Consider the following 141,722-nt stretch of genomic DNA (forward strand, 5'->3'; position numbering starts at 1 on the left):
ACTGATTCCTGCCAAACCCCGGATTTTATTTCTGTAAAAGCTGAGGGTGTCCCACGCTGCCGTCTCATCACTCTGCTGTACTGCGCAAGTCTCCCAGAGCCCAAATACTGCGTAGTGTATGTAACATGGTGTGCACTAGTTCAAACACTTCCAACAAATTAGCTTTTTTGCTTTGCCAACTTCCATATGTAATTTCACAACATCTAGTGTTGAGACAGTGCTCTTGTTTGGACAGTACAAATCACTCATTGTACAGCAGGGCGCCTTTGTTAACAAGCTGGGTGTAGCTCACATTTTTGTTTAATTCTTCTGGGCATTTCTCTAACAAACAAGTATTCTTTAGGGCTCAACTTAATAATCAATACAGTTTTGTTAGTTTACAGAGCAGATAATTACTTTATGGGATGACTTTACAAGGTCAGGGAGATATACTTATATAGTCTGGAGCACGAAGGCAGAGAAACATCTCTATAGAACTCAACAGCAACAGATTTGCAAGTAACAGACTACACAACCTTTCCCACCATGAAGATGACAAGAGCTGCTGCCCTTCTTGGGCTACTGTTTCTTGTCTGCTTTTCTGGTAAGTTGTTTTTATTATAGTCTCTCCTTATATCTCTAGTCATCCTGAACTCTATATAGTTCAGGATGCCTTAATACATGTATATATGTATCCAAAAGAGAGCTTAGCTTACTGAAGAAGTGATGATTTAGTAATGCTCTCTTTAGTAAACTCTCTTTTAATGAACTTTATCCATGTGCAAACATTACTACAGGTCTAGTAGGATGCCTCTGTCTGATTTAAACTTATTAGACTTAGCCGGGATAATAGTGCTGCAAAAGGAGAAAAGTTTATATCCTATTCCTTCTTTAGCAAGTCAAAGCTTGTACTTTCACCAGTAATTGATTATTATTACTATTATTATTTTTAATCATAGGATATAACTTCTTGTTTACTTGGACTGGATAAAACATTTACAAAACAAGTAATTCTCAGTAGTAAGAAAGTGTATTTAGTTACTCTGTTGGGAAATTAATAATGCAGAGAAATTTTAATCAAGGACACTGTAACACTTTTACATTTTATAATCTCCTTTTTTTTGTAGATATTGTTTTTGGTCAACGATGGGTGAGTAGTAGATCTTCTGTCATTTAGTCTTGATTTCTAAGTGTAGATGAATAATTCATACTCACGCTGTATCCCAGGGGAGTCTTGAGGAAGAATAAAAGAAAATGGAGAGAGTCAGGAAGGAAGAAGAAAAAGTTCTCCCAAGAATTATACCACCTCTTTTCCCCCAAAATAAGAAAATATCTTTGTCAGAGAAAGACACCTTATCAGATTGGTGATAAAAGATGGTAATTAATAATGCAGAGTGAGAGCCAGCATGGCACAGAGGGCCAGCAGGAAATCTATACAACTTTTGAATAACTGCCTAAATATCTTCCCTGTCCTGATTCCCTGAGGAGTGATCATTTTTGTCAGTCATGCACATCTACAGTGCTGAATGTCTTAATGGTGAAAATGTGTTTACACATACTGTAGGAAACGATATATTTTCTTCTTTCCCTTCACCATGGAGGAATGACAAAGGGAAAAAAAAATTAAAATGACCACCTGTAGCATCCCTGTGCTTAGAAAACATGATGAACATGAGCAGATCCTTCCCTCCCCTTGGAGAAACTGCACATCTGTCCTTTTTAACAGGCCTCCTGCAGCGTGTACCGGATGGCGGATAGGAGCAATCTCGCCTGTCCCAGGGACTTCCAGCCTGTATGTGGCACCGATAATGTGACGTACCCCAATGAGTGCTCACTCTGCAGAGAAATCTTGTGAGTACAAGATCACCTGATTGCCCATAATGATGGTTCAGGTAGCAGATGAAAGCCTTTTGAATTGTGACTAATCGTGGGGTGGACGGGATTTTTCATAAGTTTCAGTCTTCCCTAGTGCGCAGGATCTCGTCAGGCTGTGTCTCTTCCGTGTCAAAACTCCTAAGTTTGATTAATTACTGGGGCTTTACGAGTGGAGAGACTTAATGAGTGAGATGACTACATGGCATCAACAGGTTAATCCTTCCTTTCCTTCTCTCTCCTAGTCGTAACAGAGTGATTGACAAAAAGCATGACGGAAGATGTATAAAGGTAAGGGCTAAGATTGACTCTTAAGATATCCTAAGATACTCTAAAATAAAACTTCAAAACTGCTAAAATTTTTATGAAAATGAAGAATTTCAGATCTTCACTTTTTTTTTTTTTATTTCCATTTTGAAAAATGCAAATCTGCTTCAACTGTGAATTTTGAAATGTAATCTTATGCCTAACACCTGACGGAAAAACAGAAGCTTTTGATTTCAATAACACTTCAGCATTGTCAAAACATTTCCATTTAGATTTAGAAAAAAGTTTGTTGAAACTCAGAAATTCCCAGAGGAAGTCGGGATTTTGACTAAATGATAATTTGTAACAGAAAAAAAAAAAAGATTCTATCAAAACATCTATCATAAGATTTGTTTATCAATATATAGAGCTACCATAAAGTGGAGAACTGGCTCTATTTTTAGATTAGTGAGATAATGTAAAGAAACACTCCGGCTGAGCAATTTACCATAATGCTACAATTTTCATTTCAGTACACTCAGAGTAATTACAGGAACACTGAGGTGAGCCTAAACTCCATTTTCAAGTGGGGCAGACGTTTCACAGCAGAAGTCGCTGCCACCTAAGGCATATTAGGCACAGATCCTGTGTGACTGTGTTCAGGGTGGAAATCCCCAAGATGATACTGATGAAGCCCATTTGAGGACAGGAGAAAAAAACAAACAAACAAACAAACAAAAACAAACAACAACAACAACAAAATAGATACTGCAGGATCTGCCACAGCCATGTCCTCAGAGGCAGAACTTCACCTGCTTGTGCTCCCTCAACCTCATGCTGTCGGGCTGGAAGCTCAGTTCCCATAAATCTCTGTTCCCCATGAGCATGGGAAGAAGGGGAAATATCTCTTGCACCATGCACCGTTACACAGGAGTGATTAAAATGCTGATCTATGCCTGTTTCAGGTTGATTGCACCGGCTACATGAGAACGACAGGTGGTAGGGAGTTGTTCTGCACCCAGCATTACAACCCACTGTGTGCCACCAACGGGGTTACCTACAGCAACAAGTGCAGCTTCTGCACGGCAGTGGCGTGAGTGCTGGGCTGGGTGCTGGTGTCAGTATCTGTAGGGTATCTGCTCCTGAAGTGGCTGTGATGTGCTTGTTCATGCTCATATGTTTTCTTCCCGAAGGAATGGAGAGGACATCGACCTGCTCATGCCTGGAAAATGCCCCAAGGTAAAGCTGAGAAGTCTGCACTGTGAACTCTTGTTGTAATGTGCTACACGATGAAAATTCAGTGAGTCATAACAACGTAAGAGAAATGCCTGCGCTCTGCTGGCGTATTTGGCCTGGAAATAGGATTTGAGGAAAACAGCTGAAGTATGCCAGGGTCAAAGGAACAAAACCCACATCTCCAAGGTGCAGTCTCCACCTGCACAGCTTCTGACCTGGGAACAGAGCAGCCAGATGATGCTGAAACCTTGATTCACTGGGAGAAGAGAAGTGCCTGAGGAAGGGGAGCCCCTGCCCCCCCTCCGGGGGGGGCAGGGGCTCAGCCAGTGCCAACACCAGCAGCAGATGGCATTCCTCATGTGGGAGAACTTTGTACCATATGCTTTGTGACACCCCACTTTTTAGCAGCCTCATGTTGGGCTGCTGAACCAGAGCAGAGCAACCAGCAGGAGGGCAGCCTGGAAGTATTGGTGTGGCCATTTCACTGCTCTGAGGGTATTTATTAGATTTCTTTCCCAATTTCCCACTTTGTACCCTGTCAGGTGAGCAGGTTAGGTTTTTCAGAGTTGTTAGAACAACAGCGCCCTGCACCTGAAAAATGTTTTTATGCTTTGCCATATTGTAAACATTAAATAGACATAAAGCAGACATAGGAAAATATGGGGAACAAAAGCTTCACAATTGCCCAGGGAAGTGGTGGAGTCACCATCCCTGGAAGTCTTCAAAAGGCGTTTAGATGTAGAGCTTAGGGATATGGTTTAGTGGAGGGCTGTTAGCGTTAGGTTGGAGGTTGGACTCGATGACCTTGAGGTCTCTTCCAACCTAGAAATTCTGTGTAATGTGTTGCAGTTTCGTAACACACGGATCGACTGCAGTGGATTCAAGAGCACCGATGTCTACTGCACCTCTGAGTATATGCCCCTCTGTGGCTCTGACGGCAGAACATATGGAAACAAATGCCACTTCTGCATTGCAGTTCTGTAAGTACGGCGCTCAGCACACAACCAGGAAAACACTGCTGTGCCCAAGCCCCAGCGCTCCCGTTAGCCCCTCAGTAAATCCATCTCCGCTCCCTGTCCCTCTCCTGACGCTCCCTTGCCTGTGCCCCTGCAGGCAATGCAGATCTTAAACCCAAGTGAGTCTTCTCCTCCCCTCACAATTAAAGCCAAATTCCCATTCGCAAGCTTGTAGCATTCCTGACTCGCTCCCTTCGAGAGTAATTTAAACCCTAACTGTAGGATGAGTATCCAGAATTACAGGGTTTGTCCCAAATCTCTTTCCTGTGACAAAGCATGTAACCTGGGGAATCGGGTGAAACTGTAAGTGAGGGACTCACATGGATAGCATGGATGGTTGGCTTACATGGGTAAAGTTAGCAACAGCACTGGCGGGACTATAAAACTACCTTCCACATCTGTAATTCTGGATTCTCTCTTTCTCCTCAGGAAGAGCCGGGGTTCCCTGACCCTCAAGCACCGCGGTAAATGCTGAGTGTTGGCACATAACCTTCACCCTTGCCTTTCTCTTACAAAGCCCACAGCTCCAATGTGCTCTTACCTGCTCCCTGTTGTACATTGGTTTCTGCTTTGATCCATCAATAAATCAAAACCAGCCACCCTCTTTGCCATGGACTTTTTGTTTTCTTCTTCAGGATAGGGGTAATGGTCTTCAGGCTTTTAGGTACTTATCTGTCAGGCAGGAGAAGTTTCGAAATAAACCACAATAAAGACTGAAGTGTAACGCCCATCACAGAACAGCCCAAGCCCTCATGAGAGTACGTCACTCCATACCAAACCATCAGAGGAGAAAACAAGCTGCTATAAAATACTACTGCTTTCCCAGGTTCTGTGTTTTACAGCATATAAATGGATTTGTGTTGGACGGACAGAGTCTGGCTTTGTAACAGCACTGAGCCTTGGAGGAACTGGTCCTTTTAGAAGCCTTGGCGTGAGGGAAATGGCCCTGGGGTAGTGTAAATGAGAAACAATGGGCTAGCCCTACCTGGGCATGGGGCAGGTCTGGCAGTGCATTAAAAGGAGGAGGCTTATGGCAAAGGGAGGAGACTATCTCATGGGGAAGAAAATTAGGAACTGCTGCTTCCTTGAAGGGTGTGTGCCTCGAGACTGTGGTGATCAGCAGAAAATTGCAGCAAGCTGGGCAAGGCTTTAATGAGCCTAATGAGGAGCAGAGGAGAAACTAGACTGGTCTCAGGTTTTTGGCTTCTTGGAGAAGAGATCTGAAAAGTTGCAATTGGGGTGCTTGAGGCAGAGGAAGGATAAGGGGCCCTTAAGGATAAAGATTTTAGATTCTGTAGCCATAGGAAGGAAGAGCCAGAAGAAGTGCTGGTAGCTCCGAGGTGGTTTCTGTCTGGGAAAAAAAAAAAAAAAAAAAAGTGGTATATGGAGATAGTATCTTTGTGGGAGGCTAAAGAGTGCGCTGGAAGAGCAGTGATGTATATGAATGTTCATGACGATGTGCCATCTTTCTGGGTGAGTCAAGGAGTGAGTATGCAAACAGCACAGGCAAAAAGTCCCAAGTGCCCCACTCACACCCCCTTCCCCGTCCTTTCTTCACTTCCAATTCTCTTGATATATACAAAGGCAGTCGCCTGTTAAGGCTGATATTGAGGACAAAATCTGTGAATTCCAAGCTTCTTCTCTAGGCCTCTTTTTACTGAAGTAGGCCATTTCTTGACCTAGAAAGGTTGTAGGCGCTTCCCACCAGAAGACAAGAAGCTGTCTTTCCCTTAATAACAGGCCAGAGCAGTGCCCCATCCTAGGAGGAGGGAAGGAACTTTTACATGATTTTTTTTTCTATTAGTATGGGCACTATAAACCAAAGCATGCCTGTGTGCCTACTGGTAAGGAAATACAAACTGGAGAGTCATAAGCTCACTGCTAACCTGCCTATGGGAAAAATACACGTATGAAGAAATGTTCTAAGTAGCTGGTGGATGTGAGCAGGGACCTTCAGCAAAGGACACCGCTTGGCTGTAATATCTTGTTGGCCAAGGGTTATAGCCTTGGCAGGACAGTATTTCCAACAACAAGATCCTATGGTGAGCGTCCTCCATAATACTTGTTTGTGTTGGAGGAAGCTGGACACTTGTGTAGGAGCTCAAAAGATTTTGGAGAAGCTCAAAGAGAAGCTGCTCTTCTAAAGGGAAATGGAGGGCAAAGGGCAAGTGCGGGGTATATGGCCATATCCCAGGTGCCTTGTGAGCCTCCAGACCAAAAAAAAAAAGAGAAGTCAGAGGGACAGAAGAATTCCCCACCTCCAGCAGCAAGTGGCCTCTTTCACACATTATAAAGAAGTGGAAAGAGGGGTAATGAGGATAATCACCTGTTTGCTAATTTAGTCTCTTCCTTTCTTTGGCCCGCTAGGGATTGGTCCCTGTAGTACATTTTCTAACTAACCCAATCAGTTATGCTGCAGCAAATAAAACGTTTGGGTAGATAAAGAGCTGAGGTATTAGTGCTGGGGTGGTGAGCAGTGGCGTTTGAAGCTAGAAAAGGCAAACAAGTGATTCTGCGAGTGGCAGAACTAAGCGTGATTTTGAACGGTGCTGCGGCTGGCGGGCTTGATAACTAAATTATACGAGAGGCTGCGTTGTGAGCTCACCCTTAATAGACATCTGAGAACTCACCTGTCAGTCACGGTTCCTCTCCTGTGTGGGTTTTATGATGTCTAGCGAGCGGCAAACTAATGCTTTTCCAGATGCAGGGCAGTCATGACATTGCTCTCTTGCAGAAACACTCCCTTGCCAGATGAAGATGTTAGTGGAATTCTTGGTTGCTAGAAAAATGTATAAAATGCTTTCTTTTTTATTTTTTTCACTCCTATGCCAAACTTGGTTAGAATTAGTTAGAATTAGTTAAAATTAGAATTTAAAATTTGCTAGGAAAACAAATAAGCAGATTTCTCCATACATGGTACACTGATAACCCTTGTCTCCTTAGGAATGCATACTGAAATTTTAAAAGATTATTCCTATCTGAACAGAAATTTTGCAGACGGTGCAGATGAACACAAATCTTTGCACAGAATCAGCTGGAAATGGAGCTCAGGTCTCCCAGTTCTCCATCAAATTCCCTTAGTTGCCACTTGCCGTGGGAGCAGAGCCCTAGCATATGTTTGCGAATGTGAAAAGCCGGCAAACATTGACAGCTATAGTTTAAATAGTTCAGGGAGGAGAGGCAGCAGTCCTATGTGGGGCTCTCCACAGAGCTATGTCAGTGTCCTTCTCCACCCCAACCCAACAAATTTAGAACCATCCTCAAAAATAGCCAGGGAACAACGTATAATTGGTTTCACAGACAACACATTCTCATGCTGTGATTTATTTCGTAATGTCTGGTGAGTGTCATCACGCCGCGCTCAAAGCCTCGGAGCTGGCATTCAGCGAGGACCCAGAGAATGAAAATTACCAGCTTCCCCGATGAATCACCGCTTTGAAAATTCACCCTTGTGAGAATCCTGTGACTATTTAGAAGGAAAAAAAAAAAAAATCACAACAGATATTACAGGCCCGAGTCTATCACTCATATAATTAGCCCTTTCTAGGTTTGATGTGGACAGGGCAGCATTCTTAAAGCACCATAAACACAGACAGGACCAATAATGGCTTTAGAAACGAAGTGGAGAAGTTCTCACAATTAAGGTGAGGAATGAGGACAGCTATGGATGGGTGCATAAATACACAGAAAGGCAGGTCCGTGAGCACACTGTGGGCTCTGGGGCTGAGACAACACATCCCGAACAGGTTGCTTGCCGTGGACTAAAGAGCTAGCTGCCTGCAGCATGAAGGCAACAGGCACCTTAGTGCTTCTCAGCCTGCTGCTTCTGTCTTTCTTCTCGGGTAAGTTATCCTTCCTGTAGCCTAGAAAGAAACTTTCCTGACAAGAGCAAACTTCAGAGAACCTTGATCACCAGATGACGGGCTTGAAGATAAAGCTGAGCAAGTAGAAAATATCTGCGGGACTTGCTCACTCGTGTCACATATTTCCACTCCCTGTGTGCCTCCGCAGTGAATAACACAGTGGAGGTGTCACTGGGAGACAGAATGAGCAAATTGTAAGCGGCTCTTTCAGCAAATGTACCAAAGCAGAGTGTAATTACGAGTTTTGGTACAAATGTTCGCTGGAGAGTTTTGCTGAACCAGTTAGAGAATAAACTCACACCTCAGGGTCATCAGCTCCTGTTTTGATCCTAAGCATCTTGGTATTTGGTGTTTTCCTTAGAGATGTGGAAACGTAATTAGATGAAAGTTTCAGCTTCCAAATACATTGCAGAGAAAAGCTTGAAAATTAAATTCAAATGTCCTCGAGGAGCCAGAACAAAGAGGGCAAATTAAAACGATCCAGCATTTATTTATCTTGAGATTTACACGTCTCTCTGATGATCTGGGGAAAATGACTGATGGTTTTTGAATGTATAGGGCACACCAGTGCCATCAATTGCTTGTGTCCAGCTGACCCAGATCTGGAAGGCTTGTGGTGGCAGTTATGGAAGACTGTGCAGACCAAGAATTATTTATACTTGTTTTTCTGTGAATAATTTGAATAAAGAATTCACTGGAGAAAATTGTGGGCTGTGCATGGAGAAAAGAGGTGAATTACTTTGTACGCATTATTCATAATGAAATATTCATCTGTCTCTAATTGAGTCTTAATTGGGTCTGGGTTCCGTCAGAGTGCTGAAGCTTCCTTCCAAGGCCAGGCAGAATAGCAGCAAACTCTGTGATCTCATATGAAATAAGCAGATGTCAAGAGACATCCTCACAAAGTCTTGTGTAGCTGCATGTAATATTTATAAAAACTATCTAATGAGCTATTTTGTAAATAATATGCAGATAGCCATAACGGTGGCTTCCCAAAGCAGCCTAGCCTAACCCAAATGTGACAGATGCACCGGTGGCAGGGATAAAACACCGAGAGGCATGACAGTTAGCAGAGGAATTCAGGTGGGCTGACGGGTACTGGTTTGGCTGTGGGTGGGATTTGCAGCCTGCGTGGCATAGCACAGGGGCCTCCCGCTCTCTCTCCTGGTGCTGAGCAAACTGCTGCAGTGCCCCCAGGCCAAAACCCCAGCTGCCCAGCTTGGTGCTGGCTGTTCGTCCCTCAGTGTCATGCCCCAGCTCCTGCACATCTGCATGCGACCTTCCCCAGGCTCCCTGGCACAGACACCACAGGCTCGCCCGCCCCGTGGCTGTGACTCGAGCTCCGCGCCTGGCTGCGGTCTCTGCAGTGAAGAAGTGCAAAGAGGATGGGCTGATGAGCCTCAAGACCAGAGCCTGCGCTTGCAGCGGGTGTTTCTTCTCTCTCACCGCCTGGCACTGCCTGTTCTGCTCTGGATCACGCCGTGACATCTCTGTGTCTCACTCGGGATGAAGTTGTTCTGGGAACGTCTCGGGGCTGTGCCGTACTGCGGATGGCTGTAAAACTGACCGCAGGGTCTCCTTTGCCACCTCCACAGTGGGGTTTTATTAACAGTACCAGCCAGTTTTGTTATTCAGAGGTGCAGGAGCCTAAAAGCCTTACAAGTCAATACAGCTTGAAAATCTCTGCCGAGAGTGGTTCAAATCCGATACGGCAGCCTGCTTCCCCGGCAGTGGCTGCCTGCCAGGGAGATGGGTTTATGTGTCTGCGGTGCAGTTAGCAGCTGAATGACTGATTACATGGTATTTTAGTAACATTTTTTCAAAAAGCAAAATACCGAAAAGCAATTCAGATAATGTATTTCCTACCCCCTCCTCCACCGCACAGGATGGCAGAGCAGGGAAAACCTGGTGTACGTTGCACTGAGCTTTGCAAAAGGATTTCTGACTTTGGTTCAGCTTCTCTCAGAAAATAATGCTGATATGTATAACATCGCTGATTGTTTATTTATTTATTTTTGTTTAAATTCCAGATGTAGCAGCTCAAGACATTGAAGAGGTTAGTGCAGCTCTTTGCTTGTTGAATCTGCATTTTTTTTCCTGATTATAGAAGAATGGTTTTGTAACAGATCTTGGTGCGTGGTAAACTGGTTTTGCTGTTAGCTGGGAGTAGGTTGGTCCTTCCAAGATGCTCCAATGCCTCGGGAAATTCCCCACGGTACAGGGGGTGTTATGTGTGGCCACACTAGCAAATAGCCCAGGGAAATGGACAGCTGGTTCAGCAAATGCTTCCCGTGATTCAGTCCAGAGTGCATGCGTGGGGCTGGGTTTGTCTGCAGCACTGCTTCTGTCCACTTTGCTCCCCTGTCCAATCCCCTCGTGTAACAAATGGGATATTCAGAGCTGGTTATTCCCACAAACTAGGCCCATCTAAAGGAGACCTACAGCTTATGGTTTTCCTCTCTCTCCGCTGGGGAGGCAGGGATCTCCGCGAGCACAAAGCCGCGTGTGGTTGCACAAGGCGCGTGATGCCACTTTGCTGTGAGCTGACTTGGGGCCAACTGCCTGAAAGAGCATCAATGCTGACTCTTCTCCGACATGCCTAGGCTAATCCACTTGTGTCTTCGGGACGTTAGGGTTTCTCCCACCTGGCTACAGTTTCCCTCCTCAACGACAGGGCAAAAAATTCCCCTGAAAGAGTGTTGCTGCTAGTTCTGGCAGGCCTTTTTCTTCCATGTAATTGGGCCATGTCATCACTGCTGTGTTAGTCCTCTGGGCAGGAAGAGAATTACATTAGTGATCTTGTTTCCTATTTGGAAAGCAAAAGAGAAAGTATGGGAGACCTGAAAAGACTTTTTTGGTTATTGTTATTATTCCTTTTGCAGATCTGTAAAGAGTTTGTAAACAGGAGCGTGTACTGCACGAGGGAGTCCAACCCTCACTGTGGCACGGATGGCGTAACGTACGGGAACAAGTGTGCCTTCTGCAAAGCAGTTCTGTAAGTGAAAGCAGAGAGAGTCAAAATGAGAGGTAGAGCTGTCTTGATTTCCATGTCTGTAATGCTGGTCTCCATGGAGGGTGGCCCTGCATCCAGGCTGCTCCTCTTGTACAGACCAGCCCCTGGTCCTCACCAGGAGGAATATTTCCTCCTTGGAACAGAGCTGCATGAATGCAGGTTAATTTTAGATCATTTCTAGGCTTTGTATGATGTTAATTACAATGCAGAGAAACAGCACAGGGTCTGGGAGGTAATTGCACCTGCCTATACCTCCTGCATGGACTAAATCGGTGCACATCTTCCTCTGTGTACCAGAGGCTGAAACTCCCTGTCCACACCTCTGGATGCAGAAAAGAGTCTGGAGGAACACAGGGGGCGAGCTGTGCCACATTATGAGTTGAAAGTTTGAATGGACTTTGTGGAACAAGGCACAAAATCTCAGAGGAAGAACTGGAGAGCCTCTGTTTCCTGTGCTCTGTCTCCTTTTAAAGGAGATGTAATAGGAGTCAGCACCTCTGGACTGAATGGACTTGCAAAACATCAGTTTCTCCTTATCAGTCCTTAACATTTGGTGCACTCTGAAGGCTGCCTTATCCTAGGGGAAATTAGAGAGGAGCAGGGAGAGGAAAAGATGGCTTGATGCTCCCTGTGAGGCCCTGGGGTACTCTAGCATGAACCAGGCAAATGGTCCTGTTCGGGTGGATGAGCTCCCTGTCCCATGCTGCTGTGCTCATGCTGTCTGCCATATGCTGCTTTCTCTGAGTCTGTCTTGCTCCTTTTACAGGAGGAGTGGAGGGAAAATAAGGTTGAAGCACATGGGGAAATGCTGAGTCCTCACCATCTCTGAGCACCGAACATTGATCCCCCTTCAGCGGCGGTCGCAGGCGCCGGTGCCTGGGCATGGCAGCAGCTTGTCCTTGTCTCCTCCGTCTCTGCTCAATAAAACAAAACTCAGCAGAATTATTTGGCTGGATCTTTTTTTTCCATAGCACCCAGGAAAGTGCTTCCATGCAGCCGTGCCAGCACTTAACGTGCGGCTTTGCCACCCTGAGCTGTTGCATCACGCAGGTGGGAGCAGCGATTCCCACGGCCGTGCCCTCCTCCCCGTGCTGCTGTAGCTCCTCGGTTCTGTCCCCCTGACACACAGACACGTGCCTGCTGGGCACTGGGGGTGGCAGCATGAACCTTTGCTCTTTGTCAGCATCCATGAGTGTCCTTCTTCTCCTTCTTCTTTGTCCTGAGAGGGGACTTTGAGTTGAAAACTGTGAACCCACCAGCATTAGCTTCCTGTTCCAAGTAGCTTCTCATGGTAATAAAATTGTATTTAGAAGAGCACGGATTGTGTAAGTGTCAGTAATTAAAAAGAAAGTTCCCTGGAGGAGAAAAGCTGTAGGTTTTCTCTCACCACCTCCAGGATAAACTCCCCCTGAATCACACATACCCCTTGATTTTTCAGGGACAAGAATTTGTACTTATTTATGGAGGGGAATGCACACAAACTTTACTCCTTTCTTTACTTTTCACACTGCTGCACTCTCTCTTCTTGATGCTGGTTGGAAAACCCTTCTTTGTGCAAACGTGAGAAAATAAATTCTATAGTCTCTTCCCATTCACCGTGTAAAATCCACACAGGGAAATACCTGTGGCATCTCCTTGTTAAAATGTTGGCAGCAGATCAATCGGACACTACTTTCTTAATGTTAAACACTTACCCTTCAAAGGGAGCTTTAGATTTTATCATGAGCCTCAGGGGTCAACATATTTTGCAAGCACCTGGGCGCTGAGCATCTCAGCCTCTGGATGGTGTTTGGGCAGAGCTGGAGTGTTTGCCTCTTGTGCCACAGCGCAGGCTTTGAACTGAGCTGGGGCATAGCGCTCTATAGCCGGGGAAAAAGCCCTTCTTTGGCTCCAAAGTGTTGCTTTAGTAACTCAACAGCAAGACATCCAGAGCATGGGAAGGGCCGAGGGGAGGGAGAAGCGCCTCCTGCACAAGGATGGGTGGTCACCAAGGACACGGCTGGGGGACTGGAAGGACCTTCCTCATCCTTCTCCCTGCCTGGAGCTGGATGACCATGTCCTGTCCTGCCTGAGCTATCATGTGGTCTATATTGGGGCTCTGGAGCAGCACCATAGTCAGGTCACAGGAGCAAAAATACTTTTTTTAAGATAAAAAAATGATGTTTTAATAAGAGAGGATATGGGACATCTCTATGCCTGAGGTGGCTCTCAGTGACTCCAAAACCTTCACAACATCTCCCCGTACCTAATCCTTTTTAATCTGCAGGCTGGAACAACAAGGACAGATCACAAGAGAACAGAAGCTGTGAGACTTCTCTGTTCGATAATCATTCTGTATTTTGCTGTCAGTGCAAATAGTGAATAGAAACACCTCTGCACCCCTACAGAATGAACCACCATCTGCACCACCTCTGCTGGCAGGGTGGAAAAGGGGTCCAAGAAGTGATGAAACTATTTCCCCATGCTGATATGGGTCTACAAGTGCCTGGGGCAGGAGCAGGCACAGCTTGCTGTCCTTTGGTCCATCACAAAGGCACCTGCTGGCTGCAGAGGACAAGCTCGGGGTGAAGACTCAGTTCTTGGGGATTCACAGCGTTGTGCAAACCCAGGTGACATTACGTCCGTACAGAACAGATCTTGGTAATCACCCAGCTACTCATAACTGTAATCACAGAACACAATTGCACCTGGAAGCATAAAGGCAAAGCGATACCGGGAAGTTCCTCCTGATGGCCCCGGCCATGCGGTTTTGGCACGACTTGCCAAGGGAGGGGAGGGCGCTCACAGCGTGCGTGCCTTTGTCAAGGGGTGTGCGACGTGAGAGCCCTGACAGCTGTTCCCAGCCCTCAGTCCCAGGGTGCCAAAGGTTGCTTTGCTGTAATTTGCTAAACAGAGGGGCTGTGAGACACCCCACTGACCTGCCTAGAGGAGATTTCCTGGGGGCTGCATTTAACCCTCCATCCTGGAGGTCTTTAAATATTCCTTGGGAGCTTGTCCTGCCTTTAGGACTTTCCCAAGGCCTGTCCCTTTCAGGACAGTGCGGTGAGCAGGCGCTGTGCTCCTGCTCCTGCAGGAAAACACCATGCTGCTCAGGGTGTGATGGGTTCAGCAGCTGCCAGAGGGAGCAGAGGGAGCCGGCAGCAGTGGGGTGGGCAGGCAGGTGCCACGGGCCCCCTAGGGACACAGCCCCGGCCTCCACACCAGGCTGATGGTGGTGTCCTCCCCAGGGAGAGTCCAGGAGAGGCAGCACTGCATCGAGCGAAGGGTCCCTGCACTGTTTGCTCTCTGTTTTGGAGCATGGCACTTGCTTTCTCCGCAGGATGATGGGTGCTGGGGACAGAGCAGGGCTGCAGCTGTGGCCGCAGCTGTTCGGGCAGAGCTCACTGCTGTGTCCGGCCCCGGTCCCAGACACATACCCAACCAGAAACCAAATGTTCAGCCAGTATTTTTCCTTTGATTTCCTTCCTCCACATTTTAAGATGTGAGATTATTATTTTTTGTTTGTTTTGTGTATTTTTTTTTCTTGGTTTTATTTGACAGCTTTGAAAGATGAGTGAGTCATGAAACACTTGAGATCTCTCCCCTATTAGATAACACGAGCATCTCTGCATCTCTGCAGCTTTTCCTCTCCCTGGGGAGGGAGGTCCTTGGGCACGGGGCCGAGGCTGGGGTGGGAACTGCCCCAGCACCTCAGTGGCTGCCAAGCCCTGCTGCTCACAGGGGAGCCCCGTGCTCCCTGCACCAGCCCCAGCCCCCTCTGCAGTTAAAATAAGGAAGAATTACATCCTTGCATGGTTGCTCTAGCTGAACGAGAGATGCTGCTGGCAGCTGAGCACCCTGCTGTGATTGGGCTGCCCCCAATAGAGGGGAAGGATGCATTTCCATCTCGCAGCTCCGCTCTGCTAGTGGTGCGGCTGATATTTGGTGTGCCCGGGCTCTTGGCCCATTTAACTGGTGTGCTCCACCGCTCCCTCCTCCTCCCAAGCACGGGCACGTGGCCCCGTCACAACTCAGTCAAATCCTTTGTCCTACTTCTTTCTTTGACATTCACAGCGTTTGATGAGGCTTTTTGAGCTGCCACGGTCAATTTGAGGGTGACGGTGCTGGCTGCAGGGTTCCCAGAGCTGGGTTGGGGAGGGAGCTCTGGACTTAGTCGTCCTTCCAGTTCACCCTCTTCTACCCATGAGGAGGCAATCCGGATCAAGATAGGTTGGAAGGGACTTTGGGAAGTCTCTAATCCAGCCTCCTGTTATGGCAGGGTCAGTTCTGAGGTTAGAGCAGGTTGTTCAGGGCTTTATCCTGTCTAACCTTGAAACCCTCCAAGGGTGGAGAACACAAGATCTCCCTGGGCTTGGTCCCAGGGTTTGGTTGTCATCACGGTGAGGAAATTTTTCCTTGTCATGTCTCCATTCTGAGCTTCTTTCTTTTCAACTGCCTCTTGTCCCCCAGCCCTGCACCACTGAGGAGCCTGGCTCCGTGTGCTCGGTACACGCCTCGCAGGGATGGGTATGGGCCATACCACCCCCAAAATGTTCTTCTCACCACCCAGCCCACCACCTTCAGCCTCTTCTCACAGGGGCTCCAAGCCACCAGTAGTAACAGTGGCTCTCCACTGAGCTTACTCCCATTTTTCATCATCTGTCTTGTGTCAAGTGAGGGCAAAACTGGAGGGAAGGCTGAGTTATGGGGCCAGGAGAAATAATTGCTCAGGAGATGGGGGGAGAACTGTACTGTAGGGGACTGAAAACATGTAGGTGGTGGCAACTGCAAGGAGCAGCATGAAGGGGTCAGTGTCCATGGGGCAGCAAGGGGCCAAACCTTCAACAGGATCATCTCTGGGGGGTACTGGATGGAGCAGGGCTCTGGCAGAGCCCCAGCCCAGACCTGAAAGATAAGTTCAAAGCTGAGCTTCTGCTGGTGTTGCCCTGACTGACCTAAGGCCAGAGCCGAGGAGCAGCGCTAGTGGCAGGGCTTTGGTCCCAGCTCGGGCGGCGAGGCTTTCCCACGGAGGTGAGAAACGTGGTGGTGCTGCGTCATGGGGTGCTTCCCCTTCTGAGCTGAAATTGCTCAATTAATTGGGAGTGAACAGAGATGCTGGTATTGTGGCAAGGGCTGACTGAAGCGGCTCTGGCTTTCTTCACCAAAAAAAAAAATAATAAAAAAATCCCTTTGTGCCTTTCTCTGGGAGGGTGGCTTCTGTGGAGTCACCTGTGATAAAAGCATTGGCTGCTCTGCTGCCCAGGCCCTGCCCTGCAAACACGGGGATTTTTGTCATCTAGCCATACCGGAATTCTTATCCACAGCCACATCCAGCGAGCAGGCGCTCGAAATGATGCTGTCCTATTAAGAAAGAGCTGAAAGGGACTTCAAAAAGCTTCCGGAGCCGCTTCCCAGCCCCACGCGGGGACTGCTCTGCCCAGGGCATCCCCACTAAGAGGCTGCAGCCGGTGGAGCCCGGCTCGTTCCCGGCTGCCGGGCTCCCTCTCGTGGCTGCTGGGCGCACCAGTGTCCCCCCTGCACCTTCCTGGGGTCCTCATGCTGGGCAGAGGGGTGGCCGGACCCCAGGTGGGAGCTTGCTTAAAACGGGAGGGGCCGACAGCGGAGCTGTGCGAGAACTGCAGCAGATTTATTCAGCCGCAGAGACTCAGAACTTTGTTTTACTGCACCAGGCAGCTGCTCTTTTCAGGATGGGTTCCTATTTTGCTGAGCACAACAGTTGCTCTTGGTGAATTATGCAGCTTGGTGCAGGGAGGCATGGCACTGAGCTGTCCTGGCAGACCGCTGCCTGCCTTGGCTCTCCCTCCTGGCGGTCCTTTGGCCCCTCTCTGGAGGCTGCTGTTGGAATAGGGTGCTCTGACTGGGTTTCCTGGGCCCCTGCAGAGTTTGTTGCCTCTTGTCAAAGAGCTGAGGGACAGAATGTGGTCTCAGAAGATCTCCTTGATGTTAAAATAATATGGCGATAATCAATGACTTGCTTGGCCTGAGATGGTTCAGCCTGCTGTCTTCAGCCTGCTCCCCCAGGGCATCGCTCACCTCTACTGCAGGCATTGGAGAAAAAAAAAGTCAGATGCAGCTGAAATTAGCAGGAGTTTGAAGCTTTGGTGTGGGGAATATATATTGGTTCTGCTGTTGCTGGTTGCAGGTGATGAGATTTGCCATAAGCAGTGGGACCCCAGGTGTGACACCTGCTCCACTTTTCACTAAATCCATCTGAGGCTTGGGCTCTGAAGCTCTTTCTCTCTGTGACAAATGAGACCATCACTTCATACCTTTGTATGGGAGCAGCCCTGGCATCGTGCAGTGCTAGTGTTCGCTGCACCGGCAGGATCCCAGCACCCTGCTGCTGATGGTGCCCTGCTCTTTGCTGGTGCTACAGGGTCCTGCCAGCCCTGTAGCATCACCCAGGGCTTGGTGGCATCTCTCCAAGGCCTGGAGAGATGCTGCTGCTGCTCCTGGTGTCAGCAGGAGGAGGCTGCAGTACCAGCAATGGGCACCGGGTGCTGCCGCAGACTGTGGCACCGGGCTGCTGCGGGCTCGGGCAGGGGCATTGGGCAGGTGAGGCTAAAGGTTGAGGAAACCCAAAGGTTTCCTAAAGTTGTGTGAGAGCTCACAGCGTTGTTTTGCAATGAATTAAAACCGACGCTCTGTTTTCAGTCCTCCTGCTGGCCTTCGTTTGGGTGGGCTTTGTGTCTTTGGCATAAGGGGTGCTGTACCCCCCTTCTAGGGCTTTATTTTCTGGGTGAAAAACAAATGAAAACAGTCTTTAGCAAGTGCATGTGCTTGTTTCCCCACTGGCACCCCTGGCAAGTAGCAGGGACCCTCCACAGCAAAGAGTAGTGGTGAGTGTCCTGCAATGTGCAGTCCATGTTCTGCTTTGGAGTTTGATCTTTACAGTGATTTAGTGGGAAAATATATTATGGAGGAAAAAATAATGAATTTCCTTTCTGGAAAGTGGAGTTCAGCATAGGGCAGGAATAAAGAAGAATGCAAGGAGCTGATAAAGACACCCCATGGTGGGGAGACCTGCTGATGTGGGTGTACAGGACCTCCCTTGGGGTGGAAAAGCTATAAATTGGCTAAACCTCTAAACCTGGTGGGAGAAAGAACTGGCATAGCTGCACATACCTTCATGCTGCTGACATGTTTCTGTTTACCAGATAGGGGAACCTTGATTCTTCCTGCATAAAGCTAAATTCAGGAAGCTGTCTCCTGTGGGGTGGTGAAGGCTAGCTGAGCCAACCTGTGTGCTTGTAGGTAGCTCGTTCAGCTTTCACCAGTCAAACCTTGCCTCTGCTTGAGAGCAGATCGATGCTGTTGGGACAGAAGGCATGACAAGGTGCAACTAGAGATGAGCCTTAAACCCTCAGCTCTTAGCAGATGGATAGTCCTTGGTGCTGGTACTGTGTTAATGAGAATGAAGTGAAAGGCACCTCAGCTTCCCTGCCTTCACATGGCTCTGTCACTGCTGTGTTGGTGGTGGAAATATGAGAACTGAAAAACATAGTGGGGTCTTCCTGCTCAAAAAAGGGGAGTTTAAGACATGTATGGGGTCAATGGGAAGAGTGTCTGGGGCAGACGAGCAGACTAGTGACAGTGTGGATTGGGGGGGGGGATACATTTCCAACCTTGCCCTGTTGCTTTCAGGGTCCTTCTGTGCTGTCTTGAGAAAGTCCTGTTGTGCACATGTTTCATTCCCACTTGGGAGCAGGGGAAACAGCACTGATCTGTGGGTGAAGGGACAGTTTGGGTAACTACACCTGCTGCTGCAAGGCCCTTGCTGTAGGGTGTGGAAGGCTGTGACACTGGCTGCATGACCAGCCTGCCTGGTGTTGTCACTGCAAGGAAAGATAAGGTCACTGCGCTGCCTCCCACCCCTGCAAAGCTGGTGTGATCCTGCCTCTGTGTGCTAATTGGCTCTGGCAGGAGCTTTAGCTCAAAAGCTCTTGTCTGTTTTCCTTCACAGACCTGCTTTACTTCAGTGTTTGCTCTGTGCCTGGCCCAAGGCCTCTGCTCAACCCTCTGCAACAGCAGCAAGGCAGGAGGAGCTGTATAAAGCTCAAGTGATTCTGGTGAAAGATCAGCTAGTGCTGGAAGCTCTGCCCTTAAGTCTCCATTTGCCCTGCTTGCTGCCTAAATAGTCTGATAATGGTGCTGCTGTTGGTCTTCGGCTTGATTCAGGTTTCTTTGAGTGACTTCTCTTTCCATGGTTTCTGGAAGCATGCCCTCTGCTTGACTCTGAGTCATGCTCTGTGGATTTGTAATTATCTGTGTTGCCTACATATCCATTAAGGGATTTTACATGTTAATCTCACAAAATGTATTGCTCATTTTGGTGCTTTCATCTCACCGCCTGCCTGTGAGCTCTGCCAGCAGTGTGCTGGGCTAGCCACAGGGCAAGCAGAGGTGAGGACAGGCACTGCCCCTGACTCACTGCCTCCGCTCTTCTCTGACCCCAGAGCGGTTCCTGGCACCAGGAAGATGCTTCCAGATCGGCACTGAGCCCTGGGGCTCTCAGCATTGGCACTTTGGCTCCGCATCCTGCACCTCTGAGAGCATTGAGTGGTTCTGCATTAGCAAAGTAAGTTTAACTGGGAGGGTATTTTAGAGCATATCAAAGGTTTAAAACAGACAAATGTGTTAATGTTGTCAGGGATTGCTGTGGTGTGAGTAATAAACCGTGAGTTCAGTTTTATCAGCTGCAACAGTACCATGTGGATGGTGCAGAAATTCAGTTCCATAAAGCCATGCGCTGTATAGTTTATTGGTGGCAGAACGTACCTGAACTTGCTCAGTTTTCATATGTCTACATATCATATATCTAAAGCAAGTATTTTTTTCAGGGAGGTGTCTAATACTTCTTAGTGAACCAACCAGACCATTTGTATCATGCTAAGGGGGAAAAAAACTTGAGTTGACTCAAACTTCTTAAATTTTAGGATTACTTTAAAGCAGAAATGCACCTTCAGATAAAATCAAGATACTTTATTTTGTACAAGGCAATACTTTCTAATTATTTGCCTGTTTTCTTCCAGCTTCAATTCAAAATGAAGCAGTGTAGTAGCTTCTAAATGTTTGTCCTAACTCATTTATTGTTCACTAGGGAGTGGGTGTACTGCTCAGATCTAGTTACAAACCTACAAACCCACCTTTATCTGAAGCTCAGAATTTTTCTTTTCAAGTGCTAGACGCAAATCCTTTATTTCTTAATATGTTGCTATTTGATATAGAAAAAGGCTTTACTACGCAGCTGTTATGTCTAGACACATCTGCAAGGGACTAACCAGATTTTAAAACAGCTATTGCTTTATCATTTTCATCTCCAAGGCAATTTTAATACACTTTCAAAAAATGTGTTCAGTTTGGTCCTGCTTCAAGCAATATCCATCATTAGGACAGCAGAGAGACCCAAAAGTCACACTGGCATCAGCTGTGCTTTTGGCAAGTGCTTGAAATTCTCCTTGTGCTTGCAGTTTTCACTACTCACAAATGCAGACTGAATATAGAAAGGAAGGTAAAGAGCTGGTAAACATTGTTTTTTTTTTTCTTTTTTTTTTTTTTTCAATTCTAGAGCCCTCTCAGTTTTTCCTAGGAAGCATTTTATCTTGTGATTTTGTTAAAAACTTGCTAAATTTATTCTTTCTGTACTACTGCTTGTTCTTCCAACATGTCTCAAACCTGAGGAAAAAACCTGAGGAATGGTCTGGTGTTTACCCAAAGGAGCTACTAGCTTGTAACATGAATAATGTACAAAGAAAATCAATGCACTCTGTCATGACAATACCACAACACACTGCCTCCTGTGGAGCACTTAGAGTCCACCGTGTCAGTAATACACAGATTAAGACATCCATAAGCTTTTAAGAAATGAGGGAGAAATCCTAGAGCACAAAAAAAGAAAAAAGTTGGAGGTTTTGTAAGTGTTACTGAGAACACGCTCAGAAACATAACTCTGGGTGTCAGTCAAAACTGGGCTTGTTTGATTTTTATTCATCTGTGGACATTCCCCCAATACTAGACAGATTTTCTGAACAGCCACTTGCCTACATATCAGTCACTTCTGCCAGACTGTCAGACTTTAGTCTCTGTTTAGAGGAAGCATGATGGATCCAACTCAAAATCCAAGGATTCTTTTTTTTCAATGAATAGAACAAAGTTCTAGCTCTGACATGAAAATCCCAGTTAAATCTGAAGGTTGAGGTGTTTGGCTCAAGTGTTTATACTGAACCATGACTTCCCTGGTGCTCTGATCCAGGGTTTGACTTATCTCCTTTTTGAGAGGACAGTAGTGGAGAACAAAGTTTTGACTGTTAAATGTCAAATGCACCACAGGTGAAGATATGTAGTCACTAAAATCTGATGTAGTAACCTTGGTGTTTCATAACATAGAAGCCAAAATCTTCCAGGGAAGCTGAAATGGAGGGGAGGAGGAGATGTCACCCAGCTGCGGTGACTGGTGCAGGCTCTGCTCCAGGTCACCCAGCTCCCTTGCATGCAGCAGCCACAGCTGACACTGGGCCCTGAAAGTGAAATAGCTGCTCTTTTTTTTTTTTAATATACAAACACCTTGAAAAAAGTGTGTGAGCAGAATGGATGTGCAATTCCAATTAGACAGTTGAAAGGGGGGAAAAAAAAACTTTAAATCAAGTGTTAATGATGCACTTTCCTTTGCTGTGCCCACCACCCCACCCATAGTGCTAAAAGCATTATGCAATTTGAGAACAAGCTCCCTTTGACTTGTACCCATTATTTCTTAACAGAAGATGAATTGATGGGAAAACTGTTTGCTAGGAGAGACATGGAAATTAATGACATGGCATTGTATGTGTCTGTGTGTGGTAAGGAAAAGTGCCAAGCTCTTCACAGACTCCTGAGAATAAAATGAGCAGTATCAAAGAATCTCCTGAGCTGTACGCATTTCATAAATATGCATAAATAAAGAAGTTTGGGATGTTTGAGAAAGCTCATCAGTGTATAAATAGTTCATTTTGAAGTCCTGTTATACAACACCATCAGAAAAGGGCTGATGTCTGAGCGGTGCGGTTGAGGCCTCTTGTGTTCATCAGGAATCCAAAAGATAATTTAGGATTTTAGTAGAGGAGATCTTGAGTGGATAATGTGTCTGGGCAATAAAGGTCCAAGGTAGGCAGTAGGCAGTGTAGTCTGGGACTCAAACGGTGCTGTAAGCCATGACAGTCACTTTTCACCCTTCTCTCCAAAAACCTAACTGAAATTACTAATTTCTAGCTATAAGGCAGTTCTTTCAGACCTTTGAGTAGCTTATATGTAAAACATGTCCTAAGTACATAGCCCTTTTAGAGTGTGGGTGTCAGTATTTTGGCTACTTGTGTCTATCACAAAATGTCACTAATATTACCTATACAAGAAACTCATTGTCTTCTGTGGGAGAGATCAATATTTTTCTCTTCTAGTCCCACACTTTCTCACTCACATCACCTTTTTCACTCCAATCTTTCTCCATCAGTCTCTCGGCCACCTTAATCCGGGTGCAGTGGTGGCCCACTAATTTTGGGTAGCGTCTATAATGACTGCTGCAGTGATGATAGAGGAATGTCAAAGGTTTCTGCCCTCTGACACCTCTTCATCCAGCACTTCTGTTTTTTTAAACAGCCTTAATGAATCAGGGAACTGTGCACTTCTTGCTCTCTGAAACAGTTTTTACCTAGGCTTCATTTTATTGGAAGAAAGGAAGTATTCAGCACTTCTCACATCAGTCTTAAATACATCCTGAAGAGACAGAGTGGAAAATTGTCTTAAACCCTTTGGCATCCACTTGCTGTCAGTTGCATGTCAAGTCAGGAATAAAAATTGGCAACTAGCTGTAAATTTCACAGTCATGCAGCAGGATTTGTGGAGTTGAATTTGCAGTTCAGTTCTTGGCTTCAGCTGTCACTGTGTACCTCCAGTGATGAGCATTCATGCCACAGTGAGATATTAGACTTGTCAGATATCCAGAGCTTACAGAAATAACTTCATTTTTAAATGGACTGTCTCTTTTGGTATGAATAATCAAACAGAACACCATGCAAAATACTTGACATGTACTGGGAGTCCAGTACAGTCTGACACATGAAAATATTTGGAATACCTCAGACTAGTCCATTTATTGCTTCTACAAAGTTTCACATAACAGTAAGAAGAGCTCTGTAATTAAGTTACACTCTTCTTCTCTTTGATCATTTTAATGCTCTTTTGTTTAACAGATTGTGAAAAACATTGATCAAATACATCTCAGGGAGCTTAATATAGGCTAAATGGAAACTAAAATTAAGGGAGAACAGGGCTTTAAACTTTTGGTGTTGATGGTTATTGCCAAGGCTTTGGAAATATGCCCTATTGAAATGGAGAGACAGAATGTCAGCAGAGGTGTTTTCCTCTGAACCTATGAGCATAAAACATTTTTGTTGCTAATGAGAAAAGTATCTTTAACAGCTATGTTAAATTTTGGTTGTTTGGCACCACAGATGATGTTCTATAATCTAGGCACAACCTAGAGAAGTCCCGTAGTACAGACACGAGCTGTGCTGCTTTGGCTGAAGTCCCACCTGGTCCCCAGCAGTGGCTAAAGGAGTTCTGTAGGCCTGGCTGCTGCATGTGTGCTACCTGATTTCATAGGCACCTGTAATTTGTGTTAAGGCATATTATGGCTTCCTAGCCAATATCCTTTAGCACCTGACTATGGACTTTTTGTTCATCAAGTTGTCCATTTCCTTTCTAAACCTGCTGATACCACCTGCCTCAACTGGGAATGTTGGCAACAAATTCCAGATCATTACCTGTCACTCTTAGCAGTTTTAAGCCACTCTCCTATTCATTTGGATAAGCCCTTGCTCTAGTACTGTGAGACTTGGTGAATGTTAGTTTTGTGCTCTCCTTATTTACGGCTTTGTAGTTTTCTATACCTCAATCAAGCCAAGTAAATTGCTGCAGCATTTTCCAAAGACAGCCAGTGAAATACACAGGCTTCTTTTGCAAAGCTATTCAAATTGCAAGACCAGTTTTCAAACATAAAATATGATAAGGAAAACAATATCAGTCATAAAAGACAAAATGACTTGTCAGCAACCGTTATGAGTTACCACTACATCCAGACCATTCTCATATATTCCAGTTCAGTTTATAAGATATTTGAAAGGGGATTGCACATCTGTTTCAGATTAGCAAGTACTTTGAAATTCTGGGATGAAATCCTGGTGTTACTGAAATCAGAAACTGAGATTCTTTTTTTAAAGTTACTTGTATAAAGCGAAAGAAAGGCGCACAACTTATTCACTATAAAACTTCTGTTTGTAGACCACCTTTGAGCAAAAAGATATGGGCACATGTTTAAATACATTCCTTTGGTTCTGTTTTCTCCATCTGGCTGGCTCAGAGTGTTCTAGAGGTAATTCGGGCACAATGCCTTGACATTTTTTAAATAGAAAGATATTCTAGTACTATGTATATCAATCCTATATCTCAAAATTGATACTACTGTAGCCTTTCTATGTAAAATCCATGTAAAAGTTCCCTGTTCAAATCCCATGGAGTGTATCTACCGTGGAAGTACATGGGTGAGTCAGCCTTCTAGTTCAGAAATTGGCTCTAGGAGACAAAACTTCAGAAATTCATCCTCTGTACTTACCTAAAACAAAGATTTTTATGCATCAGAGTTCAGGTTTACCAGTTTAAAACACAGCTTGAGTTGGCACTAAACCACAAAGAGCAGCAGATAAGAAACTGTATATTTTCTGACAGGTCACTGAGCTGGAGCCTAACATGCTCATCTTAACAGCTCATTTGTGTCTGCTGTCCTGACATTCTGACATTTGCTGTCAAGCTTCCTTTCTTGTGCAGCTACATGCTTCACTATTAAATACCACTGCTCTAATCTGCAGTGGCATATACTGCTCTCTTAACAACTAATGCAAAATCAGTGTCTCTGGAGTCTGAAGAACCCCCCCACCCCTTTAAAAAAAAAAAAAAATAATAAAACCTTCACCCAAGATGAAAATTATTGATGGATTCTCTGTTATAGAAAACAAATATTTAAAACACTACAGGACACAAATTATGAAAAAAGGTATTTATTATTTACACAACTGCTATAGTTCCTTAAGAACAATATATACCATTTTTATTTGAAAGGGTCAGTCTTCTTTCAAATACATGAACTGCATAATGCACAAGTGTTGGTAATGCCAAATAGCAGTCACATCACACTTCTATAGTGCAGGCATAAGCAGCGCAAGTAAATGATATTTTAAGAACAGTATGGCTGAATATTGTATTTAAACACAGTGTTTGCACTTTGACAAGATTTAGCTAGAAGAGAACAAGGGTTTTGTTCATGCTTTGTTAGGAATGTGACTTTCCTATCTGAGGTTTAAACCCTTTATCTGGCATGAGAATTTTTCAGGCAGACTGCTTTTCAGTTACCAAAAAGAGTGGGTTTCTCTCCCTCAAACTTCAGTCTTCTATTTTCCAGTAAACACTGCTTTATAGTACAAGTTCACACATTGGGGTAAATTGGCCACAGAGGTGGTGCCTTCCCCTCTTAATGTCTTGCACAGAGAAACACTGATATACTAATACATACCAAACTTAGACAACTTGTAATTTATAGATTTAAATACTGGAATGGGAGAGGGAGACTGTTTCTAAAGATAGAGGGAATAGAGGGCTTATACAATTCATACACTGCCAAAGTTGGCTCCTTACTCAACATTTTTGGTCTAAATTTTTTTCTAGTTTCAGAATGGTTTTGGTCTTTAATGGTTATGGTTGTACTTCAGCAGAAAAGGAGAGGAAAATATTTTAAATAGTAACACCAGAACTGAAAGCAAGAAAAAGTAACCGACATCTTTCTCCCACTTTGAGCTTATTGCTGTGATCTTTTTTTTTTTTTTTTGGGGGGGGGAACAAAAAAAACACAAAACAACAACAAAATAAACAAAAACCCAAACCCCATAACCAACCAACTGGAAGACCAAGTATAGCAGTCATTCTGGCATCGGATCCAGTGTCCAGCACTATTATACTCTAGCGTAAAAGCAAGGAAAAGTCCAATGATCTTAGTTACGTTCCCTTCAATTCAGTGCTACGCAATTTTGTTAGTGTTATTGTCCTTGCTTCTTTGAAAGATACCTGAAAGAAACAAAAATAGTTTCACAGAAAGAAAGAGGCAGGCCCAAATATATCTTACCTTTTATAAGCACAAACTGTGAATCTACTTTTTCTCACTAAAAATCTGGTTATTAATCACCCCAAAAAAAAAATTAGAATGTGATCAAATTAATGGCTTTGTTATCTGAGTTCACTTTCTCCTAATTCCATGATTGGTCATCTTGCAGTAACTCAAAGAACGTTTTTAGTTAAACTGTGTAAGATTTTAAACAAAAGGGGGAAATAAAATTCAAATTGTTTAATTCTAAGAGGTTAAAAATACCAATTAAAAGTGGCTGTATAACCTTTAAGATAGAAAGGCATGTTAGATACCAGACTCCTTCAAATAAATTTAAGACTTTAAAGTCATCCAGTAAAACCTGAAAAGAACAGTCTTCCACTCTCTTCTTTAGAAAAACCAAGTTACTTGAAAAAATATTTGTTGTCTAATCTCATAGTTCTCTTACTGCCGCAGCTGGAACAATCTGGCTATGTGGTGACACTGAAGACTTTGCAAACACCCTAAAAAAAATCCAATTAATTTAACTGGCACTAACTGTGAAACATCCAATAAATTGCAGTGCTTTTAAAATCTAGCATTGACGTTCTTTTTTAATCAGAAACAAAAGAGAACAGCCTTGTGAATATAATTTTCTTTTAAGCACTGTATGAGTGTTTTCCAATAACATATTATGCAAGCTTCTTTTTTACATGTATTGAAATTTCAGGTTGATGCATAAAATCAAAAAACTTTGCCCAAACAATTCCAACTAGCTGTTCTACAGCAAGAATTAGGATAGTAACTGGTGCCTTAAGCATTTGGAGACCTCAGTAATGCAGTAAACTGTTTCAGTGTTGACAAATACTGAAATACCTCACAACTTGGATAGTGCCTGTACACCTCACGGTAATACCCCAAATCTGAGAAGTAACCACTAGAAAAGCTGCTTGGCTGCAAAGGACCTAAGATCTGAACTGCCAGTCTAACTTTGTAGGAGTGGAAAGAGAGATTTACAGTGAGTTGGCTTCTTCAGAAATTCTTTTCCTTTTAGGAAGCATAACTACTTCAGTGAAAACAATTGCTGGTCCTTAACTCTGAAGAAGTAAGAAAGAAGGTACAATCTATCAAAATCCTAACTTCTTAAAGAGGCGGCTTAAACACTACTGCCTTGTTAAGAACGCACTCAAACTAAAGATAATTGTAAGTGATGTCAAAGTTCATCAGTTCAGTTGTTTCTTGGTCTTTGTACATCTGACCTTAATCAAAACGCAGTGGTGTAAGAGAGAGAAAGAAGTAAATTTTGACTTGGTTCTTACCTTTCCCAATGTTTGTGATTCAGCTCCAAAAAGTCATCTAATTTTGCTATTTCTTTGAGGTATTGAGTGAGCTTTAGAAGCTCCTTGTCTTTATCCCGATTTAAGTGTGCTTTCATGAAAGGCCTTATCTATACGAAATAAATAAATTGGGTATAATCATTTGCTCCAAGTGAGGAAAAACACTTCCAATTCTATAGCACTTGTCACCTAATTAAAGCATATTTTCAATACTGTGTTGCATTATGACTTCTTTTAGGTAAGAGCAAGAAAAACTTTCCATTATTGGCCACCTCCAATTTGTTTTTTATTGATGCAATCTGGATTTTTGTCTTGCATGCCCACCCAGAAGCAAATTGTTCTGTCAGTCTTGCGTTTCTTCAGGCCTTTCCCTCCCAGTGAGACGATAGATTGATCTGCAATGGACTGTCACATTTTCTAAAGTGATTTCATAGATATTTTCGCAGGAGAAATGAGGGGTTTTCAGCTCTGCTTTGAGTTGTGTGGCATCACTGGAACCAGATGCTTTTTTTCAACAAAAAGCATTTGACTACGATCATAGCTTCTGTGACAAGAGATGTCAGAAATAAAGCTTATCTGACAGCTGCTTTAAGCTTGGAATACCTTATACCTGTGTCTTGTTTTAGCGATTCAACATTCTTGTCTGCAGTTCTCTTAATAACATTTTGACAAACATCTTTGAAATCTAAGCTAGAGGGAGCTCTCTGGCTAATCCTCTCCCAGCAATATCTTTAATATATTCCTGTGTTTCATATATTTGTACAGTTCCAATTAATGTCATGGTGATATATCTCATCCATTGCTATCTTCAAATCATGGATATTTTCTAAGAAACATCTTGGATTTCTGCATTTGATTTTTTTAAATAAATTTGTGGGGGTTCTTTTAGTACCATACTGTTGCATCGTAGAAATTTAAGTTCCATTCTTATTCAGAACAAGCACTGATGATTAGAAGTTTTGGAACAGGAACTGGTCAACAATTTTATAAAATGAAATATTTGCTGTTCTGCAGTCAAAATGGCTCCAGGTATTAATTATTAACCAGGAACAAAATGCTTGCTAATACGTTGGCATGCTAACATGAAGTATGGCAGCTTGTTATTTGACTTTCTGAATAGAATCACTCTTGAGATTGTTTTAATGGTGCCTGTCAGCAATGCCTAGCATGGTTATAGTTTGCAGGTACAATTTAAGCAGAAATAATTTCAGTGATTTTGGTAGTCTCTTAAAAACGCAATAGTGAATTAAAGCTTATTTAAAACTACTGTTGAGGAAATGTTAGTCCAGACAATTGGCAATTCAAATAAAAAATACAATAAAATATGCATCTTTGCTAGTTAAGAATAGTCTTTCTTTAAGATAAAACAAAAAATATGAGAAAGTACTACTTGAAGTATAAGTAAAAGTAGTAATACATGAAAATTCCAGTTAAAATTACCTTGAGTCCATTTTGTGGATTCATTAGGAAGTTTCGGCCAATATCATCAAACATAATAGTATTTTTTTTGCTGTAATATTCTGAAAATTTTCCCCAGATAACGCCAAGAGGCTTCACCTGCAAGAATAATGCATGAAAGGTTACCTCAGGTAAATCGGATCACATGCAGGAGAAAGTACCAGTCTATACAAATTTAAATCCAAACCCAAATGGACTGAAGTTACCAGGTAGTTAGTTAGGCTTTAGTATGGGAAAGGATGTGAAATGGTAAACAAAACCTTTGTACTAAATTTTTTCACAAATTATTTATTACTTGTTTTGAAATCAGTGCCATCCATATGAGCTACTTTAAATACTAATCATTAATAGAGGATTTCTGTAGAAAATCTATGCTTCAGATATTCTTCCAATTTTCTTGCATGAAAACTCCAACACAACTTTGTTGTTAAATATTTCAAAGGGGTATGGTAACATGTCAGCTAAATGTAGAAAAGGATCGGGGGGAAAAAATGGTACTTACATCTATCAGTCCTCTTCTAGGAGTGTGCACCGTTATCATGGCAGCACTGTCCAACATGAAGGTTATTTTGTAGTTTGCGTTAGTACTCACTCCAAGCTCCTGCATCACAAAGATTAATTATTAAAATTTCAGATTATAAGTTTTAGTTCTGTACAGCTGAAAACACGAATGTAATACATTGTTGAAGGGTAAGCTGATGAGGATGAGCAGAGATGTATTAAAGAGGGGTTTGTTGTTTTTTATTTTTCCTATTCAATGAGAATCAAAAAAGTACACCATCCTAAAAAAAAAAAAAAGCTGATAGGAATTTATTTTTGTAGTGCTTACTGTCAGAAATTCAGCATCTGATGTCAGCATAAAATTTAAAGCAACTACGCAGAAGAGGCAAAATAGAACTTACGGCTTTGCCTTCATGCATGATTTTTCGCAAGTTCTACATGCCTCAACTTTACTCAGTATCTATAGCTGGAATAGCAGCTGTGTATGTTCTGCTATTTGTTTATTCCAGTAAGTTGCAACCAACCACAGCCAAAGACAAAATATACAACAGCAGTTCATTGTTACCCTTTCCTCTGTGTGAGTCCTAGACAGTCAGTGATAGTCAGAAATCTCTCAGTTGTACTTTCAAAATTTGATCACTCCTGAAATAAAGTCTTAGAGGAAAAATGATCTAATTTTATGTAAAACTTTAACTAGATAAGAGGGCATCACTTCCATTTCCAATCCTTTCCAAAGTTGAAAAGCAATAGTAAAATCTACTGACATCTACATGACATAGACATTGCTGACTTTATTGCTGTTGAATGCACCAAAAATTATATGCAAAGCTACAAAACAAGGATAAAATATCCACTGTAATGTCTTGCAAATATCCAGCCACACTCAACTGATTTGCTTTTATACAAAAAAGTGAATCTCATAAATGAAAAGTGCTAGGTATGAGTCAATGTCCTGTTATTCTGAAAAAAAGTAGCTGTTTCTAGACTGTCTGAATTCTGGGCATAAATAGATGTAGAATAAGAAATTAAACTTAGTTATCTGATTTTCCTTCTTTTAATGCTATTTCTGCTTTGTAGTTTAAAACAAACACTTCAAGTATTGCTGGGATTGTTGCTGCCAGACAAAAAGTGAAACTTGCAGAGGTGTGATCAGTTTAAGGAAAAGCAACAGTTGTCATTCTAGTACTAGGAATCTCAACTGATCAGGAGTTAGGAATAGGCATGGGAAAGCTGCCAATCAGTAATATATGAAAGGGCTGGAAAGGTGACCCAGAATTGTGGAAAGGTGACTGCAGGGTAAACAGCCCAGTTTTGAACAATGGTTTTCTGCTAGATTGAACCCTAGTGCTACAAAGGATTCTGCTGCAAAACAAAGATGTTACTTTAAATGGTAAATCTCACATACAAGATGTGATGCTTGCGCATGTATTAGGGACTCAAGCAATGCCAAAAGAAGGTTAATGATTAGCTTTGTATGTGTATTTCACCACACTTGCACTTACCTCTATCTGCTACAACAGTTTTGATATAGCCAGAAAATAAACCACATGGGTAACAGCCACAAACACTTCTAATATTTGAGTCACAAACCCACTCTAACTTGAACTCATAGTCTTGTACTACAGAACTGTAGCTATAGTATTGTTCTAGATAAAGCAAAGAATTCATACACAGCATAAACAGAGATGGAATACTGGCACAGAAATAGTGTTCGCAAGTTTCAACACTGGTTCTACTTGAGCTAATTACACTTCATTGTTCTGATTAAAGGCTCTCATTTTTGAGATCATTCTGAAGGATTTTTCTTTACAAAAATTGCTGCAGACTATTTTTGATGTAGAGAATATGTAAAGTGTTCTTTGCTCTGATACAACCTGAAAAAAAGTGTATAAACAAAAAAAAGAGGGCAGATGAGCTTAAATTTGGAACAGTTTTCCCTAAAAAGGAAACAAGTTCTGATTTATAAACAAAAAACCCACCAACCAAACATACAGTGCATCTTATTAAGCTTATTAGGTTTTGAGCTAAGCCTGACTGTAAATATGTTTACAACTAAGTCAGCTGTGTAAATCTGGCTAGTTGCCCAATTTAAGTATGAAAGAAAGCAGGACTGAAAGAAGAGCTTTTACGGATGTTTTAATAAGGCAGAGGAAGCAACAAAGCCACACATCTGCAAGAGGTGCAAGACAAATAGTCCAGCATGCCACATCTGTCCACTCCCTTCAAAAAATGTTTTACACTTAAGATTAGAACTCTATAATTAGAGGTAAGATGAAAGCAACAGTGAAGGCTGTGTGACTAATCTAACTGTCGGCAAGTACTGACTTGTGTTTAGTTCTGCTAAATTTAGTACCTACTGCTCTGATAGTCTGTGTAGAATTCTAAAATTAGATTTAATCTAGTTTTGTGGCAAAGATATTTTAAAGTACTACAACAGTTTAGAAAACTTGGATTTTGATTCATATAACCCTCCTAGTTGCTACATCTCTCTGCACTGCTGAGCACAAGTCTATGTGAACTGCTAGCCAGAAGAGAAACAAATTACGCATTTTCAGAACAACTTACTTTCATTTTAGCTTCAATCCACTTCATGTTAGTAGCAGCTGAAAAACAAAAAGGGAGAAAAAAATCTTTATCAAAATTAATTGTTGACAGGTTTAAAAATAAGACAAACTTCACTTCTCAAATTTTTATATGGACTTTCATTTTAGAAAGATCCACCCTTGTTACAGTTTTTAGGGTTCACTGTTTTAAGGACAGGTCATGAAAGATTATTTTTATTTGGAAAAAACTACTTTTCAAATGAAAATTCGATTAAGTTTCTTTAAAACCATTTGTTTAAAACCATTTTCTAGATCAGCTGTTACTGAACTGTAGTCTGCAGGGCCATAGAAATGGGCTGCGTCTGGTTTGAGGAACTATGTTGCCTTCACAGGATTTGCTCCTGGAAGTAATGATAACATGTAAGGCGTGGAAAGGACAAAGTGTCAATGCTGCCCACTGATCTAAGATTATGTGTAAATAATGTTTCAGACTATGAAAATAAAAATTTAATACAATTTGAATATGGTTTAAACCCTGTATTGGCTCCAGCTGTTGAAAGGAAAAGAAACTGTGCTAAAGCAAATGATCAACCATCCCTGTGCATGGGAGAGGTTGGTTTATTTCCAGTTTTCTATTGCTATGGCAGTTCACTACTTATTGTCTGGGCTGAAGTTATTTGTAAAGATAGCTACCAAGCAGTATTTGAATGTCTATTTTACAATTGTGTTCTTTCAAGCACTTTCTTCCTTATACAAAGTAACATTCAGTAAAGCAATGTTGAGCTTTATACTGTGATTAGAACCATTCACAAGAACGCTATGTGGTGGTTTTCCTCACCTAAGAATTACTGTTTTTGTAAAATAGCTCTAATAGCTGTGTGAACATTCTCGGTGAATATATTACAGGTTAATATTCATGTATTGTTTTAGACCTTGATTCACACTAAAATTCAATATAACCTCACAACTGGAGTTTCTGCTCTAAATGACAATTTACGATGAAGCCTTAGGTACTGAGATTTAAAAAACTTACACCAAATTACAATATCATAATCCTCATATGCAGATGTCAGGAATTCATGAAGGTATGGCCTCATAAGTTCTACTCCAGTTTCAGCACATGACCTGTGGTCTAAAAAGAATGAGAGAGAAGCAATTCATTATTCAATTTAGGATGTTAATTATGACTTTCCTACCTACCCAGAGACCTGAAACATTTCTTAAGGGAAGCACCGGGGTGATTTGAAATCATGAATGAATTCACAGCAAACTACTATTCCCACATTAAAGGTGAGAAAAGTAGAAGGGATATTTATTTGTTGATCTTCAGGTATTTGAGAGCTTGCTTAATATATGAGAGCTGAGGGTCTGAATATCTTTGAAGAGTCTGGACAAATAGTTCATCTATGTACTTTAGCAAATTTCTAACTGCCCAGATACTGAACAGAGATTTTTGTAAAACTCTATCCAGTTAATCTTGTGAATGTGTATCAAATCTTTTTCAAACATGCAAACATTGCCTGTTCCAATTAGAAAACTGCTGTCAAATTCTGCTAGCAGGAGATGTGTAAATAAAAATGTTGAGTAATAGGTTGAATTCTCATTTTGGATCATAAATCAAACTTACAAAAAAGTAAGGAAAGGAAAAAGGCAAGCTATTATTTACTGGTTATAGTCAAACTGCCATGACACACCCATATCCCAGAAAATGAAGTCAGAAGGGAAATTCTGGCTTCTAAGAAAACCAGTTAGACAGAATTTTCAGGTAAAACGTGGTTTTGTACATGTTTAACAACCTGGAAATACAATTAGAAGCTATTCTCCCACCCCAAAAAAGGAATCAATCATGTACAGAAAGACAATTAATTTACAGCAATAGCTTGTCCTGATGCCATGATATCTAACACACAAGCTGGTCAAGAGAGTTTAGAATTTTATCCAAATAACCTATTTTTGCATCATCTTAGAGAAAGTAAATAGTTGTTACACTAAAATCAACAATATACAACATTTATAAAGCCTGATTCTTTTTACAATATGAGCAGAGGACCCCCAGAATATTATGAAGCTGAAGCTATACAGTACAATGCAATCCAAAGTTACGGAAATGGCTTTGTAAAGCAAAAATCAAGAAATGTGAACTGGCAAATGAACAGCCCTCTTAAAACCCACAAGTTGCATAAAATCTCACCAAATAGTGTATAATCAACATCTAGCACCAGCAGCTTTTTTCCTTCCCTGGGAGGATTCAGAATTTCCACTTTGTATTCTTTAACTCTGCGAGAAATTTTTAGTAGATTTTCTTCCCTAATACAACAGTGCAAAAAGTTACAGTTAATTAAAATGCATACTGTTCAGTTGGTAACAGGAGTGTTTTTTAATAGCTAAAACTCCTAACCTGTTTTCTACTTCCACAACTTCCTCTTCAATATCAAAGTCATTGACAACATCGTCATTATCAGGAGGTGGCCCAAGAACATCTTCCTAGACGAATAACAACAAAGATAACTAGGATCACTGTAAAACCAAGGGTTATCAAGATTGTTATTGCACATTGCAGACAAAAAAAAATCATTTTACTAGTGGAAAAGTTACTAAAATACACTGATTAAGATTTCAGAAGTCAGTGAGAATATCATAGTAGTTAGTAGTTTTGTATCTGAAGTCCACAACAATACAGATTTTCATGACTATGCTGCTATCCGCATTCTGCAGAAAAACAGCTGAAATCTATTGTACTATTTTTCCAATGATTACTAGAAAATTCAAAATCATAATGAGATGAACATTTTTCCAATTTTTTTAAGTTAATAAGTAAATTATTTACCAGACTCTCTTCACGAGTGCCCATCATCATGATTTTAGTATTTGGTTTCAGTTTGAGAGCTCCAAGCTTAACATCATCATCTGCAGGTTTCCCTATAATGTAAACAGAATTCATTTCTAAATTGGGTAGAAAGATTTTAGCAAACTGTCAATACATGTCATGCTTAATTGAAACAAGCTACCCATAAAACACCAGAGTTCTCCAAGCTGCATCATCATCCTCCATGCAAGAACACATTGCTTGTCAGGCGAACAGCAATTTAAATTTTAAGGTACATTTGCTGCACTTCCACATCAGCCATTAAAAAATGACTGTACAGATGTATCAATAATAAACACTGAAATTTTATATATCACTAGATATTGTGTGTGCTCCTTTGAAAGCTAGATCTGGGAGGTAGATGCTCTTTTTGTATACACATCCTGAATAACTTAAAAGGATGTACTTCCTTAAACATCTCACATACATCCACAATAAACAATAGATAAGAATAGTCACCCTTCATTTTAAGTCCAAGAAGTTTTTGCCGCTCTGGTAAGACTCCAGTAAGGCCTTTAAGAGATTGCTTCAGATCCAACACTGTGTCCTCTTCTGATAACGAGGTTATCGTATACTCCTGTCCACCCCATTTTATTATAAGAGAGAGAGACATCCTTGAAGCATATGTTCAGTATTAGCTCCTGAAAAATCTGCTGGACGAGGAAAATGCGATGATCACGTAAGGAAGAAATAGAATTGCCTTTTTTTTTTTTAGAAGACAAGCGATATAGTGTAAGTATTTTTACATTTTTATTATACTGTATATCAAAGAGCTGTTTGTTTTGCATGCACAGATAACAAACATGTTGATAAAATGTTGGAGATAAGGCAGAAAGAACATCCCTTAAACTGGGGCTCCGAGTTCTGCTTCAATGTACTTAGCAATGTCACATTCCCTGTTTGATCCAGCATATGCTCGCTTGCTGCGTGTTCTGCACAGGTACAGCTTGTTCGCTGCACAACCGGTACCCGAGCAGAGTACTGCAGCATCAGAGAAGTCATTTCAAATCTCAGAAATGTCCTCTGCAATAATTATGCAATCAAGCCAGTCATGGATAACTTTACATACGTAGCTACTAAACCACAAGTCTGAAAGACCTAAAATACATAAAAATAGGTCTGAACCAGCAGCTTATTTTAAGCATTGGCTTTCTCTGCTCGCTTTCACTGAGACCTGTGCAATACCTGCAGTAATACACACCCCAGGTCACGTCTCACTGTAGCAATATCAAAGCAAGAGTCTGAAAACAAAGCCAAAACACAACACCTACACAATGCAATTACGCTGTAAGAACGGCACTTTCATTGCAGTGCTGAAAAAGTAACCATAATTACACTATCTTTAATTTACACAATCATTTATGTGAATTATATTCAACAGTTTAATCCTAGATTAAACACAGCAGAGAAACGAGATTTTTAGCTTTAGGTGGAAGAGAGAACGTGTTTTTTTATGTTAAAATTTGGAAACAGAATCAAAGAGAGATAAAGGTATTTGAAAGCTGTTTCATATTATCAGGAGATGCACAGAAGGCATCTGCACCAGTAACAGCAAGAATGTCCTTAAAAGATTGATGCCTGAAAAGTAGAGAAAGATCTATGAAAAAGAAAGGGAGCCTGTCCACCTTCAAGAAGTACACGTCTACCAATTCTGAAAGATGTCAAACTAAAATCTGCCTCCTCTTCTCCTCAAACATCATATTCTATGCAGTTACCTGCTCTCAGCCAAAATACTTCCCATTTACGCTGTATCCTTTGGTATATGCACCAAGCTTACAGCAGGTAAGAGAGGAGTAGACACGACCTGTTTGCTGAGGACACTGAAAGCCCTACCTCCTCACTATTTCCTCTAAGATCCATGAAAACAAATTGAAGAGGAAGACTCCTATCATATGACAATGTAAATCTATTTTTTTCAAATATTCCCAAATCAAACAGGGGATAGTACTATCCAGGGCAACAGCATTATTCTGTGAAAAGTGGGTTTTAGAAGCACTAGGAGAGCCAACTGAGGTTAAGGCGGCATAGCAGCAATGTTGATACATAAGCTCACTGTCATAAATGAGCTCTGTCCATAAATTTCAGGCTAAGTTTTCTAGCCTTAGAAAGAAGAGTTTATTGTCTGCTTTCTCATCTGCACCACACACCTAAACTGATTCTGCAAGAAAATGCACAGGGCAAGAACTGGGAGGAAACTTCTCAAGTCTCTGTCCAGTGCTGGACTGAACAGCTCACCCTGTGAGGCTGACTACTTGATCTGCTGTCAGTCCTCACAGAATTGCAGTCCTGTCAAGATGGGCGCTGTCAGAAACAGCACGCAGAAACACCTTTATTCAATGCCTGAACACCGATGGGACTGATTATGAACCCCAGAATCAAGGGTTATAAAAAAAAAATGACATTAGGAGCAATGAGAGAGTCACAGGGATTCTCAAAGTTTCCACCATCAGGACTGGACAGGAAACTGGAACATCCTCGGGTTAAGTTTTCTCGGGTTTTGCCGTTGTGTGACATTGTCAGAGCCTTTCTAAGCTCCTCGGCCCACCGAGCGCCTGCAGCCCGGCAAGGCACCGGGTCGAGGACGCCTTAACGTTGTGCTGCTGCAGTGACAGCGCCTCGTGACACCACTCTTGGCAGATTTGGAGCAGAGCCGTCCCCATCTTCTGCTTCTACTATTCCACCACGCAACAGAGACCGCGAGAACATAAAAACAAAACCCGCGGGGAGCGCCCCCCTGCACAGAGGGGACCGCGGCACCCCCAGGGCGGCGCAGCGGCTGCAGGAGGAGCGGGGCCGGCGGGGCAGGGCCGCCCCCAGGGCGCTGCCAGGCCCGGGCCACCGCTGCCGCCCCGCGGGGCCCAGCCGAACCCCCCCCGCAGCTCCCGCCCGCGACCCCAACGACCGGCGCGGGTGGCTCCGGTCCCCGCCGGCTCCCCAGGTGCCCCGGCTATCGCGATAGCGGCGATCGCGATGATCGCGATGGTGACACCGCCCCCCCACCCGCGGCAGCGCGCTGCGGGCCCTCACCCTAGCAACGGGACCGGCGCCGGCCCGGGATCCGCCGCACCGGAAGCGGAAGCGGAGCCCGCCGGAAGCGGGACCGCCCGGATGGGAGCCGCGTTCCCGCGCTGCGGGCGGGCGGCGGCGTCGCCAGGGCGACGGGGGGCGGGAGGCGGCGCGCGTTCGGGAGCCGGTCCTGGCGCTTTCCGAAGGGAAAAGCGGCTTTTTTGTTATTTTTATTGGCGTTTTGGCTTTTAGGTTTTTGTCCCAGGGACTGGAGGGTTCTCGGGAACCGGCTCCAGCTGCAGCCGCCCGGTGCTGTGAGGCTGGAGCAGGGGAAGCGAAGCGTTTTGTACAGGGCAGCGAGGTGTTCTGCTCTGCGGAACTGGTTAGAAATAAATTAGAAATAAAGCTGGTCAGCGGTACGGCCTGGTCCTTACGTGTGTGTAACCATGTGCAGATTATACAGACTGCGGTTCTATTGGCTCCAGGGGAGAATTAAATTAAGGGGGGAGGTGTAAATGAAATTTGCAGTCTTCTCATCTCAGGCCTCGCCCTGTAGAGACCTCTCAAAAACCTGATCTCTTTTATTTTTGGGGACCAGAACAGGAGAGCAGCTGTGCAGCACGTACAGGTTGTCTGGGGGCTGCTGGATCCTGAGGAGCTGCTCTTAGCCTGGCAAACCTCAGCAATGTGCCATAGAAACAAAAACTGTAGAAGCCTGTTTTACTGCAGTCCATTTTTTTTTTTTTTCCTTGACTAGGTATGAGTTTTATGTATTTCCTGCCCGGATACATACTTTTAGTTGTGTTCTATATTCAGGTTTTAACATAAAAGTACTTGGTTTCCAAAAGACCAGTACGAATGGGAGATTACTGTAGTGACTGCCCATGTCAGGTTTAGCATCTGACTGCACAATGCATGTAAAACCAATTAGTATGTATGTATCCCAGTCACGAAGGGTTTTCTTTTTCCTTTTATGACACACGGTTGTCCTCCGCACTGAGGCAGCACAGTACAGTAGTGCTGGAAAGCTTCCAAAGCTGCAAGTAGTAATTAAAGTCACACCCTGTCATAAAACTATGCACCCTCCAGGCCTATTTTAAAAATTCAGGCTCTGAAAATGATACATAGTGTGATCACCTCTCCATTTCTAATCTTTTTAATATACTTTAATAATTTTCTGGTTGGCTTTGAGAAAGCTGTCTTGTGGAAAGGAGGCAGTAGCGTTTGTTTGTGTTTTGTTTTTCCACAGTTTGAGAAATATTTAAAAAAAAAAGCAAAAAAAAAACCATGTATGGTATTTTATTTCTGGTGTGATGCTGATATTTTAGTAACCTGACGCCTAAGCCATGACTAGGACTTCTTTGTGCTAGGTGCTGCAGAGAAATACTTTGATTCTGACAGCATTCATGTGACACAGATAAATATGTCCTTTAACTCAGCTGTGAAAACGCATGGTGGTGCTCAATCCTAACGTTAATAAGTGCAAAGTGTTAAAGTAATTTGACTAAGACCATGTAGTTACAATTCAGAGCTCAAACAGCAGAATCTTTTCTTTGTACTGAGAAGCTTGTTTTGCGGTGGTACTCTGGGTTTACACTGTGGTATATTCCAGCAGAGAAAGGAGGAAGGAAAAGTCACATTAGGAAAAAATCTAGAAGGGAACCCATATTCTCCCCTTGGAACAGAGGAATTCTTAACACAGCTTGGTACCTGTGTGTTTTTCTCTTCATCTGTTTTAGGCTGTTTGGGTTCCCCTTTCAGCATTTTTTACTGTTTCCTACAGTGTCTTCTGATTTATTACTTTTTCCCTGTCTCTTTTCTCTGTTGTGTAATTTGTACTAAGCAGTGGTGAAAGCAATGATTTCTGAGAAGGTCAAGCTCTTAAAGTTTGTACTGTCCAAGTGGTTCCAGCCCAATATATTTTTGCACGTGAGCCTTCTGTGCTGTTCCCAACCACTTAAATGTAACAGAAAGCGTGGTTTTCTGGACACTGCCATCACTGTGCCCTAGGACGCGCAGTGTTTAAATGCAAGCTCTGATTCTGAGTCACTGTGTGACTCCGGGCAAAACACTGAGAGCTGAATTTCCAGTGTTCAATAATGTGATGTGCTTTAGTAGCTGGCAGCTCAGCTGGAGACACGACAACGTCTACAGTTTGAAATGAAACACATTTTCAAGTTATCACTAATACAGTGAGTCTCTGTCTCAGCTGCTTTATCAGTAAAGTTGAGGTTAGAATAATATTTACATAGCTTCCTCACAGGAGGTTTTTCCATATTATTTAATTAATGTTGGCACTGCGAGATGCTATAAATACTAGAGGTTTGTACTAGTATACCATATGATGCTCCATTTTCTGAATGTGACTGTTATTCTTCTGCCACTGTTCAGCCCAATTATTTTTATTTTATTTACTTCAATTCTTTGTATTCTAGATTATGCCCCACTGGCAAGGGATCTTGGGAGAGAACTGTGATTCTTTTGTTCACTGAACAAAATGTGATTCATCACTTTCCTTACATCACCACCCAGCTCTCTAGCTCCTCAATACAGAGATTGGTATGGCTTTCCCTTAGGTAAGTTGTAAATCGCAGCAGCTGTTTATTTGTTGGGAGTCAACACTCTTCAGAGTTAAGGAAGTGGTAAAAACATATGTAATTATATGAGATACGTAATTATCAGAGATACTGCAGAAGTGGTTTCCTGAAGAGAGTGAAAATAAATATGAAGTTGAGAAACTGGAACTAGCTGAATTGCTCGAAAGAGCTCTGAAAAGCTGTGAGAATGATAGGAAAAATAAGAGACAATATGAAGGGAAGAGACTTAGGAAATAGGGTCACAGATAGTGAAGAGCAGGAGTTCAGTGATGGAGCTATGGGATAAGATCAGGTAAATCACAATGAAATGCATTGGCTATGTGTCTATTGTGGACCCAGTAATGTTCCCATTTCTTAAGTCATGGTATATGTTTCTGCATGAATTATATGGTTGATTTGTTCATTTAGTGAACGGGCTAAGATTTCAACAAGAGAACACAAACTTTGGGGGCTGGCTGCCATTGGTGTATTAAGGTGTACACATGGCACCAAATCAGGTTTCACAAATAATTTTAATTTTTGCATTTAACTTTTGTCTGACCTACTGCTTATTAAGATGTTCTTTTGTTTGAACATATATATTTGTGAATATTTCTTGAAACGCTTGTAAAAGAAGCTTCAAATAAAACTAACTGCCCATGTTATTGTCCACCTTAGGCATGCAGTGTCCTGCCATGTCAGCGTATTTGGCTGCTCTTGAGAATTCTTATGAGAGATTTTCTCTGTAAGCAGTTTGAGGTGCTGGCAGTTGTCCATCCACATGGACAAATCAAATTTCCTCATTGTCTGAACTCTGAGAAGGTCTTTTGGAAGTTTTAATGAGATGTCACCAAAGTATCTCCCTTCAGTCCTCAGCTACTGATCACTGAATGTTTGGAGTTCAAATGCCTCTGCTAATAATGAGAGAGAAACAATCATTGAATTCGGAACTTTTAGCCACTCAGTGTCAGAAGCAGAAAAGGTTTTTAAAAGTGCAGAGAAAGGAAACAAAGTAAAGGTACATTTTCTAAGACGTGCTTGACAAGACAGTGGTAAAGCCACATACCTGGTTTGCCCATTAGAAAACCTGTGCTTTTGTGAAGTAACACGTTTTCAGAATGAAATGATGAGAGATGATGAAATGAACAAAAATGGCATTCAGTTCCTATTGTCTGCTTGCAAACTGAAGTAAGAACTTCAGTGATTTGCTACAATACTTCCGTGATATAAATACTTCGAAATAATAGAAACTTTCACTCCTTCTCCTAGTAAAACCTATTGACGTATACAACTGTGAATTTGTTATTCTCTCTGCTACTTGATTTTTTTTTTTTCAGAAGCAGCACTGAAAACAGGCAGTAGGATTTACAGATTCCACGGTTTACACCATTGCCCCTGACTTCAGTCAGCATTGAAACAAGCCCACAAAGAACAGAAGTGACTCATGTGATTTTTTTTTTTTTCTTTTCCCATGTACGGCATGAGAATACAAGCACTCCATAGAAATGGAGCTGAGATTCTTATGCCTTATATGACAGCTGCTGGTTCATACTCCTTGTGATAAGGAGTGGTGTAGTAGTACTGACAAGTATTAGTGAATAATAGTGACAAAGAAGCGAGTAGGCTGAGCCAGGCAGAACAATGGGATGGATGGAGCCTGGTGAAGCCAGTGTTTTCCCATCTTCTCTGATTGCTTTAAACTAAAAGCTTTAAATATATTTAATAAAGCTTATTTTTAAAACAGCATTAAAATCTGAAGCTTGTAAAAAATTGTATCAGTGAGCTGAGGTGGTACTTCTGTTTGGTACAGCTGTCAAGTTGTGCTGGTTGGTCTCCTTTCTGATGATTACTGAGCTGACAGAAATGTGGGAGAAGGGTCCAGTGTTAACACCAAATGCAACCATTGGTGTATGCAGTAGGGCTGAGCCCTACCACAGTGTTGACAGAAACTAACATGGGCGAGTTCAAACTGTTGTTTTCTTCTGGTGTTTGGAAACCCCCTGGGTGCTGAGGGAAGGGTCATTTTGCAAAGCAGCGTAGACAGACATCCAAAGCCTTTATTTTAGTATCTGTTGCTCATAGTTCAAAACATTATGCTGAGGCTAAGCATTTTTAATATGTATATCTGTGAATGCTACTGTTCTCATTAGAGATGGCAGGAAAAAAGCAATTACTAGGTTGGCTAGCCCAACCCCTGTGAGCTACAGGATTTTCCAGTTCAGCGTATTCCCTCATTCCTCACTGCAGCAGTTTCTCATGTCCTAGACAATGTGGCTTTGAATTTTTTTTTTTAAAGTATTAAAGGCAAAACCATTACTTCTCGGGTTTCACCTTTTCCTTACCACTTAAAAGCTCACACTAGGGCTTGGCCGTGCAACCTGTGTGTGTTGAGCCAAGGTGGGATGTTTTGGGGGTCATGAGCTCAGCCTGTGAAGAGCTCTGGCATGGGGTCTGTGCTGTGGGGGGCTGCCCTTAGTGCAGGTCTTCTGCTGAGAAACGCCAAAAGCAGCACAAAAAGCTGATATTTTCAGGTTGATCACACCAAAGGTGACCACAGGTTCCACACTGCTGGAGCAGTCTGAGTCAGCTTTAATATTTTACATTGATAGAGCACTGTGTTACACAAGGCCAGCACCGACTATTATCAAAACCACAGATCTGCCCTTGTAAACCTCCAGCCAGACGCTACCCTTATTTTAGAGTGACTTTTTCTGACTCATTTTTGGGGCTGGCCGCAGCCTGGACACCGGGTAGCTCCGAGCCGGAGCTGCAGCCTCAACATCCCACCGGAATCCGACCCCGAGCCTTGCCGAGGACGAGAGGGGCCCGGCGGGCAGGGCACGGCACGGCACCGACCCCTTCCCTCTGCATCCCCCATCGGTGCCCCCTTACAGCGCGGGGGCGACCGCCGCCATTCCGCGCTCCCCCCCACCTCCCCTCAGTGGAGGCGGGGCGCGCGCATGCGCGGCGCGGGGCGTCGGGCGCGCGCAGGCAGCGGGGCCATGGCCGCCCTGCTGCGGGGCCGTGCGCTGGCGGCGCCCTGAGGCGGCGCGGCGCGGCCATGGTGCCTCAGGGAGCCGCTCTGCCGCCACCACCGGGCACCGAGCCGCCGCTCTGAGGCGCCGAGCCCCCGCCGCGGGACCGACAGGAGGAGAAGAAGGAGAAAAAGGAGGAGGAGGAGGAGGAGGAGGAGGGGGGAGAATAGGAATAAGAGGCGGCGGCCACGACCACCACCACCGCTTCAGGTGATCGCCCACCCCTCCGCCTGTGCGCGCTCCCGTGGGGGGGGCACCCGGCTGCCTCCGTGCGCGGCCCCGAGTGGGGGGCGAGGGCGGTGCCTGGCGGGCGGGGAGCGGCCCGAGCCGTGTGGGTGGGTGGGGGGCTGCGGGTGCGGGGGGCCGCGCTGGGCCCGCTTGTGGCGCTGGGCTCGGGCCCGGCGGCTGAGCGAGGCGCCGGCTTCGTGGCGCCCCCTCGGTCGGTCTGTCCGGCCCTCTGTCCGTCTGTCAGACCCCCAGCTCGGTGGGGGCGGCCTGAGGTAAGGAGCGACCCCCCCACGCAGCACCCCGGGGTGGCACCGAGGGGTTGGGGACCTGGTGGGTGCTGGGTGGGAGCCCGGCATCGCCTGCCTCACGTTGGCTGGCAAAAGGGAGAGTTCTCCGGTGGTTTGGCTCCTGAGTGCTAGATGCTTGTGATCTCAGTGAAATTATAGGTATATATATTTCTTGGGAGTCTGTAGGTGTTGCTGTGTTTGTTCCTTCTGCGGGTTTTAACGCAGGAGTTTCTGGTAAGTTGTTTGGTGGACTTGGGACTCGTTTGTGGCAGTTATCTTGAGCGATCAGCTGGCCGTGCAGGGCTATCTTTTTGTTTCCAGCTGCCTCTAATAACTATGGCAGTCGGTTGCATTTCTTTTCCAAGTTCTTACGTCTTTAAAGGGTTTAATTTTATTAATTCCTAAACTCATTAAATAACAGGCATCTCTGTGACCACCGCTATATAGGAGGATCATCAAAAACCTTAGCAACATCGAGCTGCTGCTTGTCCAAAGCGCAGGACTCACCTTGTTTATGTCAGCCTTAGGAGGAACTGCTGACGTTAGAGCAACCTAATTCTGGTGAACCGAGCTGTGTGCGTCTGAAGAAATCCTGGGGAATTCCTTCCTTTGGAGGTGATGGAAGGAGCTTAGTGTCTGCTCTGCTTCAGCTGCTGGAATCCACGGTGCAGATGCAGAGGCACATCATGCCAGCAAGACCTGAATGAATGGGTGTGCCTTGGAAAACTCTATAAGCCTGCTTAGTGTTTCACATTGCACTCTTCAAAACCTGCTCTATTTGCTACTTCAGAGTCGTTTTCTTCCTCTTCACGAGTACATGCAGAGGGCTTCTATTCCAGTTTGCTGGAAGCCTCTTTTATTGTTTGGTGGTTACTGGTTACTCGCTTTCTGAATCCATTTTTATTTCCAGACACACCTGGGAATGTTTGATGTGATTATAAAGTGGATGGGTCATGGTAGTTTTGCCTTTTAAGTGCATATTCACGTCTAGCACCTTCGATATGATTCAGACATCTGTGCGTTGGTTTCTCTCTGCACTTACTTTTAAAGCATTTCCTTTCATTTTAGAGAAGCCTTATTGCTTTGTAATTAATTGCGTGCTTGAAAGGAGCATTCAGAAGTAGATGGTTCACCTCATGGAGTTTTTCTGGATTTTTTTTTTTGTTCAGTTGCCTGCCTGTCTTGAGTTTAAATATGGTTTAAAAGGGACTTTTCTAAGTGTTTTTGCCATTTGTTTGATCTTCCTGTCGCACAAGTCTCTTAGTGCAGGAAGCTAAGCAGCCTATTTGACAGGCCTGGAAACTGATGCTCTTTATTTAAAGGACTCAAGTAGATAAGGTGCAACAATGGAAACTTTTACAGTATTGACAGAGGAAAATCTTGAAAGTCTTCTTTTCTATTTTAACTTCTAACCAGTTGGGTAGCTAGTTGTTGGCATTGCAGGCGCTAAACGTAGGCTGCGTCTGTATCTGAAATGGCTAAAAACTAAATGAGCAATTGTGGAGGATGGGATATATTTCATCCTGTCATGTAACTGCATCCTGGTAACACATTCGGGTTGCAGGTTTTTTGTGGGGGTACCTGAGCTTTACTTGCGTGGCTGGTCTTCTGTGATCCAGCTTTTGAGGGAGGTTGTCAGAGCCTGCATCATCTTGGGCTGTCATTACTGCTCCGTGTGCAGGTCCCCCGGGTATTCTGTCCTCTGCAGAGGCGCTTTGGGATTGCTGCCCAGATTTTCTCAGAATATGCTGATACAAATGTGGTTAGGCAGGCTTGTAGGTGTAGACTTGCAAATATGGCCGTGATAGGGAGGGAAAAAAAAAAAAAAAAAGAAAAGCTGAATAACTAGCTAATAAACTGAACCTTGGAACGACAAGAAACTGGAGAGTTGAAAAGGACCCGAGAGCAGTTTGGTTTCTGTTGATTCAATCTATTTTTTTTTCCCCTGAAGAGTTTACTTAAATATATTTATTTATATATTTAATGAATTAGATTGCTGTCATTCAGGTGCTTAACTGGACAGCTGTGGTCTAAAAAACAGGCAGCCCCTCTTATTGTGACTGAGTTTGAACCGATAACGTGCAGGCAGAGAGCTGATCGTGTAGGAAACCACAGAAAGATTTTTCTGCAGACTTGCTGGATTTGTTAACCTTCGTTACCGTGTGTTAGTCCCCGAGTTCAGTTCCCTGGTCTTACCTGCTCGTTATGAAAACTAAAAGGGGCAGGATGTTTTACAGGCTGCCTATAAATAATCCACTTGCAATATAATTGAGTGTGCTGGAACTGCTCGCAGTGTATGAAAGTACTCCAGAAATAAATCTTTAAAGCAACTTTAACTTCACAGTGCCGCGATACGCATTCTCATTTCCTGAATTGATTTTCTTCTTCCTCATAAAGCTAGCTAATATTGAAAGTTGGAAATGTAGATTTTTCTGCTATAGAGTTAACTGTCTCTAGTTTGTTTTGCTGTTTTTAGCATGTCTTTAATATGAATGCGTGCTCTCTTATGTCCCTACGAACAGCTATGAGGTGGTGCCTACGTATTTTGCAGTAAAAGTTGCTTATTCCTGAAGTATATTGTGCATTAGTTGAAATGATTAATTCAGGCATTTCTCAGTTGATAGCTGACTGGGTCTTGCCTGAGCAGGAATTTAGCAATTCATTTGTTTTCTAGATGGAAATAGCAGTTCTCCAGTCCCACCGCCGCTCCAGCTCTACAGCAATCCATATTGTCAAACCAGATGGGGAGGGGAATTTTGTTTATTCTTCATAACTTCTCACATGGCAAGATTGAGTACTCTGTTTGCCACCTGACACTCTCCAAAGCTTTGAATCGAACGCTAAATACTCAAGGGTTATTACTTGAAATTACTAAAGTAGTGAGCTACGAAAACGCAGTATTATTGGAGATGCTGACCGGATCTTAATGACAGCTTTACTGTACACGACTGCAATGTTTCACCACTTTATTAGTGCGCTTGGTATGCTCATTGTGTCTGGCCTTCTCAGCAGAAATTTTGAGTGCTGTCCTTGTTAGCCAAAACAGAACTTGGCCTCATTTAAATTGTACAGGAGCGAGGCATCTTTCTGCTTTCCTTGCTGCTGACTGCATGGGAAAGAGCTGTTCTGATGGATCAGTGACTCACATAACTCTCCGGAGCTCTAGTTTTTTTTTTTTCCTTACAGGCTCACACAGGGAAATTCTTTTCTAAGTGTATATCTGATAAACCTTTTTGTCCTGTTCCTTCCCTTCTCTGTTTTCTCTCTCCCAGACTGATGATTTAAGTCTCTGGAGGATGGGATTCTTCTGTACTTCAAGTTCTTTTTTTTTTTTTCTTCTCAAGAGCAGGACAGGCACTTGGGAAGAAGGGTTCTGAGAAATGCATGAATATAGCACTTCTGGGACTAATTTTAGTATTTTAATTTTTTGAACTGTGACATTGAATCTTTCTATAGTTGCAAGTTGAGATTTTTTTTTCCCCTCTTCAAGATCTGTCTAGCCATGTTTAACCTTCGGAAAAATCAAACCATTCCTGATTTAGGAATATCTTCCGTTTAAGTATTCAAAGTCAAAACTAGATTACAGATCAAAGTCTGCTTGTTAATGGATGTGTGCAAAATCACTAGAGTTTCATAGATGTGAAAAATGGAAGTTGAAAAAAAAAATGTATATATTTTTTGGAGAGGGGTGATGGTGTCAGCCTTTCCAAATGTTTTAGGTCTTGATCTTGCAGGAGAATGAGCGCCTTGTTTGTTCACAGATGTTAGACTAGACATCGCAGGATCCAGTCTAGTTGTGAAGTTCTGATCCCAGCTGGAGCTACTGAATCTTTCTGTGATGATTTTTGGTGGCAGTAGTATCAGAACAACTCTTAGGTTTGCAAATATTCCAATATGTTTTAGTAAACATTAAGTAGCTTCTGTGTAATGCTTTTCTAAATATTAGAAACTGTGTTCGTGTGACTTAGCACCTGCTTGGATAAATGGATGCAGGTTTTGTGTCCCCTTGTACTTTATTAGTATTTGTTTCCTGTGATGTGATAGTTTTATATTGAATCGGTGCAAAAATCAGTTACATTGGTTTGGGACATAAATCACAGCCTCAGACGAAGTGGCAAATTTTTATGTGAAGGCAGAGCCTCAGAAAGAAATTCCTATTATAGGGAAAATAAATGTATGTTGTCTTTGAGAGTTTTTTAAGCTTGCTGCTAATCTGTTTTGCTAATGGAATTAGCAGGGACCAATTTGTAATATTTAAAACAAACAAACAAAAAAAAAACACAAATAAAATCAGGTTTTGTGAATTCTACTGTTGTTTTTGAAGCTAGCTAGGAATATGTTTTTGACAAAATGTTTGTGCCAGCTGAGGAAGGGATTTTTGAGCAGTGCCGTGTTGTTAGAAAATAAAAATGTTTCCATGAGCATTAATCAGTTGTGATGGGAGACTTCTTAAAGCTGTTTGTGGTCAAATAGCGCAGCTGTGCTTGCACTCAGGGAAGAGGTGAAGTCAGAATTTCTTCCCAAGACTGTGCTTTTTCTTGTCCTGATTTGGAACAGGAAGACATTTGAAATCATCAGGAAAAAATTCTGGGGCACAAACTCGCAGCTTCCCAGTCCTGCTCTGAAGTCCATTTTTTGGTCATGTTAAAGCATGGCCTGTGTTCCTCTAATGTCCGAGCATCCAGCAACTCTTGTCATCATTATTTATCTAAAGGTTTTAGAGGCTTAATGTTTTTGTTTTTACACCAATCAAAATAATGTATTGTGAGAGCTCTTTACAATATAATGAGCTTAGTGCAGCGGACTTTGTTGCTTGCCTGCATTACATTCTGTTAGAACTTGGCAGCAATTACAACTGAGGCTTTATTTAACACATCCACATTGCCACTGAAGTTAATTTTAAAGAGTTTCTTATTAGCATTGGGTGCTTTGTTAGGCAGTGACAGAATATGCTGCAGTGTTTCAGTGGCTGCTTCTCGTAATACATGAATTAATTTCCATTAATACCCATCAATTGCAAGAGAATGTGATTTTCTGAGTTTGTTTTGCTTTTGTTTTAACAAGTTCGCAATTGGAGTTTGTTGTAGGTGACAAACGCTGCACTTCCCAGTTTTCTTATATTCTCAAATGTGCACGTATGAATGTAGAAGATTGTTTAATTTGGATGTGCAGAACCTCAGTTAATTTTGAGTGTAGAGAGAAGTCCACGGAAATCTGCATTCAGAGTACTTGGGGAAAGTGGAAACTTCCTTCTTGTCTCGTGTCTGGTCGTTGCTGTCGGCTAGAGGAGGTTTGCTGGTTACAGGAGCATAACTTGAAATCAGGTGCTTGTTGGCACTTTATGTGGGGAATTTCATGACAGCGTGAAAACCTGTACGGCAGCTCCTGCCCACCCCTAAGCCCTGATCCACTTGGAACAGTGACCTAGCGAAAAGCAGGAGGAAGCTTGGTTCAATTAATTCACTGTAATTAATTTTGCATGCTTGGCAAAACCAAGGAGTTTTTTGGGGAAAAAAAGTACAGGACACTTGAAATGTCTTCATATGAATTATCTTTAAACAGCGTGCCTCTGAGCTTTTCTAAGCATAGGCTTGAATTTTAGTATGCAGCTGAAATGCTTTGTGTAAGTCCCAGCTTGCACTTGTTCAGCACCATACATTAAAGCTCCGTCTTCATTCACACTAAATGTTGAGCACCAGTGTTCTTTAAGCTACTAGGTTTATGATTTTGGTTGTTCGTTTTAAATATCTTCCAGTGTTGTGGCTGGCCTTTGAATCCCCTTGGGAAGCACTGCAAAATGCCCAGTGGAGTGGTGTGTGCCAGGGAGGGCTGTGCTGCCTTTGGGGTCTGTATGGCTTTTGGAAAAGTTGTCTGTGTTTGCATAACCTGGCTGTGGGTTAGACGAAGGCAAGCTGCAGCCCTGTAGCCTGTGGTTTACCGAGACAAATCTCGCTATCGATCTGTCCTGGCTTCTTGAGCTGAGTTAGTTTTGTCATCGTGCCTTGACAAGCGTCAGCGTAGCTTTAGGTGTGCACCTTTCTGGTAGCATCTTGTCTGTGGCAGCACAAATACAACTTCAGACAATTCTTTGTGCATGTCCTTGTACAAGGAGGAAATGTTTCTTGGTTTCTGTGTGTGAGCATGACTTCCTTTCATGCTGTGCTTCTGTGTTACCTTTTTAAAAAATTTCACAATGACCATTTGAATGAAATCCTGTGAAACTTACTTGGGAAGTGCAGTTCCAAGCGTAGATTTTTCTGTTTCGGTGGCTGGGATGCAGTTCTTTCGAAGCATCCCTCTAATAAGAAAAGCCTAAACCTGAACTGGGCTGCAGACTGGTGGTGCTGGGGGTGATTGTTTTCATCTGTTTGAATGGCTGCTTGTGGATTAACACTCGCTGGGATCATCCCCACCTTGGCCTTCAGCTGCACTGCTCCGATGGGCTGTGTGGAGCTGGTGGCTTTCAAATACAGCCTCGGGTGGGAGGGTGGCTGAGTGCTTAAACAGCACCTTTTGTTTAGGGGCTCAGCTGAAGGCTGTGCTCTGACAGGATGTGGAAACGGATCCTTTTGCTCTTTAAAATGGTCCTGTTGGTGACTATATACCTCTTGAGATGCTGTTGTGGACCTGTGGACCTTTTTTTTTCCCTTACAATTTTGAAAGAGGAAAAAAAAAGTTTTTTTTTTTTTTTTTTTCAAAAAAAAAGCCCTGTGTTGTCTTGCATCATCCATCTACTCTGCTCTCAAGCTCTGCAATTAAATTACCTTCTGGTACTCCTGAGAGAGGATATAGTCTTCTGTTTGTATGATTCCTTGTAGGGAATTACATTAAAATGAGCAGAATATTTGCGTCACTAATCTTAATCTTTGAAATCACCAGCCCTCAATTCCATAAAGTATAAAATCGTAGAGGTTAATGAATGTCACAAATAACTTTTCTTTGTAAGTTTGTGTATTGGAAATTATTTCAGTTTGCATTGAGAGTTATAGAAATAGTGTACAGAAATAGCATAGCTCACGGGAGATCGTGAATCTTGGTGGTGTTTGGTTTTTAAAGCTTATGCAGTAGCTTACCACAATGTAGTATCTTGTACGCTGTGGTCCTTTGGCTGGGGACTTGGATGCTGAATTAGAGGAAGTAAGAATAAAGGTTTGTTCAGTGCATACCCTATGACCATTTTTATTGTGTCATTAACCTACTCCCACAGCCCCCCTTTTACAGTTTCCCCGTGGAAAACTGCTAGCAAATTGATCTTCATATAGCAACATTAGAAGCTGTCCTGTCTGGATGTGAATTTTAACTCGGTTGATTCATTCAGTCATTTGTGGCCGCACAGGAAGCCCCATTCAGATGATCAGTAATAGCTGTTTGTACAGGGAGATTGATCTGATTACTCTTCTGTCTTGTGCTATTTACAGTCTGCTGCCAGTTCACGGAAAGGGAAGAGAATGGCTGCGAAGGAGAAGTTGGAGGCAATATTAAATGTGGCCCTGAGGGTCCCGAGCATCATGCTGTTGGATGTCTTGTACAGATGGGACGTCAGCTCATTCTTCCAGCAGATCCAAAGAAGTAGCCTGCACAACAACCCTCTCTTCCAGTACAAGTACTTGGCCCTTAATATGCATTATGTGGGTAAGTGTGCGTGCATTCAAGAGAAAACGCTGCTGTAGTAAATTCCATTCTGCTCGCTATGAGAACTTTAAGAAATTATTAATAGCATGGCAATACTTTGATTTCAACAAATAGTGTTATAACAAATATAATCAGCGGAACTGTAGTTAATATAGGGCTCTGTTTATGTAAGCCGTAAATAAATCCTGCCTAGGGTCTGGAGCTTTGTTATTTAGCTTTGATATGTAAACAGAGTCAAAGTTGATGTCTGGAAACAATATCGATGCCCTGAAAGAATAGCACAGTGACATTGGAAACATTTGACTAGTAGAAAAGCTGCTTGGAAATGCTGTGCAGACAAAAGTATTGTAACTTATGTCGTTGGCATTAAAAAAAAAAAAGACTAGGGAAAAGGTTGCCTGCTCTGTACTGTGACCACAGCACCAGAAAGTTGGCTTTCACAGCTGCGTGGACGTGGCTCTTCAGTTTACAACTCTATGAACTGCATATACACTTTGAGTTGATTAGAGCACATAACTATGGCTTATGTTGCAGATAAATGGACAAAATTACAAACACAGTTCAGGGGGCTGAGGTTTCAACCTTGGCCTGCAAGTCTAGTGCTGAAATGCTAGAAGTCTGGTTTTAGGAGATGAAAGGATTGCTGTTCTGGGACCTGCTCTCCAGGTGGGTATGTGATTCATCTAGTGAGTGCACATGGGGTTAATTAGGGATTGGATCCGGACTGATGAGGTTGATAGCCAATGAGGACCTGCATGAGTACTGCCTAGCTTTGAGAGAAAATGGCTAGCATGTAATTATGCCATTCTGCAGCATTTCTTCCTTTTAGATGGCTTGGAGGATAATGATGTACTGCAGTCAGCTCAAGGAAACGCCCTTTAGTTAAGTTGTTAGAGGAGTGTGGTTTTTTGAAGTGGCATGTCCAGGTTTTTAATCCAGACTGCAGAAGTGCTGGCATGTGACTTTTTGGTTTTAATCTACTAAATGTCTGCTGTTTGGAAGTTATTTACTGTCATTAAAATCACGTGGCTTTCTTTGTTTTGGCTCCATTCTACTTTGCTAGGGATAGCAGTGTATCTACTTCCAGTGCAAACAGCTGGTCTTACTGCTTTATGGGGTTTTTATAGGTTTGTGGAAGACAGTACTTGTTTGTTGCTGGTGAACGGGATGCAGGACCATGGAGGCATGTAGCTTTATCTGGCCTTCTCTTGCTTTGCCTTTTCTGTGCATGTGACTCGTACATTTTAGGAATTGGTTCATCAAATCAGTTTCTAATACAAAACTAACAGTTGTGTAGCAGGTTATCAGAAGGCAAATTCCAGTTGTGACACAGCCCTTTCTTATAGCAATTTGATAGCCTTGTCCTTCCTTAAGTGTGTTGAGATATACTAATAAAAAGCATTACAGAGATAAGTATTATTACTTCAAAGTATTTCTCACCTGGAGGCTATTTTAGTACTAAACCAGCGGATTCTGATTCTGTACTCCTCATACAATCACTCAGCAGTACTTTTACTTTTTGCTTTTACAGCACTGTGTCTATGCTTTCACTTTTCCAACTGGTAGTTGCTGGGATCAAGGACTTCTAAATAATCAAGCAAGTTGCTTGTTCTAAAAGATATTAAGACTATTTTCAGTGACAAAGCTTGTGCTAGTACTCTTTAAATAAAGTTGATTCATGTTTATTCCTTGGTTGTTGTGTTTTTTCTTAAAGCTACATCAGTGTGAGGCTTGGCTAAGTCAACTTGCATGAGTTTTTCAGTAGATTTTATTGCAACAGTTAAGAGAATCACCTTATTTAAAATACTGTATCAGAACATACATATCCATTGGATTTGTAAGGGAAACCAAGTATTCTTCCACCACTTTGGGAAATAAAGCTTCTTTGAAGATCTGTTGGGGGAAATTAATTGCTAGCATGTAATTTGGATGACAATTTACTGTGGATATTTTTTAGCATGCTAATTTATTTAAAAAAAAAAAAAAAGTCCTCTTCATATTTGCGGTAAGCAAACACAGCAAATGCTGCAGCAGCTTTGCAATATCAATCAGTCACTGAATTTCTTAAAAGATACCGTATCATAGAAGTGCTTTTAACAGCTTAGGAGATCAGGTGCATCTATCTCAGGTAGATGCTTAAGGAATGATTTGATTAGAGAGCCATCAAAATCAATAACATCTACTAGTCGTGATATAGTGAATCTTTTCCCGGAACTAAGGATCAATCTGGACATTACTAAGAATATCTTTTCTGTTTAAAGGCACTCTTTCTTTCATCCATTTGACTCTAAAGTTTGAAAAGGCAATTAAGAGTTGGCTGGGTGAGGTGATATATGTTAAGGTGTGATTCATGTTCCAGTTAGCAGTACTGAGAATGTAATAAAAGCCTCTCGGATGCAATTTGTTCTCTGATATGGCTTTTCCCTTTCATATCTTTTCATGAAAGAGCCCTTATCTGCTTTAGTGGAAGGAAAAATATTCCGTCCTGATAACCTCTCTGCCGCAAGTTCAACTGGATGAAATTTAACTATAATTGTGCAAAGCAATGCAAATAGCAGAGATAAATTTCTGGTTGGATCTGTTGAATGTAAACAGATTAATTCAGCATTGGAAAATGATGAAGTAGTTTTGTTTATCAAATGGCGCTGTGGTTACTGTTCCAGCAGGGGGGAAAGGCTGCTGAATGGCCTGCAGTAGGCTTCAACACGAAGAGCTTGTGATAAATGTGCAGGTAGGGTGCTGTAGTAGGTTGACACGCTGTTACTGGGTAGAGAGATACCAGAGGAAAAGCATTAGAAAACAAATCAACTTTTTTGTCTACAAACATAAAAGGTAAAATGTGGTTTCATTAACATTTTATTAAAATTGCTTTATATAAATTAAAGCATCCTCTTTAGGATGTGTGCTAGCTAAAAATGGCTTACTTCCTCTGACTTTTATGTGGTGTAGGCTAGTGCACACTGCTACAGCTAGACTTCAGTGCTTGCTTCTATGCTGTAGAGGAGCTCTTTGGGGACAGTCGCTTCTTTTTTTATTCTTTTGATAAAGGTGGAAACAGTTGCAACCACATAATTTCCTCCTGTGAAGGCCAAAGTGATGCTATTTGTTCTAACTCTTAAGTACTCTGAACTAAATGGGAAGAGAAAAGTCGTGCTTAACCTGTAATCATGGTCAGACTTGGAACTTAACGTCACCATTGTGCTAAAGGCATAGAAGTGCGCTAAACACAGACTGTTTTCTTAGCTAAGAATAAAAATGAGAGCAGTTTTCTATCGTAAACTGTATTCCTTGTAACAACAACAAAAAAAAATCAGGGAAAGGAAAGAAACTAAACACTTGGAATAATTGGAACATGCATCATCTTTCACAACACCGTGTGTAATTGCAGTTTCTTAAACTGTGTAGTTACCTTAATCGTTTGGTCACCTCGCAGGCTAGGTGTGAACTACTTGTTATGAATGATGCCTTTTGAGAAGGGGCTTGTGGAAGGAGAAACCTGAACATGCAGCCATCTGATGGCAGCTGATCGCTGTGGTATGCCCACTTTCTTTGACCTCTTATGGGTTAATTCAATCTTTTATTTGTACAGCTTTTTGTGGTGCTTCTTCTCTTAAGAGGAAAGATTGAGCTGTCTGATACAAATACAATAAAAAGTGCCATGTGAAGCTTTGGTGTGAGAAGAAGGAAGCAGCTGGTTCATTCCAGAAACTAATTTCCCAAAATCATGAGATGAGGGTGCGTGACTAAATGTGCAAATGTATACAAAGACAAAGGTGCTGCTCAGATGCAGCATCTGAGTTTGCTGTCCTGTATCTTCTGTCACCCTCCTTCCAGCACCACTTAGGTAAATGGGTAGTAGAACTATTTTTTGAGTGTTACTATTTTAAACTGTAGCTAGTTCTAAGTAAATGCAATTTGATGGCATGCACTTGATCTTTATTTCTTACCAAAAACCAAAGCAAAACAAACTTGCTGTGTTTTTATCCTTTTGGATTAAATGTGGTGTGTGCTACAGATGGTAGACAAAGAAGAGAGCAGAGGATATGCCATGGTCAAAGTACAGCATGCCCTTTTTTCTCTTTCCAGCTCTAGAGACTGCTGGTTCACATGCTGCTGCCGTAGTGTCCCAGGCTTTTACTAAGCAGCTTTTCCAGTATACAAATACTTTAAAGTAACTTTTCTGTACAAAGCTGGTAACTCTTTTAGGCAACTTGTATAATTTTTTATTAAAAAGAAGTCAATAGTATCTTGCTTGAAAGGAGATTATTAAAATTTGATGAGGTTCTGTTGGCTATTGTGTTTTTCTGAGCACTAGTCTAATGACAACTTGGCAATTTGTGTTCAGAATTTGGAATATGTTGTGAGTGCTCGTATTATTATGGCTCCACTTCCAGTTCTGTGTTCTTTTGCAGTACCCTTCGTGTTCTTCGTGGTTGTGGTTAGTGCCAGAGCTCTGATTGTTACTTGTGCTGTATTATAGGAACAGCCCCTGACTCGTACAGCAGAACTAGAGCATAAAGTCCATCGGTTTGTTCAAACAAAACTGTAAATCTGTAGAGAACCCTGGTCTTGGATTGTTTATACTCAGAATGCTGAATCTGTTACACATTTAATAATTCAAGAAACATCTGTTGAAACCGTGTGCCCCAGTAACAAGCAGATTGTGCTGTTGGAATTCTTTTCACTGAGATATGCAGATACTGGTGATGGTTTCAGATCTCTGTTTATTGTTACGCTGTACCATGACTGGGTAAATACTAATTTGCTTGTGCACAAGTAGATTTAGATTTGAGTTTTCTTAATGTAGAACTAATTTTTCAACATATTTTCAGAAAGGCAAAAATATTTACAGTGTTAACTCAAAGCACAAAACTTCTTGAAGCGTGTAACGTTTGTTTGGGCAGCTCTGGCTGAGTGGGAGGGTGAGGGGAGAGGAGTGCCATGGCTTGCCACACAAAGACATCGCTCCTCAAAAAAAGCAACACTTCTTAAAGCCCACTGTGCTTCTGCTGCCTCGGACAGCTGCTCAGCTAGCACCCATGAGGCTAGATGGAAGATGCACTTGGTGGTGCTAGCACTGGTGCCCCAGTGACTACGTGAGATTGGTACAGGCTTAAGCTATTTGGAGAGCACTTAATGCCTGGCTTGTAGGTTGAACACATTTTGCATAATTTTTTGTGTTGGAGCTGCTTCTGATGCAGGAGAGGTCCTTGTGCGTGGTGCTTCTCTGACTGTGTTTTAACAACAGATGAAGAACTAGTCTCACTCTCAGGACAGCTGTCTCAGACAACTCAGAAGACCCCATTTGGCTGGGTTATTCTTCAAAGATTCTTAATACAAGCTGAGGATGTACAAGAACTTCTGTCTTGTTATGCGACTTAAAAACAAGTGGCTGTTGTGGTTTCTTCTGGTCTTGAGCCAACCTGAACCAGAGAGGCCGTGGAATCTCCCTTGGTAACTTCTGCATCTTGCCTTTACCTACTGGGAGCTCTAAAACCGGTCTTTTTAAAGTCATCCTTTTTTTTGAAATAGATGTTTTAGGCACAGATGATATATTAAATCTCTATGTAAATTGTTCTGGTGACTGGTTACCCCAAGAAGTAGACTCACTGGGAATAAAGGTGCAAGCTGCTGTTATACCGCTTCTGTCATATCAATTACAGTCTTTGAGAAGTCTGTCCCGTGTTATGGGTACTTGTATGTTGTGGCCAGATGATCTTCTGGATAAACTGAAATGAGGACAGCCAGGGGTTAGCTAAAATGCAGTAACTGACTCCGTGGTGCAGGGTTCCTACTCAGAGTCAGGACAGACGTGAGTCTTGATGGTGTTCTGTGGTCACAGCTTGCTGCTTTACTGTGAGATGTGCCCTTTATCCTCAGAGGGTGTGGTTGAGTGGGCAGATAGGCCCTTGCAAATTAAATTTCTGGTACAATCCAAGCAATTGTGCTATTACTTTATGGTGCTTGAAGATTTGAATTCCTCACTTTGTAGCATCCAGCATAAGGAGCTGCTTTTCTTCTGAGCACAGCGTTCCCTTGGCAAGCCTCTGCAGAAGCAGCATCCAAGAGATGGTTTGGTTTATTAAGAAATGTTATGAACTCTTGAATTGGCTTTCATGTGCTGAGTTCTCATTTTTTGACTAAACCTGTAGGAAACTTTGATTAATAATGTGAAGTGGACACGAGGGATCTGTAATCATGCAAATGAGCACTAAAATGGCTCGTAAAGAGGATGAGTTGCAACTTTGATCATGCTCTAGAAGCCTCCGCTGCCTGCAGCATGCCAATAAAACTCAGGCACCTGAGTGGGCAAAGAGGTAAGACACGGTGAGAGCAGCTGGGAAACACCTTGGTGGGATGCAGATAGAGAGTGCTGAAAGGCAATCTGAGCGTGAGCTGCTGCTTGCTCTGACAATGAGCACTGCACGGTGAGAGGTTTTCATCTAGCTGAATCAACAAGTTAGAAATGAGGTCATGAGCCAGTTAATACTCATGTTCTCATCCAGCAATGTTTAACTTAGCTTTTCTGCTGATTTTCCCCCCCCCTCCCCCCAGTTTTTCTTTATTTTCCCCAGTGCGGCCTAAATCAGCCCCAGTAAAAGGCAGTAGAAGCTCTCTGCTTCCTTGTGCTCCTGAGTGGGTGCTGAGCAGTGTGTGTTTGTAAGGCTGGCACAGTTAGTTGCTGTTAACCCATGGCTAAAGATTGTCCACTAAGATGTTTTTCAAACTGTAAATCCCTGTGCATGGAGAATCTCTCCAAAAGGGAGGGGTGTATATTTTCAATACCGTGCTTGCTTCTGACAGAGGAGATGCGAATGGAAACAGAATGTAATGATTTAGATGAGAAAGCTGCTGTGAGAAATTTTATTTCCTGGGCCTTTGTTTTGAAGTAGGATCTCATTTATGCTGTGCACTAATTACATCATTTGCTGAAGTGAAAAAGAAAGGGAATAGAATGTCACTGTTAGTATGTCTGAATTTGAGCTTGTCTTCCTTTTCTTCTGCAATGAGCCAGTTTGGTAATGAGTTATTTGCTTTCCTTTTTTGGCAGAAGGCTTGTAGATAAAAATGAGGCTGGTACCACTCTGGGAATAGGGCCTCTGCAGCAAAAATGCAAATATTGCAGTATCGAGGGTGTCAAACACTCACTTACCAAGTCATAAGAGGGAACTGTAAATAAGAGTGAAAGGGAACTACTTAAATGTCTCTCACTCTCTTCTTCAAAACCTTAACAGTAAGGGCAAACAAGGCCTGTTTCCAAGTAAATCTTTAAATTCTGGCCCAAACCCGTGAGCAGTGGTGTTTGTCTTTAAAGCTGCTGCAGCAGCCTTAGCTGTCTTGGTGCTGCCCCGTGCTGTTGGGAGGCTGGCAGTTCGAAAGGCACAGATGTGGCAGTAGTCTTTGTATCTTCTGATGTGCATTTAGACCTTTTTTCGTTCCTTCAGTCCATCCTCTATTTCAGTTAGTGATCACACAGAGAAGAATGAACTTCAGTCACTTCTAAAATACTCCTGTGTAATATAGCTGTGTGGCAGTGCAGTAACTGCCCTCTGAAATGCCGTCCTTTTACATAAATTATCCTAGCAGTGTTCAGGTTACATCATCATGTGCCCTGGGAGCAGGCTGTCATGTGATGGAATAAGGTAAAGAAGATGGCAGAGCTTGAATGCAGATACAGTGAGCAGGTATTCTTGGACGGTTTGTAGGGTAAAAGAGGAATAAAAGACTGCATAATAAACCCCATCTGTTTCTCCTCCACCTGAAGGTGAGTCACGGGCTGCAGCAAGAAGAAAGGTTTAGAGAGGTTTGACTCAAAGGCTGGAATGGTGCATGGCTGTGCACCAAAGAGGTGTCCCTACTTAAGCAATCAAGGGGAAGTGGTAATTAGAGAGGAGACTAGATATTAAAAGTGTCTGCAGTTGTTTAGAGAGCTGGTGAAGCTGTGGTGTGGTGCAAACTAGTTAAATGTCTAGTAGATTCTGTTGGGAAATTTCTACTCTTGTCATTTGAGTATTTGATGGGAAGTGGTGAACAGAGAAGATGAATTCTCCAGCATACAGGTCTGCTAAGAAATCTTAAGATAGGAGCATTGGCTCTATCGAATTAACCAGAAGCATGCTATTCTGTGTAAAACAAGCGATAGAAAGAAACTTGTTCTAGGTTTCAGGTCCCTTTAGAAAGATCAAAATAAAAATGTTTTAGATGCTGTGCAAAAACTAGTAGTGGTGACTTCAGTGATACTTCATTTTAATCAAAGAAACTTATCACTTACTGTAGCTTTTGGAAAGAGGGAGAGCAAATGTTTTTTGTCTATCATCAGTCATATGTATCATAATCTATCATATCTGAATCGAACTTTGCTTGGCATCCTGTGGGTCTGATGCCTTCTCTAGGAGCATGTTGCAAGTGACCTTCTTGTAGACCTAACTTCACAGGATTTTAGAGATTGTTTATTGAAGGTGGGAAATATTAAGTAACCTTGAAATACTTCTACATAAATACTAACTGACTTTGAAATCATATCTTTATCAAATATGGGAACATATTGTGTTCCTTGGTTGTTTTATGGTAGCTGTTTGTCCCACGGTTGAGTGCTTAATTTAGAGTCGCATTATTTCTTAAGTGTTTTAAAAAAGTTCAAAGTACAAATTAACTTGGTTAAGAAGGCTGTGCCCAGAGTTGCTGAATGGATGGATGATACTTGAAGTGCAATGTGTATAGCACAGCTTTAAGTGACAGTCCAAGTCCTTTGGTGTTTTGTTCTTAGCTGCAGGGAAGTTGCTAGCCGTTGCCTTTTTTTTTTTTTTTTTTCTAAATGGATTTCAGTGCCAGGCACTTCAGTTGACCTTCAGAAAAGAGCATGAGTGCACTGCATTGTGGTGGTGAGCTCGGAAATAAAGATCAGTAAGGGCACCATGCGACGGGTCTCTGACCTGCTGAGTCTGGAGAGGATGGGCATCACTGCCCAGTTGTGAAGTGGACTTCAGAGCACCGCGTTAATAAAGTATCCTAATGAGAGCACGTAGGAAAGAAAGGATCATTGTTCTGTGTGTTGTAAAAGCTGCTGAGCAGCCAGGCTGTGTTTTTGAAGACTAGCCCTGTATCTGCATTGGGTCTTTTTCCACAATCTTGCTAAATGCTCTCAGGCAGCAAGGGAACTGCTGGTGTCAGTGCCCATGAGCCATAGGTTGTGCCAAGGTGCCTTGATTTGCAGCATCCTCATGGCTTCAATGTGCCTTAAAATGTGCTCGGATGTTACTGCTGTGGGGAAGAGCCTGTGTCTACCTCAAGTTATGGGCATGCAAAGTGTCTTTAGGCCATGAAGCTGCAGTGGAAGAATGAAAATATGTAATGATAATCAGCATGGATAAGTGTTCTGTGTGTCCCTTGTTTAAAAAATAATAATAAAAATATTTTTTACATCACATGACCGGGTTTGTTAGGTGGGATAGACTTTTTTTAAAAAATCCTGGTACAAGGAAGCTTATTTTCACTACCAACTGAGACACCTAGGCCTTTTTCCCTAGTTACATAGGTTAAAATAATTGTCTTCTTCAAATACTGGAGGTCAAGTCCAGTGCTTGGTATCTAGATGTAAATTTATAGAAGCTGGTAGAGCTATTTCTGTTCATGACCAAAAAAAAAAAAAAAAAAAAAAAGGGCATTTTTTTTTTGTGTGTGCTGTTTTGGTGAGAGGAAAATACAGGTACCTGAGTTTTGAAACCAAATGAAAGCAAAGGCAATTAAAGAGATCTGAATGCTAGTTCATATTTCGAGAGAACTTTTTTGAAATGCCAACCTCTGCTTTCTGTTACAGGTTACATCTTAAGTGTTGTGCTCCTCACTTTACCAAGGCAACACCTTGTTCAGCTTTACCTGTACTTTCTGACCGCATTGCTGCTGTATGCTGGGCACCAGATTTCCAGGTAGGAATAAATGGGTTAGATTTGTTAGTTTCACTTGGGATTTAAAAATCTAACTGATGTTTTGTTAATATCTTCTGCAAGTGGGTTAGGTCTGGTTTTATGGAGGCACTTTTTTCTATGCCAGACACCTAAATATATCATGCTGTTTATCGTGAAAAAGTTCATGGAATTAAATGTGCTGTCAAGTAGTTCTGGTGTATTTTTTGTTGACTAAAAGGAGTTTTGAGCTGCTTTTGTGTGGAGTGTAATGCCCATTAATCTGAGAAGAGAAAGCACTACAGGACAAAAGTTGCCTCTGATGTAGTAATCTGACTTACTCAATGGCTCGGTTTACATGCTTTCAACACTGGAGCATTTTACAAAGCAGACAGGACGTTACCTTCAATTTCCTGGCACCTAGGAGGAGGGAGAAAATAGCTGTGGGAGATGGTAAAAGTAAAGTAATGGTGGAATTTATTCCTAAATTCATCTTTGTGTAATATATTTTACAGTCATAACAAAAAGAAAGGTGTTTGGATTTAAAACATAAGGCAAGAGGCTAGAAAACTGTGAGAAAGGCAGGACAAAGTAGATCATCTTTTGTTTGGCTCCAGCTAAATCCGTTGAAAGCCAATGTAAACTTTCACACTGACAAGATGTTTAATTGGAACCAAAGAGAGTGCCCTCACATTAATGTCTTTACATGGGAAGTTTTGCAAATGTGGACTTAAGCCTGATTTATTTTGGTGCCTGCTGATGGGAAACATTTAAAAATGTGCTTTTGATTGATTTAAGTGAAGTAATAGGTTTGCTATTTTTGCATCAAAATCGTTGTTCCAAAGCATTTGCTGGAATATCTCTTATGCAGTACGTTGCAGCTCTGGGGAGTGTTAAGGAAGGCTTTGTGGTGACTTGACATGTCACTGGTGTGGCTGTCAGAGTTTCAGTTAATGATTTCTTGAATGGATGAGGATGCAAGAGAGGAATTATGGCCTCTTATTTACTGGGTAGGAAGGAAAGGGTTTTTTTATCATCCTCAGGGGAGTCCTGAGTTTTTATAGATACAGTTTGTGGGTGTTTCTCTTAGAGTTAAAGGCTTACTTATTAGAAAAAGCAGCCTAAACATTATTTAAGAGCTTGTGTTGAAATAAAAATAAAGCTGGTAACAGATGCCCATCAGATACAGAGTTTGGTCCAGAATATTTATAGCTAGAGATCCTTAAGCCATTTTGTATCTTTAAATCTTTCAAAAGAAAGGGAGATGGTATGGGTTTCAGTTGATACATTAAAGAATAACGTTATTTGATTTTAATAGTTCTTTATTGGTCGTTTTTCTCCATAATGTGAATTATAGCTGGTATCACTTTGAGAATTACAGGCTTCATTGAAACATGTTGGATAACTACAGCTTGGACTGTTTGGAGTGTTCTTACTAAGCTTTCTATACTTGATACTTCTGGAGTGTGTTAATAAAGACTTTAATTAAATCTTGCATCAACTGGCACAAAAATATTTAATTAAAAGATGTCTGAGATTCAAATAGTCCAGCAGTATTCCCTAGCTATTTTGCATAGCAAATGCAGCTTCTAGCACTTCAGAGTGAGCGTACCCATTCCCTAGATATGAGACTGACTTGGTTGGGAAGGAAGCACTGTTCAAGGAGATCTCAGCACCAGCCTCTGTATAATGCAGGGAGCGACACTTGAATTAGCTTTTCAAAAGAATTTTTGAATCCAATTAGTTTTCATACTGAAAATAGTGAAGTGTAACTGACACAGATGAACTCTGCTGCTGGAGCTGTACCTCTTACTGATGAGGCTATCCAATTCCAACAGACGTCTCTATTTAGCAGACTGATCATGGTAAGACATACAGAAATCACGTGTGCAAACTGTTCCTGATTTTTTTTGTTGCTAATAAATCTGCTTAGAACAGAAAACTCGCAGTGCACTGCTCGTAGGCTACCAGTTGGGATGCTATTTAAGACGGATGAAGAGATCCCTTATTGAGGCCAGTTTGGTTATTGCAAATTATAGAACAAGACCAAAATCAGCTGGCACTTGTGACTCTGCAGTGTCCTGGAAATTGTGAGCTGTTGAAAGACTGCAGCTCTCAGTGCTGTTTTTCCACCCAGAAATAGCTTGTGGTTCAGCTGCACGTCTAGGAATAAGAAGATCTGAATTTTATAGTTAAGCTCTGACTTCAGACTTCCAGGTCTCTGTGACCTTGACAATCACTTAACTTCTTAGCGTTTGCTTCCTCATCTGCAAAACTGGGACTTACCTTAATGTGTGCGGATTGATTAGCTAATGCTCATGAGCACTTGGGAGAGTCCAAGGCGGTGCTGCGTTTGTGTGACATGTTAGCCTGGCAATTTGGGTAGAGAGAATTCACCATCTGTTTATGGAAAAAGGAGAAGTCAGCTTTAAAAAATAAAATCCTGCTGCTCTTGACAAGGAAAATGTATGTGTTTTTTTTTTTTTTTTTTTTTTTTTATGTAGCTGCATGAATGTCTTGCTTAAAGGGATCACATTTCTTCTTCCCAGTTGCAACAATAAAACCGGGGAAAAGAAACGCAGTTACTGTGCAGAAAAGAAATGATGCTAAAAAAAAATAAATTATGATTACATTCCAGATGTTGAACCTGATAGAGCTTGGGGTGAGAAGATTTGAGGAGAGGGGAGTGGGAGAGGGAGAAGGAGGAAAAGGCAGGAAGCAAGGGACTAAATCGTTACTTACGGATAATCTTAAAAGATGTTTTTAATTTTAAAGATATCTGTAGACATTCAATACCTACGGCTGTGTGTGTTTGATGTTAACAGCAAAGATTAATCAGCCACAGTAAATGTCGGCAATATGACTCGGGTCAGATAACCACTGTTTCTTATGTCTGTCAATTACAAAGCATATCTGTAATAACAGCAGACCTTGCTGTGCTTCCAATAACAAAAAAGGGGTCATGTGTGAAGCACTGTATCTCTTTACCTTTTCAGAGCAATGCTAGTCGTGGCTGGCCGTGATTATATGTTAACAGTCCAGCAGTTCGATTAAATGAGGCTGGGAGTGCATCCACAGAATAAACAGCAGGCGATCTGATCTCAGCTTTATTCTTATGCCCTAATTTTCTAAAGTAATAACGTACTTTCAGTCATTTCATTAACTAGTAAATAATGATTTTAGCATTCTTGTTTTCTTACATTGCTGCAGTAAAGTGAACAATTCCCCGATGTAAAAGCTGCAGCTTAATACAGTTTTAATTGATCAAAATTGAGTGCGTGCACTTGCTCTTCTCAGCATCTTGTATGGCACTGCAGCTGTTCCAGGCATCTTCGGATTGGTGTCTGTGCCAAAAGATCCTTGTGTTTGTACTCATAATAAGAGAATCATTGCTTTTACTTTTCGTATTTAGACATCATCTACAAATACTGTTTAAAAAATTTAGGGGACCTTAAAGCATTGCTGCTCTAAGCTGGCAGGCCTTAAACTCTCAATTAAAGAAGGTACTTAAAGAGTGAAGCCAAGTATAGTCCTCGGTGCAGATGACTGAATCAGACAAGGGCAAGAAATGTAGCTTGGGAGGATTTGGGTCATCTCCAGACACGTTCCTGCTGTAAATGAACCAACTATACGTGCAGCTTTGGTGGTACGTCTTGGCTAAGTTGTGTAAGGTTTTCTCGCTACAGTTGGTATTCTGGATGATTTTGTAACCTGTTTCCTGACAGATGTAGAAAAAGCTTGATGTCTTCACTGCTTTCCTTCTAGCAGTTTAGAAATAGCCAGCATTTTCACCTTCAATTTGAGGATGGAGCATGATATTGCTCATACAAAAAGCCATCTTCAGCATGTTGCAAATTCAGAGGAAATCTGCAGTGGTGCTTTTTTTTCCCCCCTCTTTCCAACTCTGATGGATTATCCTCTCTGCTCTGCAAATGCTGTCAGAAAGTGTTTTCTGCAGGTTCGCATAAATGAAAATACACAACTTGGCCCCAAAGATTACATCCTTGTGCGTGCTTGAAGGTTGAAAAAAAAAAAAAACAACAACAAAAAAAAAAAACAAAAAACTTGTGCTTATCTGTGGCTTGATAACAAGGGGAGATGTTCTATGCGGAATCAGTCATCTTAGCTGCCTTTTCCATCTCCATGTGTTTTTAATTGTAGGTTACAGTCTAAAGAGCCCATGTCGACATACCTCGCATATACTATGACACTTGAAAAGCTGCTGTGAGTAGGCAGCGTTGTCAGCTATGAAGAACAGGCTTTGAAGTGTTTGTTTTAGTACTTTGAGATTTATGTCTTGAATTCCAGAGAGTTTTTGCAAATGAAAATGCGAATTCCTTAGCTTGGAGTAGCGAGATGGTGCTAGAACCAGAGTATTTTTTCACATTGCTGGGGAAAAGCAAATGCTTCCAGTAGCATTGCGTTGCACGTTTTTCTTCACTTGAAATACAAATTCGTACGTTGTGGTTTCCAGTCTTGCTTGCTTGCTTTGCCTGCATCTGCTTGCAGCAGGTGTGGCTTGCCTGACTGATGTAAATAAATACGTAATACTGTCGTGCCATGCCCCTCGAGCAAACAGACTCTGCTAGCTCTGCGCGGGGTCAGCTGAGTGTGTGTGCCTGGCATTCCCGGGACGTGCTGCAGCTGGACGTGGACGGCCGGACAGTCCGGGCCAGCTGGGAGCAGGGGCTGTGGTGCTGCTGATGGTGGAGTTGGCAGTGTCACAACGAGGGTACAGCAGCAGCCATGCAATGGGCATCAGAGGGTCTCAAGATGAGGCAGAAAAAGGGGCTGAAGATGCAGATCTGAAGGGTCACGAGGATCGCCTGCTGTCTCATGGCAGGGGATTAACGAGCCACTGGAGAATTACTGCCCTGCTGTTCCAGGATTATCTTCTGAAAGTGCAAAACGTTTGCTCTTTGTGTGAAGTTCATGTTTGACTTGCATTGCTGTTACACAGGTTAGCCTGCTCAAAGGCGGAGGTGATAGATGATCACCAACAGCAGGCAAAATGCCCGCTCTCCCAGGGTTCTTACTTGTTTCTTTGATTGCCTGAGCCCCCCCCCCCCCCTCCTAGCCCACCTTTTCTGAGAGAAGTTACAGCTGTCCAGTCAGATTTTCAGACTTTGTCTGCCACTTGTGGTCCCTTGTTTTGAGGGCATCCAGTTGGTCCCCCTGGTTTCTCCAGGATACAGCTAAATTTTTGAGATCTTATTGGATAAAAGGATTATGAAGCAGCCCTGTCCCCAGTCTTCCGTGATTATCATTTTGCCTTCATAGCTATTTTTTAATATGGTGCAAAGAGATTGGTGCAAAACACCATGACCATTACATTGGAAGACCTTTTCACATGAAGCTGGTGGGAAAAGAAATTAAGATTAGGAAGAAGAACCACTTAAGAAGGGACTCTTAAAAATGGAATGGTGCTTAAGAGGCTTTGTCAATAAGCAGTTTCAGGCCACCTTCTGAAGAGCAGCTTGGGTGTCCCAAAGGACTTTTACAGCTGTGACAGTGAGTCTAATTACAGATAATACATCTCTCACTAAAGTCGTGCTTCGGTTAGATCCTTTGATCGCTGAGGCTGCCATAACAGTAGTGCTAATATTGCTTTTCGTAATTTACTTAATTGACTGTAACATACACCGAGGTTACGTGTGTGTGGAATGAGTGAATTGCTTCTTGTCTCGTCAGAAGGATCTTAATATTTTTTGTTTTTTTTTTTTTTAGGGATTACGTGAGAAGTGAATTGGAATCAGGGTATGAAGGGCCAATGTACTTGGAGCCTCTCTCAATGAATCGTTTCATGACTGCTTTAGTAGGTAAGTGTTTTAGATATTCGTGATGCAGGGGAGAGCTCTGCCTAATTCTCTTCACTGAAACCTGTGCATGTTCCGCCTCTTGGTTTCAAATTTCTCTGTCACTTTCAGTAGCTGTGATCCTCATTAAGATGCAGGAGGTATGGAAGGCTAGATGTGTCCTGCTTGGCTCTGTATGTGCCACTGATTTACCAATACTCCCTTACTTACAGTTTTGGAAGTATTCTCTAGATTTGGTATTTTTAAAATTTAGCGTTAGACTTCAGTGTTTCAGATTCATGTGGGTTTCCTAATCAACCCATTACACTGTTGTAAAGGTGCGGTTTGTTGAAATTCCTGCTTATCTGTGCTGTGTCCTTCCTAACTACGGATCTGAAGTTAGAAATGTGTTGTAAATTGATAGAGTAGGAAAAAGAGATTGTGTATATCTTACTATAGAAGCACTTCAGATTCATGTGCAGGAGTTTGGGTGAAAGCTTCACAGCCAGAAGTTCTTAAAGGAGTTAGTTAGTTAGTTTACCCAAGTGGGCACATTTTAAAAATCTTTTTTTTTTTTTTTTTCCCTCTGTATCCCTGTCTACCCCTATGATACTATCAAGGCGTAAGGAATGAAAGGAAAAAGATCCAAGGGTTTCACGTAAGCAGTCACTTCAGTTTGTAGTGGCAGGACACTTCGTGAGAGCATATGATTTCTTTCAAAAGAATAGTATTGAGATTGTTTTGTACTTCTGCGTTTACTATTTCTAGAATTATGCTTCCTAAGTGCAGCATTCTGCCTCCGTTTTCTTTGCAGACTTGCAGTCTGGTTCAGAATGATTGCATTGTCTGTCTGGAAAACTCCTGTAAAGTCCTGTAAAAATATCAATAGTATTTTTATCTTTGGAAGTGTTGTAGAGGCATTTATTTTTTATTGTCTTTATAGATAAGTGTTTTCATGCTCTTAAAAAAACACAGGTGCAATAGATTTGTGGATGTGCGTATAGGCCCACAGGCTACTTCTGTTTATTTTTAAATCAACTTCCGGGGCTGTTTCTAATGAAAGCATTAAGGAGTAACAGCCCAAAACTACATTTAAATTGTGTTTCATGAAAGGCAGAGATGACTTCTTCTTTGAGATGTTTAGGTAAAGTCTTGAAGAATTGGGCTTTCTACTCTTTTCGCTTACCCTCCCCTCCAAATGAATGTTGGAAGAGAATAAATTCAGCGTTAAGGTTGCTACGCCGTACCATATGCTCTGCAGAGAGGATATTGAAATGCACGCACACCGTGTGTATTTTAAAAATAAGCCAAAGACAAAGTCAGAAGAAAAACTGTCCCTAATTCCTTTCACTAAGGTCTATGGTTTTCATCAGATTATTGACAGATTTAGTCAGCCGTGGACTGTTGACAAAACTCAGCTGCTTCCTGTTTGCTCGCAACTGCTACTGAGAGATTTAAATGAGCTTACTTCTTTCCAGTATGTTAGGTCTAGCAGAATATACACATTCCCTGCCTGCCAGCATCCCCACTTTTAAATTTGGGATTTGTTGTTGCTTTTAATACTTTTATATAAAGATAACATTGGTGTTTTCCCAGAAACGGAAATATTTAGGGATCACTTCTTCTCTCTTCTGAATTTCTAGGTATGCTAAATTTTTCTGTCTTGTGGAATGACACCAAAGTACAGCAAAAGCCTTTAGTATGTTTCAGCGAGAAAATGTTTGTAATTAGTTCTTTGAATCTCTCTCAGGTGTGATGCAGGGTCCTGTGCTAAAGCAGAACCCTCAGAGAGCTTCACAAAGCAGCAGGCAGGACCGGGCAGGAAGAGGTCAGGGGGTGTTATGCCAGTCAGTAACATTTATGCAGAAACTAAACCAGAAGTCGTAGCCCATCAGTATTGCGGAGTGCATCATTCAGGTTTCATGTGGATTATCTGTGAGCTAGAAGAAGACGACACAAGTGTGTTTGTCCAGTTCAGTTCTGGGTTGTACCGGGGGGCAGAATGAAGTGTCTGCTTATTAGAATTGTTCTTCAGAAATAGGTGCTTGACTATACTAGTAAGTATGTGTATGTTAACATACTTAATATCCTCGTTATTAATTTTCCCTGTTCTTTTGAAGTCAAGTTGAAAGCCTAATTTTAGTCTTGATGGTAAATAGTCTTCTTTGGGGAAGTCCTATATCAGTGGGCTTTGAGGCTTGACAGTGTTGCGTGTAAATATGAAATACCTCAGTGTGTAACAAATTTGAGAAAGTGTTTTTCCAGTGCAGTCTGCCATGTCTCAGGAGCGTACTGCACTGAACTGTCATCTTTGCAGCAAAATTAATACGTATGGGTGCTTTGCTCCATATTTTTCTTACGTGTTCTGCCAGAGCATTGTTGTGTAGCATTGTTGACAAAGGCACTGAGGCAAGTGCATGGGGAAATAATCGTGGTACTGATCTGTTACCTAAACGCTGTGGTCAGAATTAAAAGGGTGAAGTACAGTATGCCACTTGGGTCTTTAAATTTAACCTTTAATAATGGTTATATTCATTAGTGCTTTTTAGATGGGCGCTCTCGGTCAGTTCTTCCCCCAGATCTAATTCAGTCCAATAACTATTAACTAGGGTTATTAACATGCTCTGAAGTTGCTCATCATGCTGGATGGAAGAAATAAACAGCTGAGAAGACTGCCTCTTGGATGAGTGTTCCACCTTGTGAGAACATCAGCTGTTATGTTACAAAGCTGCGTGGTTTCAAAGTGATGCTACCCTGAAGATTTTTTGTTCTTAGTGCACAGTATTGGGAGCATATATTAACTTGGAGACATCCTGCTTTTTGTCAGGCAGTTAATGTGGTAACCAGGGAATTTGGTAACATCAGCTTTTTAAAACGGGGAGTGAAGTAAAGAGCTCCCTACTAAAAGTGGGAGTGACTCTACCACATCGGCTGGCTTACCGCACATTTTCCATTAGCTTACTAGCTGAGAGGCTTTGGCTGGCTGTCAGCAGGGTTTAATGTATTTGTGGAGGTTTGGGGAAGGGAAAAGAACAGGCAGGAACTTAAGGCAATAGATTTCTTCCTTATTGCTTCATTCCCTAGCAGAGGAGCCTGGTATCCTGCAGGAGGGTTCCAGATGTTGGACTCATTAGCTCTGTCTGGCAGGCTTCAGTTCACAGCATCGCAGTTTCCAGAGTGCAACTGTTCAGTTGGATTTTCTAGTCTCAGCAGGTAGCTTGAGGGTTTAAGTTTTTTGGTGACGTGGTATGAGTTACAAGGTAGTTTATTCTGACTGGAACTGCAGCCATGTATGCGATCTCTCACCGTGTACAGCCCTACTTGGAGATAAGCTATGATGTATGGCACAGAGGGGTTGTCCTGAAGGAAGGTGCTGCTACCCCATTAAAAATGAGAAGTATCTGTCACTAAAAGCTCCGTTGATCTGTTTGGGCCCTTCCTGAAGGGGCTGAGAATCAGCAAGGTGCAGACTTCAGGAGGGAGCTCAAGGCCTCAGGAGGAAGTGCTTTGTGTGTTTCGCGTGATGGTGCACAGATCTCTTTCCCCTGACAAATGACTTCCAAGCAGTGTTTAGGCTGAAGAGGTGGAAAGCAGAGAGAGCTTAGCAGGCATGACCAGCACCCTCAGCACATCGCGCCTGGAGGAAAGCAGGGGTTGCTGTTTCATGACGTGAGCCTGGAACCAGATTTCATGACTGGAGAACCCCACGGTTATCCCAGGGAACACCGGGTTGTTAAATGTGGTGGGTTGCAGCATTTCATTTCAGATGACGACACTTACTAAATCCTGAAGAACGTATCAGAAGCTGGTGTTGGTATCCCTTTGTGTGTGAAGCTGGGTTGCCTTAGTTACCATGAGATGCAGAAATCCTCGCAGGCCGACTGTGCCAGGCCCCAAACATTACGGCACAGCAGCGTGCTGGTGGTGTCTTAACTGGGGTTGTAGCAACCTGCGTGTGGGCAGAGAGCAACGGAGCAGAGAAGGTGCTTCAGAGCTGGAGTCTGTTGAACGATGAGTAGAGTAACTTTCTCAGAGGCTCGTGATCCAAAATACTGGCAGTATATCTTGCTGAAAGCAAGCGTGCTTGTTCCGAAAAGACTCAAGGTAATTCAAAACTACACCTAGCAAATTAAGGGTAGGATTTAAACTTGAAAGAGGACAGTGTGAAGGAGGAAGACCTTTGGATGTTTAAGTGGTAGAGTGTAGAGGTTTGCTTTCAGTTTGGCTCCAGTTATTTCGAAAGCAGAAGGCCTTTCCTGGGTGGGGAAGCTGGGCAGATTGAGAGAAACACTGGTTCTACTATTTCTCCTCTCCCAACTTCCCTCCCCAGGGCATCCAGAAGGGCTTACAAGGTCCATAAGGTTATGTGAGCACATGGAGTTAGCTGAGGCCTGGAGATGTTCTGGCCTTGGCTTTGTTGTGCTGTGCTTTGCTAAGGCTGGCTCCTGCTTCCACCAAGAGCTGTGAAACACACAGATTAGTGGGGGGGCTCCAAAGCAGCCCATAAGCACTTGGGGTTGGTACCATGTAGGGTGGCTTCCAGATGTTCACCACCTGTGAGTTCACAAGGTTCTGCTTTTAAATTCTTTCACTGCAAAATGACGAGTGAGATTTGTTCTTACCCAGACAATGTAAATTTGGCTCCAGTCTGCTTCCTCTGAGATACAGGGTACAAGTTCCAGCGACTGTAATGGGAGCAGTTATACAGGAGGGGTCTGCTCTAGAAATATCATCCTCCAAAACTCTGTGTGTGTGAGAAAGACATTCTTCTGCCCCCACCAACTGTTAAAGAGAATTTAGTTGTTGATTATCTGTCACTTGCAAGCTTCAGTGATAATTTTGAGCAACTGCCCCAGGGCATTATGAAATTATTGAAGTCTCAGCTGCTGACCTGGCTGTCTCCTGTTAGCGTTCTTGGCCTGTAATTCCTCTTGACAGTATAAATATTGTTGTTCCAAAAGCCATTTGGGACCTCTGATTACTTTTTTGCATAGATCAGAATGAAACAGTCATATAGCTGGGCTTCAGAAAAGCCTCTGCTGTGCACAAAGATACTGGTGGGATTTAGGTAGGGCTGGGATGTTATGGAAAAAAAAAAAAGAGGGGTGACTTGTCAAGTCATCATCCCCTGCATGATTTATTCCTGGGACTTGGTATTAATCTGGATATGTTTCTGCGTGTTTTGGGCTAACATCTCACTAATCTGTGTAGTGAAGGCATACACTTTGCATAGTTTGAAAATTGTAAGTTTTATGACCCAGCAGAAGACACAGAGGAGCCCGGTTTCATAACAGATATGTCCTAGTTAGAGCTGTCATAATATGCTGGATGTTGATAACTGTGTTAGGGAAAAATAACGAATTAAAATACGTTTTTCCTGAAGGGGATAATCAGCTTGATTATAAAAGACTCTGTCTCGTTTTCAGGTCAGCTGGTGGTATGTACGCTCTGCTCCTGCGTCATGAAAACAAAACAGATCTGGCTCTTCTCCGCTCACATGCTCCCTCTGCTGGCACGGCTCTGCCTCGTCCCGTTGGAAACCATCGTCGTCATCAACAAATTTGCCATGATTTTCACTGGTTTGGAAGTTCTCTACTTTCTGGCATCAAATCTTCTGGTGCCCTATAACTTGGCAAAGTCTGCATACAGAGAGCTTGTCCAGGTAACATAGAACAATTTTATTGTCCTTGGCCTGAATGTTTCTGCAGGAAAGTAGTAATAAAATAAGTAGTTTGACTATTTCCTGTGCATACATTTTTGTGTGTTAACTCATGTTTTCTTAGAAAAACAAATGGGTTCCTATCCATAGCATCCACTTTCCTTAATTTATGTTAGCTTACAATTTGTATGGGTGAGCAGTTCAGGCATTCCGCATAAGTCATTATGCTGAATTATGCTCCTGGCTAGCTGAGCCTGTCCACTTTGCTTGGATTTCATTTAGTCCCTGAAATCCAGGCTAAGAGACAGGATTGTGGTAGAATGGAATTTATCTAGTGCCTCATTAAATGAGCAAGGTACTACCCGTGCGTTAATTACATTAGCTGTTCATTTTAAGAAATACGTTTTGTATAAAAAGCATTTGTAATTGTAATGTTAAATTGGGAGTAACAGTGAAGCTGATCTTGACTGTGGCTGGGGCTGTGATGTGAAAGGTTGAAAGGTCTGTAGTATTTGGTTTAGAACAGCAGCATTGCTAGGATCTTGGAGTTACCGGAAACAGAGAAAACTGATCTGACACACATCCATTTTGTTAACACTTTGACATCTAATGTATATTTGTTTGAAAAGACTCTTTGTTAGAGAAACATCATGCCTCATGTACACGTATGTTATTTTTATACAGATAATGTCTTCTTCCATGTCTTCTTCTCAGTATAAAAGACTGATGCGTACTGGATTTTGACCGACCCGCTAGTTCTCCTCTCACCAGCTGCTGATTTTTTTTTCAGACCAAGTCTTTGGTTTTCTGACTTGCTTCTTCATTCCAGAAGCAGCCTGAAAACTAACTTGCTAAGCTCTTTCAAAGCCCTCTTTAAAGCTCTTCGTTGCTGTCATATCTGTCATATACAAACAAAAACTTGGCAGCAGTATGTGTCTGGAGTGCCAAGGCCTCAGCCTGTCATGTTGATCATTATTGTGTAGTTATTTATTTTGCGTGTAATTGGTCTTTGGAGCAAGATTATCCTTCTGTGCTTGTACAGCACCTAACATGGTCTGATCTTGCCCATAACCAGCTTGTAGATTTGCTGATAAGAACAAATTCAGGAGCTGACTGGCAAGGCTTCAATATCCATGTTTTTCAAGGAGAATATAAAAATAATGCTTACCATTTCCTTTAAAAGAGAGAGCACTCGCTAATGTGGCGTAAAATAGATGCTCCTCCTCTTCTATAGAGTTTGAAGGCTCACAACAGGGTAAAACCAACACTTCAATTTTCCATTTGCATGGACACACACAGTTTGGCTTCTTGAAGTCAAATTAAAATATGATGTGGATTTGAGTCATGTATGTGTTTTCTATTAGACACTTTAGAACACTTAGTTGCAAATGCATTTTGGGAGAGAATGGTTTCTCTTTTTCTTGGGGTCAGAATTGTATTCTAAGTACTGTTCCTATACAAGCTTTCTCATCTCTAGGATCACTTGTCTCTGATTTTATTTTCCTTTTTTTTCCTCCTCTTCTGGTATTTCAAATCTTGCTGGGCACTCTTACATGATTGTAATCGTGAGGAAGAAATATTCCTTGTGCATGGCCTTTGGATGCTGATAATACTCTTTCTCCCAGTTGTTTATGCAGAAGGCATACATTTTTTTCTTCTCTGTAAATACATAGAAAATGACAGGCTTTTTAAAATGCCACTGGATTTATAATAGACTGATTAGTCGTATGATGCTTTTTGAGTGCGTATTGTAGAGAGTGTATTGGAATGAAAAGTTGTGTACAAGTGTTTTTCGTTATGCATTGGTGAAATGGGATAACAAACGTTTTGTTTTAAAAGAGCTTGTTGCTCTTCGCTTATGGTCTTGAAACACAGCTGAAAAAAAATGTTGGCTCTGTGTGTGTTTGTATAACTGACTGCAGGGGATTACAAATGAAGCTAAGTGTGTTTATTCCAAAGAAAGAGATTGTCTTGTTTTGTCTTGAATGTTCTCCTCTGTGATCCCACTGCTGTAACTTTGCATGGTGGTTAGTCTTCAGTGATATGTAGGTGAGTTCACTACCATTGCAGGCTGGAACTGATTGCTGTTTTGATATCAGTGGCAAAACATACTGAATATCAGGATGTTAAGCACCAGGAGTGTTTCTTGAATGGAGCACCACGGGGGAGATGGCCCTAACAGGTGGGCCAAAGCAGCCTTTTGCATGCGTGTGTATTTCAAACTGTAGCTGACGGTACAATTTAAAAGCAGGTCTAGAAGCTTGGCTGCCTACTTGCAGAAGATGCCAGAAATACCTCATGGTTATGAACCTACATTATGAGCATAGCTGACCTGTCTCTGATGTGATGGAGTGCTGTGCCAGGAGCTGCGTGGGATTGCTTGGATTGGTCCCAGGCCAAGGGAGAGGCCGAGGGAGTCTCCTGAGGGCAAACACAGTTCCTTGACAAGTCTGCGCAAAGCTAAAAGCGGGAGCCTGGCACTGTATCCCTGCCAGCAGCATACTGCTTGTCCATCAGCCACAGCAGATGATGCAGCAGGTCCCATGAACGTTCATATCCCTCATGCTGGTCATCAAAGACTAAGTAGACAACTCTTTAACGTTCTGTTGAAATACAGATTTGTTTCATGCATTTGCTAGCTATTGCAAATTTTACATTGTTGTGGGAAGGAGATGATAAAAAATAGTAGCTGAGTGATTTCCTTTTGACATTTTATATTAAGTCCAGCTATATGAAGCTCCAGCTTCTTGAAAATCACTGCATTGTAGCATAGTCTTTGCAATAAAAAAAATGTAATTGAGCTTCAAAGTCTTTTGAAATAGCTTTTAACTGTGAACTTCAAAACCCGTGGTTGATTGGGAGCAGTCAGGAGTTTGGTACGTGTTCATTCTGAGGCACTTAACACTAAATACCTCAGACGTTTTACGTTTTCCTTTAAAACAGATCAGCAAGGCAGATTTTCTATGCTGAAGTGGTGTGGCTCGTTTCATTATCTATCATGTGTGGTGAGTTGGCAGTAGCTATAGAGAAGACAACATTGCCGTGACTTGAGCTGTGCAAAAGGTCTGAGCAGGTTTTACATGGACTGGAGGCATGCATCCTTGTTCCTCTTGCTGTGAGAGGGCTGCAGTCAGCAGCTCTGAGCCAGTAATTCACAGGAAGGGACATTCAGCTGTTCTGGTCATTCAGTGCACAGTCAGGTACTTCTTACTTCAAGTAAAACAGCTGATCAGATGGTAGCATGTCACTGCTGAGTCCGGGCTTTCCCTTTGTCTGACTGTAGTTTGGGTGTACCGCCTGTTCTCCTTTGGGATGGCTGATGCCGTGTGAATTACCCCTACCTTTGTTGTGGTTTATTGGTGAACATCCTTTTGTTATCAAATCACGGATGACATGAACTAATAACAAACTGCGTTTTTGTTTGTCTTTTCCAGGTGGTGGAAGTATATGGTCTCCTGGCTCTGGGAATGTCTTTGTGGAACCAGCTGGTGGTCCCAGTTCTGTTCATGGTGTTTTGGCTCGTCTTGTTCGCTCTTCAGATCTATTCCTATTTCAGTACACGGGACCAGCCTGCCTCAAGAGAGAGGCTCCTCTTCCTCTTCTTGACAAGGTAACTTACTAGTCTGCAAATAGTTGTTTTTACGTTTTGACTGTGTTCTGAAATGTGTGCTCTTTTAGAGACTAAATAGGCAGATCAGCTTGTATTGAATTTGGGTGCCAGGCAAATACCTGTCCTTATCTCAGCAGCCATGTGTGCAAACCCTGTTAAGCTTCAGAGGCACAGATTCCATTCAGGCAGCATTAGTTCAACTGTGGGGAGTTCCCAAAGAAAGCAAAACATTTCTTTGATGAGGGAATAGCTGTAATTAGAGCTTTGGTCCAGAAGTTTGTTTTCAGTATACAAATCGTTTTTAAGTCTGAGATACCTCAGCTGAAGTTATTTAGTTCAATACCTTATTTGTGATTATGTAATTTTCTGAGCCCTGCATGTCTTGCTTCTTCATTCTGTTGTGGGACGTGTTCTCGAGTTCATCCAGTCAGCTGAAGTAACCAACTCCTAAAGTAACTTCTGAGCCCAGTGGTTAATCTGGCAGAGGTATAAATCTCTTAAAAATACAATTTCCTAAAAGCCTTGTAAAAACTGGCTATGGGGAGAGAAGCCTGTGTTTGTGCTGTCACTGAAAGAAGGCAGCATTTGAGGGATTCTGGCTGGGCTGTACGTGCCTGTGCTGACTCCTGTCTAACCAGAGATTACCGCATACAAAAGGGAGGGTGCATGTAGGGCAGAGAGGAACTGGGTATATTGCAGGAGAAGGTGGATGAGGCAAATTACATTGTGTAATACTGGGATGGGGAGAAAAAGGATGGTGTCTGAACACGCAGGTAACAGGACATGTCCTTTAGAGTCCATACATCATTAGTTCTGCTGTTTGGGTAGCAACTTGCTTGAGTCACTTACTCATCACTACATTTTTCCAATCAGGCTTTCCAGCTGCTTAATTTTTGCCTGCCTTTGTGCATGCATATGTGGTGTCATAGTGTTAAGCTCTCAAAATTCATTGTCATTAAGGAGAAAAGCCAGAGATCTTACTGTGTGTACTATTAAAATTGCTTACATTGTCATACTGCATTATGTAGAAGCACCAACTGTGTTATCTGATTGTCAGCTGAACTAATGGTGTCTGAAGTTTGTTCCTCTTGTTCATCTCTGCTGCAATTTAAATTTTGCTGCAACAGAGTACTGCGTTTAGCAGTTAGCAGAGGTGAGGCAAGCTATCCTTTTCCTAGTAGCTAAGTTTATTCCTGTGCCAAAATCGTTAGACTAATCTTATTTATGGCAAAACAAGAAGCTTGCCTTGCAGACTTGTATTAGCTTGTTCCATGAGTGAATAAGTGCAAGTTGATCTCTGAAGTTCTTTCTGTAATTGCAAAAGCACGGAAAAACTGTGAAAATGGTCTTTGTGTTTGTCACAGTAGGAAAAAAGTCACCTTAAAAACATGAACTCAAGTAGTACCACTGACAGCCTCTCCCTCCTCAGGAGGGAGCTGAAGTACCAGGTCATGACAGTTCATGAAAATTCCCAGTTCAACCACAACAGCAACCGTAGTGCTGGCTGCTCACCAAAATGGAAAAGATGTGCTCTTCCATGAAAGTGAGCGACTTCTGCACCTGTGTCCTTTGAGTGTACTTATGACTTAAAATAGTGTAGCTGGAATTCAGGTGAGAGCAGTTGGAGCGTGCTTTATAGCAGTGTCGGATTTTGACAAGAACACCGGAGTGGCTGCACTGAATCAGCCCAAATACTGATCTAGCCCTGGATCCAGTTTCCAGCAGTGGTCACAAGGAGTGCCTGGAAAGACAACCACCCGTAACTTGACAAATGGGACACTTTCTAGTACTCTTCCAATCCTGCATCCGGTTTCAGAAGTAAAACTGCGTTAGCTGAGTGTGGTTAATAACTGCTCAGTAATCCTCAAAAGACTTCTCTTCCATCAGTTGTTGCTGTCTGCCTGTGAACCCACATGTGCTTGTGTTGTTTAAAAGATCCTACACAAGTAGTTTCACAGCTCAGCTTGGTTTGTATAATGAAAACAACACTTTGGTTGTTTGAATCCATATGGTCTCATTCAGTGCACCCCAATTCTTGTATTGGGGAAAGAAAAGAGCGAACAGTTCTTACCTTTTCTGTAAAATAGGGAGAGGCAACAGGTCTGTTCTTCATGGACTGGAGGGCTCTTGCTAGCTGACTTGCTGTTTAAAAACTGTTCTGTATATTTATTGTCCTTACTGTTCCTCTCAAAATCTCTTCCTCAAGTACATAACTGCTGTGATTTTTGAGATGTGTTGAAGTGTTCAGCTCTTCAGGACAATTTGTAAACTTGTGTTGGAGACGTAAACATAACACTCAGAGCTCTTCAGGAGTCTCTTGGAGCTCTTAGGCTCGCTCCTCTGGGACCCTTGCGTGGCAGATCATAGGGAACTAAGTTTAAGAAGAATCCTATAATAACTGGCAAGGAAAGAAAGGTTGGACATCAGTTGGAAGGCCAAGATAACTTATTTTGAATTAGAGTTCCTCAAAGATTCTACAGAAATAGCTTATTTAAATAATTTTTTTTTTTTTTTTTTTGCTACCTTGACTGGCAGGAACATTTGAAAGCTTTATCAGCCCTGCTCAGGTTAGTAAATAGGCTGAATTTGAAGGTTTACTGGAAACACTGCCAATAGTACATATACATAAACACTTCAGAATTTAGTTGTGAATTGCTTTCAAAGGAGTTTTCCTGTTCAGGTAGTCATTAGAAGAGAGAAAGTAAATACCTCTTGGTTGTGTTTTGTTTATTTTTGAAGGATATGCTTCCTCAAAATGCTTGTCATTTCAGACTGCTAGGCTGGTGCACTCTTAGTTGGTTAATTGGCGTGACACATTTTTGAACATCATTTCTCTCACAAACGACTGTCCTGTTAGACAAGCTAAGATTCTTTTTTTTAAATGAATGGAGGTGCCAATGTATTAGGTTGGATTATGTATCTGAGGATTTCCAGGTGTGTAATCCCTGGCTGACAGCTCGTTCTTTACTGAGTGTTGGCACACGTGTTACCTTGTGCAGTCCTCCCCTTGTGCTGGCAGCCTTGTTCCTCAGGTGCCCGAGGCATCTGAGGCTTAGGCTGCTCCGAATAACACGGTGCCAGGATCAGCACAAGAGCAGTCCTAGGGTAAGGGAGCTGTAGTATCTCAGCTGTTCTCAGCATCATCAAATGTACTCTGAAGTCTCAGTCTTTTTGATTCTTTACAGCTGTAGAAAGAGAAAGGAAAAACCCAGCTGAGGGAGAACATTCTTCATTGTCTTGCTGCTTCTGACTCAGCTTTTTGAAAGACAGGTGTTGCCTACCTCAACTTGATGGGAATGCTACCAAAAAAAAATCCAGCCTTCTAGCAGTATTTATCAGTTTGACATTTGTTTTCACTATTGCAGGTCTGCGTGGAAAGTGCCTTAGTGGATCCATCTGCTTTAACTCTGTGGTTCTGGTAGCTGGCTGAAATTTCAGCAAATAATCTAAGCATGTTCTGGCTGGCAATTGGGCTGAGAAAACTGTATGCAGGCAGGACAGTGCCACCGTGTGGCACAGCAGCGGAGAAGGACAGGAGGGAACGGGGAAGACCACACTGTGTGCCCATAGCTCCAGCCTGAAAGGCATTACTAGCTGTGGAGTTGAACTGTAGATTTGTCTTGAAAATAAGTGTTAAAACAAAAAGAAAACAATCAATAACAACACTAAGAGGAGGGTTCCATGGTGGTGTAGAGGTTAAGCCAGTGTAATTGTGCTTTAAAACCAGCTTGCATCATTAACAGAACAAGGGAAGAGTTCCTCACATTGCTTTTGATTAATGGTTCTTTTCTTTTTGCCTCTTTCCCTCTTTCTCCTCCCAGTATTGCAGAATGCTGTAGCACTCCATACTCGTTGCTGGGCTTGGTCTTCACAGTCTCCTTCGTTGCTCTGGGAGTTCTGACTCTCTGCAAGTTTTACTTGCAGGGTTACCGAGCATTCATGAATGACCCTGCAATGAACAGGTAAGTGCCTCGCTGTGTCTAGGGTCAAAAAAAAAAAAAGCAGACAAAAAGTATTTATACAGAAATGATACTGCTTGTATATATTCCTTAAAAAAATATAAATAAAAACCTTATGAACTCTTGGGTATCTTTAAAAGGCTTTTCGTTTGCCAGTCTATGTGTGCATTGGAAGGATAAGAGGTAAAAAGCAGCTTGTCACATATTTCTTGGGAGATAGTTAATTTTTGTAAGAAGTTCAGGGGTGTTATTTGGGATTTAAAATTACAGAGTTTAACGAAGGTACTGAGGACGATCAATATGAGTCACTGGAAAATTGTCACTTGCTTGGATAATATAAACACTTCACATTCATATTTCCTCATTTACCCTGTAGTCATGTGTGAAACATGACTAATCGTAGAGTCTTATAACACAACATTGTATGGATCACCTTTAAGTAACTATGAGAAATAACTGGAATATATGAGCTGATTCTTTCCTAATGCTTGTCTCAACTTTTCTAATATGAGGTTGGAATCTTGTGTGTTTTTTAGTTATTCCAGCCATTACCCAGGGCCAAAGTTCAGACCATATGCAAAAGAGTGTTTTACATTTTGGATTCCAAAATGTGGAAGTGAGAATGGGTATAAACCTGGCTTGCTTAAGAGTAGCCTACATAAAAGGTTCCTCTGGGGAAGTGCGTGGTTCCAGGTGGTCTGTACTATGGTCGCTTCGAGTAGAGGTGCTGAAATGCGCTGTCTGGAGGCATGAAATGCAGTCTGGTTTTTCCTAACCAAAAAGAAGTGAAACAGACAGCTGTGTTTGGAGAAATTCAGTGTTTCCTCCTGTGTTCAACACAGGCACAGAGAGAATAAACTGGAAAACGAACAAACTGCTGATTTTCCTAAAGCTTGGGGGTTGGTGGGGACATGAGTTGAGGATGTTTCCCCAGGACCAAAGGGCAGACAGGAGCGTGGTGATGGGGAAACGTAACAGGTGGAGAGGGGCTTCATGGTGATCTAGGAATGAGGCTGGCTGTACCCAGCTGTAGACCTAGCAGTGCTGCTTGTGTAGGGCTTGTGCAGGCAGCTCTGAGGCTGGCAGTTCCTCCTCTGAGACCGCCTCTGGGCCAATGAAGTGCTGGGGGAACTCTGTCAAGGAGTGGTGTGTGCTGGGCTGGGTGTAACCTACATGCTGCTGGATCAGGAGCAAGATTCTGGAATCTGCTAGTTCCTAATCCCCATCACTTCAGTGTTTCTGATAACATTCCTGTCTGGTTAAGGCTTGAATGGTTATGTCAATAAAAGTCAAACCAGTGGCAGTGCAGGGTTATGGAAGAAACAGCTTATTTCCTGGCAATTCCTAGATATATTTTTGAACTAACAGTGACATGCAGAAAAATGCATTTCTTTTTCTCTTCTCTTTGTTGATCTGCAGGGGAATGACTGAAGGAGTCACACTCCTGATCCTGGCTGTGCAAACGGGTTTGATTGAGCTCCAAGTTGTGCATCGGGCATTCCTGCTCAGTATTATTCTTTTCATTGTGGTGGCATCCATCCTTCAGTCTATGCTGGAAATTGCTGATCCCATTGTCTTGGCACTGGGAGCCTCAAGAGACAAGTAAGAGACTGGTTTCCTAAACTGAAAGTTATTCAATGCCGTTTTAGGAAGTGGTAAACTGGTAATTAACGGCCTGATTTGGATTTTAGTAGCTTGTAAAGCTATTGCATCTTATCTTTGCAGGTCTCTAGTCAATTCTCTAGTTTTTCCTCTTACCATCCTGCTCCCTCTAGTGCATACAGCAGTGCTTTTCAGCATGTTGTATGCTGCCAAATGAGGATGATTCAGGTCACCTGCTCTTGCTCAGGAGTGTGTCCATCCAGCCTGTGCAAGGCCATGCTGATCTGCAGCTGCTGGCTGCCCACTCTCGAGTACTGCGCTGTGTGGTGGTTACTCCCCCTGTGGGTCTCAGTTAAGCAAATCCAGGACTCCAGTGCCTGTGCTTGCTCCTGCCACACTCTGTTGCGTGGATTTGCAGAATCTGCAGGTTTTGCTTAACCTCTTCTGCAGTTGGGTAGGATTCCCCCTCATGCAGTAGTCTTGGACAGCTATTGAAGGTGGGATCTATCTAGGGGTGACCTTAGATATTGGAAAACCCATTTTTTCTGACACTGTGATCCCAAAATGATAGTTTGCTGGCAAGAAATAAGAGGTAGAAGGCTTTGCATTAGTGTACCAGATGTTTTGATCATGTGGGATTGTTGTTAAGTTTAATTTGTGTTTCAAAGAGCTTTATTAGTATCTGGTTTTCTTGTATTAATCTGTTTGTTTGCATCTTTGTTAATTGCTTGTGTTTTTTCCCCTTTTTGTAGCCTGTAAGTGAGAAAATAAAAGGAGGCAGAGAGTTTGTTTGGCTTAGAGGCTACTTGTACCCAGCATCCTGCAGCAATGTTAACTTTAAATATACTAACAGAGGGAAGAGGAGTAGACCCAGGATATGACCATCTGCCCAGCTTAAACAAGCAGCCTGTGATGACAGCAATTTTTAACTCTCTTCTGCCAAATTTTTCAGGCAGTTCTAAATTAACTAGAATCAGGATAAATTCCACTTCAGCTCTCCCATTCTCCCTCGCCCACAGACAGAATTGCAGACCTTACAGTAGCATTCTGATGTTTCTTCAGATTGTATTAAATCACTCAGTTTCTGCTATTGTCCCCCCCAGTTCTTTCACTTTCTCTGTACCTCATTGCCAGAGAGAAATGAAGTTAAAATACAAACTGAAGAACATACAAGAGTAGTGTAGTAATTGTTGGAGATGCTCTGAAAGCTTTTGCACAGGGGTGAGTGTGAGAGATTGATGGCGTGTTTAGGTTGGGAGGGAGATCAGGAGGAAGTAAGTGATAGAGGAACAGAGGAAGAAGTGGCAGAGATAAATGTTCAAGTCCCACTAGATTCTTTTCTTGTGATCTCCAAATTGGGGAATATACTTCTAAAGGCAGGAGGGCTAAGTCTGGCAATGAAAGGAAATACCTTTGCCTCGTGTTGGCGAAAAGATGTAGAATCATTGTAATAAATTTATAATCTGGGAGAACCCCATTTATATAGGAAAGTGAATAAACAAATAAATACATTATTTAATAGTTTTCTTCAGGTTAACGGACTTTCATTTGAGAAATCCAGCATCTTAGGTACTTAATTTGTCTAATTATAACAATTACTGTAGCTGATTTTTGCCCATAATCTTTGTGTTGAAAACAGCAAAGGTCAGATGTGAGGGGACTTTTTCAGAGTATGTATATTTTAGACATGCGTGCTGGGGATGAGTTTGTGCCCAAGTAAAACAGAAACTCCTTTCAAGAAGTTAAAGCCTCGAGCAAAGATCTAACATGCTTACATCCAGCAGTGAACCGCTGCTTATTCTGACACTCACATCTGACTTAAAAACTAAAAACCTGTTGTGTTGTTTGCAGGAGTCTGTGGAAGCACTTCCGAGCAGTCAGCCTCTGTTTGTTTTTACTTGTGTTCCCCGCGTACATGGCCTACATGATTTGTCAGTTTTTCCACATGGATTTCTGGCTGTTGATCATTATCTCCAGCAGTATTCTAACCTCTCTTCAGGTAAGAACATTAGCCCTGTAGTGACTGTGAATCCCTGCTTTAACTGTGATCTGTTTCTTGAGAGGGGGGGAATACATGATCAGAATAGAACAAGGATGACAGAAGGGCAGAAGTATAAGATATGATGTAAAATTTCGTTCTTTATCTTGTATCTGTGGCTAAGGAGCTCTTAAGGGTGGGCTGAGAGCATAGGTGAATGGAAGTTTATTTCAAATTGTAAAGCTAGGAGACTTTTGAGGGCTTAAGTATCACAGTAAAGAAAAAGTCTAGCTATGGTTATTTGGAAGTAACTTGATGCTCAAACCATTGTAGTGTAAATACAGGAAATGTTCTGCACTATGAGTATTTGTTATAACTTTTTTTTATAATTAATTTCTAACGCCCTCCCCTCGTGATGCTTAGCACTTTCATTTAATCAACTTAACTACATTTTCAACTCAGGAAAGTACTTGGAAGAGGAAGCACTTTCAAAAAAGCTCAAATGCTTTGTTATAAGAAGTGACTTTTATTTGTCTTGAGATTCAGCAACAGTTTTGCTGCTTTGGGGCTTGCCTGCCTCTGTCTGATTTAGAAGCATGATATGTACAGAGCTTGATGGACAATGCTGAACACCTTAAGCTCCAATTCAGAACTGCATGTTAAGCTAATGGCCTTGTGTTGTGTTACAGGTGCTTGGGACGCTCTTCATTTATGTTTTGTTTATGGTGGAAGAGTTCAGAAAAGAACCAGTAGAAAATATGGATGATGTGATTTATTACGTAAATGGCACTTACCGGCTGCTGGAATTCCTTGTCGCTCTCTGTGTGGTGGCATACGGCGTCTCAGAAACTGTCTTTGGCGAATGGACTGTGATGGGTTCTGTGATCATCTTCATTCACTCCTATTACAACGTGTGGTTGCGGGCCCAGCTGGGGTGGAAAAGTTTCCTTCTTCGCAGAGATGCAGTGAATAAGATCAAATCGCTGCCCATTGCCACAAAAGAGCAGCTGGAGCAACACAATGATATCTGTGCCATCTGCTACCAGGTAGGAATAGAAATGTCAAAAGATTGACTTGAATTTAAATAGCTCCGGACTGTCTGTCAAGCTCAATCTACATCTAGTAAAATAAGTTACTTGAATTATGTTTAATGAGTAACGTTTGTGCTTAATAAGGTACTTGAATTATCCGGTTTTCTGCTTTATGTAAATTGATTTAGAATGCTGGCATTGGGATTTGTTTTATGTATAAAAACTATTTGGGTATGTTCGATCTTTCGTTTTTCTCTCCAGTTATGTGCAACAAACTGCCCTTGACTTTCTTTGAAACTTTTTGTGTTCAGGTTGAGCTGGTATCAGTAGCAATAGCATGGGTGCCCTTTCTTCATTAGTGGATGATTCTGAAAGACAATGTGTACTCAGTAGCTGATTTCTTATTCATCCTTAGAAGCAGCTCAGTCTCCACAGGCACTGCTACTTCCACTTCATGTACAATCTCAGTTTTATAACAGAAACCTAATTACCGAAAGGTTAAGGGTCTGTCTAACATAAGACAGCAGAAGGACCTTAGAAATTAATGCTGAAAGTAATATCTTTATCACACCTCCAGCTTCAAAGTCTCTTTCTCTTGGATAGAAATTGTAGTTATGTATGACAAAGAAAGAACCACCCTAGGATTAATAGGGTACAATTGGATTGACTCCAAACTTGATGCAAATTCTTTGAGGAGTAAAACTGCTATTGCCACAATGCATGGCAGTGTTTAAAACACCAGACAGGTAATATAGGTGTCTCATCACAGAGAAAGTTATTTAATTTCTTACTTGTTTGGTACATGTTATACCTGCAAGCGTGCTGTTTTTGACTTGCACAATTTTCCTAAGCCAACTAATCCTGCAACACTCATCCTACAAAACCTTTTTGTTTAAGTGTAGTAATATCTTGTAAACAAGGCTTTAGCCTAATTTCTAATCCCTGTAGTATAAACAGCCAGTCCTGGCCTGTACTTTGTGTGTGTGTGTACTTGAATTTGGAGGCTTGTAAGTATGAAGGAAGAAACATTCCTCCTACTTGCCTGTGGACTGCTTCCATCAGCTCTGTGGCTACTGCTCCCATTAGGTGAGGCAAGGCAGATACAGGGTGAGAGGAGAGAAATGGGACTGCAAATAATATGTTCTGTCTTCTTTGTGTGTCTTTCAGGACATGAAAACTGCTGTAATCACACCATGTAGCCATTTTTTTCATGCGGGCTGTCTTAAGAAATGGCTGTATGTGCAAGAAACCTGCCCTCTGTGCCACTGCCAACTCAAGAGCCCTTCGCAGCTACCAGGACTGGGACCGGAGCCAGTTCAACAGCCAAATCCTGGTGCAGAGCAAAATACCAGACCTGGAGATGCAGCTGAGCCCCCCGGTGTTGAACATGACAGTGGGCCAAACACAGACGACAACCCTAGCCAGAGCAGTGGACAGGTTGCTGATGGACAGGACAGCCTGGAGGCCTCTGCTGAGACTGAGGGGTCCCGGGGCATGGACAGGGGCACAAGCCCGTGCGAGGCCAGCCAGGGAGCAGCCTGTGCTGCAGAACTAATGGCAGCCCCAGAGGGGTGCCCCGCTCGAGACCCGAGGGTTAGCATCCAGCTCTAAGGTGACAGAGGACGACGCGGGAACAAACACATTTCAGAGATTCAAGTTTGACTCAGAAGAAAACCTGTCCTTCCGCATCTGTGAAAGAAGTTTAGCTATTAATGCTGGTCAAAATGTAATATCCCATGCTGATTTCCGTGGGCTGCTTGGTAGCGGTAATTCCAGTGAGATGTAGTAAAAAATGACTCCAGAAGCTCTCTGAACTGTGGGCATAGGAAGGATGTCTGGAAATAGATTGAAGTGGAAGAGTGTTTTCAAGACGTAGGGGAGGGATGAGAAGAACGGGAGGTCTGTGAGAGGTTGTAGACAGATGGACAAAACGCTGGCTTTTGTTTTGGCCAGGAGGAGGGCATCGAATACAGCCATGTCCCAGGGTACCAGAGAGGTGTTAAATGCAGTGACTTGCCAGTCACTGACCGAGGTGCAGCTTTGGTTTCTGACAATTTTTTATGGCACGTAAGCAAAAAATCAAAGATATAACATCAGTGATTGTACTAGAAGATGGAAGCACTCTTAATACGTTACGTGTATGCTTTGGGTGTTCTTGGTGGGGCAATTGCATTTGAATTCATGTAATCTATAGTGACTCTTGACTTTTATGACGGAGTCTTCAATATTTTGATGTATATGAAACTTTTGCTAATAATGGCACAGTCTGGGCTGCATGAAGTAAACTAAAGCTCTAATGAACACTTTGGCCTCTGCCACCATGTGCAGGAGGAAAGTGGGATGAGTTTTAGGGCACAGAGAGAAGCCTTGCAGTACTGTGCTGTGCAATGTTTAATTCTTGCAGCTGAATTAAAACAGTATTAAACTCTGGCGATATTTGCACTTTGGGAATGAGTACATTTATTGTGTATGATCAGACTCCGCAAATGCCACTTTTAAAGCTGTTAATAGGTTTGCACCTTTTTTCTTTGACAAGGACATGTCCATACCTAAATTTTTACATTCATCATGGCTTCAAGTAGAACTAGGGACTAGGGTGGGGAAATAGGTGGGAGTAGGGGGGCAGGCAATTTTTTTATGTGAATTTTGATATGAAGAGAAATTAGTCACTTATTTATACGATAGGCTTGACTCAAGTGTTTTTCAAAGTCGGTATTCCTAATGTGAAATGTGATACTATTTTATTTTTAGTAGTAACTTTGGATGTAGACTGACAGACATAGCTGAATGTCTTAATAAATTACATTTGAAGATTTTTACACCTGGTTATGTGATTCTTGTTCTGAAATTCCGAGAATTAAGAATGTGTTGAGAGGCTCTTATGCAATAATAGCACTCAACTCCCCTTGGACCTTTCAGTGCACTCTCTCTCTCTCTCCCCCCCCTATTTCCATTCCATTGCTGTGTGTTGCGGTGGCACCGTCTGGTCTTTAAAGCCTGTCCTTGCCACCAGATCTTGGGCAGCTGAGAACAGCAGAAGAATGCTAAGGCATGTTTGCTCCTGCAAGCCATGCAGGCTGCCTGCTGTGACTGAGCCCCACACAAAACCCAACAGGGAGGAGTATCAGTTGCTTTATACTGTGATTCTGTATCTCAGTCTTGTTTCCCTGCACGTTTAGAAATTTAGGTTTGCCACGTGCTTCAGTGGCCATTGCAAAGCTGCTGTTAAAAGCTGGGAGCGTTGGCAAGGAAAAATTGTGAGAAAATTCTATTTGAACTCTTTTCACTGCTGCAGTGGTCTGTGTCTTGCTCCTCCACACCTGCTTTTCCCTGAAATCGAATCTCTCTCAAAAAGATGTTCTGTATGCATTCAAGCTTTTAACTTACATAATTTAGACTGTTTTCAGTTCAAGCCACGTTCTTAATTAAAAGCCTGTGGAGGCAGGAAGTGGTTATTTTGGGGCAGCACTGTTACAGGGTGCTGTTCAGTGCTGTGAAACAAAGACTTTCCCTTAGTTCACAGTTTGTTCTTGAAGGATATTCTGGTAACCCTTTTCTGCTGTCCCCTGGGTGCTGAAAGATGACAGTGATGCGAAATTTTTCCTTTGTGTAAGGTCACCTCTCTTCCATGGTAGGGAGCAAGTGGTACCACAAGCGATTGGGAAGAGGAGGTGAGAAGAGCTGGACTTGGTCAGCCTTGTGAAATTAAACCTGGGGAGGCTGTGGCTGCTATACAAATACCTCCGGGTAAATGCAAGGAAGGGAGGAGGGGAACTTGTTCTTGCTTACAATATTCTCACAAGAGCAGCAGGGCAGAAGGGAATCACAGGCATCATCAGCTCCAGTTCACTGCTGCTGTCCCAAAGTGTGTGTCATGTCATCACTTCCATGAGTATAGGAGATGTTTAAAAATAACAAGAAAAAAAGTTTGCCTTCACTGCTTACGCTGAGAAGCTGTTTCTCAGCCTGACTGATCTCCTGGCAATGAACCTTTTAATTTCTCCAATAAATTATTCATTGCTAATTGGTAATGCAAAAGCTAGAGGAAAGAACTATGGATTCTCACCAACATCAGTAAGAGGTAAGTGTGCCTAGGGAGTGCTCATTAAGAAGCAGCAGGCCTGCAGTACATTCAACAAATGCACTGTGCCAGGAACGCAGGTCGGAGCCACGGATGTGGCACTGGAAAGGAGCCTGAAGAGCTAGGAAGGTGTGTGCTGTCTTTTAGGAGAAATGATGCTGCACGATTCCCACTGGAGCGGACCAAAACCAATTATTCTCTGGAGAAGGCGCTCAAAGATGTGGGAGTTCAGGCAATCTCAGAGTTTCTGCATCCTGGTAAGAGGGGCATGACGAGATGAAAGCATCTCAGAGGCATTTTTTTTTTTTCTTTTTACTGTAACAACTGTTATTTGTGAGAGGGAGAGGAAGGGAAGGGGAGGATGCTGCTAGCTTGAAAAGTACATTGGAAAAGAAAGGACTCCTGAAAGATGAATTAAGCTGGAGTATCTGGGATGTAATCTTTAGTGATTGAGCCTGGCGCAGCTGGTCAAAGGAGTTTTAAACTGAGTTTTAAACTGAAGAACATGTGGATACATGGGCTTTTAACAGTCTAGGGAGGCTGTTGAAAACATGAGGAATTGTGAGTGAATGACATGAGTAGCAATGGGAAACCACTGACAAGTGGAAGAGCATTCAAGGGTGCAAGGACGGTGCTTGATTTGGTTGAGCTGTGGGCAGTGAAGCAACCAAGAATACTCATGAAAGATGCCTGGTTTAACTTCCAGGCATAACGTGATGGAGAGACGGCACGGGTCAAAGAAAACATTCAGAGATAACCACAGATGAGACCTCACTTCTTCAGGTAGTCATTGAACCTATGGTACTTACGGAACCGATGGTACCACTTCAAACTTACCTTTGTTAGATACCAACACCGTTACAAAGAGTTGGCTGCAGAGAGCAAGCTGAGGGGGAGTGTGTGCAGTACTGCAGGGTGGAGGCGACTGGTTGGTGACATCAGCTGAGCTACAAAGTTTAAGGAGGGCTCAATTTTCACTTTTCTCTCTCTCTCTCTCTTTTTTTTTTTTTTTTTTTTTTTTTTTTTTTTAAATCTTTCCCCAACTCAGAAACTGCTCTGGACCAAACCAGGTGCACGGCTAGCTCTAGGAATAACTTAGAAAGGAATGTGCAAGGAATGAGGGTAGGTAGGAAAGAAACGCTGATAAGCCAGGTGAGCTGCGTCCTGTGGGCTGGGAAGTGCAGGGATGATGTGAAAACGGCCAAAACTTGAGCTGAGCTGGATCTTGCAGAAGAAATAAACCGTGCAGCTTGAAAAAACAGGAGAAAAAGGGGGAAAGCTGCGATGGGGGAGCAGGGAGGTAAGGAATGAAACGTTCCCTCTGCCATGATGTTGTAGAGCACCTGGGCAAAGACTCCTGGTGTCTGGGGTTCATCTGGGGCAGAGCTTCCTCCTGGACACCGCTTGCTTTGACTTGATTTTCTTCTGTCTGCAGCTGTGCATGAGTAAATGCAAATTCGGGGGTATAACCGTAGGCTGAGGCTTGAAATTGTCTTCGTGTAGACTTCCTCCTGATGGTGGTGTGATTGACGAACATTTAGACTCCAGAAGATGCTTCCAGCTAGGTGATATAATGGGAGCAGGTGGGAATTTCATGGCTGGGTGGTTTTTGTTGGAGATGGGAGCATGGATCGCATGGTGCGATAGTATGTGCCTAGTCAACCTCACGGAGCATCCTAGTGCCACTGATTTATGGAGTCTATTGCTCTGGGCTCAGGGAAATGTATTTACACAAGGTGAGGTGACTCCGTGAGAAGAGCAAAGGAGTCTGTGGCTAGGAATTTTCACTGAGAGCCTTGGTTTGGATGGCAGAGCTCCCAGCTCCCTGGGCTATTGGTTATTTTGCAGCCGAAGAATGTTTCCTTCCTTGTTCCTTCATTTTATGCCCAGGCAGACAGTTCTTGAAATGCAGAAGGTTTTCCAGCATGGGAAAAGGTCTTTATTCCAAGTAACCTTTACTGATTCATTTTATTTTCAGTTTCTAAGTTACCTTAACCCTTTTCTTAAAATAGACCAGAGTTTGGGCTTAAACTACCTGAATGCTTGAAAACAAACTTGTAACATTTTACAAGTTTGGGAAAAAAACTGTAAAGTTAAGGAGTTTGAAATCATTTGGTTCAAAATTCAAATTATCTGTAGCGAATAAGATAGAAAAGCCAAGAAAGTTGTGGCTAAAATAAAAATGCTTGGGCAGGACAACCGGCTGCTCAAAGCACCTTATACATGTATTTGGGGGAAGGGGGCTGTGTTGAGAATGAAAGTGACCAAATTAGAAGGAAACTGATGGTGCTGGACCTTGTGTGGGTCAGGAGAGCAACCCATGGGAAGCATGCCTGGCACGAAGCAGGCGGTCCATGGGCACACAGTGCAGTGTGCCAGTCAGCGCCGTGGGAGTCCTCCAAAGGGAATGGTCTCTGGGCCATTGCTTCAATCATGTTAAACACCATGGCTCCCTTACTACTCCCCCCTTCCCAAGGTATCATTTTTTTTTTTCTGACAATGCCTAGTTTTTCACCTGACTATGGCTATTTTACTGATTAGCATCCTTCTAGAGCCCAGGGGGAAAGGTGTGGGGACTTCTCTCCTGCATGCAGCTCGGTGCTGCAGCTGATGCTGATGCAGAGACTCTGTCCAGCCAATCTGTGTGTGTTTTCATAAAGGAAATTGTCATTTAGTTAATAAACAATTTGCTCAATGTATTTTGTGGCTCTGAGGTATTCTCGAAAAATGCACCAGCTAGCTTTTAGAGAAACAGGTAACCTGCAAAAGTTGGAGGTCTCTACAACTTGGAGTAAGCGTCCTATACAATGCTGAAGTGCGTGTCTGCACACACAAACCTAAGGATGACTGTCTTGACTAAATAGGCAAGCTGTAAAAGGAAACAATTTGCATGCATAAGCAACCAACCCAAATTAAAACAAATAAAAAATCTTAGCGTTGCGAGCAGTTAGGCACCATATTTTCCCAGTGGTTGCCATTTCCTGGAGGCTTATAACCCAAGTCCTTAAGTAAATCTGTTTTAGCTGAGAGGGTTTCAGCTACCAACAGCCAAAGACCAGAAGATCTGCAAAATTTTGCAGCAACAGATGTGAAAAGCCCAGGACTGGGAAGCAGATAAATGACTTAATTCAGAGGAATTTAAAATGTAAAACTGGCTTAATTGGATAAAAATAATCAACGGAATAGGTATCTGCTATTTATAAATGACATGATATACAGTTCCTTAATTGACCATAGTCTGAGTTTTCTTTAAATTGATTGTTTGCTGCTAGCTTGGGGAAAAAATGCCAGCTGGAATGCGGAGGGATTAAGTTTTATTTATTTTCCTTGCTAAGAGCCATATTGTGCAATTGAAAAGGAAACGTCCTTGAAAGATGGGTTCCTCTGTAAACTGCTTCAGCCCTTGTTTGTTTTCAGATGGAAATTAATTTCTCAAAGGCCCTCCGTGTTAGAAAGTGCGTGTTGAGAGGTAAAGAGAAATAATGAATTGTGGCCTGCTAAGATACAACTTGTCCTCAAGATAAAATCTTTGTGTGCATGTGTCCGCGTGTCGGGCACAGCCGATCGGATCATCTTGCTAAAAAAAAGAGGCTGGAAATGACCTTTATTTGCACAGGTGGCGAGAAGCAACCAGTGGGGGAAACCCAGACCAAACTGTTGAACAGTGCTGGAGTTGTTCGCTAGGCATCGGGCTTTGATTCCTGGAGTACAGCCGAAGATGTGACCATATGTGTGAGCTCCCTGGTGCAGGTGGCTCATGGGGCATTCTGCTCTGGACGTGTTCCTGATTTTCTTCCAAAGATTTGGAGCTGGAGAGAACAATTAAAGGCAGCTGCTGGGTCACTTTTCCCCTTGGTATGGATGAAGAAAATAAGCTGGGCTCTGAGAACTACCTGGCTGTGATGGCAGGTGTTGGGTCTGGGGCGTGCCGCAGTCATTGCCCCAGGATTGTTCTTGACAAGAAATACAGGTGCTACTCTTTTGGGGTTTTATTAATCATGCGTTGATGGGCCCTGAATTGTTCCCCCTGGTTTCAGGCACAAGTGGGCTCTGTATCTATCTGAAGGTGGCCCTGGCTGCTTGGCATCTGCAGCAGTCTTGTGCTCCTCTGCCGGTGCTGCTCTTGGTCAGGATGGCACTGAACTTTTCCCTGGACAGAAACCAGCACCAAACCTGTGCTTTGCTGCTCCTGAAGTTCCAGCCCTTTAACACATGTCCCAAAGATGCATAAGCATCTGGATGAAATTATGCCCCATGCTTAGACTTCGCCCCTCAGGGTCCTGTGCAACAGCGCTGACTCCGAACTTCCCAAAAGCACGGGGATGGCTGCAAAACCTCGTCCCAAAGGGCTGAGCTTCCCCCTTTTCAGCTACAGATACAGCCAGGTTGGGCAGGACAGCGGTGGGAGGATAGAAAAAAGGGCTATAAAACAGTGGGAGAAGCGGGGAGGTGCAGAGGCAGGCAGGGGGCACAGCGGGGCTGCAGCTACAGGCAGGGAACACCATGGAGGGGAAGAGAAATAACAGGAATAAAATCCTCTGTGTTTCAATTCAGCAGCTCAACAGCAAGTAAAACTCTGTTCCAGCACGTTCCCCACGATGCTGATGCTCCGTTAACAGTTCACGTCCATGAAGTTTGCTGCAAAAAACGGGATTTACATTTAGCAGGGATGGGAGATCTGCTCTGACACTGGTATTTTTCTTTCAGCTTGAAAGATTTTTTTCCTTAAAAGCCAGACAGCAAAGGGAAGTCTGTTCTCAGTGACAAAGCAATTAGAGGCCATGAAGCAATTTCTTTCTTTGGACCTTCCCCCAGATAAAGACTTATGTGATAGAAATAATTTGATTGGGGTCAGGATTTCTCCTGAATATAACCCAGGGGTGTTTTGAGAATTGCTGGGATTCTGCTGAAATCCCACTGGGTGCCAATCAACACTGTCCAGCTTCAATTATAGCTTCAGATAGTTCTTCCTCTTCCCTTTGCACAGGGCTTAAAGCTGAGATATGCAAACACAGGCATTGTCAAATACTCCAATGGGAGACTGCTCTGCAGCCCCTTGCATACAATATCTTTTTGCCGCCTTGCATAAATATTTTAATTGCTAATTTGCTGGTGTCATTTAACACAGATTTGGCATTTATCATTTGAATTTAAACTTGCTAAAATTGTCAATTTTCTTGGCTACCTGTGTTAATAATTTAAAGGGAAAGCTCATTATTAAATTATCATGGGTAATTATTTTGTAACTAGTGTGGAAATTGTCATTTCTGCAGTCTTCAAAGATCCTAGAAGAAGCACGTGTAGATTAATACGGATCAAATCCCAGAAAGTGGAAAGGTGCACAGACACTGAGAGTTTTGTGGGGGAAAAAAAAAGTTATGTAACTGGGAAAATATTAAAATTTAAATTATAATTAAAATGTAGTTATACTTGCAACCCAAGGGCCTGGCAGACTGAGGAAGCAATGCTGTGTAGTTGGAGGATCAGGGCAGCATTTTGATTTTCTTTTACTCTGGGCTTTGATTCATTCTGAGGCTGTGGCTGAGAAAGTGGTGGGCTGTGATTTGGGTGAGTGCACTTTGCAGAGCTGGACAAAATATTCCCTGTTGTGCAGCAGAAGTGGTGTATGCAATAAGATATGTTCTGCGTGTGTGCTGCCTGCTCCTGGTGTAGGGATGCTGCGAGGCTGACCCTCAGCACAGCAGGACCAGCACGCTTTGTCCAGCACTTCCCTGGTGTATATGAGACTCCTCAAATAATGAAAGAAGTTGTTTTTCTTTTTAATTTTCCACCTGTAAAGTATTTAGGTCAAAACCAAAACCAACCAAACAAAGATGAGCCCACTACTTACAAACACCAAGGTCCGAACCCCTGGCGCAGAGCAAAGCACCGGCTTCCCCATTTTCAGGCGGTGCCCCCGGATGACTGCACGGTGCCCGAGGTGAGCAGTAGCACTCACGGAGCAGGATCAGGACTGTTGGCAGCAGGCCACGCTATTCCTGGATGACGCCAAAACTTTTGGATCTGCCTTTGCAGGCAGGATGCCAGGTGGTGCTCAGTGCTCCAGCCTCTGGCTGAGTCCCAGTCCCTCAGGATTTCCAGTGGCCGTGCTGCTGACTTCAGTGAGTGAGTGCTGAGCTCTACGGGGCAGAAAAAGCCTTGCTCCTGTCCTGCAGAAGGTGTGGAGATTTTTCACGTTTTTTTTTTCATTCCTTTAACTGCTGCTGATCACCCTGCAGCCATCGGGTGCTGGCACAGGTATGGTTCCCCCTGTGCCCTAGCCCAGCAGCTGCCTCTGTCTCTTATGCAGAAGCACTGTGCAGAAGTGTGTTGTGTTCTGGTGCTGACATGCTTGCCATAGACCTAATTCCCCCCAGAAGGGTGCTTTTTGTTGCAATGCCGAAGTAAGGGATGCCAGCACGCCCCCCCCCAGCCTCCCCCAATTTCTCAGCACCCTGCCGCGGGCTCTGCAGCTTGTGGCAAAAGCGCGGTGAACGACGAGGTAAAATCAAACCCCCTCCCTGCTCCCACCAGATGGCTCTCATGCTTTTAAAATTTTTCTCCACGCTGCTGGAAAGCGCTCTGCGAGCGCTCGGTGACTTTGCAAGGGATGCGAGACTTCCCTGCCTTTTTATTTCAGAAAGTGCAGCGCGGCCCCCTCCGGGCTGTGCCAGCACCTCGCGGGTGCTCCCCCTGCCTCTGGCGGTGGTGCCCCTGTTTGCTGGGTCGAGCCTTGAAAGCAGGGTGCTGGTGGGTGTCAGCAGGGTGCAGAGCTGGTCCTGAAGGTGTTGTGGGGCTGCCCCTCGCACACGTGTGCTACAGACCCTGTCCAGTGCGAGCACCTGGTCCCACGTTGGTTTGGAAGCAGGCTGGGCTCAGCAGGGCAGGCAGCTGGCTCTTGGTCACACACCAGCCCCCTCTCTTTGCCTGTCAGCAGCTGCCCAATTCTGCCAGTGCTCTAGGCTTTCTCAGTGCACGGGATGGTTTGGAAGGCACTGTCTTAGGCAATAACTTATTTTTCTGTTGGATCAGTTTGTCTAAAAAAAAAAAAAAAGACTTCATTTAGTAACTTACCCATTACTTTGACATTTGTGTTTCAACTTTGTTAGTGCTATAATATTGAGAAATCCAGACAGCTTTTCGGCTTGCAAAACTGTGAATTTCTCAGTTTTGGCACTAGTTAAAACCAGTTCTTGATCCTGGATTTCCTAATGTTTGCATCTTCCTCCATACGCCAGGATCATTTTCCCTTGGAGAACAATACCGGATTTGGCTCTCTCGCACCGTACCATTACTGGGGGAGTTCAGTGCATTAAATAGTAGATTTGTTCTTGCGCAGAAAGGTTCGGCCCAGACATCAGTGCTGTAAACTTTTCCATTTGCATGCCCCCACCCTGACCTTGATCTACCGTAGGGCTGCAGAGGGCTCAGTCGTGCACCACTGTCGCAGGCTTTGCTATCGAGATTAGCATTAACTTGTTGAAGGGTTTTTCTACTGATAAATTGATCGAGACCCATATTTTAATCTCACGTCATCAAACATTCATCAGATACTCTTGGTCATTACTGACAGAGCCAGATTTGAACCAGTGACCTAGCAGTAAAAGGTCCCATTAGCAATTTCCTTAAACTGTCAAGTCGTTGCATAACACAAATGAAATGCAATGGGAAATTTTTGTCCACAGGTAAAAGCAGCGGCTTCTGTCTATTTTTTATTTACTAATGTCTGTGTTACCAAAACAGTTTTAAACTGTTTGTGCTCTCACATAATCTGGGAATGCAGGGCAATACAGAAGCAGAGCGTGTCACCCACAGGGCAGCTCGCCCTCCGGCAGCACCACGTGAAATCAACCTGGTTGTTCACCAGGCACTGTCCTCGCTCAGGACATCCCAGTGGCAGACTGCATCCTCCTGCCCCATGCAACATGCACACCAAAAGCATCAGCAGAGGAGACTGAGAGGCATTTAGAAAAGCTTCTCTGGCTCACGTTGCACTGCACTGTCCTTTTACCAGCAATTTTTATATCCAAGTTCTTTCTCTCTTTACAGAATCATTTGAAGAAATAATGCGTGGAAAAAAAAAAAAATACCTCCGGCAGTCATGTTATAATGGTTCTTGTGCTGACAGCCCTTTGGGAACAGTGGCAGCAGCGGGGTAAGTATATATGACATCTTTGTAGTGATAAAGAAACAAATAAATGTTCCCATTAACACTCCATCAGGTCAACAGCTATTCCAGACCAACATGATGTTAGAAGAACCGGTTTGATTCATATCATCTAAGACACACTTCTCTTGCAACATATCTTCTGGAAGGCACATAAAACAGAGGTCCTGCTCGAACCAGGTGGAGTCATTAAAGAATCAGGGAACTTTTTACAAGTTGCTTGAAATGCCCTGGCTAGGATCCAGCTCTGGTTTTGTTGCTGTGTCTGTTTAACAGTTCCTCCATCACACCATGACAATGACTGTGTTTCAGGGCTGGAGGAAGTAATTTCTCCATACATCGTTTGTAACACATTTTAGGAGGCTTCTGAATGCTTCCTAAGCCCTGCAGTGAGATCAGTGGGATGTGAGCCTTACCATAACAATCTGCTCGGGAAGCATAAGCAGCATTTGTATATCATCCATAATGAATGGGTGTGCATATGGAACGAATACACAGATGCCTGCTCACACAGGCTACTCTTTTCCTATGGAAGTCACGGGGAGTTGTGCTTGAATAAGGACTACAATGTCTTGTTCCCTCTGCTTATGGTAGGTGGTGAAGAACGCCTTCCGAAAGATCTCTGGTCAGTGTTTAAGCCCGTTTTAGCTCTGATGAAATGCAGACTTTGAAATAGCTACAGACTGTGTAACTAACACAGGATAATGCAGCATTCCTAAAGGAAGTGGTGCATCCTCCCCACGCCATAGGCACTGTCTGGTTGTCTCTTTACCAGAACAACTTTTTTATTTTTATTTTTTCACTTTTTCTCACAGGCTGAGTATTTTTGAGAAAAGTTCCTGAGAAGGAGCATGGGAGGCCTAGGTGGATGCCTTTGGTCTGTGTTAACTCACAGAGATCCCGAACAGGCAAAACCGAGGAAATTCCCTGTTCTAAATTGGCAAAGCAGGAGCTTGAACTTTGAGTTGTCCAAAGCCCAGGAAAGCACACAGATAAGTAAGTACCTCTTTGTATCTTAAACTTCTTTGCAAGCAAGGTGCTTCTATGCTCTAATCTGGCAAAATCTCGCAGGTGTGCATCCAGCTCCAGGCAAAATGTCTGAGCCCAGATGATGAACTCAGTTCTGCTCCTGCAGAATTCATGAGGCCTCTTGCTGTTAACATGGACTCCAGAGAAAAGATGTTTCAAAATGGTCAGCATGAAATGAGCAGCCAAATCCTGAGTGACCAGGTCCTAGAAATAACGAACTTAATGCCTGCCAAGCCGGCAAGTTCACATTTCTTCTCCCTCCACTATGTGAAGGAGGATTCGAAGATTTGGGAGTAGACGGCTCAAAAGGGCTTGTGTACCTAGAAGGTCAAGATCCCAAAATGTAAAGTTCTCAGACTATGTAAGTGTTTAGAAGCAGATATAGATTCCTGAATCACTGTAAGACTTTTGGTAATATTCAGCCTTGATTCAGTAAAGCAAGCGACAACTTTAGGAGCTGTTTAAATCCATTCCATGTTTAAACTCACCCTCTCGGAGGCAGGGAGTGAATACCTCTGGCTTTCTCCCTTCCCTGCTGAGTGGGAGATGTGCACTTGCATCCCCCTGGGGTCGATAGCGGCTGATTCAATGTTTACACATGTTGCCGAATTGACGATAGAAAAATCACGGCAAAACTTTTGTGCAATAAAATAACCGTAGCCTGTCCTGTCCCTGCTAGAACAAGCAAATAAATAGAAGCTTGCATTAAATCCCTCAAAAATTGGGTTGTGTGCTGCACGGAACCCCCCCCCTCCGCAGCTCCTACCGGTCCGGGGTGGGGGGGGACGACTCTCCCTTTGCAGGGAATTTTAGCGGTTCTGGCCCTAACCCCGCTGCCTGCTTGGATTTTGGGGAGGGGAGAGCCCGAGCCGCCTCCTCCCGGAGCTCCCGGCACCGGGTCCCCGCAGCTGCCGGCGGGAGCCCCCCCTTGGCCGCCAGGTGGCGCCGTGACCCCGCGGCGCGGCGCCCCCGGACCCGTTCCCCCCCCCTCTCCCGTATAGGATTTGGGGGCAGCGAGGGCTGTCCCCGGCACAGCGAGGGGCTGGGGGCTCCCCCCTCCACCCCGTCGGGGCTGCACGGCTCTTCTCGCCGCCCCCCCCCCCCATCCCGGGGTGGGTTGTGGGGGGCAGCGGGAGGGGATGAGCTCTTGGGGGTTCCCCGTGTACCCCTCCCCGTCCTGTCCCATCCTTCTGGTTGTGGTGAGGAACCCCTCCAAAAAAGGGTCTGCTCTGATAGGGTCTTGCTGAGGTCTGGCAGCACCCTGGGGTCCCGCACCCCCACCCTGAAGTACCCTCCCCAGAAAATGCTTTCCTGCGTGCCCAGCTGCTTCCCACCCGTATGGGTTAATGGGCCCAGGGGGGAGAGCCCCGGTGCTGCCATCACAGCCAGGGACACTCCGGGATGTCCCCAGTCCCCAAGGGGCAGGGGGGCTGCAGGAGGAAGCTCCTGGACACAGCATTTCCATCCACGTCTCCTGCTCCTGCTTCACAGCACCCAGGGTCAAGGTGGGCTCTCAGCACCCTTCTGTCCAGTCCCGGAGGCACCCAAGATCCTGCCCCCCCCCATAGGGCGAGCAGAGCATCGCATCCCAGTCCTCAGTCCCCTGAGCCTTTTTCTTTTCTTCTCCTCAGGAGCAAGGCAGTCAGGAGGAATAAAAGGCCCCAGGTAGCCGAACGGTGCCCTCACCTGCTGGGGGCAGGCACTGGGTTCGCCTGTGGCTGCAAAGGTCACAACAGGACCATGGCTGGAGGAAAAACACTCAGGCAGAGCATCTCTGCTGGGAGGGTGCAAGCGAACAGTTCCTGAGCCCCTTTCTCCTCCACAGCGGCAGAAAGTGTGGGTAAGTGCTCAGCCCCCAGTTCTCTGCTTCCCTCAGTACCGCCCTGAAGCCAGAGGCTGCTTCTCCCTTATCCCCCTGTCAGCACGGATCCGTGCCCATCTCCCTTCTCTCGCCAAGGGCAGGAAGGTGCACAGTCCCTTAGGGGTGCCCCGTCAGGCTGTGAGGGCAGGGAGGAGGGAGCTGAAGGCTTTTTCTGTCAGCAGTTCCCATTTGCAACCCTTTCTTCCCCCCTCAGGGCCTACCTGGGGAGTTGGGGCAGTGGGAGCAGGGGGGGACAACACCCTGGGTATGCTCAAGGGGCCTTGGGCCCGCTTGGGAATGGGGTCAGGGAGGGGGAGAGGCCTCTCCCCACATAGGAGACTCCTGTGCTCCAGGACCTCCATCTCCAGCCTCACAGGGCTTGTGTGTGTCCTCCGGTGTGCAATCTCCTTCCACAGCCCCCTCCTTCAAAGGCCTCCCTGTTATCTGCCACAACTGGGGGCACCGCGACCACCTCCCCTCCCGGCCCTGTTTTTAAGCCCCTCATGCTGTGAGGTTGTATCTTGCGGGTTTGTGTTGCGGGGATGAAACCCACAGCTCTGGGTTGGTCGTGTTTTGGGAGCAAAGCCTTTGCCCACCCTGGGGAGCAAATTGCAGCCTGAGAATCTGCATGTGTTTTATTCCATGCTGTGCCATGAGAGCGCTCAGTGGGGGCTGCAGGAAGCCTTGATGTGCCATGACGGGGTTTCCTGCTGGACATTTAGGTTTGAGGTCCCTACCAGCCATGCCAGGACCCCCCCATGGCACGTGGCTGCCTCTTCCCGCTTGGTTTGCCTGCCACCTGAAGGGAAGGACAAGTCCAGCTTCCCACCTGAGCCTGGCATGAGGTGGGCTTAGTCCAGATGCTGCGGGGAAACTGAGGGCTGAATGCAGCCAGGAATCCTTTAAAATAAAAGCCCTGGTACATGGTACACAGTGGTTGGCCTCTGTGGGGTGGATGGAGAACAGAAGTCTCACCGCCTGCCACCAGCCCCCCGCACTTTTTTTTCCTTTCCCAAAGTCCTGACTTTCTCACCCTCTCCTCGTTTCAGCTCTGCTTTTCTTTCACACTCCCCCTGTGGGGGTTGAGCCGGTGTTTTAACCCTTTCATCCTTGCAGCAATTAGTTAGGAGCTTTGGGACTAGCTGTGAGGCATTTCCCCTGCCCAGTGCCCGATTGTTGGGCACGGAGGCACGTGCAAGGAAGAAAGTAACGGGGAGCTTGTCACTCCTGGTGTGGCTGTCTCTGCCCTGCAGAGGTGCCCTCAGCCTGCTGCTGGGCTGCTGCTCCCTGTGCAGCCAGGAGAAGGCACAGAACCAGTCCCCCAAATCACCCAAACAGATTTGGAGGGCAAAATCCACCAACTGCTCAGTCTGTTGATTCAAATGCATCATTTCTCCCTCGGCAGATCCCTGCCCTGGGAAAGGAGCAATCAGTGCAGGTGCAAATAGCTTTTAATTGCAAAATGTATCTCACCACGGAGGCACTTAGGCTGGATATGATACAACAGATAGAGCAGCAGCCTGGAGAAGCCCAATAAGCCAGAGCACTGCAGGGGCCAAACTGCTCCTATGCAATACCTATGGCGTAAATACTCGCGGCTGCCTGCCTGGCTGTGTTCTTCCAACTATCCCTGGGCTGTGCCACAGTCGGCTTATGTGAAAATTCAAATATCAGCTGCAGGGAATGTGAAAATTTGCTTTCTGTGGCAGTTCATGCATGAGAACGTGGCATATTTCAGATGCAAGTGTTTTGTGAGTGGACTCACCTACAGGCAGAGGATCAGGCACATGTTTTAGTGTCAGTGTGGTGCTGGCATGGGCTGGGTGCCAGCTTTTAAGCCAGAGCTCCCTGGGTGAGGTTTAGTGCCCCTTGCCCACCAGGTGACGTATAGACAGCTGGAAGCGGGTCCTATAGAGCTATCGGGGCGCCTATGGGGATGCGTACCAGTGTCTATAGTGCCTTGTAGCCAGGCTGCCTGTTCTGCAGGGCAGCTCAGAGGCCCTTAGCTGTGCTGAGCACAGCCTGGAGGGGGAGGGCAGCAGCAGTGGCAGCCCCTCCATTTCCCCCCACAGCCCCCTTCTGCTCCGCAGCAGCATCACTTGCACCTTAGGGAGTCAAAGGGGGCAGCGGGCAAAGGCACAGCTCAGACCTAACCGGAACAACTCACAGATTACCCACCCCAAAGCGGGGCTGGGGGGGGTCCCAGTCCCATCTCCTCCAGGTGACAGTGCCCTGGGGACACTTGCAGGGATTTTTACCTAAAGCGCCGCACAGGGCCGTGCAGGGGGAGGAACCCTGCTCTCAGACGGCACGGCGAGCTCCCTTCCACGGCGAGAGCCCGCGTGGGTGGCGGCCCCCCCGCGGCAGCAGCCACCCGCCGGGGGAGCAGCTCCGGGGGGATCGTGCGGGGACCCCCGGCGAGGGGTGCGGGCACTGCGGCGCTCCGAGCGGCCAGCCCAGCGCGGGCAGGGCTGCCTTTTTTTATTATTATTGTTATGATGATGATTATGATTATTTTCTTGTTTCCCCTAGGAAAACGGACCAACCCCAAGCGGACTTTTCCCCCGGGCCGTCCCGTTGGGAGGCGGTGCGCTCCTATCGCGCCCTGCCCGGGGATGGGAATAGGGAGAGGGATGAGAAAGGGATGTGCGGGGGTGGGGGGGGGCAGTTTGCAGCTGGGGAAGGTGCCGGGACAGGGGACGGGGATGCCCCGGGGGGGCCGCTCCGTGCCTCGCTCGGGCACCACCGGCTTTGGGCGGGGGTTCCCGGGGTGGGGGGTAATGGGGGGGGGCTGTGTCCCTCCTATATGTCCCCGACCCCCCCCCCGGGTGTCCCAGCACCGGTACCCGGCAGTGGGGTGGGGGGGGCCGGCCGGCAGCGCCACCGCCTCCTCGTTGAACAAAGGCGCGATCGCGTCTCTGTTAATTACCCCCCCCGGGTGGGGGGGGGGGGGGGCGCGGGGCAACTTTCCCCCGGGCCGTGCGGGCTGGGCGGGAGGGGCGGGGCTATGCTAATGAAGGGGGGCGTGTCCTCCCCCCCGCGGCTGCACCGCGCGGGCGGCCATTGGTTGAAAGGGAAAAGAGGGAGGGGGAGAGGTGACGCGATGCAAATGAGGAGGGGGCGTGTCTCCCCAGGCCCCGCCCCCCGGGCGCCGGGGCTGCGGGGCTCGTGTCGGGCGGCGGGGCCAGTCAAAGTGGCTCCCATAGGGAGAGGCGGCGGGTCCGGGCCGGCGCTGCGGGAGAGGGAGGGAGGGGGCGCGGGCAGCGGGAGCCCCAGGGTCTCCCTCCGTCCGTCTGTCCGTCCGTCCGTGCCGCCGCGGGTGCGCCCCTCTCGCTCCCTTCCCGGCGTGCGCCCGGCTCCGCCAAGTCGCTTCCTGCGCTGCTGAAGGAGGGAGGAGAGAGCGCTTCGGCTGGGAGAGAAGAGAAGAAAAGAGGGAGAAAAGAAAGAAAGAAAAGAGAGAGGGGGAAAGGAGAGGGAGAGAGAGGGGGGGGAAACTTGCCTCTCTTGTCACTGGAAAATGACACTTGATGTAGCAGAGCCTGCCGCAGCTCCCGTCCGTCCCATTGTTTCTTAAACTGCCAGCCAAGATTTTTTTTCTTTTTTTTTTTTTTTTTTCCTGCTGCCATCCGAGGGGTGTCTTCATACAAAAGGGACTTCAAGTACTCCTCCGGCTTGTGAGCGCTGCAACCAGCCCCCAGCACCCCGCAAGCCCCTCCAAGCACCCAAACAAACTGCACACGCAGCAAACAGCAGCAACAAAACCGGGCTCTGATTGCCTCTGGATTTTTTTTTTTTTTTTAATGTGCGTGCCTGTGTTTGCTTTCTCTGACTTGCTTTGATTCCCGAGATCAGCTGCAGAGAGAGAAAGAGAGAGAGAAACAAAAACACACATAACAGTCCGCCTGGCGATTTCATCACTATATATATATATATATTATTTTTTTTTTCGAGTAAAGAAGGAAGATTTGCGCTCTTGTTTCTGATTCATGTTTGGGATTCAGGAAAGCATCCAGCGGAGTGGGAGCAGCATGAAGGAAGAGCCCCTCGGCGCGGGGATGAACGCGGTGCGGACGTGGATGCAGGGAGCCGGCGTCCTGGACGCCAGCACGGCCGCTCAGAGGTAGGCAGGCTCCGCGCCCGCGCCCCGCTCCGCACCCCGGGGCTCCTGCAGCGCTGCTTCCCCCGGGCATCGCCTTTACCCCCCCCCCAGCACCACCAAAAAGCCGGCTCCGGAGCTCTGCTGCCAGCAGGGAGTCGCGCGTAGATGCGGCCAGTTAAATATTTCTCCCTCTCGTCCCGTAGGAAGGACTTTTTTTATTATAAAAAAAAAAAAAATCAGCATCGTAACAATAAAGGAAGCGGCGAGTCCTGCTAGGTAGGGATAGATAGGTTTTAATCTCTCGAGCCTCTTGTGTTCGCGCGGAGGAAGGAGTTTTCAAAACTATGTTTGCTGCCGATTTAGTCTTAAGATCTCCAAATGACACTTTCCTCCTCCGATAAGCCCCGAGTTGTGCACGGATGTCTCCAAAATATATTTCTTTACTTCTCTTTCTTATCCTCGTCAGCATCAGCAGCTTCCCTCCTTCTCCCCCGATAAGCGGGGAGTTTTGCGAAGCTTTCTCGAGGAGAAATTAAATTCGAAGCCTCTTTGTAAAACCACTGCCACTTATCTTAGATTTCTAAAAAAGAAATCCTTTCAACCGGGAGGTGGATTTGGCAGAGCTGCACCCAGCCTCGCCTTCTCTCTCGTTTCTCCTTCTCCCCATCCTCTTCCCCGGGAAAAATAAAAACCGATGCCGGAACCGCAGCCTGAGCCCTGGAGCCGGCAGCAGCCCAGAAGTTTGGTGTTGACATCTCCCGGTGTCTCCCACCTCGCCCCGCACCCCTCCCTTTGGAGCCCTCTAAGGAAGGGAAAGTTGTGCAGGGACAACCCTGAAATATTTCAAGTTGTCTCCTCGGCTGCCCTCGCGGTGTTTACCCACCACTCCGGCGAGGGGAGGAAAGGCTCAGCAGGACTGAAACTGAAAGATAAGGCACATGGGCGCTCCGGTGACAGCTTCGAGCCGACTTTGAGAAGTGGCAGGAGCATGCCGCTCCGCGGGGCAACGCGCCGCAGGGGCTGAGCGCTCCCCGCCATGCAGGGCCGGCTGCGAGCCGCCACGGCCCCCGGGGAGGGTTGGTGGGTGCCGGCTGGGGGTGCCGGGGGGGATGCTCGGGGCTCCGGGCTGCCCGCAGGGCGGGATATGGTCGGGGTCGTGCCGCGCTCCCGGCCCCGCGGGGCTCCGACGTGGCCGCTCTGGAGCACGACTTTGCCCCGGCCCGGAGGGAAGAGCCCTGAGGAGGGGTCAGGGAGGGATGCTCGGTCCCCGGGGAACCCATCGGGGTCCCGCAGGGTCCCTGTGGGGGAAGGCACGGGGCCGGGAGCGGGCCGGGGGGGCGTGAGGCCGCGCCGTCGGGGCTGCCGCTAACCCGGCTCTTTGTGGTCCCAGCGGAGTGGGTCTGGCCCGGGCTCACTTCGAGAAGCAGCCTCCTTCCAACCTGAGGAAATCCAACTTTTTCCACTTCGTCCTGGCTCTGTACGACCGGCAGGGGCAGCCCGTGGAGATCGAGCGCACCGCCTTCGTGGGCTTCGTGGAGAAGGAGAAGGTGAGTAACCCGGGGCCCCGCGGGGACCCGGCCACCTTTCCCGGGCCCTCCCCGCTCTGTTCCCCCGGGGCCTCGGCACCGGCTCGTCCCGGGAGCCTCCGCCGCCTCCCGGCCGCCTCGATCTCCCCTCGGCCCAGAGGGCAGCTGGGGGGGTCTCCCTTATCCCCCCGTATGCCTGGGGCAGGGGAAGTTGTCCAGAGCTGCCTCTTCCAGCCCCGGGGCCGCCCGGCACCCAAGCGCTGGAGAAGCTTCCTGCGATGTATTTATCATTTCTCTCCCCCCCTTTCCCCATCTCCCTTGTCTTCTTCGAATTCAGGAAGCCAACAGCGAAAAGACCAACAACGGGATCCACTACCGCCTGCAGCTGCTCTACAGCAACGGTAAGGGCTGGGAGCCCCCGGGGGCAGCCCCGACACCGCCACCTCGGGGAACCCGGGCTGCAAAACCCGACGGGGACCCGGGGAGCCGCCGTCCCGGCCCCCTCCTCTCCGCGCATCCCCGCTCTCGGTGCCCGGCTGGGGCGGGGGGCACCGGCCGGGACCCCCGACGGCTCCGAGCCCTCGGGCGAGCCCAAGCGTGGTCCCACCACCGCCGGCCGGCCCCGCTCCTCACTCCTCTGCCTTGTTTCAGGGATCAGGACGGAGCAGGATTTCTACGTTCGCCTCATCGACTCCATGACCAAGCAGGTGGGTGCTGCGGGGGCGGCCGGCGGGGCTCGGCGGGGCGGCCCGAGGAGGCGAAAAACCCTCCCCCGGTGCTGAGCGGTGCGGAAAGGTTCCCTCTTGGGTTGTAAAGGGGCTGCCCGAGCTCCCCGCTCCGCACTCGAGCAGCGCCGGGGGTTTTAGGGCCGGGCTGGGGGGCGGCCCGACCCCGACGGCTGGGCTGCGGGACAGGCGAGGAGGGTCCCCGCGGGGAGCAGCCCGGAGCCGGGCTGCGGGGGAAGCTCCGCAAAAAAAAAAAAACACAAAAAAACAACCCTGGCGGCTCTCCAGCCGGCCCGAGCCGGGGGCTGTTTAGCCGCTTAATTGTCAGAATTAACCTCCCGGCCCCCCCTCCCCTTTCCCCAGCCCACCAAGCGCAGGGAGCACAAGCCGCTGCTCGGGCGCCGGGGCTCGGATTTGTCTTTGCTTCAGTTGCGCTGGGTGTAAAGGAGGAGCGATGAGATCGGGGCGGATTTGCATGTCGGAAGGGCCCCCCGAAAAGCTGCGCGGGGAGCGGCGAGCGCCTTGGGCGGCTTCGAGGAGGGCTGTAGGGCAGCAGAGCTTGTAAATGGATTAACCCGAATTTGGAGCTTGCTCTTTAGCTTTCCAAACAGAGTAATAACGTGCGCGTCTACCTGTAAAAAAAAAAAAACAACACACTTCGGTATGAAAGCAGGGTTTTTACAAAGAGACTGTCTGAACAAATCGATTCTCCCTTCTTTTTTAAAAAAACGTTGCTCTAGCTTTCTCTTCTGCTCCTGTCAGAATCTTTTTGCCTTGTAATGCATTTCTTTTAAATAGTGGGGACGTTTTTAAACCCTTTTATCTTCAAGATGTGTTGTTTTCCTAAATCTGTTTTGCTAGTCAAAAAAAAAAAAAAATCTTAAATTTTATTTAATCTAAGAAAAGGAAAACAATACGCTTTTTTCTTCTTCTTCTTTTTTTTTTTCCTTTCTTTTCTTTTTTTCCTGTCTCTCTCTCTTTTTTTTTTTTTTTTTTTCTTTCTTTTTTCACTGATAGAAAGTAAATCACTGTATTTTCAAACCCAGTTGTCTGCAGGGGAAAAAAACTCCTGGCTTCTACTTGGGTTTCTTTTTCTACAGCAAAACATAAAGCTCCAAGGGCTAAGTTTGTTTTAGAAAACTCTCTTTGATGGTCCCAAAACATCTTTTCCTGCTATTGAAGACCGTCTTTCAACAGAGAGGGGAAAAAAAGGAGGGGGGGGGGGACTTGGATGAATTTTACTGGACAATCCACTATGCATCTGAACTCTGTTAAACCATACACTTCCAAACAGAGCCCATTCTCTGTAGGAATTAAAACAGCAGCAATAAACCCTTTTCCACAGCAAGCCTTGGAAAGTGTTTGCTGCCGTTCCTTGTTTTTCAGGCACGAATAGGTTAGTTTGTCTTAAAAGAAACAAAATCTTTCTAATATGTGAACTCTCTTTAGTTCTTTTGGAGCTTGGGTCTTTCACTGCAGACCGTATGAGAGAGACCATCAATAAATATTATCTTTAAATAGCTTTCCTATCATTACGGAAATGCAAAAGCCTCTGTTCATAATCCTGTTGAAAACAGATCCCTGAACTCATGTAGAGCAATGGATTCAAAATAATTTTCTTAACAAAGGCATCTTGCATATGAAGAGTTCATCCTAAGGCACTGTTTGACCTCTTGGTCTCTCATTATTATCAAGTCATCAGAGGGTCTTTGGAGAGAAAGGGGAAAAGAAACCCCGAGATACAGTTTATTTGTAAAACATACCATGTAGCTTTAAAGCGCATTCACAATGAAAAAAAATCTGTCTGATTTCAGGAAGTCTTACAAAAACAAAGTTAGTACAAATTACAGATTTTGGGTAAAGTGTAAGGGAGTTGAGAAGCGAGGATCTGAAAACAAAAGCTCTCTGAACTTGTATTAGAAAGCAGGGAGCGAAGGGATGTTTTAAACAAACATGTTTGCTTACATATTAGTTTTGTGAATATAATTTCTTTAGGCATGTCTATAATTGCTTGTGAAAAATAGGGCATTGTCATGTCAAAACTGTGACATGTGCCAGTCCATATTTCTGAGGAGCCAGAGGCTAAAATCCCCTCCTGTCTTCTTTCTTTATTTTTTCTAAATTCTTTATTTTTTAAAAGTGAAATTATTTCAGAGTGCTGATCGCTTCGGTTAGTGAATGCTTATTAGGAAGCGAAGTACAACACATGACAGAAGCTCACCCAAATGTTGAATGTATCATTTATATTTTACGACAGTGAATTATATAGAAGAATCTCAAGTAACTTTCAAATCATCAAACTGTAATTAAATATTGCAAAGACTGTCTGAAAATTCTTTAATTTTTAATGAAAGTTAAATATATATTGTCAGCCTACTTGAAGGTGTAGTATTTTAGTGCATGACGCTCAGAACAAATTGGATAATGAAATGATTACTTTTAAATGAAACTGTTGCAGAAGCATACATGTTTCAGCTGGCAAGTAGCTTCTCAATACTCACACACGCATGTTCACACACTCAATAATTGTGAATTCCCAGACTGAAATTACAGCTACTCTGAGGTTTCTGGTGGCAAATTAAAAATCCCACAGAAGCAAAGCTTGAATGAGTTAGGTTCCCTAGATCATACAGGAAAGTATCTGTGGCTCTTTCCTTATAGTATGCATATATATATATATATGTCCATACATATATATATGTGTGGACAAATAAGATTTAACTATATTCTCTTTGTCTCACAATTATAAATTACAAAGTTTTGCACAGCTGTGGATTATTAAGTTAGGTAAGATAAAATAAAATTTATTCTGCAAATCAGACCTGGCTTTCTGTATGTTGGACCACTTGTAGATTTAACTTAAATGTCCCATTAAGCAGCATGCATTATATCAGCAGGTAGACGGACAGGGCTTCATGTGCTGAATGCTGTGAATGCTGTGTGTGTAATAAATAGCAGATATTCCTTGTTCTGTGGTTCTTGATCTGAATAAGTCAGGGTTTATCATTGTTTGTGTGACTATGCCTGACTATGAAACTAGTCCACGAGCCTTGCCATAGGTGTAGCACGGGGAGGGCCGTGTGCTGTTGTGTGTGTACGTTTTCTCCCGGCTGCGATGCACTATGGGAAGCAGGGCTGGGTAGTGGCGTTACTGAACTAACCACAGATTTTGTCACTGACTACATCCCAGGGCAGGTCTAGGGTGTATGTATTAACTATGCATGCACTCGCTCAAAACACGAGCTTTTGTTGCACGCGCGCTCCTTGGTGGTCTGGGCTGTGGGACTTCTGAATGGGAAACTCAGTCAGGTTTGGGCTCAAAATGCATCGTTTCCAGTTATACCCAGGGTAATGTGCTTGGCCTTTGGTGGTGGCCCCGGAGAAGTGCTGGGTACGATGGTAATTGCCTGCCTTTGAGGAGTCTTGCTCCGACTCTAAAATGCGTGCCCGTCATTTTAAAATTGTAAATACTGCGCATAAATCGTTTATGTTGGGGGAAGTTCTTTTCAGTTAGGGTAACAACACTCAGCGTCAATGCTGTCTTAATTAAATTTTCTTTTATGTTATCTTGGCACCTCATTTTATGTCGGGTTCACATTCCTAATGTGTTCAAAACCCTGTAGGATCCCAAACTTTATAGCTGTTGCTATCTGTAAACCGGCAGCTTCTACTGCAGTAGGTCTGGCGTTAACGGTGATGCATTTTGAAATTGTCTGCAAAATGTGAAATATGTCTGCTCAAATAAAAGCAGAATTTTTAGGCAAGTCTGAGGATTTTAATGTATTTACAGAGAAGAGATGCCTTCCACTTCTTCAGCTGTATTTTCATAAAGTTGAGATATTTCACTATTAGGAAAGATGGAGGAAATAAATCTGAAATACTTGTTCCCCACCCATTTTTCCTTCAGCCTTTCTCATTCATAAGATATAACGGATGGTAATATAGCTCAGGCATCTTAAAAATCATAAGTTTTGCAAGATAGCTATTGTCTATTGTTGAGAACCCTCATGAGTGAAAAATCCTTCCTTCAGACTTGAGCTCTGTTTACGTTTTGCTTTTTTTCAGTACTGTAACTCTGGATGCAAATGGTTTTTCTGTTGCTTTCTCTATGATATTCTCTGATGTATGCAGATATTTGATCAGTTCTCTATTCTGTGCATAGCCTGGCCCTTCTCTGGCAGCTACACGCATGGGAAAAAAATGTTATCAATAAGTTCAGAGGAGCCTCAGCAGACTCAGAGAAATTTCACACAAACATAAAACAAAACCTAACCCCTGTGACGGGGAAAGTTTACATTGCGCCAGATTTTAGCAGCTTTCTTGTTCCTTTGGTGAGATGTCAGAAGCGCAGGTGATTTTAATTTTCTTGTACAGAGAGGAACGGAGAAGTTTGGAATTTGCATGCATGATCAGGACCTGTGTTTGGGAAAATGTAAACTCATCACAGTGGAAAATGTGTTGTTTGGAGTCTGAGGGTGAAAACAAAGCTGAGGATTTTGGAGAGACTGCCTGAGCCAGATGGCCTGGTGCATTCCCAGTCTGGCAGCCCAACTGCTCCCTCCTGTATAATATACAGCCATTTGTTCTGGGATATTTACGCTAGAGCTGTTTCCATGTGAATGTTTGAAAACCATTAAAAATGAACATATTAGGAGAGATAAATTTATTTAATTTGTGTGAATACGTCGATAAGCAAGCTGTGTATCAAAGGCAGGGGGAGACTGGATAAAATAATTAGATGCTACTGAATTGTGCGCTGAGACGCAGCACGAACTAAACGTCCTCTCCTGGGGACCCATTGCTGTGCTGCTTGTCCGGCATAAACCGGACTGGGAAGGGTAGAAATTCTGCCTGGGCGAGGAGTGAAAAACTTGGGTAATTAGGGGTTAAGCACTCGAAGCCAAATAAATGCAATGCACTGAATTTGCAGCGTTCTCTGTGTAGATATATAGCGGATACAAGCCTAATCCTCGCTGGGTGAAATCCTGGCCCATCTGAAGTCAATTGCAAAACTCCTATTGAATTCGGTGGGGCCAGGATTTTATTTTCTCTCTGTGTGTATGTCTGTATACGTCACTGCAAATCATTTTAGTTCAGTTTTGAAAAGACCCTCATTCTAATGAGTTTTTTTTTCCTCCTTTATTTCAGTAAAGGAGATAGTTTGTTTTGCGAAACAGATGAGGAATTTGAAAGCGAGTGGATTTAGATGCACGCTGGTGATTTCTCTCATTCTGTCCCTCTTTTAAAATCAAGGCTGTGACATAACTGAATACTATAATGGCCATGAGCTCAGTCCTTCAAGCTTGTTTCTCATCCAGCTCAGAGAGCAGGATTGCCTGACTGGCAACTTGATGCTACGAGGCGATTCTGCCCGCAGTTGTACCAGCATAAATCTGGATTTATTCAGGAATAGCTAAGGATGGAATCTGCCTTTAAATCTTTCCAACTTACTTGTCAACTATTTTACTGCTTTATTCTGCCGTCTTTACTCGTGAAAAACTGGTTTAAATGAGAACTGTAGTCTTGGCTTTTATATTACCTCCCTCCCCTTTATTTTATTTTTTATGAACTCTCACTGAAAACTTTTTCAAATTGTTGGATGCACTTGTCTAGAAATGACTGGGATGTGCTCAATTTAGTAATTTTTATGTGTTGGCAAGTAGTGAATTGCATTTGATTTAACTTTTTTATGCAGCTTTATTTAAATGGAAGCGAGGAGTCTTATATTTCGACATTAGTTTTTTGGGGCCTGATTTTGAAATTCATTTGTGCATGAGTGATTGTTACTCACTGAGGCTTCTTGTAGAAAGGTTACTTATGTGAGTAATGGTTTACAAATGTAAGCTGAGTTTTGCGGGGAAATATTTAAGTTCAGGAGAATAAAATCTATTTCGAAATGCTTATGGGATGCACCGAGTCAAAACTACAAGAAGTAAACAAAAAGGAAAAACAAAGTCTATAATTTTCATTTCCTTTGCTGGTGTTTTGTTGTGCAACTCTGATGTGTATTTGAAGGCTTATTTTTAGCTCTGCTGTGGTCTAAGTTTATACACTGTAACTTTCACTTTATCTCTTATTAATGTGATCTCTATTTGACAAAATTGTGATGATGTTCGTGCGGCGGGGACTCCTGCCACAGTCAGCCTGTGTCAAAGCCTGAACGTTAATTAAAAAAAATAAAAAAAATAAATCAGATGGCTTTGTTAAAAGAGTCTCTTTTCAAATCTTAAAGTTAAATATTTTCACAACGGTAACATCGTAGACCCTTCCTGTAAAAATACTTCTGGCAGCTATAAAGATGTGAAACTTTAGCAGTTCCTGTTTCCCTTTTGCAACTAATTGTAGAATTGGTGTTTTAGAGCAGCACCGTTTGAAAGGCGGTAGAGGGTCTGTAACGCTCTCAGGGAGTCACTCATGGGAGTAAACAGCTGGTGCTTTGCACACCCGTTTGCACAAGTATATTAGGAAATAGGAATGGGAGTTGGGGATGAGAAGTGAACTGGGCAATTCCTCCTGCTTCCTAAAATTCCCTAGAAATTCCTGGTGGAATAGGCTGTATGGAAGGACCTGCACTTAACAGTGAGAAACCGCGGTGTGCATCAGTGCAATATTAGTAGTCAAATGCAAACAAAGTGAAAAGCAAATCCTTAACGTAGACGAAGGCTGAAGAATGTCATGCACGCAAAGAAGGGATCACTGACGTTAAACACAACAGACAAGGTGATTATGTACCACAGTGTTGACTCTGTCCGTTCATTATTGCTATTTAGTTGAGTTATTTAAGCGGGTACCTGGAGGTTAAGTAAGCATAGCAGCAGGAAGAGAAGGGGAAGAGAGAGAGGAGGGGAGAAAAGAAAGGTTTTGTGTTCTGCTTGGTCATTTCTACTGCTGCCTTGAATTCACTGGCAACAAGGTAACCCAGGCTGGGCAAATTTATTTTAAGGTTTGAAAGTCTAAGAAGGGGGAGCCAAGCCCAGCAGTCCTCTCTCGGGCACCATGTCATGCTGTGCCAGGTGAGGGGGGACCGGAGGTGTTTGTCTCCACTGACGGCCTCAGGAGCAGATCTGCGCTGCGCTCTCAGAAGCAGATTATTTTTTGATTATTTGCTGATTAGGTCCAACAAGAGCCCTGAGCTTTGCCTGTACCTGGCCGGTCCCACTGCCAGGTACAACCTGTTCTGGGGTTTTCTGGAGTCTTTGCAGCGTCCCTGCTGATCCCGCTGTTGTCAGCTGGTTCCTTTGGTTCCCTGGTTTTGGCTAGAATCTTCATCCCGTCTTCTCCTTTAAGGCACGGGAATGAGGATCTTCTGAATTTGTCCCGGCTCCTGACGTACACCCCCATGCATGTCTGTACAGGCATCTTCCAAACCAGCTGTGGCCCCTGGGCCACCGCTGGGAAAGCATCCCTATGTGCTGCATCCAGCAGCTGCCAGGGAAGAGAGGTCCCAGCCTGGGTCAGGGCTTTGCTGGTGGCTGTGCTGTGAGGGCTTTGCATGTATCCCACAGCCACGTTTGTGTCTCCTGCATGTGCTGGGCTCACAGCCTGTGTCTCTCTCTGGTGGGACTGAGGGGCAGAAGCTGGCGAGGCTCTGTACCTGGTGCAATGGCACTGGAGGTCTCTGTTCTTTCTCCTCAGCAGCAAAATTATACTGGCTTCCAGGTTGTGGGGAAATACACGCAGCAAAACTGAAAGGGAATGATTTAAATTAGCAGAGACAACACAGAGCCATTCCTGATATTGTTTATAGAATTGCTAAATCATTTTATAATGCATAATATTAAGATTGAGTACTACTAATATAATGATGTTAAAAAATCGGCTCATGACTCTTCAGATTTGTGTGTCCTGGGAGTCCTGCCTCCGTTGTAGGTATGACACCTCTTACCTTTAACGGGTTATATTTGCAAGGACTGGGAAAGCAGTTCACATGATCTCACTCCATCAAGTATCAAGATACTAATGAGAAAAAAACAAGGTATTTTCCACACTTCCTTATCAGAACGATCTCATTCCATAAAATATATTTTCTCCATATAACCTATTATTATTTTTTTTTAACTTTCAAAAACTAATTTAATGTTAGCTTTAGGGATACCTATATCAGATGTCATTTTACCTGCGGGTTTGTTTTCCTGATTTATTCCTAAGTCTGTATTTTAGAGGCTGGCAGGGTCCCACCACGTGTTGAGGGCAGAGCTGATGCTGGGAAGCAGGCTTGTTGATCTGATCCCGGCTGTGCACTGGCACCCTGAACGATTCAGGAACCTCAGTGCCGTCAAAAGTTGCCGTTGCAAAGGCAATTTCTTTTCTGTCTTGATTTGCTGCTGGGGGCAATGGGACAACCCGGAGCAGATACTGCCCAGCTGCCGGTATTTAGGGGGTGAATCAGCAGTTACAAGCCAGGGCTGTGTGTGTGTGCGGGCAGAAAGCAAAACTCTGTCCGGATCCGATGGAAACTCTCTAGAGCGAGCGGTAACTCTGCTGGTATGTGACGCCGATCCCTCGCCGTCGCTCCCGGTCCTGCTGGTGGGAGGGCTGCAAAAATCGACTCTTCTTGAAAGGCGAATGCCCCGTCTTTCCACAGTTTTAACTCAAAGAGTTCTCCCCGTGCTATCTCAGAGTCAAATTTCCCAGGCTGGTTTATCCTCTGTTTGTTTTGGTATCCTCTGGCAGGGCCTGCCTCTCCCTTATTTATATTCCTGCAGCTCCAGAGCTGCTCTCTGGATCGCGAGCTTCGGGGGCAGAATCAGGCCCAAACACTTCCAGGAGCTACCAGGAAAGCGCCTGGGCTGCGCAGTGTGCAGCTTTTGGAATTAAAAATGCATGAGCTCTCTCTTTCTGGCCTTTTTTTTTTTTTTTTTTTTTTTTTTTAAAATGAATAGGACCCAAAGTATGCCAAGCCTTGCTGTTGTTTCTTTTTTTTTTTTTTTTTCCTTTTTTTTTTTTTTTTCTCTTTCTTTTAATGCTATTAGGTTTATATTTTATTCTGAATTGAAAAGAAAATTGTGGTTGTCTTGACTACTAAAAAAACCCATCCTACACACAGCTTGAGAGATGTGCAGCGGCGAGGAGGGAATTTAGCTGTACTCAGCTTGTGTTGTTTTCCAACCACAAATCTTAAGCAGGTTCAGCGGTGACGCCGTCTCCCTACCCCGCGACTTAGCTTGCAACACCGGCTGCGCGCTCAGTTACTGCGATGCCTTTTTTGTTTTCTCCAAACTCCACTTGATGCATAGCTAAAAATGTGTTTTGTTTCTAGGCGATAGTGTATGAAGGCCAAGACAAGAACCCAGAAATGTGCCGAGTTCTGCTCACGCATGAAATAATGTGCAGGTAAGAGCTACCCTGCTTCCAGCTAATTAGTGATGAGAAGATGAATCTGTCTCTCAAAATCTAGGTTGAACCTGCAGCTATTTTAGGACTTAAATTTATCTTTCTTGCATTAAACAATCCCAAAATAACAGAGTTCGGTGTGTGTAATTAGCAGCAAGGTCTCAGTCGTCACAGCAGTTTTCAATTTATAAAGAGTTTTCCTTAACAGCACGCTACTGGTTTGCATTTAGACGCCGTAGCCCACGAAAAGTCTCCTCACCAAAATTAAGTCAGTTGTAGCCTTTGCCTGTCCCCCCACAATATTCCCAAAAATATGTCCTCAGTAAAATGACAAAGCAGTCATTTTTGTTTGCCTGTGGATGTGCAGGAGGACGGGAAGCCAGGAGGCTTTTGGGCTGTTGGCTGAGGCTGGGCTGCCCCTCCAGCTGCTCACCCACTGCCCATGCAGCCTGAGCCAAGCAGGCGATGCTCCCCCAGCCCAGCACTGGCTGTTTTTTGCTTTTCATCAAACTTCCCCAGGCATATCTGGCCCTGCCCTGTGCTCTGTTCCCCTGAACGTTCCCGCCTGGGGCTGGTTGCTTAAATTCAGGACAGTCAAATATCTTCTCCCCCGGGTGCGGTGCTTCTGCCGCAGGCAGCTACTTCCTTCTTCTTTCTGGCTGGTAGCGATAGGTGAAGCCTCTTCTGCTTCCTTCCCGCTGCAGGGAAGGCAGCATCTTCTCAAAGACCCCTCTGACACCTAGGAGAGCTTGACCTTGCAGTCTCATTAAAGTTAGTGGGTGTTTTTGCATGTCTGAAAAACTCATTTGTTACATGTTATTCGATGGCAGAAAATAATTCCCTGGTGGAAGACGAGGGGTTCTTGCATAAGCTCATTGTTACAATCAGTTGTTTTAAGACTGTAAAAATGCCATTGCATGCGTTGTAACTTTTACAAAACACATTTACTAAAAAGGAGTAACTTGAGGGTAAAAACTGGTACCCACTTCTAAGAGAATAAACTTGGATGAGAGTTTCCTGGTGGGGGAGAGTCTTAGACAAAATATTCAGATGGAAACTTCTCTGCTGGTTGATTTTTTTATTATTATTATTTTTTTAGTTATGTTTCTTCATTCTTGGGTATCTGCATGTTTGGTCCTTCCCAACAGCTCCTCTCTGATAAAACCCAGCTTGAGGGCAGCTCCCTGCAATGCTGGCAGAGAGGAGGGAGCTGCTCTCCTTGCTTTGCCAGCCTGAGTGAAACCCTACGCAACACCACAACTTGCAGGACTTGAGGAATTTTAGTTTCCATATCCTATTTTTCCAAGCTGCTTCGTTCAGCAGGTTTGGCTTTTTCTGGGAAACCAGAGAGCCCGTTGAGAGCCACCCGAGAGCAGACGGGGACCTCCAAGAGGTGCTGGAGCTGCTGCCACTGCTGGGAGTGGGGGCGTTGCTTTGCTGAGGACTCCCAGCCAGTTCTCCCTTTCCAAATGGAAACCCAGTCACGCTGACAACCCATAATTGCCCTAAAATTCATTGGCCCAATTAGCACCACTTTCGCACTAGATACCTAGCTAGGAACAATTCATGGAAATATTAAAGGAGGCCCCTGACCTGATAAGGCTGAAGTGCATGCTTTGCTTTTCTCCTGTAAGAAGCCCAGTGAAACAGTGGGTGAAATTAAGCACAAGTGCCTGCGGCGTCGGGGCCTGAATGTGCTCTTAGCCTTGGGTGATGTGCTCTGTTGGCTCTTAGACCGCAAGGTTTTAAGGTAGGAATTAATCTGCCTGCAACTCTGGCTGAGCACCCGAACTTAGAATCAGAGCCTTTGCAGCTTTACATTGTGGTCGTGCCTGGCGGAGAGGAGAGGAGCATCCATCCCTCCCTGCAGCAGCCCCACGGGCCTCCCTGCCAGCACCAGGATGCTCTCACAGAGCCCTAGTGCAGCAGGGAGACTTACCTATGTAATGCATTAATTTTATTACAAATACTTTAGAAACATCAAGAGTAATAAATAAATGGAAACTTTACATAGGAGGCTGAGTTTTAACCAGAAGAGCTACATCAAAGATTTACAGCCATGTCAATATAGTTTGACTTAGATAAAATTATTTCCGTTCTGGGAACGTGGAAAGATGTGCTACGTCATTTGGAGCCGTCTTTCCCTTTATTAAAGCACTTTATGCTTTTTTCGTTCTCGAAATTCGCTTAATCAGGAGCTTTATTCCTCTCCTTGGATTTGTTTACTGCCAGTCCTGGCTTTGTGTTTCATGAGCATAAGGTGGAAGGGTAGCAAAAAAAAATAAAAAAAAATCTGACCACGGTAGGCAAATGTGTGTCTGACGGGGTGGGGGAGATGTATTCAAATTTCTTACAGCTCATATTAGATATTCCCCATTTCCTCTTCTGCCTATACATTTGTAAGAGGGTGCTGTTTGTTTACCAGGCCGCTTGACCCTATTGCACAAATCTGTCATCTATTGTGCTGCTAACACTCTTTTAAATTGCAAATCTGATGCTCTTTAGGGGTCTAGAAGGGGAAAAAAAATCTCTCTCCACACCATTCTGTTTCTCTTGATTTCTTGCCTGTTGTAAGTGGAAGTTGGGATGTGCTGAATTTGCACCAGGGGTGCAAATGCAGCCTCAATTATAAGCATAAAATTAGAGTCTGTTCCCCATTAATCAGCCCAGCTAATTGCTATGCACTACCATTAGCCATATGGTGTGAAAGACAGCTTGCTCTCCCTAAGATGAAATTTCTTCATTTCAGACATGAAATAGTGAGGGCTCTGTATTTTAAAATAGCTTGTTTTAGATATTTAATTTCTAAACAACTTTCAGCAGTGCTTTCTATCAAGGCTAACTGCACAATAAAACTTTGCATTTATGTGACAAAGCTGGGTATTTATAGTATACTCCAACTATGGCACGGATAAGACAAAGAATTCAAATGTACAGGAGCGTCCTGGCTGCGGTAGGGAAGCGGGGCTGAGGTTTGCTTCAGGTGGCTGTTTATTTCAAAGGCTTTCATTGTATTTTGTCAAATATAAAATCTATGCTGTTGGCAAAAATGCTAATAGCTGGGGAGAATTCACAGCCTTGGTGGAATTTATTAGTATTGTAGGAGCATGGGGAGGGACATCTATAGTTAATATTGCCTCAACAATTTCCATTATGAAACCTTCAGTGGCTTACAGCTTTGCCAAACTTAAACTGTTCTGGCTGAAATGTCCTTTGCAGGGTGTCAGCCCGAGGCTGACTTTCTTTGGAAAGTTTCAGCTAAAATGGTTCAGTGATTTCTGAGAATGAGGTCGGAGTAAAATATGGTTTTTGTCTTTGCAAAATAAAATCTTAACAGCTGTTTTGTCGAGAACCTCCCGCACCTCCGCGCTCGGGAGCGAGGAGCCCATTTGGGGCAGGGGCCGCATGGCTGTGGGCTGCAGCCTGCCTCGCCGGGAGCTGCTGCAAGATGTCCCACGCGGACTCGCTAACGACTTGTTAGAGCCTGGCAGCTAAATGATCGGAAAGTCGCATTTGCGCTGGCCACGTGCCATCGCCCCGTAATTTCTCATTGTTCATTGTCCCCGCAGAAAGCCCGAGCGCGCAGATACACAAAGCAGGGCTCCTCTGGGCAGCGATGCTCCTGGCTGCTCTGCTGGCTTGGGGATGGGGAGGTTTTGGGGTGCAGGGTGCCAGGGTGAGGTGGAAAACTCCTGTGTGCCCATAGTGGGGACCAGGTGGCATGGAAAAGGGATGCTCCAGCGTGGGGAAGGGAAAGGGAGGAAGATGATGCGGAGCAAGGCAGCAGGAGGGCAGCAGGTCCCCAGAGCACTGGGTTACTATTGAGGACTATTTGTTTTAAAAACAAACCAAGCAGTTTTTGCAGTTTTTTATTGTGATCCAGAGTGACATGTTGCCTGAGCCATGGCTCCCTGTCCCACCCGGGGAGGGACATCCCTGAGGGACAGTCCAGGAGCTGGCAGTTGGAGCCTCTCACTGCACCTTCAGAGCCTGTGGGGAGCTGGAGGACTTCTTGGAGACATGGAGAAACTCCTGGGAGTTTTAAGATTCCTTTGGGGAAAGGATTGAAAAGGTGCTGAACATTTAGGAACTTTTTCAAAGTGTTCAGTAAACACTAAAATGCAAAGCTTTCAAAGCAAGTTGAATGCTTATACCATGAGAAGTGATCTAAAACTCAGGGTTTGTGCGATGCCTTGATTTTCTGCATGGAAAAACAAAGGTAGATGAAGCCTGTAATTCTGCTGGTGATGGGGAGGCTACTACTACTAATAAATCAATAAACCTTAGCTTGACTTTTTATTTTTAAAAGGTCTTTTGCTCAGGCCTATTGCAGAATCCTCTTGGGACACCCAAGCCAAGCGGAGAGGCCACCCCATGAGCAGCGCCGTGTCCTCCCTGCTCTCCAGGCCAGACTGTCCCCAGCGGCCACCTTGTGGCTCTGTCCCACTCAAGGCTAGAGGATCCCTGGCCCCGTCTCCTTTTGGGCCAGCACCCGAGAAGGTGCAGGGGGACGCGGGGGTCCGCCTGGCATGGCGGGGAGCCTGGGAACCTTCGCTCGCCTGCGTTAGTGTGGCAATTTCTGTCCCTGCAGTCTGCTGGGAGAATGTCAGGACTAGCCCTGATTCGCTTCAGTCACAAGAACTGCATTGTCTTAACTTGTGCCAACTCTGTTTCTAATTACATTTTAATCATTTAAAAATGATTAGCAGTTTTTATTGCCTTGTTTGTGGGTAAATTTTCTCACCCCACACATTCTAGCTGCACTCCAATGACAAGTCCTTTTATAGGCAAAAAAGCCCCCCGAACGTCCACATGACTATTTACCTACAGCATATTTTATTCCTTCCTAAATTTTAATGCTTTCTGGGTGCCGAGGCTCTTGCATTTTTTTGGTGGATCAATTGTGGTATTGTGCTGTAAAATTAAGCAGTTTTTTTTGGCAATCCTAAACAATGTAACTTCCACCGAAATGAAGATACCGCACATGTGTTAACTGTGAAAAGTTTCAGCCCTGAATAGTTGCCTTGAAGCTTTTTGCGGTGAAAAGAATTATGTATTTTCCTCTCTTTGAAAACAATTTTTTTTCTTCTTTTGGAAACCATGTTTAAACAGTCTGTTTTTGTAAAAGCTCTCCCCCCCCCCCCCCCCCCCCCCTTTTTTTTTGTTATCTTTAGTGTGGTTAGTTGCTTTATTGCTAATCTTGGTGGGTAACTGTATATTATTCACTCTATTGTTCAGCAACACAAGAGAACCTTTGTCATACTCCCAACAGGGCTATTTATACAGCATGGCACTTCTGCAGGCTTCTTCCTGTGCTGATGTTCCTCCACTTTTTTGGGAAAAAGAAAATAGTCCACCCGAGCAGGAGGGAAAGTAGCGGGTGGCTGCTGCGGGATGCACAAAGCCGGCTGCTGACACACGGCGATGTGCAGGCCCTGGGACACTGCTTGAAATGAGCACGGTGCTTCCCAAAGGCATGTGGCACACAGCTGGGGCTCACCAGGAGTTCTGCTGAGCAGCAAAGTGTACCCACGTCTGGCCAGGGAGAGCTGAGGGGGTGGCCCCATGCTCCACCACTTGGTGCCACCACGGGGTGCCGTCCCCATGCCCGGCATCTCTGTTCCTGTCCCCAAGCCCTCACCCTGCAAAAGCCAGGAGCTGGTGTCCAGTTCTCACAACAAAGGCTTGTCCCCAGCCATTTAACATCTCTGTGCAAATGCCGAGCCACCTTCGTTCAAAGTCCTAGCCTTAAGGCCAGTGATGGTGCCAGGCTTTGGCAGACAGAGCTGGTGCTTCACGTGCCGGCTTTGCACCCGACCTGCTGCAGGGACCAGCCACAGAACGGTGCTCTCCTGGCACAAACAGACACCAGCGTGCTCCAAAAACCAGGGAAATGGGCAAACTCCCACATAACAGCCTAGTAGTGCTTGCATTTTAGTTCCCCCCTTAGCAGCAATATTTCTTAAAGGGAGAATAATTGTGCTTTTGGATTTCGGGGGGAGGTTTCCCGGCAGCTGAGACTTCAGCTCTGTGTAAAAGTAGGAAAACTGTGCGGCCACATAATGTAAGTGGTAAGCAAAGGTAAAAGCTGTATTCAGGGAAGAAAAAGCCACCTTATTTTGAGTGCATATCTATATGGGACAACTGTTAAACCCCATGGATAAAAGACCACAAATAGACAGGTCTCCCTGTTTCGGATGATCCTTGAATTATTATTTGTGAAAGGGGCAAAACCCCTCTCTTTTTATATTTTCCATTGTTAACCAGCTGTGCAAGAAGTTAAACACAGTAATTAACCCATATGTGACCTGCTGCATTTGACTGATTTCCAGGCAGGGACGGAGCGGTAACTCTAGCCGGCAATTTGAACCCACCATGTTCGTAATGATGATTTTACAGTGTAATGGTCGCACTAAATCCTTTCACTTTTGCTCTGTAGCCGCTGTTGTGACAAGAAAAGCTGTGGCAACAGAAATGAGACTCCATCAGATCCAGTGATAATTGACAGGTAAGGACTGCTATTGTTTCCTTCGATTTGCTTTTTTTTTTTTTTTTTTTTCTTTTCCTCCTCATTATAATGAAACACCTGCCCTGTGTTGCTAATGGGTAAGAATTAGGAGTATATATGGAGGAAATTTTGTTTTTGATACCAAATTAGTTGTGCTTTGCAATTGCGATTGCCATGGAAGGGCCATATGGAGGCTAACGGAGCGACCTGCTCATTGGAGGGCTCCAGTGCTTGCAACTGATTCATGTGCATAAAGAAGAGATTTTTCTTTCTGACTTTCTGTGGCTCAATTCACATGCTGTGCCAGGGAAGCTTCAGGAATAAAATAATAATAGTTTGTGATTTATGAAATGTGGTTGGGTGCTTATAAATATTTAACTTTTATTTGAAAAATGTTTGAATCATTATCACTTTTAGCTACAGTAGTTCTGTTGGGTGCAATCCATCTACATTTTAAGGTTTTTATTTATGCATAAAAACAGTTAAAAAAAATAGATCTGCAAACTAAGGGGTTTTTCTCCTGTGATTTTCTTTGGTTGGAATACTATTTTGACTGTATTGTCAGTTGATTAATTCGTTTTTGCCTATCTTAATTATTGTGTTTTTAAACAGATCCATATTGCTAATCTGACATCACTGAGTAAATCACTGTAGCACAATACATCTATTTTAGTTGTTCTGAGCCATGTGCAGTTTCTGAGCTTGCAAATTATGCAAAATGGTACCAAATAGTCATTTTTACATTTTAATTGTCAAAAATCATTGTACGAAGCTGTGCGCAATAACCAGGTTATTATGCAGCATTACTCTATAAGAGTTAAATGGCCATGAAGTACTGAATCTGTCTGTCATCAGCTGGGGAAAGCAATACCACTACGCTAATCTGCGCGTACAGGGACCCTGAAGGGAAACTATCTATGCATACAGGAGCGGGAGTATGGAGTGGTGTGCTTCTCCTGGTGTTATTGTCTGAGTTAATGTTTGCTATATGAGGTTCAAAGCGCCTTCCATGCCAGCGTGCGTGGTTTTATGACAAAAGGTGAAGGGGTTCGGTGTGCGGAGTGCCAGGCAGGGAGGAGGGGGGTGGCAGAGCCTGGCCGGGCACTGCACTGCTGCAGGCTGCCAGATTGATAGCTCTGGGTTGAATTTGTTAAGAAAGTGCATACATTGGAAGCTTATCGCAGATGTTTTGATTAGCTATAATCAGTAATCCCGAGAATGTTTAAATCTCAGATGTATCTACCTATTTTAACTAGGCGTATTTTCATCTTCTGTGAGCATTAGGTAGCACCAGGGAAAGCAGGGGAAAAAAAACCCACTGTGAAATCTGTATAGAGATGTGTTTTATAAGCATGCTGCAGACTTGAACACTATAAACATGGTGTTAGAGTGGCATTTTGAGCGACATGAAAGCTACAAAATTCACATGAATTTTTCATTGTACTGGAAAGTGAGATGTTAAGATGCTAATGGCAGGTTTACGGAAATATTTTGTTTAACTATCTAGTATGCAAAACTGCTAGTTGCAAATCATTTAAAATTATGAAAGCCAGAGATGCTGTCTGTTACATGCTTCTTATAAACAGAGGGAAACTCTAACATGAAAAATCAGACTTAGCTTCCTAGCAGTGATCAATTCATCAGTATTTATATTAATCGATGCAAAAGATTCAAATTCTGAAGATTATATTTAAAACACAACTAAACATGATTTAAAGCTCATCTTACAAGCTTTACCTCACCACCTGCACTAAATCACATTTGGCTGGTGAATGGGTTAAGCTTTTAAGTTCTTCACTTGGTTTTAAATTGTGACTTTGATACAGAAGGTTGATATGACTGTGGTTTGAATAACATTTGATTTTGACCTGTTCCTGTGGGTTGCAGTGGTATAAGAAATTTGACTCAGCAGTACTGTAATTAGCCCTCCCCGTGTTTTTGAAACAGGATTGTGTTACCTGGATTGCATTAGTGTGGCTTCTATTGTTGCCGCTTCGCATCTGTCCCAGTAGGGTACTTAAAACCTTTTCTTGGCCAGGGCTAGTTCAAACAATTTAGGCCAAATAAGTATGTGCTTTATACAGTTAGTGGCTTTAGTGATGCTTCTTGTGACATTTATCCTATTCATTTTTTTCCTCCCTTTTGGTTTGGAAAGGATGAAGCGATCTATGTGGAGCCTTTTTACCTTAAAATGAGTCCGTTAAAATTGTTCTAACACTGAAACGCCTGCACAAGTCAGCACATGTGTTTAGTTGTACTCTATTGTCACTTCTGCATGTGCACAATTTTAAACTATTATGTCAATTGATATGCAAAACCATATTTAGCTATTTTTATTTGCATGTGAGCTTACAGAATTCATTTACCATTTGGGCTAAAGCACTCCCACATGCCTTACAGTCTGATAAAGCCTCGCCTATGGATTTAATCTAGCTCTTGCATCAAATCCTACGAATCCACAGAGTCTGACCTAACATAGAATTTACAATAAAATCTATCTATGGGATTTTTGACATATGTACTTACATGGAAATGCTATCCTCTTCTTACATGCTGGAATACTATTCTGGATTGATTAATTCTCTTTGATGAGGCTAGAGAAACTTGGGATAGAGGGAACTCAGTCTTTGTGGTGGTTTAGTTAACTTGGCGAAGAGGCTCTCTGGCAACTTCAAAGTTACATGTGTTGTGTTCTTTTTCAAACCCTAGATGTATATGAAAAGTAAATCGCATATTTTTATTTAATCAAAATGTGGGATTTAAAAAAAAAAATCTGTAGTTGCGTTTGAAACAGGATATGACTTTATCCTTTGTAAAATTGCTTTATAGTTTGCCCCATTATAGTATCAGCGGATATAGCAGTGAAAGGGACCTAAAGAAATTTATACTCATAGAGCGATCTAAATTTTCTCTGGAGAACAAAATAAATCTCTTATGCTTATAGAGAGCAGTCATTTCAAGGAAGTTTCTTGGAAACCTGTGTGTGTCTGAATCATCTCCTTAGCATAGCCTGTATATTTTATCACTAATCCAGTTACATGTGTTCAGATGAAGCTCTGATGAACAGGAACTCATTTTAAAAGGGGTATTATTGTCACAATACAAATGCACAATTCCTACAAGTACAGTAGCAGGGCTGTATTGTAATCATACTTAAAGAAAACACAGAGCACTTCCTGTTATTAAATTAAATTCTAGATTGATTTAACATTCAAATTGTAACTCATATTTGAATTTAAAAGGTTTGCAATAAAATTCCTGTGAAGAAATTGAATAAATTGTAGTTTTATTACCACTCTGGATATCCTGGTGTCCTAACCTTTTTCCTTATAGTTATCTTAGTTCAATAAATAAAACCTCATTAGACTATTCCCATTTCAACGAGTTTATTAAATTTTACAGGAGTAATTAGCATAAGCTGTGCTAATTTTTCTGGAAGACTAATGAGAGAGCTTCCTAATTAGGTTTGCTTTGTAAGAATCAGAAAAGATGATAATGACAAAAGTCACATAGGGGAGAAAGTGGGGCTTTAGATTATTCCTTGGTTCAGGAAAGAGGCTCCTCTCTCGCCGTTCTGCTCCAAACTCTTAAACCCAATTTACCACTGTGGGGACCAGTATTTAGTGGTGTTACCCATGCCTGTGGGGGATTCCTTACCTTTTATGGCTGGATCCAGTAAAACAGGAGCCCTATTGACAGATAAAATAGAAATGAGCACCGCAATCCCAAATATAGTGGCGGAAAAGGCTCTGCACTGAGGATCATGCTTTGCTCCCCAACCCTGCACGCCAGGGTGCGATGCTGCAGGGACAAGGGGCTGTGAACAGCCTGTGTGGCAACTGCTGCTCCATCCCAAATCTTGCTTCTTCCCACTGTACGTCAGTAGGCTGATGCTGTGACCTGAAATCGACTTTGCTGAGGTTTACTGATACGGATGAGACCTACTTCAGGAATTTCTCTCTTGGACAGACTCCCTCGGGCTGGGGTGCAGGATGCTGAGCTTTGTGCGGGAGCTGCCCGGGGACTCTGTGCCCATTACGGGAAGGGCAAGGGGCTCTCCTGGCCCTGGTCTAGCCAAGGCATTGAAGCTCTTCATATGCCAATTCAAGTGCTGCTTCTGAGGAATAAGGCTCCCTCTGGCTTTGCAGAAGTGGCTGATGCATTTCCAATGTGATCAGAGCTCTTGTCAGTGGAGCAGGGGTGGGAACTTACAGACTGCAGGCTGTGATATTCTTTCTGCTTTATTATCAGATGACACGGAGGGGTTTTAATGCACGGCCTGCTGCTGCACGTGTCGGAAAGGCCTGTGCACTTTCGACACCTGCTGTACAGGATGCTTGGCTGGGCCGCCTGTGATCCCTCCCCAGCACATCCACCCGCTGCGGCTACAGAGGGAGCTGGCTTTCCTACAGATGTTTCTGAGATCTTTCAGGCCTTAACCTGACAAATTTTATGTTTGTGGGTAGGATTTCATTGTGCAATGGCATGAAAAGAGGCGTGAATGACTTTCAATGTCTCCGTTTTACTGCTTTACAAGTCATCGCGCAGTGGATTGTATTTTACGGGCCCGATCATCTTTTCATCCTAAATAGCAGGCAGGTGGAAAAGTGACATGCAGGGCTGCATCGCCCTCTCTGCATCCTCCCCCTGAAGGCACTTGTTGGGCGGATGTGGCAATCACTGCCTCCTGCAGCAGCTTTCTGTGCTGAACCCAGCTGTGGTGGGGTGGGGGCAGGTGCTGGTGTCCCGCTCCCCTCCTGGGGACGGGGCTATAGGAGGCTGGGGGCTGCATCCCACCTCAGTCCCTGGGCACTGCATGAGGCTTTGTCTCAGAGCTGTGCTGGTGAAACCCTCTGGGCCCCTACAGAGGATGGGCAGAATTTGGCCTGCAGCATTTCGCGTGAGCTCCCGGAGCCTGTGAACCCGTACATTGCTGAGAGGGGAGGGACGCCAGCAAACATCCTCAAGGACTTGGTTATGATTGACGCATCTGAAAAGCATTACCCTAAACATTTCCCACATGACTCAGGCAGCCAAAGGCACTTTGAGACTTCGTGAGATACATGGGAGACTCTGATCAGTAGATGCTTCTCTCACGGTGAATCAGGCCAAAATACTCACACCTCTTCCAAAGCTCCTAATAGTGTCTGTCCTCTTCATGGTGAAGAAATCACCAGAGCTGGGGATAACTTTGCAAGGGCCCTTGCAAAAATCCCTCTCGGTTTCAGTCTCTGTGGGTTGGCATGTATCTCTGTTGCTTCAAAATTCATTTATTTTGCTCTTGGGGTTGAGTGAACTTGGTCAGGGTCAAAGCAGCTCCCACTTATTGTTTGCTTCATTTCTCCTCCCCCACCCCCGAGTATAGGAATTTTTATATAATTTCAAAACTATTATGCAAAACCTTAATTTGGTCTCAGCTTCACTTCAGGAGGTTTGTGAATTTCTCAGAAAACCTGTTCTGAGTTTTCAGTTTGTTATAAAACCCCAAACCAGGCAAGTTTTATGTGGTTTTGGGTTTCACTGCAAACATTTCACACTACTCTAATAGTTGCTTGCTTCTCTCAGTGATGCCTTTTGAATCTGCAGCTAGCATTTTGGGCTTTATTTCACCATGATCTTATGCCTGATTATTACTATTTAATATGGTGGTGCTGTGACAGGGGCTCCTGTCACACAGGAGGCTCATTGTGCTGGGCACTGTGTGCTCCCCAGGCAGGTCGATGAGCCCATACCTGAAGTGGCTCTCCTGACACAGTTTACAAATTTTTCTGTGGAGAACAAAAAACTTAGTCTTGCATTGAATTTCTGTGGATTAGGGAAGCTGAAGACCGGTTTACTCAGTTGCTTTTGGCAGTGGGCTGTCATCTTTAGTGCCTATCAACAGCTCCTGGGGACAGGGCCAGCTGTGCTTCCCATGCTCTGTCAGTCCAGAGGGGTTATTTGTGTGTGTGTGGGATGTGCTGGACCTGCTGCCTTTGAAGGTGATTGTGAAGACCTCATGAATTTGGGCATGGGCTGGGACATGTTTCCCTTTACTCACAAAGGGTGCTATTTGTGTACTGTGCCTTAATATCAATTCCACCTGTGTCCCAAATCAGGGAGGATGTGCTTGGCGCACAGGCCACCCTGCACAGCTCAGGGTCAGGTTTTCTATTTTCAAGAATGGGGACTTCTTTGGGGAAAAAATACTGGCTTTTTCCTCCTATGGACGTACACACCGTTTCTAGTGTGGGTAAATTTCCTGTCTCATCTTAACACCTGATTTATTTCTGCATTTGCTGCTGCAACGGTAATGCACACATAACTAGCCAAATAAGAGCAATAGGAAAAGGTATTTGCAAAGATCATCCTCAGTTTTAATGCAGATTAGCTAAAATTGTTCTGAATGTGAAACAAGTGTCTTATATCTACTGCAGCATTTACTGGGTGAGAACCTAACCCGCTCTGCTCTGCTGGAGCTCAGGCGTATGAGTGGTTTTCTTCCTGTGAGCAGTCATAAATGTTTGCATGTTCTAGCCACTGAAATGTATTCTTATAAGTAATTGGACACATCTACCAAAATATCTATGCTAAATTCAAGTTTGCTTTTGCCTGCTGAACGTAAATATTTTTAATATAACAACTAATAAAGTTAAAAGAGAGGAAGAAACAATTGTAGGTTTCTGTGTAAATCACGACTGAGATAATTTTCTAGAAATGGATTTTACATCGTCCCTGTAGCAGTAATGGTAAACACTGGTATGAATTTTCTCTGTAGCATCAAGGTGTTTTTTTTTTTTTTTTTTGTAACAGTTCTGGAAAAGTACAGAAATCCATACAAAGTTCCCAGTGTTTCCCATTAGCAACTTTACATAGGTAGCTTGTGATCAGAATATATTACTGTATCAAATGAGTGTTTACTTTTTTTTTTTTTCCTAAAGACAGTATTTTAGAGGTTTTTAAAGCACAACGAATAATTTTCTACCCACTTTTTAAAAATAGTGTTTGGAAATAGGAAATGTGAAAACATATTTTTTGGTGCAGTTAATATGCGAATTATATGAAATTAGTTATTAAAAGGCTTTATTTCAAGTCACTGAAATTACATACTGGACAGTCGTAAGGTGACCCAGATATAGAGCCTTTCACTGCAGCCACTGAAGCGCTATGAACAGTGCTGTTTTGTCTTTGGTTTCTTGCTGCCTCTAAAGGTGTAGGCAGATGAAGATAACTTTAAAAAGAGCGATTTCTCCAATTACAAGCTTTTGTCCAAGAGAAAAGAGAGATTTTTTATTATTTTTTTTTTTTTTTAGTCTAGCAGCATTCACTATAACAAAATTAAATTCCTTTAATCTGACAAGAAGCCGAGTTTGGCACTGAGCTGGGATTTTTGGACAGAGAGCCAGCAGGAGCTGCTCCGTGCCCCCTGCTGTGATGGGATGGGGTGGTCTGGGACCTGGTGTCCCTGCGTGGTGAGGAGCGGTGTCCCCAGCCCCTGCCTGGTGGTCGGGGCAGGGGGGCAGCTGAGCCACAGCCCCCAGCAGGCACCTGGCTGGGTCCAGCTGGCTTTGTACCGATGCGGTGATGTCCAAAGTGGCATTCCTCAACTACGGCATCTTGCTAACCGTCTGAGGCACAATAGTTCTGTAATGTAATATAAAAAGTAATGGTGTTAGCTAACACATCCTTAATAAGATATTGTCCGCTGCTCTGCCATATGCTCCCGAGCAGGCTTTCCCTCTGTGGGGCTTTTGAGTTCTCTCAATAAGATTATTTCAAATACTCTAATCCTGAATCATTGACATGAATACAAAAGCCTAGTGACATCTAATAGATGCCTCTTAGCTTTGCTTTTCCTCTTGTTCCTTTCCTTTTTCTTCTCTTTTTACCTGACAAAAAGCTTACAGACACTTGGGCTCTGTCTCTCAGTACCAGCATGTGGGTCCCCTCGTGAAATATAAAGGAGGAAAAAGGGCTGACATAGGGCTGATAAGCCACAGAGCAAAGGACCATAGATTAAAAGTAAATGCCAGTAAATCCTACCCTGTACACTCAGTTGTTCTTTTATTGTTTTCTTTAACTCTTCCAGTGCCTATACCAGGCCAGAAAGAGATGAAAAATGGGGTTAAAAAAGGTGATGCTGCAATGCCTTAGTGCCGTCGGGTCCAAAAGCCAGCTGCACACTTGTTTTTTTTTGGCTCTCCTCTTCCCTTGACTCTCTCATCAGAGTTGCAAACTGGTTCAGCTAATCACATCATTCAATGGTTAGGTCATTTTTCGAAGATTAATTTTTTTTTCATCTTTTCAAAAAAAAAAGGGAAAAAAGAGAGAGACCCCAAGTGACGTGATTGTGACCCTGGAAAGCCTAAATATTATCTAAAGTAAATGTTAGGAAGAATTAATATCCCACTGTGAGTGTCCAGCAGTAAAAAAGGATTTGCTTCTTGTTAGTGCTGTCTCAATGACTGCTGGAGAGAGAAAAGCTGTTCATTTACTGATTCCAGAACTTGGCTTTGGAAAAACTACTTGGTACAGGACACAGCCAGGGGCTATAGTGGGTTAAAAGGAAACTGCATTCAAAATGTAATCATTTTCCTTAATTTTCTCCATGATTTTGCCGGGAGCCTCTCAGGCTTTCCTGACCAGGATAACTATCCACTTCCACCCAGTTGAGTCAGGTCTTCTCTGTAATCTCCCTGAATATAATCTTTCAGTTGGATTTTTTGGCATCTGCATCACTACATAACCATTGGCTGCCTTCCCAGATGTTAAGTCACTTTGATAAGTGGATGTTAAAAACCACTTTACCTAGCTCAGATTTTGTAGAAAGATGACACAAGAAGAGGAGAAATGTATTCTGTATTCATTATAAAGTTCTTTGCTCTAAAAGAAGAAGAAAATTAGCCACACTCAGAGCTATTAAGACCTGATGTTAGCGTCTCCCCCAGCCTGCTCTGTGCGCCTCTGCATCGCTCGCACGTTCCTGCCTGAGCCAGGATTTGGCCACAGACGTGTGCCTGCCCTGTGGCATGTTTTGGCTGGGGGAGAGAGGAAGGATCTGGACATGTTTTGTGCCCCACTGCCAGTGTCAGGATTTGGTGCTTTTTTGAGAAAAACAAGGGAGTCCCATGCATTACAACGGAGTTCCCTGTGTAACCTGGGACTTTTCTGGCCTCTGGGGCAGAATTTATTTCTAAAGATGGGGTTTCTGACAGAAACTTTTTTTTTTTTTTTTTTTTTTTTTTACTTTTTTTCTCTTGTCTCTTGGTCTTGGGTTTCCGTTGGCACCATGGGCTGGTGCCACTGGTGGGTCTGGAGGCCCTGCTGGGCTGGCCTGGCTTCCACTGATGCTGCAGGAGGGGCTGCACAGCAGTATTGAGAGGCGGCCTTGCCCTAAGGACCTCGGCAGGAAAGGCAAGACCTCGGCTGCACGTGCCTTTTATCTATCTTCTAATCTATCTATCTATACACTTATTTATTTTAAAGCATAGTGAGCTCAACACTAGTTCTGGCATTCTGAAAAATGGAATAAACTGTACCACGGCGTAGGAGGAAAACTCCTCACAAAACTCCATTATGCGTACGCAAATTGTCGTCTTGTATCCTGTGTGGCAGGAGAGAGGAACTTCTCTTTTTCTTTCCAAAGGATTGCCCTGCTGTGACAATGGTAACTTAATTTGTCAGAAATTACAAGAACATTAATACATCATGCCCTAATGCGTCATTAGTGCATTAATACTTTCCGAGTCATCGGAGTTTTTCTAATAAATGCCTTCAAAGTCGGCTGGGCATTCATAAATTTGAGTTTTCAGTATGATAATTGTAATTGAGACACCTATTTTCCGTGATTAATTCTTGGAGTCGGTATATAACAGTCAGTGTTGTTGACATTCGCAGCCACCCGCACTTGAAAGAATAACACGGCGTTAGTTAATATTTGCGTTATTGTAAAGTGGCATGATTTAAAAAAAAATAAAAATACAGGAGACTGTTCTCAGGGAAACAAAAGAGAATTTTGGGAATGCTTTTTGCCATGGAAACACAGTTATCGCTCATTAATCTGTCACGTATGGAACAAGTTCCAGACTACAACACACTTCAGTGCGGCGGCGGTCCCGGGGGCTTCGCCTCCTCGCCTGCGCTCCCTTTAACCTGCCGGCAATACTGCAGGGGTTAAGGGCTGCAGCCCGCTCCCACAGACCCCATTGTGTGCATGGTTGGCTCCCAAAAAGTGGGGTTCCCCCCAGCTCGGGGCCACCTGAGGGCTGGACCCCACCACCTACCTGCAGGTCCCCAGGCACCCATGGGGTTGGGGGAGCTGACCCCGTGGTGCTGCTCTCCGGCTTTCGGGCACGCGGGTGTCTCCAGGAGGAAGGAAGTTTTTTTTTCCCCTTGGTTTCCAAGATAAGGTGTCATTCATGAGAGCGGCGTGCTGAACTAATCAGGTTAATTGAGAGGCCCTGAATAGCTCTCATTGAGCGGATCCCTCCTTCCTGTTCAAGGCAGATAGTGCAGACGGAGAGATTACAAGTGCTTTAAACTCTTTCTTGCCATCTCTGAATTTCACACCCATTTTGGGATGACGAGGGTCAGAGCATATGCGTGACACAGGGGCTGTACAATTTAGCTTTGCTGGGAGCGAGGTGTTTTATTTTTTTATTTTATTTTTTGTCATCATAATTATGATTATTTCTTAGCACTGCCAGATCCTCAGATCTGAGCATTTCTCCTGATGCCAGCAATGCCCTACTGATTTACACCAGCTAGGGTGGTGTAAATTGCTCCACCGTTTTTGGAACGATGGAGAGGACTAACCCAGTCGCATGGCTGGCTCTAGATTGACCTGCTCCCAAGTGTTGCTAATATTAAAATTATTTCAGACCTAACTCATGGCAGGGCTGCAGGAAACATTAATTTTAAAAAGATGTTTTCAGTGTTTGAAGCAGATAGCAGTTGGTTTTATTGCTTTTATGGTATCATTTCCCTTTAAACCCTTCTAATCGAAGTGGCTGTACATAATTTTATTCAAGTTTACCAGAATGCGAAAGCATTTCCCTCTGGATGCTCTTGCCAAATTAGGAACATCCAGGCTCCAAACCTCGCTCTAATCTTCCTACTCACCGCAGTCTATTACATTTTCTTTGCAAATATTGTAACCATTAGAGTGCAGGAGAGAGAATTTTCAGGAAAACAAATTCCCCCAAAGTGGAGCCCCCCAGCCCCATTCCCCAAACCAAACTGGTTGCTTGGCTCAATTTAAGCATCAGTGCCTCTGTTGCCCCCTCCCCCCGGCTGCTTTTCCTTGGAAGTTTCAGGAATGACTTTAATTATCTCCACAATCAAATTCTCACTGCTGTCCCTGTGAAAGCGTGTAGTCATGGATTGCTGGGATTATTTTCTTTAGCACTTGGGGATAGAGAAACTGGTTGTTTCAAAATGAAAACCAGCTGGGTTCTCATCACTGGTGTTTGGAGGGAACCATGCTGCACACCAGCCCGGCGCTGAGCGCAGCCCTGAACCCAGCCCCCAGATAAGTGCCGTTGAGTTTGCCACATGTTATTATGCAATATTGGGGCTGATTTTGTTTAGTGCATCAATACGCATCTTCGGGGTGGCTGCAGGCAGAGCTCGCGCTAGTGCCTCACAAAACTCGGTGCAAAAACTTGCCCTGCCAGGGACATTGCTGGGCTCCACCTGCCTAAAATGTAGAAAATAAAATTAGCCTCCCGGTAAGAGATATTAGGCATGTGTTCTGCAGATGACAGGTAAGCAGGTAAACTCCTAAAGAGATTGATACAACAAAAGAGGCAGCAGAGAGAACTTCTCTTATCTAACATCTTTTGTTGCCATAGAAGACAAGCTGCAGGGGTGATGCTCTTCCTTTCTTTCCAGCTTGGAGAAATTACTTATTTGTCATACCTTATTAATCTGTTTTAGTGCCAAATTCAATTTGAAATTAGGACCATACATCTAGTCAGAAATTATATGACCTGTGATTTTGGCTGAGTATTTTGTCACAGGGAAAGGTGCAGAAATCTTCATTTGGTTATGAGGATGTAAAATTGGAGATACTTCACTGGATTTAAGGTAGCTGCTCTGGATTTCCATGTTTTTAAGAGACAGAAGCATTCATTCTTTGGAATACAAGAATTTGTATTTATAGTTTACTTACATATTAAAAAGCTGTATAATACAGATATATCTATAAAGTTTCAACATTTAAGGGTTCTCTCACACTGGCACACGTGCAAACAGCCTGTGCTTTGCAGCAAACTGTTGTTGGGATGGTTTACATTTCAAATAGTCTCATAGTGTGACTTTTGAATTTTTGAAATGAAATAGTGACTCAATCGGTAGCTCATGTTGAAAGTCCAGAAAAGAAGTCTTCCAGTTCCTTTATTATAAAGAAAAAAAAGTTTATAGGAAAGGAAATGATTGATTGCTCAGCTTTGAACTGATACTTTTATATGATTTGATTTCTGTAATGCCTGAAATATAATGACTTTGACTCTATTAATATCCCCTTTAGCACAACCAAATTATTTTTTTGAAAGATGAAACCATTTAGCTCTGAACATGCTTAGATCATACCATGACCTAAATATGCTCATGTATCACACATACATTGTTTTAGGGTTTTAGGCTGAAACAAACATTCTGCAGCCACCGTGAATCTAACATTTTATAGGTTTTCAGTTCTGCACTTTCTCCTGCTGATACATTTATTCAGTGTTTCAATTTATTGTCTTATATATATGTGTACACATACTCAGTGTGGTTTTGTATTTTTTTTTTTTTAATCTGGATTTTCTATATATTTTTTTCCTTTCAACAAATAACTGCTGCATTTCCAGTCACTCAAATTTGGACAGAATTTTACTTCCTGTTTCAAAGGTCAAGGAAAGCTGACCTCAACAGCAGTGTTGAGGCTGCTGAATTATTCATATCATTGACTTTGTGTCAGCTTCCACATTTGTGCAGAGGGATGTTTTATTCATTTATCTCATTTAGGGACCTGCTCTGCACCTGTTTCTACCATTAAGTACCCTGTAATTTGCATTTGATGCTAATTTAGTTTCATATCAGCCTGGTCCCCCCTTGTTAATTTAATTTTCTAAGACCCTTTTCATTACAGTAGAAATGTTTCCCTCTTTAAAGCAAACATCTATACAAGTAATTGTGTAAACTGCCTTTTAAATAATATCTTTTAGAAGATTCCATCGTTTAATTCCTTAATTCCTATAATTAGCCATGGTTTGATTAATGTTTCAAAGGGTTAAATTAAAATGCAGAATTACTCAAATGCATACTTGAATAATTTTCTCTCTGCTGATAACAGTTTCTGCACTGCTGCCTTTATTCTACTCATGATTCTGAATATTACGTGTACTAACAAGCGCTAATTTTCCTTATGTAGTGATTTTATTCTGCTAACCAGTAGCTGTTTTTTAAAATATAATTGTTGGAAACTCCGTATTGCCAGTGAGGCACTTAATTTTTCTTCTGAGGGGCTGTAAACAGCTCAGGAGAGATGCTGCAACAGAGGAGCTGAGCTGGGTTGCTTTCCAGATTGCAGGAAACTTAAAGGGATCCTTTATTTTGCCAACAAGCATCGCCGCTGTGCTCTCACAGACAGTGCAACCAGCTCTGGCTGCTACAGACAATAATTTGGGAATGTTTACAACCGTTGCGGATTTGTTTGTGTAGGTGAAAACATACATATGCTGTGATCCTGCAGGGCGAAGCCTCACACAACTGCCACCTCCAAGCCCATTTAAGCATTTCCAGTGCAGGAAGATGGCACTGGGGTAAATAAATGTCCGCAGGGCCTACAGTGGGGGACTCAAGTTCCTTCGCTGCCCACGGGTTCATTTAAAACAACCCTGGGGAAAAGCAGCTGTGCTCCAGCATAGAGGCATTTTGGCATTAGCTGTTCTGCCCACCAGAAGGTGACAATCCTGCTCCTCCAAGTCCCTCTGACATCATTGTGAGGCTGGGGAGAGGTGCCTGCAGGTTTGGGCTGAAAAGAGGCTATTCTGTGCCTAGGCTTTTGGGTTGAGCCTGGGGGCTCCCACTGCAAGCAGTGGGTGACTTGGGGCCGGGTCAGAGGCTGGGGTTGGTTGTGATATCCCTAAAGACTGGCTGGTGTTGCTTAATGATGAGCCTGAGACTCTGGCTCTGGTGCTGCTATAGTATGAGGATTGGAAATCCAAAATAGGATTTGAAACTAAACCTCTGTTTTTGCCTTGCCCTTGGGATGTTTTGCCTTTACCCTGGTCACAAAGACGCCTTGTGGGCTCTGTGCTGGTGGAGACCCCCAGTGCTGGTGCCAGAGGGTCCAGAGTGGGCTGGTTTGGGAGATGCACCCCAAAGTGCTGCTGGCGTGGGGACACCAGGGGTGGCTGACCCAACGGGCATGAAGCTGAGTACCCCCAAACCCTCACCTCTCCGAGCAGCCCCCAAATTCAGGCATTTATAATCGCTCCCCCTTTATTTTATCATATACTCACAATAACAACCTTAGCGTGGGGTATTTCCTGAGTATTAATGACCAGCTGGGGTTAATGGCCCTTGCTTGTGCCTTCAGCCATCAGCTCCTCCCGACTGGTCATTAATTCCCAGGAAAAGCCCTCTGTGGAGGTCATTATTGCTTAATTATCTCCATACACTTTAATGCCAGTTTTGACAATGTACAGTCTCATACTTTGAGTTATAGGTACTTTATAATTCATTAAATAGCTTATCATTAAAACTGCAGATGATCTTGATTATTATTTATTAATGTTTTCCCTTTGATTTTTTTTTTTTTTTTTAAATCTGATGCTCCCATGCTGTAGTAAGGAGGGGACAAATGTAGATGGGGTATGGTGCTGATGCCAAAAACTGTTGTGCTGTGGCTGGCCTTGTCTGGAGGGATCTCCCTAGCTCTGAGACACCCCCTGCCAGCAGCACCAAGGGCTGGGCACCCACACCTGGGCTCTGAGCAGCTGTGCACGTGGTGAAAGGCTCAGGGCTCAGCTCATTTAGCTCGTAAGGGCCAGCAGAAAGAGTTGAGAGAGCAGCGATGTGAGGGCTGGAGCTCCCTGTGCCCGCCCTGCGTTATAGAAACACTGGCAGGATCCACCACGCACTTTTTGGCAGTTCTGGCCTCACCTTTCTCCTCACCCTGGACTTGACATAGACCTAGGGGCAGCCTTGGGAGCCCTTCACAGCTGGGTGAGTTGTTCATGCACTGAGGTCTTTTGGGGTTCATGGTTTGGCCCTTTTTTTACCAACAGCATCAGTTCTTTAGTGTGTTTTTATGCACTTAGGCGGCATAGAAACTAAACGCGACAGGCTTATTCCAGGCAGAGGGACTTTAAAGTCTACTTTTTAATAAGAAAGTGCCCTCCTTCCTCCTGGGAGAACCTTATCTTTGTCACTCAGGCGTCTCTCTGAGGGGCATGGCAGCTCCTCGCTGCAGCTGCTCCAGGCCTCGCACCTGCACGAGCAGCACCCCGGGGTGCTGCAGCTGCGCTGGGCGAGCACCCGTGTGCAGCATGGCCCTGCCTTGGGTCCCTGCTCCTGTAATGACCTGTGGGCTATGGCCAGCCAGCTTTCAGTGCCGGAAGGAAAAGCCTGAGGAGCTCTGACACGTTCAGGTGCCCTCATTTGGCTAACGCTGACTCTGGGTGAACTTTTCTGGCTTATTTCCCCAGTCATGCAGCCTCCCACCCCTCATGGAGTTCTCCCCTATTTTCTTTTTTCTTTCTTTCTTTTTTTTTTTTTTCCCCAGGCTTCACAAGTGAACTGCCTGGGATTACAGGACACTTAACCCTTGTGTTCAGCCCCTCTGAGATTTTGGTGTGCAGGAGCCCTGCAGGATGCGTGGTTTGCACCAGGGGCGATGCCTGAGGTCGGGGGCTCAGGGGCCACAGTGTTGCCCCGTGCCTGGGGCAGATGGCAGCAGCAGCAGCTCTCCATTAGCCTGAAAGCTCTTCTGGGTGTTTGCTCCCCATACGCACTCAACGCTTACGTTTCTGCCACTCTCCGCAGCCCCTGACAGCACCAAGCTGTTTAGACAACAATAATACCGATTTGGAGCTGTTTTCTGTTACCTGCGTCTCTGTCAGCTTTGTGTTTGCTGGAGGAAAAGTTCTGTGTGGATGTGAAACTAGTGGCCTCGCTGAGCTGTGCCATTGCCTTCGGTGGAGGCCAAGATTTCACCCACTGTATTTGCTTTTCTACCTCTGAGCTGCGTGTGTTTACAAAACCTCCTTCTGAACTGCTATAAACCGCCCGAGCAATCTGCCTCCCAGCCCGTGCTGGCCTTCTCCAAAAACCAGTCTGTTTTGATTAAAATCATAATGTCATTTGAAAGCGAGGAAACAAACAAACCCAAAGCCCTGTGAAAAGTTTGAAAGCAGCATGTTGCTGCTGAGAAAAATCAAAAAAATATATAAAAAAATTATCAGCGGGTCTCCTGTTACCACTGTCAGGAAAGTCCAACGGCTCGAAGCTGGTGAAGAGAGCAGCAAGTTAGAGAGGAAAAAAAAAAACAACAACAGAGGGCAAAAGGGAGCGATGGTATTTATTTATTTATTTATTTAAGCGCCTAAAAGATTTATGGCAGAGCTAATTTGGGAGCGCGCTCTGTTCTAAGTTCCCGCTGTGTGCGCAAAGCCATCGGTGCGCGACGTGGAGGGAGCGGGTGAAGATTTTAGGAGAATGGCAGCAGCCCTGGGAACACGCTGCTGGTTTTTTTTCCCCCTCTCTCTCTTCTCAGTAGTGGCATTGTAGGTAGCCATGAATTAAGGCTCAGATCGCTGTCTCCTCGCTATAAATCCCGGCCGTGGGGCTGTGCTTACCGCGGGCAGCGGGGCACGGGGCGAGGGGCAGGCGCTGGGGGTGGTGTTGTTAGCGACACGTAGCAGAGCTCCTCCTGAACGGAAAAGCGCTGGCTCCAGATTGTCGCCAGCGAAAGCAGAAACAGAAGCCGTGCGTGTGTGGAGAGCTGGCCCTGCCTGCAGCTGGGGATGCGCTCGCTGCTGGCGCGTGGCTTGGGGAGGCAGCGACCGCGTGGGCAGCGTTGCAACGAGCTGCGCCGCGGGCACTTGTGCATCACGACCTCTTCCAATATCTTCTTTCTCTCTTTTCTTTCTTCCTCTCGTTTCTTTCATTCTTTCTCACCCTCTCATCTTTCCTTTTCTCTTTTCTTTCTCTCTCCTTTCTCATTTCTTCTTTCCTCATCTTCTCTCTCCTCTCACTCTCTCCCTTTCTCTAATTGTTCCCTTGCTAAAAGCCAAAGACAGAATTAAAAATGCTGCTTTGGCACTGCGGTTTATGGCATTCTTTGGGGGTGTTTTCTTCTGCACAGTATGTTCTGTATCTTCCTCTTGGATCGTCATCTCTGTGAAAGAGAAAATACTCCTGCTCTCTTAGAAGCTGAGAAGCATGGAAAAATGCTAAGTGTAAGGAACGTATAACACTTTTTCCCTTTCTCAACATCCATATAATTACTGTTAAGCCAAACCAAAAAGCCTCAGGGTTAGAGATCACTAAAGTTTTACATTTCATCGGACAAAAACTGAAGTCAGTACTTAAAAAAAAAATTGGTGACCAATTATGTGTCACAGACTGTAAAACCAGGCATGATATTTTGCTAGGGAAAAGCAGAGGCATTCAGGTTTGTTACCGTATGGAATATAAAATTAGCTTTATTTACATTTATTTCTTTTCTCCTGCTTTGCGGAGAGCAAACTGAGCTATTAAAACTCTTGATATGTTTGTTTTTCGAAAAGAATAAATAGCGTGCATAAAGAAAGCGTCAGGGGGGAATGTACAGTGATGATGTTGCCTTTTTTTTTTTTTAAGTTTTAATTTCAGGGTGGGAGCACTGGAACTGTGTTGGATGGGAAATGTATTCAGGCAATGAAAGGCTGCATTTGAATGCAGCTTTTTGTTTACATTTTCAGCAAAACCAAGATGACACAGCTGGCCATGTTCAAAGTGAAATAAAAATAGGATTGAATAAATAAATGGTAGTGAAGAATAGTAGTAAATAAAAATGAAATACAGCGAGCGGCATGCTGAGCCTCGTGGAAGGCACCCCTCACCTGGCAGAGTGGGCTCAGGGGACAGGGGCAGCTTGCTGGGGTGGCACTGGGACACGGGGAGAGGCCAGGCAACAGCAGAGCCCTGTCTCCTCCGCACAGCCTCGTCCCCCTGTGCTGCAGCCCCAGGAGCCCTGTTTTGACCAGGTCGGGTGTCATCATGCTGCTGAGAGCAGAATGTTTCCTTGTGTCTCTTGGGGCATAGCGTTGAGTTGAGAAGGGGGAATTTTGGCTGAGGCTCTACCTTTTGTGTTAGCTTCAGGAAAGCTTCTGCCTCCAGAGGAGGAGGCGGCTTGGGTGGATGCCTTTGGGGGAGTTTTGTGTCGTGACCCATGCCCAGTGTCCCGGCACACCTGTAACCCACTGGGGCTCAGCACAGCACTGCCCGGCCGAGTGCCACGTGCAGGCGGAGGAAGAGGAGGGGAGGCAGAGCCCGGGAGGCTGCTGGGGGTGGGAGCCCTGGCAGTGGCAGGCAGACAGACAGAGATAGATAGCAATTAGGATCGAGAAGCAGACTGGGAGATAAGGAGTCACTGAAGATTTACTGGATGTATATGGACAGCAAGAAAGAGCGAGTACATTGGGAGCAGAGAGGGAGGTGTGTACGCACAGTAAATCTCCAGCGATGCCATATCTCTGGCTGCTCCTGCATCCTAATTGCTATCTCCTTGGCTGCCGCTTTCTGGCCCCCAGCCACTTTCTCTCCATTTCTCTTCGTACCTCGGCTGCCACCTTGCTGATCCAGGATTAGGCCCCGCAGGCTTATGGCTGGGCAAGGTGCTGGAGCAGAGAGGTTTTCCCAAATCTGCTGTGATTTGAGCTCTGCTTTCTGGGGCCTCTGGTGAACCCTGTGGAACAGATTGGAGCTGGAAATGCCGTGGGCTTGCTGCTCATGCTTGGAATTTGGGGCACAGTTGGGCCATCTGCACTGC

The 141,722-nt window shown here is 44.1% G+C and overlaps 5 protein-coding genes across 7 annotated transcripts in view; 4 read left to right on the plus strand and 1 right to left on the minus strand.

The window, feature by feature from the left end:
• Positions 1–525: 525 nt before the first annotated feature.
• On the plus strand, positions 526–4,317 carry LOC311214731 (ovomucoid-like; the record flags this gene model as incomplete). The annotated part of the gene is made up of 7 exons (XM_084295456.1): positions 526–583; positions 1,107–1,129; positions 1,706–1,830; positions 2,097–2,142; positions 3,063–3,190; positions 3,291–3,336; positions 4,198–4,317. The coding sequence occupies 7 exons, from the start codon at positions 526–528 to the stop codon at positions 4,315–4,317; spliced, it is 546 nt and encodes a 181-aa protein (XP_084151582.1).
• Positions 4,318–8,133: 3,816 nt separating this feature from the next.
• LOC311214808 (serine protease inhibitor Kazal-type 6-like) lies at positions 8,134–12,037 on the plus strand (the record flags this gene model as incomplete). Its single annotated transcript, XM_084295586.1, has 4 exons — positions 8,134–8,191; positions 10,243–10,268; positions 11,095–11,207; positions 11,992–12,037. The coding sequence occupies 4 exons, from the start codon at positions 8,134–8,136 to the stop codon at positions 12,035–12,037; spliced, it is 243 nt and encodes an 80-aa protein (XP_084151712.1).
• A 13,273-nt stretch (positions 12,038–25,310) lies between these two features.
• UBLCP1 (ubiquitin like domain containing CTD phosphatase 1) lies at positions 25,311–38,164 on the minus strand. Of its 2 annotated transcripts, none has more exons than XM_084295289.1 (11): positions 38,118–38,164; positions 35,550–35,740; positions 35,052–35,143; positions 34,623–34,708; positions 34,416–34,531; positions 33,258–33,356; positions 32,247–32,284; positions 29,683–29,781; positions 29,163–29,279; positions 27,705–27,832; positions 25,311–26,369 (listed from the first exon to the last, which is right to left on the minus strand). In XM_084295289.1, the coding sequence occupies exons 2-11, from the start codon at positions 35,701–35,703 to the stop codon at positions 26,342–26,344; spliced, it is 957 nt and encodes a 318-aa protein (XP_084151415.1). In that variant the 5' UTR covers positions 35,704–35,740; positions 38,118–38,164; the 3' UTR covers positions 25,311–26,341. The 2 variants fall into 2 exon arrangements, with proteins under 2 accessions (XP_084151415.1, XP_084151416.1); XM_084295290.1 differs by having other exon boundaries at positions 35,550–35,743.
• A 5,671-nt stretch (positions 38,165–43,835) lies between these two features.
• Positions 43,836–88,209, plus strand: RNF145 (ring finger protein 145). The gene is made up of 11 exons (XM_084295063.1): positions 43,836–43,917; positions 51,641–51,854; positions 61,672–61,780; positions 67,484–67,575; positions 72,978–73,213; positions 76,645–76,820; positions 80,642–80,782; positions 82,199–82,381; positions 84,233–84,380; positions 85,049–85,405; positions 86,558–88,209. Exons 2-11 carry the CDS (start codon positions 51,671–51,673, stop codon positions 86,999–87,001), a joined length of 2,070 nt encoding a protein of 689 aa, XP_084151189.1. The 5' UTR covers positions 43,836–43,917; positions 51,641–51,670; the 3' UTR covers positions 87,002–88,209.
• A 16,305-nt stretch (positions 88,210–104,514) lies between these two features.
• EBF1 (EBF transcription factor 1) overlaps positions 104,515–141,722 on the plus strand; it is a gene marked incomplete at its 5' end in the record, with an annotated part of 270,516 nt that continues 233,308 nt past the window's right edge. For both annotated transcript variants that reach the window (XM_084295004.1, XM_084295005.1), the window contains 6 exons: positions 104,515–104,648; positions 106,018–106,174; positions 106,491–106,554; positions 106,805–106,860; positions 116,138–116,211; positions 122,651–122,719. In XM_084295004.1, coding sequence (XP_084151130.1) covers positions 104,515–104,648; positions 106,018–106,174; positions 106,491–106,554; positions 106,805–106,860; positions 116,138–116,211; positions 122,651–122,719 — 554 coding nt within the window. The remainder of the gene's footprint in view (positions 104,649–106,017; positions 106,175–106,490; positions 106,555–106,804; positions 106,861–116,137; positions 116,212–122,650; positions 122,720–141,722) is intronic.

The sequence above is a fragment of the Netta rufina genome (genome assembly GCF_964035555.1).
Source record: "Netta rufina genome assembly, chromosome: 14".
NCBI lineage: Eukaryota > Metazoa > Chordata > Aves > Anseriformes > Anatidae > Netta > Netta rufina.

What these genes read in the sequence shown, in the direction of transcription:
- UBLCP1 (XM_084295289.1), bottom strand. Translation starts at nt 35,703, where the DNA reads ATGTCTCTCTCTCTTATAATAAAATGGGGTGGACAGGAGTATACGATA. An exon ending in GCACTCGTGAAGAGAGTCTG is followed by an intron (nt 34,709 to 35,051) that starts GTAAATAATTTA and finishes TTATTCGTCTAG; the next exon opens with GAAGATGTTCTTGGGCCACC. An exon ending in GTTGTGGAAGTAGAAAACAG is followed by an intron (nt 34,532 to 34,622) that starts GTTAGGAGTTTT and finishes CTGTTGTATTAG; the next exon opens with GGAAGAAAATCTACTAAAAA.
- RNF145 (XM_084295063.1), top strand. Translation starts at nt 51,671, where the DNA reads ATGGCTGCGAAGGAGAAGTTGGAGGCAATATTAAATGTGGCCCTGAGG. An exon ending in CTCTTCCTCTTCTTGACAAG is followed by an intron (nt 76,821 to 80,641) that starts GTAACTTACTAG and finishes TTCTCCTCCCAG; the next exon opens with TATTGCAGAATGCTGTAGCA. An exon ending in AATGACCCTGCAATGAACAG is followed by an intron (nt 80,783 to 82,198) that starts GTAAGTGCCTCG and finishes GTTGATCTGCAG; the next exon opens with GGGAATGACTGAAGGAGTCA.